This window comes from Fundulus heteroclitus, unplaced genomic scaffold, assembly GCF_011125445.2.
Source record: "Fundulus heteroclitus isolate FHET01 unplaced genomic scaffold, MU-UCD_Fhet_4.1 scaffold_90, whole genome shotgun sequence".
Classification (NCBI taxonomy): Eukaryota; Metazoa; Chordata; class Actinopteri; order Cyprinodontiformes; family Fundulidae; genus Fundulus; species Fundulus heteroclitus.
Genome location: NW_023397362.1, coordinates 868,438 through 1,012,299, shown reverse-complemented (window position 1 = coordinate 1,012,299; position 143,862 = coordinate 868,438). Strand labels below are relative to the sequence as shown.

Here is a 143,862-nt window from a genome sequence, read left to right as displayed (position 1 = left end):
ACATCCCATAATTGTAACACACCTCGCCCCAAGTCCAACAATGCACAGTTCGGAGCCAGGAAGTCCAGTCCTAGCAGGACACACTGGGTGGATTCCCTTAGTACATGGAAGGTGTGCTGCCAGTAGGTCGGACCCAGGCGGAAGGTGATTTCACAGGTACCGAGTGTATCCAACATTTGTCCATTGATTGCCCGAGAGTCAATATAGTTCCTTTTCAGGGGCCTGTTTCGCAAGGCAGGGACTGACATACGGAAGTCCGCACTGATCAGTGACACCGACGCCCCTGAGTCCACTAACATGGGAACCTCTGTGCCTTCGACCACACCCCTGACGAAGGAAGTCGGGTGGCCGTTACAGTCCAAATGAGCCATTACATCGGAGAAGTCATTGTTCAAGGGGCCCCTTATAGAACTGGCTGGCATTTGGGCCTCAATGCCAGCTATTGGTCGTTTCCCTGACGGTCGTTAACCACGTCCCGCTGTCGAGGCAGAAAGTGCACACTACGCCGTCTGGGCTCATCTTCCTGTCGAGCACGCCAGCTCGGGCTAGGACTCCTGCCTCCCAGCGGCCTAGAGGGGGAGGACACCCCAGAGCCGCGAGGCTGGAAACCCCTTGGGCGTGGGAACTGCCCAGATTCAGGAGAGCGACCACGTTGCTCCTCCCGAGAGCTCCTGGACCGGCAGCCCCACTCACCACAGGTACAGTGACAGCGTTCTCCTGAGGGCGAGCGAACGCTTTGCCCCCTCATGTCTCTATTCCAAGCCCTCAGCCTCTGATTGTCCTCACAAAGTTCTCTCATTTCCACTCTCATGGAGTACATGTCCTCTGTTAGCTTCTCAACAGCCTTCTGGAGACCCCCCGGAACCGACACGGACTGGACAGATGTGCTCTCACCACCGTAGGCCGCAGTACTCACATAGTCTCTCTGTAGGGCAGCTCTGGCATTCTCACAGCGCTCAGCCACGTGTAACGCCTCCTCCAGGTCCGTGGCACCCATCTCCAAACACTTGGCCTTCAACGCTGGATCCAAACCAGCCAGAAAGCGTCGAAACTTCTCTTCTCTCTGTGCAACATCACCATAATCCGGAAAGGCCTCCGCGACCAGCCGGCTCACGTCAGCAGCGTACACCTCCAGGCTTTCCCCAGGAGCACGCGCCCGGGCTGTCAGGCTGGCTCTGAAGCGGTCCATCAACTGTCTCTGTCCAAAAGCCGCCCCAAGTCTCTCCTTCACCATAGTATAATCCGACTTGGTCGCCCCAGGGAGGCTGTCCCACAGCAGGAACGCGGACTTGCCGAGACGAGTAGGCAGAATCCTCACTAACTCCTCCTCACAGTTGCCGCCGCTCCTGGCTGTGGCGCCGACGGCCACCTCCAGTTGTCTCGCCCAGCTGAGGAAACTCTGGCTTCCGTCCCCGGTGAAAGGAGGGGGGAGATCAATCTTAACATCACCGCCCGGTGAGTATCTGCCAAGCATGCTCGAACTGGGTTTAAAAGGGTCCTCGTCTGCAAACCACATGTCCACTTAGCGCTGTTTTTCCAGCACCGCACGAGATTAGCCAGCAAGCTATATCGGAGATGCTAAGCTATCCAACTGGCACGTAGCCGTCACGGACAAAAAAAAAAAAAAAAAAAAACAACAACAACGGGGATTCAGGAAACTCCCACCACCGCTGCCACCAATGTAACCGAGCGTTCTAGGTTCGTGGTATTTATAGATATATCTGGATCATGTAAACAACAGACGGAATAGTGTGTTCAGCGGTAACCCCGCTTCTCCTCACTTTATTCTTCTTCTTCTTCAGCAAAAACAAAACAACAACACTCACGTGCTCCCCCTGCCGTACAACCCAGCGAACTCTCGCTCTTCGGCAACTAGAAGGGACACACTTCCTTTTCCATTTAAACATATAACAGTCTGTTACACAATGAAAGAAGAAACAATGATGATGATGATGATGATGATGATGATGATGATGATGATGATGATGCAGGGATGAGCTGCAGTTCATTTTGAAATAAGCAGATAAAAAAGTAATATGTTAACTCATTTTTTCAAGGTATTGAGATAAAAATAAACTTTTTTGCTTAAAAAAGGCATGTGAAGTCAACAGCCATCACTTAATGTATATAGGGGCAACACAGTGGCTCACCAACTAGGAGTTTGTGGTGCGGCACTGGCACCGATTGTATGGCAGCCTCGCTTCTGTCAGTCTGCCCCAGTACAGCTGTAGCTACAATGTAGCTTACCACTGTCAGCGTGTCAATTTTTGAATGAATGGGTGAAAGACTGGTTGTAGTGTGAAGCATTTTGGAGTCCTCACATTTGACAAAGCACTTTACAAGTGAAGGCCCTAATATAATCTTTTTGTTGAGTAAACTATCTTCAGGTGTTAAAAAAGCAAATAAATTTGAATAATCGGAGGATGCAATTACCTTTTTCTACCAAATGTTTTCCTTCCATGAAACTTTTCATGAATAAGCTTACATACAGCCCTCAGTAAACAGCAAGCTCCTTTAGGAATGGCTATTTTAGGCTTGCCCTTTTTTTGTTGGATGTCAGTTACTGTCTGCTGAATAAACTGTCATGTCAGCAGTCTTTCAATGATTGTGTTGTTGACCATACCAAAACGTATTGATATTCATTACATATTATTGATCTTATGTAACAATATTTCTGGGAAACTGAATTTTGGGTTTCCATTAGGTCTAAGTCCTAGGCTATTCATCAAAATGAGCAAAAATAAACATTTAGAAATGAATCTACATAATATGGGTTCTATGGGCAGAATAACATCAGCTTTTTGTAGGGGTTGTTTTGTCAGGCCAAATGTCCCTCCTCAGTGAAGGGGTTGGGTACAGTAATGATATGCAGCGCTACCTAGTTGACTTCGCTCTGATTGGCTCCAACCATATTTGGAAAACAAGACAATCGCGCCCCCTCCATCCACGCCTCCCTTCTCGGAGCAATATTCCGTCACTGTGGTTTTATGGCTGGTTGAAGTGTTAGGGATGTCGGACAGGCAAGATCAAGCTGACCAAGGGCTTTAACCTGCTCTCCTCAACACAGTGGGACCAAAATACAAAGGCAAATAGACCACGGCGAGGATGAGAGCTGGCTGCCTGCACAGCTGCGACTGGAAATCATTTTGCTGGCCGCAGTTTACCTAATCAGTCAGTCAACCGGATTTTTCAGATACAAACACACCTCCATTACATTTGACAGCATTTAGAAGTTAAATAAATGAATGGGTAATGACATGGTTGTCGTCACCACCTTCTGTGTTGGTGCAGAAGTTTTTTTCAAAATCCATAAGTGCGAAAACTCTTCTTCAGTGAAGTCTCCATGAATGAACATTTGGCACTCTTCTGTGATTCGGTCGTCCTTTGGGAGTAAGCGAAAACCTCCGTTCATTTTTGAGCACCCTCGGACATAACAGCTGCCCTTTTTAGTAACTGTGGTGAAGTTAGTTTTAGGTTGAATATTGGATATTAGCACTCCGCAGCTTCAGCGGCATCTGAGAATATGCCGCTTGTGATATTGGAACGTCTTCACTTGTTCTTTCAGCAAAGTCTGACTCAAACACCTAGATACCCAATAATGCTCCAACCCAGCACAGACTTGACTGCGAAAGGCTGGTCTTCAATACCATGGATGGCGTCTCTAGGAACCAAAGCTTGAGAATAGTTACAGCCAATCAGTAACCCTACTTCACAGTCCAGTTCCTGAGGCATTTCATCTGCCGGATGTTCTAAATGATGCCAGGACTTTGCTTTTTGACTTGTTGGTATGTGGGATCTGTTAGCTGGTATGTTCTCTCTGGTGTAGCTTACTGGCAGTTTGATGTTTGTTCCAGACTTCATACCTCTCACCTTTAGACCTGTCACCCTTTCGCTTGACAGAACCTTTGCTCTTGAAGTAATTGTAGACACCTTAAGCTTCACTGGATCCTTCTTGACATTCACTGTGTCAGCTACATCCTTCAGGATAAAGTTAGTGTTGCTCTGAGTGTTGAGAAGAGCATACACATGTAACGTTTCTGGCGCTGGAGCTGATCTGATTATTACTCAACACACCTGGTCACTCTCCACACTGCTTGCAATCAACCTCTACTGGCTTCACCTGTTTCCACCTGCATAAAAGCTCTGTCCTAGTCAGTCTCCAGTGCCAGAACGTCTTTACTCATCTCGCCGGTAAGAGCCCTCCTGCACTTTTGTTTATGAGCCTTTAGACCTTGTTCTGACATATGGCATTGATTGTGAAGAATTAACAGTATTTCCTCACAACCCTGTCCTATCTGATCATTTTTTAATAACATTTGAGTTTAATCTAACTGAGTTCTCCACCCCCAAAAGAGGGTTCCATTATAGTAGATCTTTATCGGATAATGCTGTATCAAAACTTAAAGAGTCTGTCCCCTTTTTAATATCCTCCGTATTGCAGAAATGCCCTGCAGATAGCAGCAATGTTGTTTCTTCCAATTCACAAATAGATGTCTTTGTAAACGGTATGACTTCGTCATTGCGTTCTGCATTAGACAATGTAGCTCCCTTGAAAAAGAAGGTGATTATTCACAGGAAGCTGGCTCCTTGGTTTAATTCAGAGCTGCGTTCCTTGAAGCACAATGTTAGGAAATTGGAGAGAAAATGGCGCTCTACACACCAAGAGGAATCCTACCTAATCTGGAAGAACAGTCTATTGTTGTATAACAAGACCCTTCGCAGAGCTAGAGCAGCATATTTTTCATCATTAATTGAGGAGAATAAGAATAATCCTAGATTTCTCTTCAGTACAGTTGCCAAACTTACTCAGAGCCACAGCTCTGTTGATCCATCCATTCCCTTAGCTCTTAGCAGTAATGATTTTATGGGATTCTTCATAAATAAAATTGATTCCATTAAAAATAAAATAATTGGCATCCTCCCAAACATGATTACCTCATCCTCAGTAAGTGAGGCAGCATTGGAGGAATCCTTAGAACCTGCGCAGTGTCTGAACTGTTTAAAAGCAGTAGAGCTTTCTGAGCTATCTAAAATTTTAGCTTCATCTAAACCTTCTACCTGTATGTTAGACCCAATCCCAACCAAGTTGTTTAAGGAGGTATTCCCTCTGATCAGTGGTCCTATTTTAGACATGATTAATGTATCCTTGGTAAATGGATATGTACCACAGGCTTTTAAAGTAGCTGTTATTAAACCTTTACTTAAGAAACCATCTCTTGATCAAGATGAGTTAGTAAATTACAGACCTATATCTAATCTTCTTTTCTTATCTAAAATTCTTGAGAAAGTAGTTGCTAATCAACTATGTGAACATTTACAAAGTAATGACCTACTTGAGGAGTTTCAGTCAGGCTTCAGAGCTCATCATAGCACTGAAACAGCTCTGGTGAAGGTCACTAATGATATTCTCATGGCCTCAGATAATGGACTTGTGTCTATACTTGTCCTGTTAGATCTCAGTGCTGCATTTGATACAGTTGATCACAATATTCTCCTACAAAGACTTGAGCATACTGTAGGGATTAAGGGAAAAGCATTAGGCTGGTTTAAATCTTATCTGTCGGACAGATTCCAGTTTGTTCATGTTAATAATAAATCTTCCTCAAACTCTAGGGTCACTTGTGGAGTACCACAGGGTTCAGTCCTTGGACCAATTCTATTTACTATATATATGCTTCCGATTGGCAAAATTATCAGACAGCATGGGATTAATTTCCACTGTTATGCTGATGACACTCAGCTATATTTATCCATAAATCCTGATGAATCCAATCAGTTACTTCGACTGCAGTCATGTCTTGATGACATCAAAAGCTGGATGACTTTAAATTTCCTGCATTTAAATTCTGACAAGACAGAAGTTGTAATCTTTGGGCCAGAGTCTTCAAAAAATAAAGTTCTTAATCAATCCTTTAATCTGGATGGCATTAACTTGGCCTCTGGTAATAAAGTTAAAAATCTTGGTGTTGTTTTCGACCAAGACATGTCATTTAAATCCCATATTAAACAGGTTTCCAGAGTTTCCTTTTTTCACCTCCGGAATATCGCCAAAATTAGAAACATTCTGTCCAGGAGTGATGCTGAAAAACTAGTCCAAGCATTTGTTACTTCAAGGCTGGACTATTGTAATTCTTTACTATCAGGAAGTCCACAAAATGCAGTTCGAAGTCTTCAGCTGATTCAAAATGCTGCGGCAAGAGTTCTGATGAAAATCAACAAGAGGGATCATATTTCTCCAATTTTAGCTTCCCTTCATTGGCTTCCTGTTAAATCAAGAATAGAATTTAAAATTCTCCTTCTAACGTATAAAGCCCTTAATAATCAAGCTCCACCATATATCAGAGCTCTGATTACCCCGTATGTTCCTAACAGAGCACTTCGCTCTCAGACTGCAGGTCTGCTGCTGGTTCCTAGAGTCTCTAAAAGTAGAATGGGAGGCAGATCCTTTAGCTATCAGGCTCCTCTCCTGTGGAACCAACTCCCAGTTTTGGTCCGTGAGGCAGACACCCTATCTATTTTTAAGACTAATGTTAAAACTTTCCTTTTTGACAAAGCTTATAGTTAGAGTGGCTCATACCCTGAGCTATCTCTATAGTTGTGCTGTGATAGGCCTAGGCTGCTGGAGGACATCAGGGTCTAATTTTCTCACTCTACTGATTTCTACTGTTCTTCAGTCTACTGTTCTCCAGTTTTGCATTGTATTACATTGAAATGACTGTCGTCATTTCAGCTTTTAACTTTTTGCTCTCTCTCTTTTTCTTCATAGTAGGTACACCTGGTCTGGCGTTCTGTTAACTGTGACATCATCCAGAGAAGACGGCTCACCCGCTACTACCATCTAATGTAGAACAGATTACTAGATCAATGTGTGCTTCTGTGCTTTTTTGTCTCTCTTGTTGTGTCTCTGTTCTGTCTTCTGTAACCCCAGTCGGTCGAGGCAGATGACCATTCATACTGAGCCCGGTTCTGCCGGAGGTTTTTCCTTCCCGTTAATGGGTGGTTTTTCTTCCCACTGTCGCTTCATGCTTGCTCAGTATGAGGGACTGCAGCAAAGCCATGTACAATGCAGACGACTCTCCTTGTGGCTCTACGGTTCCCCAGGAGTGACTGCTGCTTGTCGGGACTTTGATGCAATCAACTGGTTTCCTTATATAGGACATTTTTGACCAATCTGTATAATCTGACCCAATCTGTATAATATGATTGAACTTGACTTTGTAAAGTGCCTTGAGATGACATGTTTCATGATTTGGCGCTATATAAATAAAATTGAATTGTTTTTTTTGTTGCCCGACCTGCTCTCTGTCATTTTTTGTCTCCGAGCCTGCCGAGCCCTCTGCGATTCAGTCTGCCTGCCTGGAGCTGCATGAATTTTGGTTTTGGACTGTTCTGTTTGCTCTCTGGACCTGCCTGGATTGCGCTGGAGCCCTGCCACCTCTTTAACATTCCCTTGGTCTGGGTCTACTTATCAGTGCCTCTTTTTCCCCCTGGACTATTTTGCACATAGCCCTGTTTTTCTGTTTTTGCCTTCCCCTGTGTTAATAAACCCATTGAATCTTTATTTACTGTCTGGTTGAATATCGGGTTCAGACATAATCATTACAACACAAGCACTTCCTTGTCTGGTTCAGTCTGTGAGGACACAAACACTGGAACAATGGTGAGGTGTGAGTGCCACCCCCTTTTTGGATAATTCTGAGAGAAGTAGCTTCGTCTGACTCTGGTGTCTTTGGTGCTGATCTTTTGTTTTTGTCTTTAACGGTTTCCCTTGACTGACCATGTTCAGTTTTTTTTTTTTTTTTTTTTTGGTTTCTTTCCTTAGTCTTTCTTCCCTTTTTCACAGTTTTGATGTAAACATGTTGGATGTTTTTTTACATGTATCACGTGTGTTTCTTAGGTTACAGGCCTTGGAATGATGGCCAGCTTTGAGGCAGCCAAAACACAGTTTCTCTTGCTGTACAAATTTGACTGTCTCTTCGATTGTTTTTTCCATAAATTTACTACACTTATGAGGAATGTGGTTTGGTTTCTTGCAGAACAAACACTTATCTGTCCTCTCAGTTGAGCTTGTAGTAAATGTCTTAGCACCAATGTCACGTCTTTGATGTCTCTTAGAGTCTTCTTGTTCACTCAACTTTGATTATTCGTCCTTTGAATTCATAGCTTGCCAGGATATAATGGGATGGCAAGCAATATTAGCCTCCTTGATACAAAGTCCTTGAAATCAGGAAAACCATTGGTTTCATCCTGGATTGTTACAACTGCTTTGTTCTACCGTGAGCTTAACCAGTCTGGTAGTTTTTGTGCTATACTTTTATTTTCCACGCAGTTATTTAAAACTTGTAACCCTTGTATTTAGGGCATGGCTGATTCAATGCTGCTTAGAAAATCAGCAAATTCATAATAATTTACCACATCTTTGGGGCCAATTTTGCACCAGGAATGTATCTTATCACGGTATGCTTTACCGATCAGGAATGGATAACCAAATCTCTCTTCTAACACACGCCAGGCAGCATGGTATGTTTCTGTTCCCACCAGGAAATTACCTTCTATAGCTCTTTTGGCAGCACCACCAACATATTTGCATGGGAAACACAGATTTTCTTGGACCATAAGGTTCATATGATCAATTAGAACTGAAAAGGAAAGCTTTGAATCAGTGTACTTGAAAGGATCTCCCATGAAGACAGCAGGTTCTGGTTTCCCAGAGGGAAATTGCTGTTTCAGTGCCATCACCATAACATAATATCACAAACATTTCACAGGGGAGACGGTTCACTGAGGCCGTGCTGCCAAGGACACTAGTGTATCTACAAGGCGCTGCCCTAATCTGTTGAAGGACGATAACAACAACATGGGGGAAAGGGGAGGAAGAAAAAAAAGAGACAGATGCTTGCCAATTTATGCTCTCACCAATAAAGAGTCAAACAACCTACAAAAAAACCCTCATAGTGAGAAAAGCACAAATAACACAAGACAACATTTGAGACATTTTGCATGATTTGTTGGGGTGGCGCGCTTAGCTTGATGTGGTGAAAGCACCTGAGGAAGCAGTCTTTGTGAGGGAAGAGGTCTGGATAATGGATTTTGTGATAGAAAGGGTAATGACAGACGATCATCTTCATCCTCATCACTATAAACACCTTCAGAGTAAACCTTTAGTTTTGCCTTAGCAGCATTGAGCTTTTTAAGTTCCCCTAACCGTTTAACGTATTTCCTTTTTTCCTCTAGCTTTATCCTTCTGGCTGCACTTTCTGCCATAAACTGAGCTCTTTTCCTGGCATTTTCAGCTTTGTGCCTTATGACTTCCGCTTCATTTCCAGCTGTTAGCATTTGATCCTTCTGCTCAAGTCTTTGTATTTCTTCTTCTTGCTCACTCTGTGCTTTCATTATTTTAAGCAGCTCTTTGGTGGCAGCCGCCTCAGCTGCTGCTTCTCTGGCATCTAGTGATGTATAGGAAGACTGTCTTGACTGTCTTGTCTTCTCCATAGATAAGGAGACATTGGAGGTTTTAGTTTTAAATACGGATTCAGCATCAGGCCAGGTTGAAGCTTCTGAACCATCATTGCTGAGGAACTTCTGAACCTTTTTGTTTGCAACCACAGTGAGTGTTTGGCATGTATCACTGATTCTATGGATTTCTGGGTCAGGATGATCAGGATTTAGAGTGCCTCTTATTTTGAGATAAATAGTATCAATCTTAGCTTGGGTTGTATTTATTTAGCTGATGATCTCCATTAACTCAGAAACATCACTGTGCTTGATGGATTTTTTTCAGTCCATTTATGTTTTGCTTCCACGTCTTGAACATTGTTTTAAGATCCTTTATTTTCTCGTCTACTTGGAGCTTGTCCCTTTTCAGTGAGGTTTCGTATGCGTTCACTTTTCGTAACGCCCTCAGGCTGTGTCTAATGTGGTTGACACACCTGTGATACTAGTATCAGCTTGCTTATGTGTCTCATCTTGACTCTTTGTAACCTTTGTGATTGCATTCTACTTGGTAATTAATAGCAGCTCTTTCTGGTAAATGTATGATTAAGTAAATGTATGATTTACATCTTCGCTTTGTGACATGTTAACCGTGTAGTATTATACTTACAAATACAATAAAAAAAAAACAGTTTTTGCCTTCCAAATAGTCTGTAAACACCTCTGTCACTGAATTGTTTTACATGAAATGGACCTTAAATCAAATCTTGAAATTTATAAATGGCACATTTTTAAATGAAAATAGATCTCTATAAACAGATTTTGCCCACTACTTACGCCTACTTATGCAGCGTAATGGATAGCGAGCTATTTAAAATAAATTGCCTAAATAATTTAAATTTGTAGACTATTTAATGTAAATTATTCAAAGTGAATTTTCTAAATTAAGAATGTGCAGATTGTTTATGGATGCTTGTCTGTTTTGATTAGCATTGTTGTTGGTTTATATTTTGTTTTGTTTAATGGTATTTGCACTTTGTAATGTTTTTTATGTACCTCAGGGCTGCCGTAGTTAATGAGGACTGGCCCTATAAAAGCTGGTAGACTCATTGTGCCAATGAATGACTTGAACTGTCAAGATGTTTGGCACAAAGAAATCAACTCTTAGTGTTCCCCAGTGAAAGCAGCGAGGTATGTTTTGTTTTGTTTGTATTGTAAGTTTATGTTTTGTATTCTGATATTTGTATATGTTTTAGTTTTCACAGTGACTGAGGTAATTGTGGTGACTGTGATGATCATGGTGGATCTTCATCAAAGAAAAAAATTTGTTCAAGTGCTGGAGAGCTGCTACATGCAGTGTCAACAAAATTCGTCTTATGTAGGCTGTATAAAATGTAAATGGGAAAATAAAATATCCCTTTAAAATTGTCCTTCTTAAACTTAAATTATAGAGCTACAGTGGTCTGCAAAAGTTTGGGCAACCTTGTTCATTTCCATGATTTTCCTTCATAAATCGTTGGTTCTTAGGATAAAAAAAATCTGTTAAATATATCATATAGGAGACAAACACAGTGATATTTGAGAAGTGAAACAAAGTTTATACCATTTACAGGAAGTGTGCAATAATTGTTTAAACAAAATTAGGCATGTGCATAAATTTGGTCACCACAATAAAAAAAAATAACTCTATTTAGTAGATCCCCCTTTTGCAGAAATAACAGCTTCTAAACGCTTCCTATAGCTTCCTATGAGAGTCTGGATTCTGGTTGGAGGTATTTTGGACCATTCCTCTTTATAAAACACCTCTAATTCATTCAGGTTTGATGGTTTGCGAGCATTGACAGCTCTCTTTAAGTCACACCACAGATTTTCAATAATATTTAGGTCTGGGGACTGAGATGGCCACTCCAGAACGTTGTACTTGTTCCTCTGCATGAATGCCTTAGTAGATTTTGAGCAGTGTTTAGGGTCATTGTCCTGTTGAAAGATCCAGCCCCGGCGCAGCTTCAGCCTTGTCACTGATTCCTGGACATTGGTCTCCAGAATCTGCTGATATTTGGTGGAATCCATGCGTCCCTCAACTTTAACAAGATTCCCAGTCCCTGCACTGGCCACACAGGCCCACAGCAGGATGGAACCACCACCAAATTTTACTGAAGGCAGCAGGTGTTTTTCTAGGAATGCTGTGTTGTTTTTCCTCCATGCATGACGCCCCTTGTTATGTCCAAAAAACTTGATTTTAGTTTCATCAGTCCACAGCACCTTATTCCAAAAGGAATCCGGCTTGTCCAAATGTGCTTTAGCATACCTCAACCGGCTTTGTTTGTGATGTGGGCGGAGAAAAGGCTTCCTCCGCATCACTCTTGCATACAGCATCTCCTTGAGTAAAGTATGTGCAATAGTCGTACGATGCACAATGACTCCATCTGCAGCAAGATCATGTTGTATGTCTTTGGTGCTGGCCTGTGGGTTGACTTTGACTGTTCTAACCATTCTTCGCTTCTGTTTATCCGTGATTTTCCTTGGTCTGCCACTTCGAGCCTTAACTTGAACTGTGCCTGTGGTCTTCCATTTCCTGACTATGTTCCTAACTGTCGAAACAGACAACTGATATCTCTTAGACAGCTTTTGGTATCCTTCCCCTAATTCATGATGGTGAACAATCTTTGTTTTCAGTTCATGTGACAGTTCTTTTGAGACTCCCATGTCGCTACTCTTCAGAGAAGATTCACAGAGGAGGGACACTTACAATTGCCCCCCCTTAAATACTCTCTCATAATTAGGTTCACTTGTGTATGTAGGTCAAGGGTCACTAAGCTTCCCAAACCAATTTTGAGTTCCAATAATTGGTTCTAAAGATTTTGAAATCAGTAAAATGACAACAGTGCCCACATTTATGCACATGCCTAATTTTGTTCAAACAATTATTGCACACTTCCTGTAAATGGTATAAACTTCGTTTCACTTCTCAAATATCACTGTGTTTGTCTCCTATACGATATATGTAACTGATGTTTTTTATCCTAAGAACAAATGATTTATGAAGGAAAATCATTAAAATGAACAAGATTGCTCAAACTTTTGCAGACCATTGTATATAAAGGGTCATTAGCTCTACAGTATATTACTTAATAAAAATAAAAAACACCATCAAATGAGCTGATATAAAGGACAAATAATCATCTCTTATAATGTAATTACCAGGCTCCTTCACACTTCACAGTCTGAATATAATGCACACGCTTGCAATGCAACTATATACTTAAGTCAGAAAACTCAATACCTTAAAACTAGATGTCAAGTCAGTTTAATGAATGGCATTTACCTATGAAGTCTCTTGGCTCTTATAATGTAGACAAGTGAAAGGAAATATTTCTGTTCTATTTAAGATGAACGCAGTGAAATCCTGGTGCAACAGGAAGCTCTGTGGCAGTTCTGCAGGAACGCTACTTCTGAGCCGTTTTCTTTACCGTGCCCGCTTGTTTAGCCTTTTCCGAACTGCTCCTTTAACCTTCCCAATGCAAGGTTCACCAAACGACACGATACACCTTCAACTGCAGACAATTCCTCTACCCGACATCCTCATAGGTTCACAGCAACTTCGACTATATCTGGAGTTTTCACCCCCGATACAGAGAAGTGTTCTACTATGTCGCCCATTCAAGCATCCGAGGACTCCGGTTCTTTAACCACAGATTGTTTCTTTATTGATGCACTTAAATAACTTGCACAGCTAGCAACAGGATGTACCGTAGACTACTGTAGAACTGCAAACAGACAATAAAACAAAACAACGAATTTACATCCACACAGTCAGTGGATAAAAACTAAAATAAAGTTGTAGAATTATAGTCTACTGACCACTTGGTCCGCTTACAGCTCGGAATGGGAGGGGGATCATTTTAGCTTCGAAACATCTTGCCTTTCAGTAACAACAGATTCAGTATACATCATGAAGAAAAAGGAAGTCAGAAAGACCGAGAACAAAAGTGTCAAAAGAAAGGAGGAGGGCCTCTGGTGGTCAAATTAATATAGTGACCATTATTCATTTCAGTTGGTTAAAAGAAGCTATCAAAAGAAATCTGTGGTGTTTTTAAAAATCTCTATAGATGTGAAGGTGATTACTTTTTTTTTCTTGAGGAACCTCGAATGGTTAAAATGACATTTAAGGTTTCCTAAAAGTTAAAAAGTGAAAAACATATTAAGTGTGTGTTTCTTTGGTCTTTGGGTGTTTTACGGCTGCTACTGAAGCTCTGAATGCACAGGGGGTTTGTGTATATCCTCACACCAGGACACACCAAGCTGAGGAGCTTCTTTTGGTCCAGTCGTTAAAGCAGAATGCTTACGATAAGAGTCGTGTATCCAGGGCAACAGCTGCTTTGTTTGGATCTTGTGTCGGCAACTCTAGTGCAATTGTTTTACTGCAGTTGTTGAGGGCCACCACCTTGCAATGTTTGGATGTGTCCCTACATGTACACCAGGATCAGATAATAAGATCATCAGCTAATTATCTATCTTAAACTTGCAGGACACTGGCCTTTGAGGGCTGGGGTTTGTTAAATACAGGGATAGCATACCAGGGAGAAGCAGAGATGAGCCCCAGGACCCCCCCCCCCCCCAACAGCTACAACGACGAAGCCCCCCGGGAGCCACGGCGACAAGCCCACTAGCTCCTTCGGCAGCCAGCTATGTCAGTACGGATCCAGCCATGAGGTGCGGTTCTTCCTCGACCCCAGCGCTCTCTCGCCTGTCCGGGAGGCTTCCTGGCTCCCTTCGCCTACCCGGTTCCGCAGCATAGCACCCACGGTCCTCCTGCTCCTTTACGCCCACCTGCTTGTGCCGTGATTGTCCTCCTGCTCCAGTCTGGTACAGCCCACTGGTTTCCATCATCCACAACCCATCATCCTACAATAAAACTCTTGAACGTGGCTCTGTGTGTGGTTGCCACCAGACCAGTTTATGACACTGGGAGCTTGATTTCCATAATGAAATGCAAACATTGTTTCATCCTAAAGGAGGACTTTGGACCACGTGCCAGCTCTTAGCCCAGGCAAAACACTGTTGACGTATCTATGTTGGTGAAGATCCAAGCTTTATAGACCTGTTGGCCTCATTGGAGCTTATGTTCGCATGCAAATTCACATGGAACTGGTCGCCCCCAACAATGGAGAGTCGTTGCATGTGAATCTGAGCTCCAACGAGGCCTCACCTGCAGGTTTATAAAGCTTAGTACTCCACACTACTCCAGACATTTTGAATTGAGAAAGCTTCCTGGATGGGAAGCAAAATGTCTTCAGCAATAGAAGTCCAGTTGTTTTTAACCTTTTTTGGACGTTGTATCTAGTTCAGGGTGCCTTAACACAAAAACTGCAACATTTGTAGCCCATGTCTGGTATCCGTCTGTGTGTTGTGGCTCTAGATTTGCTGACCCCCCCCTTTCCTACTACACTTTTTCCCTCCACTCAACTGTCTATGAGTATGCTTGAATAGGGCACTTTGTAAACTACCAGCTTCTTTAGCAATTACCTTTTGTGAATTTTCCTCCTTGTGGAGGATATAAACTACTGTCTCCTGGCCATTTGTCAAGTCAACAGTCTTCCCCATGATTGTGTGAGCCACAATATGACCATTACCTAGCATTCATACATTAACAATGCTTTCATAGTGATTGAAATATTTCCCTCTAAGTATAATGAAAGCATAAAATATATGAATCTTGCTTTCTGAAAGGAGTGACAAAAACATTCCCACAATATGAATTTTTTCATTTTGTGGGAATATGAAACCGCCGCAGACGTTTTAAGATGTTTTGAGATTTAGCTGTGTCTATTTAGCTGTGTTAACTCAGATTCTGCTCGTCAATTACTGTTTTTCTGTATCAATTAATAAAAAGCTGTCAGTCTAAATTATAGTAACAAACCGTTAATAAATGAAGTTGTAAGAAAAAAACTTGTTTATGCTCTTTCACTTGCCATGAAAACATGATATGTCATGTTTTGTACTTCGGCGGAAAAAGGTGATTTCATTACATTTCATCACAGAGAGGGGGGGGGGGGGGGGGGGAGGCTGCCCATCTATTGCAATGATGAATGATAATTTTAATCTTTAAAAATGCAGTTGCTGCATAGACTCCGCATTGGATACACAAACATGTTTAGGAATTAATTACTTAATGCAAGTGAAAGCACAGACTGAGGATTTCAGCATTCACACAAGTTTAAAAAGATCAGTCATACATGTTGTGTTAAATACTGCAACAGCGAATGCTTAACACAGATGACTTCAGAGTGCACAAAATATTTAAAACTTGCATGTTTATTACTTGAAACAGGCTATTTCCTTCTAACTACATCATAATTTATCGTGCACAACTAGAGAGATATCTGCAATAATCACACCCTCGACCAGTTCAAGTCAAAACTCAAAACCCATCTGTTCAAAAGTGCATATTCTCTCTGATTGCTGGTTCCCAACTTTTATGGTTTGTTGTTTTTACCTTTATTGTTCTGTTTGTTCTGTACAGTGTCCTAGAGTGTTCTGAAGGGCACTTATAAAAAAAGTATTATTAATATCATAATATTAATTGAAAGGTCTAGCATGTAAAGATAGACTCCACACGTATACGTATTTCTCCCTTATTTCTCTGCATTTAATGTTTGGTATAATGATCTCTTACTGGATGGTGTCTGCAGCTACAAAATATTCTGGGGACAGGAACCCCCCCACCCCGCACACCCCCACACCCTCTTTCAGGCTGCTTCATACAGATAAGGCGTGGTCGACATTCCAAGAGGACAGCATTTATCAGGTTGCATGAAAAAAAAGTGGGCTAAAGCCTCCTTCAAAATAAAAGCCCCAGGACCTCGTCACCTTTGAAAACGATTGAAAATGCTCCTAATAGCAAACACGAACAATGATTATAATCTGTAAAAATGCATTTCCTACATAGACTCCACAACTGATACACAAACAGGTTAAACTGAATTAGACCAGTTAAATGCAAGTGAAAGCATAGTCTGAGGATTTATGCATTCATGTAAGTATTACTTGCAACATCATTGGCTATTTCTTTCTAGCTAACTCGTAATTTATAGTGTACAACTATAAATATATCTGCTATAATGTCACCCTCTACCAGTTCGATTTTTTACTCAAAAACAATCTGTTCAAAAGTGCATATAGTCTCTGTGATTGCTGGTTCACCGTAACTCTTACGGTTTGTTGTTTTTGCCTTTATTGTGTTGTTTCTGTACGGTGTCTATGAGTGTTCTGAAAGACACTTTAATAATAATAATAATAATAATAATTATTATTATTATTATTATTATTATTATTATTATTATTATTATTATTATTATTATTATTATTATTATTATTGTTGTTGTTGTCAATCCCTTTGTTGAATTACGTCAGTAACAAAGAAAAGGTAATTGGCTAATATTAAATGTGTATTTTAAACGCCCGTTATGATATTTAAAGACATTCGAGCATTGTTACAGTCCGCAACGTTTACGTCAGGTAACGGAGACTCGTGCATGCGCTCTTTTATTGTGAAGTTATTCCCGGAGCTCTCTAGACTGAGCGCAGCAGAAGAGTGGGACACCGAGACTATAGACTGAAAACAGAGACAATCTGTTCAGATTGAAGAAAACAGGGAGAGAAAAGGAGGGAAAGAAAGACAACATGATGAACAGCGCAGGTAAGTTAATTAACTATTTTAAAACTCGATGCGTCCATCTGTAGCACAGATTCTGTGTTCATTATTGGTCATAAAATCTTTTAGTGATAGGATCTTTTAGTGGTGAGTTAAGGGTTAACATTGGAAACTGATCTGGGAGACTGTGGCTACTTAAATTTAATTAAGCGCTTACGTACATTTTAGACTTTTCACATTTGTTTACGTATTAATTGCTTATGAAGAGGTAAATTAGCTGAACAGACTGAAGAAAAGCTTGTTTTGTTGTTGTTGTTGTTGCCCTTATTGGAACCTTATCAGTTACGTGATTGTTTTGTCTTGGCCATGATGTGAGAGACGATGTAATCCCACCTACCGCTAAAGTACCGTTTTTGTGAGTTGCAAATTATATATATATATATATATATATATATATATATATATATATATATATATATATATATATATATATATATATATATATATATATATATATATATATATGTGTGTATATATATATTTAGTTTAGACCACAGTTTAAATGTGGTAAGTATCACAGCTCACCTAATGGAAGAAGGCATCCAAAAGAGGCGCACATTCCTTCATTGAAGGATGTAGTCAAGGAAGGATTTTAGTGAATAGAAATGTTTAGATTTTCTTGAAGGCTTGACCTTATTCTTTATAACTGAAACATCATTTTAAAAAATAGGAATTGGAAGTAATATTAAGCTCAGAAGGAGAAAAAGAGAAATGAAACCAGGCCGTCAGTTATAAAAGTCAGAATGAAAATGAAATCTGTATCTTGAGTGTCAAGTAGCCTATGTTAAAAATTTACAAATAAGTCAAAATGAAAGCTTTGAGCTTGTTGCTGGATAAAAAAAAATTCTATTAGCATATTTATTTCTTTATTGTTTTATAACTAGGTCGATCTTAGAAAAAGCCACAACCTTTAAGTGAAATTACATCTCACATCTCAGCTGTGAGTTTTTGGACTGAGTAAATATAACTGAATCATATGTTGGTGGGTGGGGGGGGTGGGGGGGGGGGGGATAAAAGGAAAATGGCAATTTTTGTTGGTAGCACTGTACAATAAGGTACACAAAATTAGATTTACTACTAGAGAACACCTTGGGACCTAATCAGGAAACAGTGGGTAGTTAACCAGGGCTTACTGGGGAACACACAGCCCAGCCTTATTAGGAGACTACTGGTTAGAGACCTGGAAAACAAAGAGGAACCGATCAGGAGCTAATGGGTAGTTAATAATTGGTTCCTCAATAAGTACTTGGTATGATGTTTCACTTCATGAAGTTAACAGAATAGCCAGGCAATGATTTGGTACTCAGTAATTATGTGACAGACATAGTTAAGATGAAAGAATATAAAATTGCTAATGTCTTTCATCATTAAGTTTACAAAAGAGAGAATCATATAAAATCGGCAATCATTAGCAAACAGGTTTTTTAACAATTATTAGCTGTGACATCTCTAGTGCAGGGTCTATTCAGAACCCACATTCTTTGGTTACAAACCAGTGTTGCTCTAATAAGGCTTGGCAGCGTGGTCACCAGTAGGTACTGGTTAACTACCAATTGGTTCCTGATTGGTTCATAAAGCGTTCTCTAGTAGTTAATCAGATTGTGTGTACCTTTCTGTAAAATGTACCTGTTTTATTTTGTTCTGACACCTTCCTCACCCGAATTATAAAGCAATGCATTTGACTTCACTCCCCATTTTTGGGCATACATTTAAAACTGCCATAATAAATGCTCATTCAGGCTTGCACAGTGCTGCAGTGGGTAGCACTGTTGCCATGCATCAAGAAGGTCCTAGGTTCGAGTCCTACCCTTGCCCTGGGCCTTTCTGCATGGAGTTTGCATGTTCTCCCTGTGCATGCGTGGGTTCTCTCCGGGTACTCCGTCTTCCTCCCACAGTCCAAAAACATGACTGTTAGGCTAATTGGTGTCTCTAAATTCTCCTTAGATGTGATTGTGTGCGAGAATGGTTATTTTTCCTGTCTGTCTCTGTGTTGCTCTGAGATAGACTGGCGACCAGTCCAGGGAGTACCCCGCCTCTAGCCCATTGACAACTGGAAATAGGCACCAGCACCCCTCTCGTGTTAGAAAATGGATGGATACTCATTTATACCCATCAGATTTTTAGACCTAGATTTGTTGTATACTGTATTTGTTTTTGTTGTGAGAAAAATGTCAATAGGTGTACAGAAGAAAGAGTGCATCCTTGGTTAGCATTTTTGTTTGATAGTTATTATTTTAAAACACTTTTTTGTCCAGTAATCCAATCAAAACAACATTCATGGGCCACCAGCACTGCGGGGTTTTCTGTTAAGCCACATCATTTCTTTGAGTATTGATTGAGGAGTAGCTATACTGCAGAACTCTGTGAATCCTCCCAAGCCAGTGGGAACAAAATGTTCCCAAAAAAAAATTGGCCTCAGTCCAGGTTTTTTACATTTAGAATCTCTTCCTGTACGATTCCTTGGAATTACGTTACAACAGCTTTTCAACGGCTGCCTGGGGGAGTGGGAGGCAAGTGATTATGGGGAAATCCTGTTGCCCCCACCTTCTTTTTAGCTGTCTCCCAATGTTTGAGTAGTTTTCAGGTAACAGTATTTTTACATGGAATCCAAACCACTCAAATCAAGATTTTGAGGAAAATTTGAACGCACTCTAGTTGACATGTCATATTTGTTAAATACTCAAATACAAACACTTCTTCTGCAGAGAAAGATGTACCTTAGTAAAGCATGGTTTAAACTTTTCTTTAAGAAAGAGTGAGATGAAAACCACACAGCAATTATACCCAACTGTACCCTGAATGTTTTGTTTTCAGGGACATTTTCTTACTATGTACTTAATTTTACGTTCAAACATTATGTAAAAGTAATTTTAATTGTGGTTTTTCATCTGTGGATGAACCTAAAACGGCAGAAACTCTCTGCACATGAAACAAGAATGTTATGAGCTGATAGCTGGTGTATAATTTCATCTTTTGGCAGAAGTGCTATGTTACCTTTCAGGGACCTTTGCAGAGTCCCAATAAAATAAGTAATTTTAATTCATCATATCATTTGAAAATTAGAAATAATTGCCAGTTTTCTTTTCTGAATTAGTTATTTTGCTATGGACGTGTTAATTTCTTGGACATTTGTTATTTTTTAATTGTAGCATCAAAACAAATAACAAGCATCTGTGACTCATCAGAAGAACTCATTGGTTGTGCTGCAAAGCAAAATTGATCAATCCCAGAAAATGTATTAAACAGCTGATCCATATTCTCCAATTAATAATTTTTTTAGTAATCATCCTTTTTTCCCCTTAGTCTTTATTAGCCTTTAGTTGCCCAGGAAACATAGTTGGTCCTTCTGCATTCTCTTCTTATTAAGAATAAGATATGCCGTACTTCCATTATCTGGGCCAACTTGTGCTGAAACAAGACACCCACTAAAAATCCCTTGTCAAGTCTAAACATGGCCCAAGATATGTAATAAGTTCTGACATAAATCACAAGCTGAAAGTGAGTGAATGCAGCATTTGTCTAAAGAGGTATATTTGAAACCTTTCTGTAACGGAACAAGTATGACGGAAGAAAGTTTTACCACAGTTTCACCTTCATTGTTTAAACCGAAAACTCCAGTTGGAGTGCTTTCGCCCAATCCTTATCTCATGATTAGCAAAAGTCTTTGTGTCAGAAGAAGAAATCACAATACGGTGGTATAAATACGTGTGCTTGAGCCTTGGCTGATAGAACAGCTGCAGACTCAGAGTTCTCATCCATTTTGGCAGGTCTTATTTTGCAGAGAATTATTTTTTTCCCATGACATGACATTGAGCTGTTTCTGTTTCAGCTATGTATCCACCGCTCCATGCCCCGGCAGCCAACCCTTTCACAAACATACCTGGCTACGAGGGAATTGGAGGAGGTAAGAAGAGCCCATCTCACTGAAGTGTGCCTTTGCAGTGTGTTAACAGCTAATTTCCCATCATTTCTGCAGGTGGTTACCTTCCGCCTCCAATGCCTTTACAGCCAGTAGCTCCCCAGCCTGGTCCCATTCCTGATAACTGGAAGTAAGACCGCACATCATTGAGCTGTAACAGTCCGCAAATCACGTGCTGGTCTGTGTCTGCATCCAGAAGATATTTTGCATGTGTTTATTGTTGTTGTTGTTTTTTTAGCATTCCCGCCCTGTCAGAGGAAGCAGCTCGTGAGGCATTCAAGGACTATGTGCAATCCCATTGCTGCTACGGTTCAGGCCCAGCCAAAGAGGGTGTTATAACCAACACGGAGTCTTTTAACACATACAGGGTGATTATATTTCACATTATTCGTAATGCTTTCACTATTACTTCCGCAAAAAGTGGAAACGTAGCCTTAGTCTTAGTGAGGACATGGGCAGCGGTCGTTCTTGACCATGTGCAGCTGTCTGATCGACTTTTTTGGCAGACTTGCAAAGGCACCATTGCAGTAATCAATTTGACTAAAGATAACTGCTTAGATTAGTTTCGAGATCCTGCTGAGACATTAGTACTTTAATCCTGGAAATGTTTTTCAGGTGATAGAAGGACAACGTTGTAATTGTGTTTAGATGCTTTTGGAGGTTCAGGTCTGAGTCCATCGCTACTCCCAGATTTCGGGCCTGATCAGTGGCTACTAGCTGAAGCCTCTGAAGCTGTGTGCTAACTTCTGATCTCCTCTTTTGGTCTGAAAATTATTACCTCAGTGTTGTTGATTTGATGATCTCAGAGAAGAAAGACTCCCTTGCAATTTTCAGTTATATCTGTAAAGTCTCTCTTTATAGATGTTATAGTGAACCTGGAGTCTAGTCAACCTTCACTTTAATTTGAGCAATGCAGTCAATGATGTCTGTGGAAGTGGAAGAGTATGTTTGGTTAAAGGTTTCAGTGGCGTTGTCGTAAAGATGTGTGTCCTTATGATGTCTCTTTGGCTAAAGTCATTGGAAATTATGCTTTCAAAGGTAACAGAAAAGGGGTCAGATAGGGCAACATTAGTTACATTGACCTTGGAGATGTTTAGACCCTTACAGATGATCAAGTCTAAGAATATGTCCCTGTTTGTGTGTTGGCTGTTTAACATGTTGACAATTGCTTGTTGTGTGCCCTAAGCCGGAGTATGTCCAAGAAACGAAAACCAACCATGGTAACACGTGGTGACAATAAACGATTCTTGATTCTGTGCTGTCTGTTTGCACAAAGAAAACTGTAGTTTGGAGGCGTTGACTCAGAATAGGTGCTTTAATGAAATTAGTATAACCATATTTCTGTCTAAAACACGACATCAGGTTTATGGTCAGTAATGAAATCATTGATTTTTTTTTTCCTTTCAGAAAAATGTTTAATAAAGCTATTTTATATGACTTATAGGTTGATATTATCCTAAGTATTCAATGAAATTCAGCTTTATTCACGGTATATAGTGCCAATTCACAACACGTCATCTCAAGGCACTTTACAAATTCTATTTAGTCAAATCATACAGACAAATTGTATGATTGTTTAATACTGTCTGTTACCCTTTTCACTTTGTTGATTTTGTTCTTTCATGAGTTAGCACAGATATTTTACAACTATATCCCATCAGGGGAACAAGCTTTTCCTGGATACTGTCACTTCTGCTAGTTAATTCAATTCAATTCAATTCAATTTTATTTATATAGCGTCAATTCATGAAACATGTCGTCTATAGGCACTTTACAAAGTCAAAATCAATCATATTATACAGATTGGTCAAAAAATTCCTATATAAGGGAACCAGTTCATTGCTTCAAAGTCCCGACAAGTTACCAGCTCAGTGTGTATCACAGGGAAGTGATTTGATGGTCCTGAGCACAGACATTTTCAATATTTCACATATCTTTGATATGTGGAGGAGATAAGATGAGATGAGAAATTCCTTTATATTCCCACAATGGGGAAATTCGGGTGTGACAGCGGCAAAGACAGAGTTACGCACAATTAACAGTAATGAAAAAACAAGCTAATCTAATCTAAAGTTATTGCTGATGCAACAGAGGACGATCTTTGTCAGAAAGGTCCAAAATAAAAGTAAAAAATAAATACCAGAGTAAATATTGCACAGTTATTGATGATAGATTAGGAGCTCTGGAGGCTCTGTGGCTTTTGGAAGACTTTTGGTTCAGCAGATTTATACAGGGGGATCGTTGTTGATGGGGGAGCACCCAGCTAATTTCAGTAACAATTAAAAACAGGTAACCAGGACCAGTTCCAGTTATCATAGCAACTATATTAACAGCTATAAATCAGTTGTTTCCCTATAAAACAGGTTTAGTTTCTTTCTCACTACAAGGCTCCAAACAAATCCAGTTTTTAGAAAATATATGAAAAATCTATCATTAAGAGTCCATTGAGAACTGCTTGTCTCCAAGAGGTTTGCAACACAGCAGCACGAGCAACATGCATGATGAACTACTGAAGAGAAGATGTCCACGAGCGGCTGAATGCATTCTGGGAAGCGAGCCTACCGGCTATGTTTTCCCTTGAATAGACTTTTACACGTAGAAACATGTTTTATTGAATACCACTGTGCCTGGTTTTGTCAGTCACCCGATTTTAATCCTACATAATCGTGTAGATGAATGGATGAAGGAATGCATTTCAAGCCTTTCAAACATACTACAAATATCAGCTATTTAATGTTTCACGTTATGACAGCTTGCAACTAGAAATGCACCTGTTTTGGTTTTTGTACTTCCCATGGTTTCTTTCCTAGGTACCTTTTTAACATGTTAGCTTTTATTTAGTGCAATTAAGGTGTTAAAGTATGTTGTTTGCCCTGTAGTTGCGTCTGGAGACATTCACAGAGAACAGATCAACTGAAATGGCCGAGAAACCTTATGAAGGTAAGAGCCCAGTACTCGGGTCTGCACAACCCAGTCTGCACCCTAAATACCGAGAACATTGCTGCATTTGTTTCTAGAAGTTGAATAAAATGTGACCCGAATAGAGCCTCCAGCACAGATATTTTTATGAATTTACTTAAAACTGTTGGCAGAAGAGGGATAAACTGTTGGATGGTTTGTTTATGGATTACATGATGAACATTTATAGATGCTTATATGACTGTTTAGTTTTTATACCAAATACAGAAAGACCCTAAAAGATAAAAGATTACTATAAAATCTGACAGAATGAGTAACATGGAGTTATAAAACCTCATTTTTGATGACCTTTAGAATAACCTCCTTTTCTCCCATAAAAATATAAAATATATTCCACAATAGTCAATTACTATATTTCCTATTTTAGAGGCTGCTTTTTGTATAAATTGAATCAGGAAACATTTTCTTGGTTCCTTTTGTTGTGTAGTAAAACTTTAAACTACAATTGTGATAAATGGTTATTACAATAAAAACTAGGTTTTATGCTTTCTATAAACAAGAATACAAAGGCTAAAGATTATTTTGTTAGAATAATTGATAAGTTAAACTGCTATGTAAAAAAACAATGAAATGCAACTTTTCAGACACTTAGTTTCCAGTGTACTGAGGGTTTGCTCCGACTGGGTGTTTTTTCCTAACAGGAGAAATAGCTGACTTCTATGTTCAGCCCGCCCCCACACCCTGGGAGGTCAAGACCAAGACCCCACAACTCTTCACTAAGGATACCGAGGAGATACGTGTGCCCTACACCTCCTCCGTCAAGGTGATTCTTCTTAAAGGACACAAGTCAGCCTGCTTCTCGTGTTTTCTCTTACCTTGATCTCAGATGTAACTTTATGGACCCTTTAATTTGCTCTCGTGCCAATTTCATGTGAAGCATTATGGTTTTTGAAGTTATGCATTGTAGTAATCTACACTGACTTTTAACCACGTTGCAGAGTGATAAAACTATGTGACATCAAGCTTTCCTGGAAGCAACTCAGCTGATGACCAGTTTGGTCGCAGGCTTCAGCTGAAAAACATGCCGTTACGGGACATTGCTTTTTAACCTCCAGTATTCTTGAGAAAGCAAAGCCACATCTAGGATTTATTTAAGTCATTTACAGAAGAAAGTCAATGTTTGAGCTTTTGGTCCTCATCTTAAGCATTTCAGTCCTTTTGAGAAGCTTCATGATTTCCTTTTTGGAGGGCTTGTAATGTTCAATTTGTCAGTGAGTAAAGGTACTGATTTTCCATTCATGGAAGTTATAAAGGCCAATAAACACTATTAGGAGACTTCAATAAGAGTCTAGATGCACTTATAGCCACTGAGGTAACCCTCAAAGGGGCTAATACTTTTATTTGATTATCCAGAAGCATAACCGTGGGGGGAAATTATTTTAGCTGACAACAGTCTTTGCATTTTATCCTATCTTCATTGGTTTCCATTGCTGACTCCTTCTGTGTAATTTTGAAATCTGTTCCATGGAGTTATTTTTTCATGATTGCTTTAACAGGTGATTTAAAATCTTGTTGGAGAGTTGTTAGTAAAAAAAAAAAATACTGTCAAGCCCAAAATGTTTCATAGCCATGGCTGGTTAGAATTCTAAGTTATTTTATTTTGACTAGGAAGTTTGTTTTCTAAAAGATAATGACAACAGTACCTCTATGGAAAATTATCTATTTTATTAGCATTTTATGAACTCTATGTTTTAATCATTTTGCCTGTGTATTTAATTTATCCATTATATTTCATCTCAGTAAGTGGGTGTGTTTAAGATCTGACAAGAAGATCAATGTAAACAAGTGGGCCACTTATTTTAAGTCAGGACTTTAAATTATGACCAGCCTTTTGAGAGCCTGTGTGCTTCAAGCATGTTGTAACGCTATTTTGAACTCCTGTGTATGTGTGTAGGAATGTAACGCCTGCCGTGGCGAAGGGTCAGTGCCCTGCGAAGACTGCAATGGAAATGGATATGTGAGAAAATATTCAGTTTCAACATATATCAATAATAACATTTTGATTTTGTGGAATTACTTGATTTAATGGTTAGTTAAACAGATTAGTCAGCCCCAGTGCACTGCATTATGAGCTAATATTTAATGTTTTGTCTTTAGAAACAATGCAGGGACTGCAATGGCTCTGGTAAGAAGGAGGAGGAAAACTGCAGTCATTGTAACGGAACTGGAAAGGACAGGTAACTGGGCTCATGAACACAATGCTTAATGAACTACTGAAGAGAAGATGTCCACGAGCGGCTGAATGCATAGCCTGCCAGCTTCAACTGAATAAGCATTTACCTAAACATGCAGACACATACAGTATTTCACTGAATAACACTTTGCCTTGTTGTGTCAGTCATCCTGTTTGAACCACCTATAACTGCATAGATGAATGAATGGAGGAATTCATTTCAAGCATTTCAAACATTAAAAGCAAAACATAAAAGAACACAAAAGAAAAAAATTAAAAACAAAAGAAAAAAATACAGTTTTAAGTTGATAAAACGTCATACCAGAAAACCTCATGCAAAATCTACGCAGGTAATCAGAGGTGGGTTTAGTAGCCACAAATTTTGCTCAAGTAAGATTAGCACTACTTCTCTATATTTTTACTCAAGTAAAAGCAAAAGTAGTCAGGCAAGAAATTATTCAAGAGTAAAAAAAATATTCTCAGAAGACTACTTAAATACTGAGTTACTAATTATAACATCTGATTTAATATTTTTTTTAAATATGTAGTCATATAGACAAATATATAAAGTTATCATAAGTTTATATAATAAAGATAATGGTGGCGCAAGAGCTAGAGAGTTTGTCCTGTAACTGGTGGGTTGTCGTTTCAATCCCATGCTCTGACAGTCACAATCGTTGTGTCTTTGGGCAAGACACTTCACCTGCATTACCTGCTAGTGGTGCTGATGTATGTCAGTCTGTCCCAGGGCGGCTGTGGCTACTAACATAGCTCTCCACTGTCTGTGGGTGAATGACTGACTGTTGTCGGACTTGATAAAGCACTGTACAAGCCATTTACCATTACAATTTAAAATAAAAAATTACAAAATAACAAATTTAGGCAGAAGAAACACTTCTAAATCTTTTTTCGATTAAGCTTGAAAGCAACACTTACAGCGGGTAATGCATATACACTATGTTAGAGCACTGCAAGGTACTTCAAATGACAATATCTACTTTTTACTATTTGTTCACCTGTCACACATCCATAAATGGCTCAATAAGCACAGCAGACAGTATAAAACAACAAAGCTTGTGTGCAAACAAGAAGTTTCACTTCAACAAAAATTGTAGGTGTGTGTCTCTGGTGCATTTTTGGTCAAAACAAGTCTGTTCTTTATTCAGTGAAGTTAGTCACGGTGGGTAGAGTAGCCAAACAGTTTACTCAAGTAGGAGTAGAAGTACTTCTTCATAATATTACTCGAGTAAAAGTAACGAGTACAGTGCAGTAAAACTATTCCTAAAAGAACATTTTGTTCAAAATGTTACCACTTTTTAATTGAAAAATATGTTTTTTTTTTCCTTTATAGTTGCTGATAACTAAAACACAGCCTGTTTGTCATATTTGATATTTGGATTTCTAATATTTTATTTAGAAAATCACATGCATTTTTTGAGGACATTTAGTCAATGCATTTCTAATTAGAAAAAATTAAGAAAAAGAACGCTTAGTGGCAGCTCCTAATGTATAATATTTAGTTATGTTTATAGGTTGTGATACTGGCCTTTCAAATAAGTTGGTATGAGTGGTGTAGTATCATAAAGGGCGAAACTTAAGAGACACTTCCAGTTAGATAGGAGTGAAGAGTTTATAGATACATTTTTATATGAAAAAAATGTGATATTTTATTTGGATTTAGCACTCGGCAAGCAAAGCTTTTTTTCTATTCAATGCATGTGCAAACAAGCCATCACAAAGAAAAACAAATATCTGCTTTTTAATAATAAGGAGGTTCAGTTTTGGCCAAAAACGAGAGAATATGTGGGGATAAATGGCTAAATTTAAAAATAAGATTCAGTTTAGTTTTTAATATTTGATAACTTTTAGTATTGAAGAAATATGAGCCTAGAAAAAGCATGAACATAATCATTCATATGCTCAGTGTGTCACACTTCTAACTGAGTTTATTTTTTATTTTAATTTTTTTTGCAAAGGTGTTCAAAGTGCAACGCAAAGGGAAAAAAGAAGTGTGAAACCTGCAATGGAAAAAAACAAGTGCTGACCTACGTAAAAGTCAAAGTAGAGTGGTAAGTGTTCATTGGGTGCCAAAGTTGCACTAGGGAAGGATTTACATGCCTATTTAGGTGTTCTGTAGGTATTCTGTAGAAGTCCTTGATAATGTTGAATTGTGTCCCTTGTGTTTCTGCATTAGTATTTTCAAAGGGTCAAGTATTTTAATCACTACCTTAATTAAATGAACACTAACCCAATAGATGGAGGGCTAGGTGTAACCCTAGGAAAAAAACTCCAATGGGTTCAATTATTTTCTATTTAAAAAAAATACTACTTAATGATTCAGAGTGTTCTTCAGGCACCTGTAAGAAAACATACACTGTCCTTTTGATACCAGTTTTTCAATTAATATAGTGGTCATTCTTCAGCACCATTTGAGTTGGATAAAAGAAGCTATGAAAAGTCATCTGTGGTGTTTTGTTTTTGTAATCTCTGAAGATGTGAATGTGTTTGCTTGTTTCTAAGAAACCATTCAAATTGTTAAAATTACATTTAAGTTTTTTTTCAGGTCTTGTTAAAAGGTTCAAAACATATTAAGAGTGTGTTCCTTTGGTCTTTGGGTGTTTATGGCTTGCTACTGAAGCTCGAAATATACAGTTGTTTCTGCAGTGATGATTCGTTATTATGTGTATCATCACGGAACACCAGGACACACAAAACTGAGGAGTTTCTTTTAGTCCATTAGTTAAACAAGAGCACTTAAGAAAACAATCATGTATCCGGCTGCTCTGTTAGGATCTTGTGTCAACAACTCTAGTGCAATTGTTTTACTTCAGTTGTTGAAGGCCACTACCTTGCAATGTTTAGACATGTCCCTACTTCTACACCCTGATCAGATAATTAAATCATCAGCTAATTATCTGATTATCTAAAACTTGCAGGACACAGGCCCTTGAGAACTGGGGATTGTAATCCTTGCTAGAGAATAATTAAACTGGCCAGCCAGCTTGATAATGTATAACAATCTCCATTCTGCACATGGTCAATCTGGGACTGCTCTCATCAAATCCGTTTGGTGAAAGGAGATATATTCAGCAGAACTCGCCAAGCTGATTGGGCGAAGCGACACCTAGTGCCCGCCTACTAAAGGTTGGTTTTAGCCAATTACGGAATCAAATTAAAACGTGAGCAGCACCACCATGAGAAACCACAAGAAGGTAAGCCGGTTAAGGCACTTCTTCCTGTTCTTCTTTCAAAGATGGAATTGTGGATTCTGACAAAACAGATGTGATAGCAGCAGTTATGCATGCGTCTTCCTGTGCTGCCATGTTTATGTTAGTCCGGCTGTGGGCTTGTCAGTCCTTGCTTTTTTTTTTTTGCACCAGTATGTCCCGCCTTAAACCACAATACTGCAATATGATTGGCCCGAACGATTTTTGGTCCGGACACAGGCAGTACACATTGGATTCTCGTGTTTTTGTGAATGCACAAATACTTCAAGAATTCCTCTTACTGGCAAGTTTAGTGAATAATAAATAAAATTGGTGAATTTTAGATATTATTCACTGCAAAATATACTGTATTATTTGTGTTTTAATGGGTCTTAAGAGGAATACTGTTGATGTTTATGTGTAGCATTTAAACTATCAGCTTCATGATATTGTCTGTTCCAATTCAGGAAAAACAATGTGGACGACCATTTAGTGGAGCAAAACTGTAGCCTGACGGATAGTGAGTTGAAGTCTGTGAGCGGCAAGGAGTTGTACAAGATCACCCAGATCATGGTACACGCACACACTTCTTGTCGCATACTTCTAATATCCATTTGCTTTAAATTGTAAGGTTTTTGTTTACATTGTAAATTGCTTGAATTAGTTTGCTTATGTTAAGCAAAGAAAATGTTGAACTGTATTGCTCCACTGCAATTTTATGTCAGTTAGTCAAGCTTATCCATACAGCGCTTTTTATCACATGTAGCAAAAAGTGTTTCACAAAGGTTAAAGTGGGACAGATATTTAATCCCTAGACACAAACACAAAGTTTTGAAGTTTTCTGTTTTCAAGTTATCAAGTCAAGTCAAGACAGATGGATAGACAGAAAGATGGAATATGCAAATAGAATCAAGAGGAATTAAAAGTGTGAGAAACAAATTAAAAATAGCGAGTGACAAATTTTTTTTTGCATATATAGCAAATTTTTAATTCTTTGAGTTTTTATAAGTCTCAAAGTCTGGGATAGTCATTTCAATAGTATTTTAAATAGAATCTGTGGAAAACTGAAGTCAAGAGTTAAAAAACATTTCAGATAAACAATATAGCATCTAAATTCATGCAATAAGGAACAGAAATAAACATTTTGAAGATTCTGTGTATGAAATGTTTTCTCATACTTGTAAGGTCTGGAAAAGCTTGAAAAGTTTAAATGATAATAATAATGATAATTATTATTATTATTAAACTACTATTTACCATTGAAATTGCAATGTATTGTAAACTCTACTAGTTCACATCTCTGCATGCCAGTGCTGTATTTTATACACGCAAATGTAAAGGAAGTAAATACATTACAAGATTATAGAAGCTAACATTGTTAAAAAAAACAAGTTAAAATCTAAATGTCTTGAGAAGATCCTCAAGGAAAGGTAGTAGGTCATTAAAAGAAGGTTGTTTTATTAAGTTTTAGGCTCTATTTGTTTTTCCTCTCAGGTCTATCCGCTGCATGGGTTCCCGAACCCAGACATCGTTGAGGCCTCTGACCGACTGATCAAAGAGCATCAATCCAAATATGCTCAGACCTCCAGGATCCTGCAGCAGGTTGGTTTTGAAAAATAAATATGACAAAACACTTAACCTATTAAAGACCAGGCTGGGAAATTCTGATTTTAGGAACTAATCTAAATAAAACAATCTAAAGTGTTGTCTTGCCTGCCTTTTAAGTTCATTGTACATTTCACAAGGCGTTTTATTCCTTTTTCATCAAAACCAACTATATTTATGTTTCTTTCAGAGACAGACCGTTGAGTTGATCCCTGTCACCAAAGTGAACTACAAGTGGAAAAATAAAATGTACGTCTACTATGTTTACGGAAATGAGAACAAAGTCAGTGCCGACGACTACCCCGAAACCTGTTGCTGCTGTGTCATCATGTAGACCAAATGTTTACTTTCTGCATTTTATTTCAACTCTAATCTCCATTGAAAGGATCTAAATCTAAAACAATGTGTCCAAAATAGGTTTTCAGAGATGAGTAACATTTGTAGTATTACACAATGTCGGGCAAGACCTCTGATGTGTTATCATTTATTTTACATTGTTATACGATGCTATACTAGAAAAAAAATCATTGATCCAACGTAAAGGTAAATAACTGTCTTTTAAATTACTGGTACCTCTGGAATCCGTTGTTGTTGTTTTTTTTACCTTTCTATGGGCACTTTGGCTCTCCGCTTTATCTTTTATTAGTTTTACTTTGATATATGGCAATGAGTTATAGGCTTATCTTCTAACTATTACACCGATACCTCATAAATGTTATATACATGTTTAAGTTTACAATAGCAATAACAATTACAACTAGATAGTGATAGAATGGGTGATAAGTGCATTTATATAGGACATTAGAGCCAGTCGGATGATGGAGAAAGCGATGTTTCTTTTCAATCACTACTGAACCTGGTCCAGGTCGGACGGGTTTGTTTCTGTGCTTCATCAGGTTATAAACCCCCATCTCACTAAACTGTGGAGAAATTATGCAACAACAGAAATCAGTTGACTCTATCATGATTGTAAACTGAGCCTTTTTTAAGGTCAGGTGAATGTAATCGGAAATATTTAGTCACCTGGAGATCTGTTGTTACGGGGATGGGTGGACTGCTTATATTGTAGACTAAAAGCACGACCACAAGTCTCTCAACTTTCCAGCTTGTTTTGTACAGTACTGCATGCTTCCTGCTGCCGCTTTCGTCTTTTAGAATATGTTAAAGTCTACTTTAGCATCTCATATCTTATTTTATGCAGGTTTCACATAATTACCATGACATACCTTAATTTGGAAGAATAGGGCTCTCGTAGGACAAGTTTAACAACTTGCATATCAATGAGAAATGGGATAAAGCCACTTCAGTTTTGTTTTTTCTTTACCAGTTATGTTTACACATCCATCGATTCATCCATTTTCTTAACATGCCTATCCTTTGTGGGGTCGCAACTGGTGCTGTTGCCTATCTATGTTTACCCAGCTATACCGTATATTTTTGTTTCCGGTAGGGCTGTCAAACGATTAAAAACTTTAATCACTATTAATCGCATAATGTCAATAGTTAACTCAAGATTAATCGCATCTTGTAACATTTTATTTCTGAAAGTGTAAAAGCCTATTTGGGCACTTTAAAATGCAATTTTGCAGTAAATGACACTAATAAATAGTTTTTCATTTTTCAAGCACTTTTCAGAATTGGAATGAAAACATCCTGGTGCCATAAAATGTTAAACTCTGGCCAATAATGGCGAAATCGCTTATCATAATGCCCTGATGTTTACACAATGTGCAAACAAATGTGTAAATAAATACCTGTTTTCATGGCGAAATATTGTTTTGCCTCCTAAACAAAGATAGACATGGTATTATGCATAATCATATAAATTAATACATTTTACATTTTAATAAAGTTATAAGTTTTATTGTTCATTTTTTTCACTTTCTCTCGCACATCTAATCCTGAGCTTTCACACCAACAACAATAATTTCTTTGTATATTTTTGCATGCTGTTTATAGACATGTTCATACACACAATTTTTGTTAAAGCCTGAAAAAAGGTTTTAAATTTCAAGGTCATTCCAGAGTCTTACACTTTGCATGCAACCGGGGCAGGAGCGTAATACCCTTTAAAGAGAACTATTTAGCACAGCTTGCATGTGCTGACACTGTAACTACAGGGTACATATTTGGTAATGTGATTCAGCCTTAATTTGTCAAATACACAGACAAGAAATTATAAGCATTAACGTATGGTTTAGGGGTTGGCTTTCTGCAGAGTTATCAGCGTGTAAAAACTCATCTTCAGAATCAATCTCTGCTCAAAATGGCAATCTGCACTGCGTAATCTACTTTTAGCAGTTATCACAACCGTAAACTGCAGAAAATACGGGCAACATTGCTCCCTCTGCCTTTACTCCCTCGGCTCCTATGTCAGTCTAGAGGAGGGATGAGGTAATGAGGCGCAGGGGTATTCCAGCTGGTTATACTCAAAGCGTCTGTAGTGCAAGCAGGTCTCCTAATAACTCGTGTTTATCATCACTTATTTTAGAGCCCAAATAAGCGCTTTCACTTTCAGAAACAAGCTAAAAAAATTTATAATTTACAAGCGACTTTAGAAAAAAGAAGGCCAAAGTCACATGAAATAAGCGGACTTGGCAACAGTACGCTCGGGTTTGTTTTGCTACAGTCTCTAGCATTCTTGGAACTACGGAAAGCGCCGAGGGTAAAAGAAAAAAAAAACAGTCCGTAGAGCTGCGGGGAGAAAACATTAGGGAACGGTGTGTGTGTGTTTTGATGCGCGACTAACTCGCGACAAAAAAATTGTCGACGTTATGGTCTAACAAAGTCAACGCGGTAAAACTGACAGCCCTAATCTCCAGATAAAACTGCCAAGTGAGACGGACTCTGTTTGCATTGTAAAAATCTGATTGACTTGGTGCCTCTTAACTATACCTCTCTTTTTCCAAATCTATGTGTTGCTATATTGTGAACACAGCAGCCTTTTGTGTACTTTGTTGTAATGTTAAAGAATTGTGAAAAATTACTAACGATTAGCTTTTTGTCAAAGCCATAAATGCCTTAAATACAACACTGTGACTAACAAATGTTTCTGCCACCAGTGTCTAACCTGTTCTTCTGTTATCCAAATGATTAAAAAAAAAATCCAAACCTTTTTTGCCACAGTTGAATCTGTTTCATGGCCGTTTAAGGTAAGCCGCCACAGGATTTAGTGATCAGTGATTATTAGATGTAGTAAGTGAAGCTGTGTCCAAACTCTTGATTGCTCCTCCGTTGGCCAAAATTATGTCTTCAGTTTTGTTTTTTTATTCAATTGTACAAAATTTTGGCACATCCATGTATTGAATTCTTCTAAGCATTTGCTCTGTGCTTGAATGATTTCATAATCACTTGGTGACATGGTGATCAGGGTTTCCCGCAGCGCTATCTTGGCGAGGCGTCTTTGGCACAGGAACGATGCAGGACGACTTCCACAGCACGGGGACTCTGTGGAGGTGCATGCTCAGCTCAGGCTGAAGACAAGGCTAAGTACTCCACACAGCTGGTCGGCGCAACAAAGCTAAAAAGATAACAAATAGTAATAAACAATTATATTTCAAAGCCATAAATTATGAAATACCACAAGCCACAGAGACAATATCAACCACTAAGTCATATAAACTGGCTTAATTAAACAATAAAGTTGCTGTCAGGAATTATTTTTTATCAGTGACTTCATTACTGACCACAATCTTGATGCTATGTCCTCAACAGAAGCATGGTTACATGAATTCAATGTGGCACCTATTCTAATAGAGTCAACATGTCCGAACTACAATTTTCTTTGTGAGAGCAGAAGGCAAAGGTGGAGGAGTGTCCACTCTGTTCAGTGATTCACTGAAGTGTAAAAAGGCGTTTTTCACTAGGTGAAGGAAAATTTAACCCCTTGAATGTTTGGCTTTCCATGTAAAGAGCCCGGTACAAACTATGTTCTTGAATGTTTACAGACCTCCTAAGTCCAAATAAAACTTTTTAAATGATTGTAATGACCTCCCATCTGTGATATGTGTTGATTACGACTGTTTAATTACTGTGGGAGACTTCAACATTCACGTTGACAACCCTGAAGACAGAGATGCAAAAGAACTATGTGACGCACTTAGACATTTTTGTTTGACTCAACATGTTAAACAGCCAACACACAAACAGGGACATATTTTAGATTTGATCACCAGCAAGAGTCTAAATATTTCCTTTTCATGCTTTTCATCCATTCATGCTGATGTTGTCCTATCTGACCACTTTTCTGTTATCTTTGAAAGCATAATGGGGGTAACTGTGGGTCAGTGGGTAGAGTCAGCGTCTTGCAATCAAAAGGTTGTGGGTTTCTGCTTCCTTCTGTCACATGTTGATATGACCCAGGGCAACACACTTAACCCCAAATTGCCTGCCGATCTGCGTAACTGTGTATGAATGTGTAGGCATTAATGAGTGTTGGGGGAATTGGGTGAATGTGACTAAAGTGCAAAGCACTTGTGCTCAGTAACTAGAAAAGTGCTATAAAAATTCAGTCCATTTATCATTTCCAATTACTCAGTTATAAAAAGAGAGATCAAAAGAAAATGCATCTTTAAGGACAACGCCACTGAAACCTGCATCCAAACTTACTCTTCTACTTCCACTTTGTCCTGCAACTCAGCAGATGAACTAGTAGATAACTTTCAGCCTAAAGTTTCAGAGATCATTCACTGCATTGCTCCAGTTAAAGTGAAAGTTGTTTCTATTTCATTTCAGTGAACCTGTAACCATGTGACATACATCCCGCCTCGGGTCAGGAGCATTATGCCAAATTAATCGCACCTGTGGGTGCACGCTCCACAGTATATGAACGACGTGCGTGCACATACTCACGCTCTTTCTTCCTCCTGGTCGTCTTATTTCTGCTCTAGCATTATGTGAGTTGAGTTTCTGCTGTGTGGTGAGTTTTTCTTTTACTCCCGTTAGAAAAAAAAGAAAAAACTATTTGAGGGAGACATTGTTTGAGCTATTAGTTTGAGCCGCTGGCCGCTGGCCGCTGGCCGCTGGCCAGACAAAAACATTTAAACTAATAGCAATACGGATTTGAAATGTGAAGCAAGACCACCGTTTAACCTTAGGAGGGCGCCACACTGATGATTTTAGATATAAATGAAGGATTTCAACAAATGTGCACCAATTTGTTAAAATAATGACCAGGATATGTAGACAGCACTATAAGACTTCCGTGTTAACAATTTATTTGCAAAAAAATAATTTATTTATAATTTATTTGGGGGTTGGGGGAGTTACCCTTTCATGAAAATAACAAAGTCAGCCTTCCATCATTTGAAGAACATTTCCAGGATTAAAGGACTGATGTCTCAGCAGGATCTCGAAAAACTAACCCATGCGTTTATCTTTAGTCGAATTGATTACTGCAACGCTGTCTTCACAGGTCTGCCTAAAAAGTCAATTAAACTGCTGCAGTTGAGTCTCACTAAGATTAAGAAAGTAAAGCACATCACCCCACTTCTAAAGTCCATACACTGGCTCCCTGTATATCAGAGAATAGACTTGAAATTTTCCGGTTAGTCTATAAATCACTGAATGGCTTAACACAAAAATACATCACAGCCGTGTTGTCAGTGTATTAACCCTCCAGACCACTCATGTCTCCTAGCTCAAATCTCTGCATACCCAGAACCAGAACCATGCATGGAGAAGCAGCACTTAGTTCTTATGCTCCACTAACCTGAATCTGTAAGAAGACTACAGTAAGTGCTGAAAGCCGGAGTTCCTTTAAATCAAAGTTAAAAACCTATTTCTTTAGAGTTGCCTTTGAATGTTAGTGTTGAAGTTTGTTTTCCACCTTATCTTATATCTTGACCTGCTGCTACTATTCCATTGTAATATGCTTTCTTCTGTAATGTTTTCCTTTCTTATGTGCTATTCATGTACAGCGCTTTGAATGATCTTGTTAATGAAAATGTTATACAAATGAATTTACCTTGTCTTGCCTTTATAGAACCAACAGCAGCAACAGTTTGCTACATAGCATAATTTCATAGCAGATATGTTGGATTATGGCTAGAGAGTTTGTTGAGGTGTAATGATAAAAATCAAGCAGGCTATTTGTAAGACAGAAAGCAGAGTCTCTTTGGAGTTGAATAAGACAAAGTTCAAAAGTGGATCTATGTTTATGATTAATTATAATGCATTTCCGTATTTTTTTGTTTGTTCCAAAAACACAAAAACTTTGACATTCACTTATTTATTTATTTATTTTTTCAGTAGCAGAGTGAATCAGTTCTTCTGATTTTTTTATTTTTATTTTGTTTGATAACTTGATCCAAAATGTGGAAGACATGAAACCGGTAAGATGACACTGTAATTGATTTGCAGGTCTACAGTACTCAAAAGCCTCTATAGCCCTGGACTCTCTTTTCATGACACTCAACCCTGGGGTGAAATTTCTATGACACAAAGAGGGATTCACATCTGATCGCAGAATGGGATCAGTGTTCTTTTCTTTTTACTTTACATCCTTCAACGCCATTGAGAACTTACTGCTTTCATGTAGCATTATGGTTGAGACCCCCCCCTACACACACACACACACACACACACACACACACACACACTCACACACAATCACACACACACAATTTTTGCTGAAATAATCAAGACTTTTTAATAAACTGTAGGAACAATCTGCTAGTGCTGCTGTAGGAACATGTAGTTTGTGAAAAATGGCTCTTTTTTTATTAGGATCCCATCAAGAGCCTGGTGGAAAATACAAACGAAAATATAAGGGAAACATATTTCCTCAGATCACTATGCATTTTAAATTTCTTAGCAATATATTCCCTTGGTATATATTCCCTTTAAACAAGGATTTGTGTTAGTTTAAGGAAATGAGCACGTACTTGTTAACTGATGTTTTGCTTTTTATTTTGTTTTTTTGAGAACAAGGCACAAATCATTATCCTGTGCATTATTGTCAAGTGGACAAAAAAAGCATTAATGGTTTTCAAACTTTTGGCATAAATTAAAATCTGCAAATTTTGTCTGTTCTTTTATACAAAACAGCTGAAGCTCAGACAGCTTTCTGTTCATTCATTATCACTCAGCGAGTCAGGGGACTTTTACAATAAATCGTTAAATGTCCTCTTGGACCTACATGCAGCTGTTAAAACTAGCTCTGTCATCTTTGTCTGTTCAGCTCCCAGGTATAATGATGAGCTGAGGTGCATGATAGCAGCTGAACGCGCACATGAGTAACAATACCTCACTTTCCCCAAACAGTCCTATCGGGAACATCAAAATCTCAATATAAAAGCATCCATGAAGCTATTTAATTCAATCCAGATTTATTTATATAGCACCAATTGATAATACATGTCATCTCAAGGCACTTTCCAAAGTCCAATTGAATCAATTCATACAGACAGATTGGTCAAAATGTTTCCTATCTAAGGAAACCCAACAGGTTGTGTCAAGTCTTGACAAGCAGCATTCACTCCTCCTGAAAGAGCGTAGAGCCACAGGGAGAGTTGTCTGCATTGTTGATGGCTTTGCAGCAATCCCTCATACCGAGCATGCATGTAGCGACATTAGAGAGGAAAAATCCCCTTTAACAGGAAGAAATCTCCAGCAGAACCAGGCTCAGTGTGAACGGCCATCTACCACGACTGACTGGGGATTGAGAAGACAGAGCAGAGACACAAAAGAGCACAGAACCACACATTTATCCAGGTAAAAGCCTGGAAGAATGCCAATCTTCTCTAACTAAACACATCAAAAAGGGAAGCTGTTCTAGTTATCGCCCCGCCTCAGATTCACTCATCTCTGACCTCACCCATAATCTTTTCTGGCCACAACATTTTGCCTTTCTTCTCCAATCACCAATCTTTATGTAAGATTTTATCCTCATCTTACAATTGAAACTCACATTAAACATCTCTGTAAGACCTCATTTCATCTCAAGAACATCTCCAAGTTCTGTCTAGTGCTTTCCTTTTTTGATGCTGAAAAACATTTTTTGTTTTCATCTCCTAAAGGCTTGTCTACTGCAAAGCACTTTTGTTAACAGAATTATTTTTACACAATTCCATCCAAACCTGACTAAAAACTTAAATCTTTACAAAACAGTGCAGTCCAGATAGTGATGAAGCAAGGGAAACACCAACACATTACCCCAATCCTTAAATCTTTCCACTGGCTTTACCATCTCTCTCTGCATTGGAAACGTCTACAGCAATTTTCCAAACTCCCTTAAAGAACTGCTCACTGCCCAGACATCAATACGGTTCTTCTCCTCTAATTCCTACCAGCTGTATCCCACCGGACAAAACTGTGCACCGTGGGCAACAGGGCACCTCATCTGTGGAACACCATCTCCAACCAGCTGAGCATACCACAGATTACAGATTTTTAAGGAATGACTGAAGACTTTCTTTTTTTAACATCTGTTACAGTGTTTAAATGCATTCTCAGTTTAGCTGCCTTTAGATCTTGCTCTATTTTCTGGATTTTTACATTGTCACGCAAGAGAGAACATAAAACACTGGTTAAATGCTGACAAAAAACATGGAAAACCATGTAACATTGTCCTTCCACTTTGCAAATGTACCATGCACTACTTCATGTTGTTTAGCCTGTAAAATCCTAATAATATACATTACATTTTGCAGTTGTAGCATGACAATATGTGCAAACTTCAAAGATTCTTATTACCTTTGCAGCACACTATTTATTCATCCACCCAGCCATCATTTAAGAGTAAGTGGACTGGATATCAGACTTATCAATCCCTAGACAGTCTAAAGTCCATCATTTTCTAAAGTTGCAAATCTGTGTTGATGTACAATAGGTTATTGTATTTATTTTATTAAAGGAAACAATGAGCAAAACAGGAATGGCACGACTCATCTTTGTTGTCTAATATTGTTAATGAAGAAAATCCATTTAGGTTAAATCCACCCTCCTCGTCTCTGTGTAGTCTGATGTTATCCAGAGGTTTCAATCACATCAGCTCCAAAACGGCCTTTGTATCATTAGCTCAGCAGTGAACACTCTGTGATAAAGAGACAAGATAAAAAAAAAAGGCAAGCCAAGAATCTGTTTGATGCATCCTCCATATGCGTGAGACAGTGATTGGAGTCTGTCTGACTTCAAGACTCTTATCAGTATGGATAAACAATGAATGTGCTCCTCCAAGCTGAAAGAGAACACGCTCATTCTTAAGTAGTCCAACAAAAGTTCCCTCATCTCATATATACATTTAATATTTTTCTGATTTTCTGATGATTCCACGTCGCAGTTTAAGAGAAGAACAGATAGCAGCTTAGCTGTATATTCCAAATGTCGTGGTAAAAAATTGACTCCTAAGTCAACACTATCAAAGTTTGCTTTCATTGGCAAACCCGTGTTAGGTTCTCTTCCTCGTGGTCTGATATGAGGTTAAAAATAAACTGCTGGGAAATCTTACAGGCCAAAAACGTGCAAGGCGTTGAGACGCATCACATAGTTTTGTTAAAACAGCTATAGCGCCTCGATAAAAAGATGGACTATCCATAGTTGTGAATACACGGGCAGTATGTCGACCCAAAAACTAGAGTCACAAGTACGGTGCCTGAATCTGGTAGGGCATACTCGCAGTGGTGGCTGAAAATGTCCTTTGTCTAGACAGCAAAGCAGTGGGCCAGTGCAAGATATCTTCTGTAGGGAATGTTTGATTTAAAGGGGACAAATTATGCATCTCGATTCCTCCTTTTCACATTTTTTAATCATTTAGTTGTGGTGTATAAAGTGGAACTAGAATGCTTTGGTCTGATTTACTCTTTAATTTACCCCCACATTTCTCCTTTTTCCCCCTGTTCTCAGGTCTGTCTGAGAGCAGCTCGTGTTGGTGCCCCCTCCGAGTCGCGGAGCGCTCCACTCCACCCCATTTGGCCATTTTTGGAGTATGCTTGGGGACAGTGTGATGAGCAACCGAACATTTTGACTTGTAGCTTCATCCACTTGTAGCTTCAGCGTCCTTGAGCTTGGGCTACAAAATCAGTTCGCGAAATAAAAATGACGGCTTCGCAAAATTAGTAAGCTGGATGTCCATGACCTTGTTTAGCAGCTCTGCAAGCAAATACTGTGACGTAATTGTTTGAAAAAAATTTAGCCAACAGAGAACAGAGAAAACTGAACAGCTTGAAAAATATGACATTATCATACTGACATTGCTATGTCGTGCAGGTTCTGTTAGCTGCAAATCCTGGACAGGATTGTCTTGTTCCACCACATCCCAAATGGTGCTCTGATAGACTTAGATGCTGTGACCACTGGGATGCAGTTTATTCATTATCTAAACTTGAAAACATGGTGCATCTTCCTGCTGTAAGTAGAAAGTATGTATACACTGGTATTAAAAGGATGCTCATGCACTGCAGCAATACTTAAGTATGCTTGTAGAGGTGAATAATGCATTAGTAGTAGTAAGGACCTCAGAGTGTACCAAGAAGATATTATCCACACCGTTACACCAGCATTAGCCAGAAGTGTCAATGGAAGCAGTAGAGATCCATGTTTTCATGCTGTTTAAGCCAAATCCTGACCCTACCTTCTGAATGTCACAGCTGAGATTGGGATTCATCCAACCATTCGATTCATCTGTTACTTTCTGATTTTGCTGAGAGTTAGCCTCTGTTACTTGTTCTTTGCTGACAGGATTTTCACCCAGTGTGGTCATACTGCTGTAACTCGCTGTCTTTGATATTCAATGTCCTGTTTATTTAGAGATGGTTTTCCAGATTCCTGGGTTGGAAGGAGCAGTTAAGGCAAGAGATAAGATAAGAAACTGCTTTATTCTCCCACAATGGGAAAATTATTTGAGCAACTGTTAAACTTTCTTTCATCTTAACCTTTCTACTCAAACTCTTCTTACCTCTGACACATAAAAGACTTTTTGCCCACTCTACTGTTTCTTTTTTTTTCTTTTGTTTTTAGAGTATTCTCTGTGAACCAAAAGGGTGGCTGTGTTTGAAAAATCTCAGGAGATCAGCAGTTTCTGAACTCCTCAGACGAGTCCATCAGGCAACAACAACCATGTCATATTGCAAATGACTTAAAATCCTATTTTCTCCATTTTAAAGCTCAGTCTGAACTTTAAGAACGCATCTTTACAATGTTCAGATGCCTTAATGAATTAAGTCACAGACCTGGCTGATTTATTGTCAGTGCTGATGAGGAACTTAACAGGTGTTCCTAATAAAATGGCCGGTGTTTCTTCTATTCTATATATTCAGAATGCCCTTATTTAAGGTTGCTTCTGCTTAGATTCATCAACATACCAGCATCTTCTTATGCAACAGCGTATGACACATACATCTGGTTTTCCCGTGACTTTATGTAGGATTATGTGATATTATGTAATGTGCTTCGTTGCTCCTTGACTCCTCCTTGTGTCCCACTAATCTTCAGAACAATTCGTTTGAGATTAGAGAGCAGATCTTCTACTTTTTCGTCACATGTAAAATGAGTTGGTACAGGCCTGACAGAAGATGACGCCATGACCACATAAGCAGCATTTGAACATTAGATGAAGCTCTCGTGTGTGAAATCAGACACTCGTGTGGACGAGATAGGAACGTCTGTTTGGGAAGAGCCAGTAGGTTTCACATGGTTTCACATGCCACATGACTTCAGTATTTATTGTCACACAATAAAACAGCGATAATCTGAGCAAACGAAAACATATGGATTTTTTTTAAATTAAGGTCAGTCTTGAGGATTCATCGATAAGAGACTGGGCAGAACTAGGATCCGTAAAAGATTTCTAAGAGGGTGAAAACCACTCCTGACCCCTCTCACACTAGCTAAAAATACTTTTGGTAAAATTCTGTGGACGGAGAAGACAAAACTAAGTTGTTTTGTAAAGTGTGTGTCCCGTTACATCCAGTGGAAAAACGGACGTGGCATTTCGGAAAAAGAACATGATGGTGGTAGTGGGATACTCCGGGCCTGGATATGGATGATTTGATTTGTTTGATATATCTAACTAATGCCATCAGTTAATGACATTAATCTCAAGTGTATTTAGGTTTTTCGGCAATACAATGAACCCTACTAAACAACTAAGTCATGTTTGGAAGTATAAAGAATAATCGATGAAAGCTTTGGAGTGGCCTAGTCAAAGTTTATAATTAAATCCAATTGAGACTCTGGGATTTAACAGGCCTTAAACAGGCCATTCTTGCTTGTGAACTCTCCAGTGCAGCAGCTGAATTAAAAAATTGCTGTAGGGGAGTGGTCCAAAATTCCTCTGTAGCGGTGTAAAACATTCCCCCGTGAGTTGTCAGAGACAACAGAATGGCGTAAGAAATGTTTCGACAGTTCTTTTGTGGTTTATAGTTGCGTACTCCACAAGCGAAAACATTTCAGAAAGCCAGTTTCCAGAGAATCTGATATGATTTCTACCTGCATGATCCTCTTCCACCCACACATCTCTTATCTCCTCTGTGATGTATACTTCACAGCATAGTTAAGAAGTAGAACACTTCATTCGTGACAATCAGGGGAAATGAACCTGCCAACATTTACAGAAGGACCTTCAGTTTTGCCAGAGAGTCGTAGCCATTACACCAGAATTTAACTGAAATATGATCTACAACCTTATAGAGAAATTGCAGATCTGTACCAAGAGCGGCCATGTTTCAATAACCAGAGACATGAATGATGGGATAGGTTGTACAATTTGGGTACATTGTTGCCAGCTCTAGTTTTGTGATCCAGAATTTCTCAGCTGATTGACACATGTTTTTCGTCCTCAAAATTATAAGGAAATAAAAAAATAGACATGGTTGAGATAGTGAACAGGGCTGTCTAAAGTGAGGCCCGGGGACCGTTTGCAGCCCCTGGACTGATTTTGTGTGCGCCCCCTTGCAAAATGATCGCAGTTAAAATCTGCTTAAAATTGAAAATGTTAGGCACAACCTAAAGTATTTGTCTTTTCATATCCTATTTGCAAATAGGACCTAAATAGACTATTTCTTAAACTTGGCTGAATACAGCAAGCGTTTTCTAAGAAAGACAGACCCAACCCCTGGCCTTATTGCTCAGCAAAATGTCTTTACTTGTTTATTTTTCAATGGAGCCCAAAATAATAAGCAGACCGGATGGTCTGACCGGATTTTAATGAATTGGGCAAAACCCCTTTTTAGGTTTTGGATCCGCAGTGATTTAAATGCACCCATTTCTACATCTGACTAATGTGATTTCTGACTAATCTGTTTGAATAAAGTATGACAAAAAAACAAAAACAAAAAAAAAAAAAAACTTTTCTTACAGCACTTTTTTTTTTTTTTTTTTTTTTTTTGGCCCTCGCCTACTTTTGACTCGACAATGTTGGCCCACGTGACAACCCCCCCCACCACCACCAAGGAAAGCGTGCTGTAAGCTTACTGTAGGGGGGAGGGGCCCCAGGGACCCGCACTGGTAGCTCCCCTCCCCGGTGGGCGGAACCTCCGCTCTGCATCACAGCGCCATCAGCGCAGCGGTTCCACAAAGAGACGACGCGAGAAAGAAAAAAAGACACAGCTCCTATCTGGCCTGCGCCGCTACTCCTGCCGCGACATGTAAGTTTCTCTCTTCTCGGTGTGTTCCCATCTGCTTCTCATCAATCTCTCCGGCTGCTTGGTCGGACCCGAAAGAAATCCGAACCCGGGCACACATGTTCGCTTTTATTTATTTGTTCGTTTTTATTTTTATTTAGGTTTTTTTTTGTACATGATGTCGCAAAGTGGTGGTGACTGGGGGCGAGTAACTTTACAACTTTTTCTTTCTTTCTTTCTTCTTTTTCTTTTTTTTTTTTACCGAAGTGTTGGTTAGTGTCTGAGGGTCTCCTCGCTCGTTTAGCCGTAGTTTGTTTATTTGTTTTTTATTGTGAGAGCAAAGAAAGAAAGGAAAAAAAGGGGCTACGCGAGTTCGACGAGAAATAGGAAGGCAAACCGGAGGAGACAGCACTTGTGAGACTTTTTGTCTCCACTTTTTTTTTCCCCCTCTCTGTCTGTCTGTCACACCCTTTTGCAGGCACCTCCACAGCCGCTGCAGCTCACAGTTGCATGGTTATGGTTGACATCTGATTTCTATTTTTTTTATGCATGTTTCACTTCTGGTTGTGTTTCCTGCGCAATCCTGCGTGTGCGTCTATTTACCATACAGGTGCACGTCTACAAATCAAAATACCCTCGAAAAGTTTATTTTTATTCTCCTGTTTCTGGTGAAAATGTGAAACTTATACATGATATTGGCCACTGGCACACAGAGTGATACATTTAATGGATTTATTGTTATTTTACTTTTTTTTTTTATGAGTATGGCTTAAAGCACACCCAAACTCAAAATCTAACCTTTTAGAAAAGCTGATTGTGGCATAAGAACAATTTAATTCAGAAATCTGCGTTGTGATCCATACTGTCAGTGGGAATACTGCTACCAGACAGGGATTGTAATCTTCCACAGAGTTTCTGTTATAGAAGATGGCTTTATCCAATTTGAGTGGAAGAGAAACACGTTGCTGAAAAGGCACATAAGCAACAGGTATTCAATTCAGTTTATTTATATTATACCGATCCACAACAATTGGTACTTTAAAAAAAAAAATGTAAATAAAACAATCCAGTTTATATCCAGAAGTGTATCATCAAAATAGTCTGATATAATCCAGTTATATGGGTGGATTCAGATTCAGTTAGTTACGGTTTAACTTTTACTTTCCAGCCCACTCAGTTCATAATTAGTATAATGTTATTCAAAGGAAGCACAGCCAACTGCATCGAATTATTGATTTTTGCAGCAATCCATCCACGAAGAAAGCAGGTGGCAATGGAGGACAGATGGCTTTATTGAGTCAACATTTCCTGCATTTAACCTGTCATAAAGTAGGGATGGTGTCAAAAGCACCAGCCGGGGCTTCAGTGGCAACCTGTGCTATTATCACACCTCAGCGGTGCCACCGGCTGATGGTCTCTGTGCAAACACCAAACTGATGCAACACAGGTGTGCTTGCAACAAAAGGAACCTCAATCCAATGGATAAGCTTATAATGTACAATAATATGATTTTCATTAGGCTGACAGTTCTGTTATTTTTAATTGATGTTTTCTTTGGGGATTTTCTAGCTTTCTGAGGAACTTCACATTTTACTTTTTGAACTGAATAGTTTTAAGTTAATTAACTCCACACTGGTATTTTGGTTTGTTGAGATGCTTGACCTTTGTTGTGATCTTTTATTTATTTATTGTTGGTGCTAATGTTTGTGTCATGTTTGAGTTTCAAGATTACTAATGTTAATGTGACATTTTAAAATATGTCTATATAAGCAAAAAGGGTTAAGTTTTTTTTATTCCCCGTCTTGACGTGTTTAGTGTTTAACAGTGAGGGAAAATTAGCTTTTTAGCAGTGAGGGTTATCCATGGACATTAAGTGGTAAAACCTCCACATTAGAAATGGTTTCATATAACTAAGAAATCTACTCATTCCAGACAGCGTTATTTATTTTTTACTTTTAGAGGAAGGGTGATGTTGATTTTTCTGTAGGCAGTGTTTAAGTATTATTTATTTTTCCTTGGTGGGGGAAATTCAGGTGTATCAGCATCAACGTACGTGACAAAGGTTTTATTGTGTGTGTATATAAGATCACAATTTTGCTAACGTTTGTTAGGCCCGATGAGGACTGACTTAGTGGCTGATCTGAGCTACTTTATCATGTTGTGCCTCTGTAGATCTGGTGGTTGAGACATTTCCGGTGACCCGCCATCAGATTTGAGTAGAGCCGTTGTATTGGGTACTTGTAACATTAAAGCTACTTTCACCCGTTGCTGGTTGAAACCCACAGCCGGTGTTGATGTTGCTGATTGAAGGTTCAGTTCAGCAGCACGAACAGGCTGAGCATCCTCTGAGGACTGTGTTTAGCTCTTTGGTTGACAGGAATCTGTAGAGTCACATGTTTCACACTTTTGCTGCTCCACATAAAATCCCAACAAGATGCTGTCTAGATCGTTTTGTTTTCTCTCGCTGTCTTGTGTGGATTAGGGTTGTCACCATACTGAAATTTTAAACGTGATATCAATACCAAGGAAAATATTCGATACTCGAAATCATTTTCAATACCATTGGGGGGGAAATAATCAAAGGCATAAAACATTTTCTTTTTTGTTTACATCAAAAAAACTAACCTTTTTTTTCAATCTCAGCATATAAGATGCTTTATCAACAAGATCGCAAATGCTAGTTAAATAATGTGCAAATAAATGCTAAATAAATAACCCAAATGTAACACGTGCCTAGTAGCATGCTAGCCACAGCTAATCACACAAAGTTAATGCGGACCACTGGTTAAGCTAACATCAGTCACTTATTAGCCTGTCGATATTCACCATGAAGGCCAGGGTATCGCTCCTTGAGACGTTTGGCCAAGTTTGTTGTTCTGCTTTACTTTTTCACTGCTTTAAAGCACTGTTTGCACACATGCTTGTCAAGATCTTTGGGTTTACCTTCTTTTTTTTCTTTTCTTTAATGCAAAATATTTAGTATTGATACCATGCCGAATCAGTATCGCATCCGGATACAGCGTTTGAGTCTCGATACTTTTAATAGTATCGACACTTTTGACAACATTAGCGCGGATCAGATTGTGCTGTAACAGACACTGCCTGGGCAAGAAAAAAGTTGTTACCAAAAACGAAAAAAAACCCTCCAATATTCTATTGGGCCGCCTTTAGATTTGATTACAGCACGCATTCGCTTTGGCATCGTTTCAATGTCACATGGTTTATTTCCATCCAGTGATGCATTAATTTTACTCCAAGATCTTATATTGATGATGGGGGGAGTCTGGCCCCTGCACAAAGCCTTCTCCTTCACGTCCCAAAGATTCTCAGTGGGGTTAAGGTCTGGACTCTGGTGGCCATTCTATGCATGTAAATAATGTCTCATGCTCCCTGAACCACTCTTTCACAACTTGAGCTCAGTGAATCCTGGCATTGTCGTCTTTGAAAAGGAATCCGTTGATGGAATAACCTGGCCATTCAGTATGTTCAGGTGGTCAGCCCTCGTTCCTTGGGCAAGTGATGTTGCTGAACCTAACCCTGACCAACTGCAGTAACCCCAGATCATAGCACTGCCCGCACAGGCATGATGGGTGCATCACTTCACCGGCCTCTCCTCTTACCCTGATGAGCCCATCATTGTGGAACAGAGTCAATCTGGACCACATGACCTTTTTTTTCAGTCCTCCAGAGTCCAATCTTTACCCTCCCTAGAAAACTGTAGCCTTTTTTTTCACTGTTAGCATTGCTGATGAGTGGTTTTCTTAAGGCTACATGGCTGTTCAGTCCCAATCCCTTTAGTTCTCTTCACATTCTGCGTGTGGAAATGCTCTTACTTTCAATATTAAACATAAAACCGAGTTCTACCATTGTTTTGTTTTTCTTCGATTTGATTTCACCAAACGTTTAAGTGGATCAGGAAAATTCAGGATTTTTCCCGACCACGTTTTAGCCGTTGGGTCCTAACTGTCTTTCCGGTTTTTAAGAATGCATTAGACAGTTCTCAACTGTTAGAACATGCTTAGAGAGCATGTTCTCACAGTTCTCTCTTTTATTTATATATATATATATATATATATATATATATATATATATATATATATATATATATATATATATATATATATATATATATATATATATATATATATATATATATATATATATATGATGCACTTTGTGATGTTAATGTCTGCCAAAGGTGCCATACAAATAAATTGTACTTACTTACTTTTCCACGACCACAGAATATATCTTTCAAAATTGTTGATTAAGAAATGAGAAGCGACTCATTGCATCAGCCAGGGTTAAATCACTTTTTGCCAGCTGGAAGATGATCGTCCAGGCTCATACCCATTTGTTTGTTTTTGCCAGGCACCATATTATCTAAGCCTATGCAATACCTTTTTATTATCTACTTGGTCTATAATTATCTCTCTGAGATATCTTTAGTTGCCACGAAATAACCATGCACTTATATTATCATTTCTTTTACTGCAAGATTTGTTAGTCAGGTTTTGTAAAGACACAAAGGTGGTGGGTTGTCACGTTTAGTATTCCTCCTCTGGTAACATCTTGCCATTGTATTGTTGCTTTTCGTAGGAGGAAAGTTGAATTCTCTTCAGATGTACATTATAATTTTGCTACTTCGTAAAACGGTTGTAATCAATAGTTATTTTTCTTTCGAGAGATGTAAAATGTTACAGACACTTCCTTTTTGCGTTTTAAGCTGTAAAGCGGAAGTACTTGAATAAAGGGGAAGAAAAAAAAGGTTTGGAAAGTTTTAGACATGGTTTTCAAGGGAGATGATGTGTCTCGTCTGAAAAGGCCTGAGTTTGTGCTCTGTAGTCTTTTCTTTTTTTTCAGCTTTTTATTGGGTTTGAGATGATGGAAACAACCCCAAATGGTGTTTCAGAAAGTTACAGAAAAATGCAGTGAAAGGCTTTTGGTAAGGTCTTCAGGAATTAATGACTTGTGTGGGATCGGAAACGACTTAAACAGCCCAGACCTAACCATCTGCAAATTTCCCAGGCATATTTTCTTGTGTGGATTTCTGCAAAAATATTTTGGTCTCGCAGCGTAAATCTTGACCTTCACTGTTTTCTAGTTGTGGAAATTTCACAACGGTGACTGAGGAAACTGATCTGAATATATCAGTGACTTCATATGAGAATTTAATCTTTGCAATATTAAGGCTCTTTTATATGAAGATAAAATGAAAACTAATGAGTAATTATTGTGTACACTGATATCCTGTGTTGTCTGTTGACAGTTCGCTGTATGGTAGAGGTGTTTGCCAAATAAGCCGACATTTCTTTCCAAGCTGAAAGGATTCCAGGAAATATTTATTTTTGCTTGTTTTACTTATACTAGAGTAACATACTGTGATTGTTTAAAGAACTGGGATAATCAGGAAAATAAAGTGTTTTTCCAAAATTTTGTATTATAGGGACATAACATTTCCCACATTTTTGGGTTAAACTATTGTAACTCGTCAAATCTTTGTTAAATGACAGTTCACGTTCTTTGAAGTGTAAAGGTTTATTTTTATCAGGACATGATGTAAAAAAAAATAAACAACTTTTTTTAATGACATTGTCATAAAATTAGGCAAACGCACATTCAAACTAATAACATATGCTATGTTTTAACGTGTTTACCGAAAGCAGTTGGTTAAAGCCCGACATCATGCTTGCAGTCAATCATTCTGCAAGTTTTAAAAATATTCAAGGCAGCTGCCAAGAGCAAAGTCAGCGTCCCAGGGAGTTCACCCCGAGCAACTGGACAATACCCAAGAGCCACAGCTCAGACTCGACAGGCATCTGTTAGCATGTTTAACGCTGAGGCACACCGCAGTGCTATTGGGGTTAAAAAAAAAAAAGTTGCACTGCAGGGTTGTTGTAAAAACAAAAACGCTTGTTTTTCAGGGGGGAAAAAATGCAGCTGCACAACTTCGCTGAGCGTTATTTTATCTCCCTTTAGAAATGTTAAGACAAAGCTCATTGTAGTCAAGTCGAGTCCCCTTTGTCTTTCTGCTTTGATGCTTTACGCTCACACCTAACAGCAAGAAAAAAATCTGCGTCAGCCGTGGCAAGGTTTTGCATGTCTCTGTTGCGCGTGGTTAATTTGTTTAACAGCAAGTCCCTCTGGGAAACCTGCTCTGAGATCTCCCTCGACATGAGCTGTGCTCTATCGTAGTCTGTACTACCGTGAGAACAATAAGCTGAAGACTGGCGATACTGACAAACACCAAGGTGCAACGTGCTACTATAATAGGAATAGTAAGTTAAGTTCTTATTCTGGTAGTCCTCAAAATATTGGCGGGGACGAAAATAACAAGGCGTCAGTCTTAAACTTTCTTTTCTGTAGAAACGTTCCATTTTCCAATTTGACTTGAATGAACTTGACTCTTAAAAATCCCTAGAATGTTTTTTCTAAACGTGTTTCTTGTCCTCTTAAAATCCTCCATATCTAATATATTTATCTTATTTATATTTTTGCCTATGTCCTATTCTTGCTATATCTTATGTTGTATAATTGTACATCGATTTGGTTATCCCTGGACATCAGTTTAGTCTGGAATATTCTTCGATGACTTATCTGGGTGTGTATTTAAGGGTCTTGTGTTTGGTGCGTAAGACTGAAACAGGACACTGACGACACTTAACCCAATTATAGCTGGAGGAGCAGGTTGTGGGATCTGAGTCTGTACGTAGGCAGATGTAATTATAGAGGTCTTACTTCCAGTCTTCACTACAGAAACGGATTGTTCAGACCTGCTGTCTACTTCCACCCAGGGTCACTGCTTTTTTTTTTTTTTTTTTGGTCCGAAATCACAGATTAGCCTCAGAAGTCTGAACTGTTTTTGCCTCGACTGAAAGGCAAGGGAGGGTCGGTTGGATGGAAATACGATGCTATTTGCAGAAAAGATGGCCAAACCTTTGTTTTGTTTTTTAAGGAGCATTTATGGTTTGATTTGGTCGACTGTATATTATACGTTTCTGATCAGACGTTTACAAATGCTCATTACACGCTTGAAAACCTTCCTGAACCCTGAATCCTGAACCACCGATTTCAGTCATACTGTAAATCTATTGGGTTTCGCTTTAAATTCAAGCCCGTGGCAGGAAACCAGTTTATTCAGTGCAACATGCCCTGTAATGGTCATCCAAGTATTGGTGTGGGTGTATGGTTCTATTATATTACCTGCTGTACAATTAAAAAAAATTTCAATAATTCCTTAAAATTGTATGCCACATACTCTAGGTGTATACAGGCGCTTGTGTCCTACAAATTATATGCAAATGCTGTTTTAATTTCTCCTTTTTTTTCGCCCCTTAAAGGTACATAGCCATGTAATATGCTTATAAAAAAAAGACCAAAAACCGTCTGATCATGATAAAATATGTCTTCATAGTGTTTTGAAGGTCCTTTTTGAGCCGAAAGTTAATAATAATAGAACTTTATTGATCTCACAATGGAGAAATTCACTTCTGCATCTTAACCCATCCCCTTGGGGAGCAGTGGGCTGCCACTGTGTGGCGCCTGGGGAGCAATTGGGGGTTAAGGGTCTTGCTCAGGGACCCAGAGTGGCAGCTTGTGGGTGTTGAACTCAGAACCTCTGGGACCGAAGCTCTGTGCTCTAACCACTAGGCCACCACTTCCCCTCTTTACATTTGTTATGCGCTCTCGTGCGCGATTAACAAATGTAAACAAACGTGGCGACATCTAGTGGCAGTATCGCAGAACTATCATAATGCCGGTTTGCTTGATTTACAAATCAGTTGTAAATAATGCCGGAGCGAACCCAACCCTCTGCAATGCCTCACAATAAAGCAACAGCTCAGCGTGATTGAAGACCAACCATTATTAATGAAATGCACGCATTTAGTTACTAACAAATTGAGCAAAAACAAGGCATAAAACACCAAAATAAGAACTAATACGCCAGTAGGACGTGGTAATATTTCATAAAACCTGTATGCAACAAGGGTGAGATACTGACGCATAAATAAAAATAAAAAAAGTCAAACAAAGTGGATGTGCACCTTTTTTAAAAGATTATGTATAGCTATTTCCATGTGCATGTAAATTGTGTTTTTTTTTTTAAACTGTGGTTTCAATACCACTTCTGTGTTTTGATAAATGTTGAAAAGGATCTGCCCAGAACTGTTTGAGGCTATGGGCATGCTTAACATGTTAGCCAACGTGTGGTCTTTGTCTATTACAAAGTCTGATTTGCACGTTGCTGGTTTCTTTTGCATCAGTCACGCTCCTCTAAGCTGAGAGCATGTTCTAACCAGTTTAGTAACTGACGTTAAACCAGGCCTTTACATTTTTTTGGTTGTTTTTTTTTTCTTGTAGAAATTCAATCCCCTAAGTGTATGCCGATTACGGAACATGTTGCGTGTTTCTTGTGGAGTGGTTTACATTCTGACTGAGAAGGTTAATTTAAACCGGATGGTGCCACACAGGGACTCAAAAACTCCATTTGTGCTGTTTTTTTTTTTTTTTTTTTTTTTTTAGGGTTTTCTTTTCCCCCTGCACCCTGTGGTCTCTCTTCCTTTTAAAGGGCAGCGCTATCAGCTAACTTTACTAATGGCCTAAAGCACAGAGTGAGCCAAAATTATGTTGGTGTAAAAAGAAGCTTAATTTTTTTTCTTATTTAAGTATTATTTCACAAAGTACGTTTGTATTTTAAGTACATGTGACATAAGAATGTCCTTTTTATTTGTAACAAAATGTAGCCACTAAAACCATGGAGGACCCAATATACCCTCTACCATAACTCTTGAATGGCAGCTGGGTAAAAATCCCCTTGCATCTCTAATGCAGTTTTGCAGCAGTGTATTGATGTCATTTTCAGCCTCGTAACTTCCTTATTATAACTGCTTGTTTTCTTCCCCTGCTTTATAATGATAAGCGTTTGATAATAGGTTTACCTCCTGGGCTATTAATCTAAATTTCAGTGAGGAATGAATGCAGTGAAACACAAGATCCAGAAAAACATCTGCAACCTTTTTAAACTTCCTCAAATGGACACATAATGTATTTTCCATGGAAAAATTAGCAAATTTAAAGGAGTTTTGATCTTCATTAGACGGGTGACGTTGCTCTCCCTATGTACTATTGCTCTTTTCCTGTTGCTCTCTTCACTCCATCAGCATAACGGCTGCTTTCTGTCACACATGAAGACAGAAGGTGAAGGCCATGGAAGAGGAAAGGAACGAGTGCAGTCACTGTTTTTCTCAGCACAGGAAACCATGTGACTTCCAACCCTGTCACCCCCCCCCCCCCCCCCCCTCATCCCTCCAGCTCTAAAATAACATACAGACTCTGACTCAGCTGATAGTCATTATGTCTCCACTGTTCTTTCAACTCTGTTTGGTGCTTTTTTACAGGCTCCTAAATAGAAATGTTGTCTACACTAATGAGAGTAACTGGCTGTCTAATCAGCTGCTGTGAAAGTTTGGGCCAGGACAGTTGAGTTGTTGTTGAAGAATACAGAGTATATTGTGTATTGTCTCTTGTCTTTGAGGGACCAGCGTTTGGCAATAGATTGGAGGTAAACTGTCGGAGTGCACGGTGCAGTGATGTGCAACCCCCGTCCTGCTAAATGCAGTACTTCAAAGACCTTTGGACTTTCAGGGCTTTCCAGAGTAAAGAATCAAGATGTGGACTTGGTTTAAATTGATCCCAAACTTGTCCAAAGCTGAATGCGTCGGCCTAATCGAGGCTTCTTCTCTAGTCACTATGCCCGTGCAAATTCTTAGTTGTCCGGGTCATGGCAACCACAAGCAGGCTTAAATCGGAGCAAAATTTCACCTGACCTTCTGGTGACTCAAGACAAATCAAACAATACTAGATGGAGCTAAGATTGAGGAGTTTAAAGGGCATAAAAAAATCCTTCGTGGTCATTATTCAACTAGAGCAAACGGGTTCAAATCGGACTTTAGCTCAGTTTTTTTTTTAAAACAATTTTAAAAAAAACAAAGCTGTTTTTTCAAAACAGCTTTAGCAAATGTGAGTGTGGTTAAAAGTATGTGTTCTCTCTTCAGATGGCAGCTCTTGTTTAAACAAATGATAGTCATTGCGGTTTAGGGTGGAGATGCTTGAAAATGTGTTTTAGCAAACGCTATAAGATAGGGAAGTTGGTTTTCTTTATTTTTGCCTAAATTACCTTGTCGCACGTTTGTGGTCTCCATTCATTATTTTTTCATTCATTTTTTATTGTTTTTGTCAAGAGTTAATTCCACACGCTGTACTTCTTGCTGAAAAACCTCAGCATTATTGTGCATTGACAAAACCGCAGAGCCCTTAGTACAGGGCAGTAAGTAGCCCTATTAGAGGTGGTTTAAAGCCAGACCTTCAACCTCATGGTGAACCCCTGGAGAGAAAAACAATTATGCTTCAAAAACTGACCTCTTATTGTCTCTTTAGAGAAATAAAATCACAACCTCCCTGTTAGGTGTTTTACAACCCTTAAATCCTTGAAATGAAGAATTTCAGTACTTTGAGCTAAATGATTTCTGTACAGGTTGCCAGACAAAGAGTGAGGATGTACTGCATCAGAGTATACCTTTTTTGCATCCATCAATAACTGTTATGAACCTTTTATTTTATGCTGTTTAAAGGTGAGCTACCCTATAGTTGTAAAACAACATGTTGCATGCCAGAGCTGCGGGGGGGGGGAGAGAAACTTCAGTGGAAATAGTTATTGTTGGCTTGCTTAAAGTTTTAAATAGGTTATATAAGCTATTGGGCAAGAAAGTTATGTTGTAAAAGTCCTATAGCTTTAAAATTCATAATGCTGTTAAGTAGGTCTTAAGTATTAAAGTGAACTGGCTGAAACTTGCAGAAACCCTGGGTAATGCATATCTCGTCTATCAACGGTAACACCCACAGCAGATTAAGCTCTGTTATTGGATAGTTTCAGCATTCAAGGGTTGAAGTCTTAGATGAAGAATGACTATTGTATGGAGAGTGTCTTACTGTTTAAAAAGAAGCTGCAGGAATTATTTATTTTACTGTGAAATTATAGCTCTCTCAAGATGGCGTTCAGTCATTATTTGCCAAATCGTATGCTATTCTAGGAGTTTAGCTTTGTGTGATAAACCTTCAGTGTAGAGCAGTGGACCCACTGTTCTCCATGTTTTAGGTGTTACCCTGCTGCAACAGCCCCTTTTTTATATGAATGCATGTGTAAAAAAGGCTTCTGCACCTCTTGATGGAAATAACGCAACGGTTTGAATCTGGTGTTGTGTAGTAGATATGCATCTGAAACATTAAACGTAGAGGGCCGGGTGTAGAGTACTGCACTTCCCAATTAGTGGAAATGGGAAGCTTTAGCAAATGTGAGTGTGGTTGTGTGGTTAAAAGTATGTGTTCTCTCTTCAGATGGCAGCTCTTGTTTAAACAAATGATAGTCATTGCGGTTTAGGGTGGAGTTGCTTGAAAATGTGTTTTAGCAAACGCTATAAGATAGGGAAGTTGGCTTTCTTTATTTTTGCCTAAATGACCTTGTTGCACATGTAACGTTCCTTTCAGTTTAACTCTGTCGGAATAAATGTCGGCCACCAGTAAAGGAGTTTTGACAAAACTGTTGAGGGGGTCCGAGTTCCCAAATACAGACTCTAGGAAATATCTAGCAAAGTTAGAGACAGGCTGAGGTACACGAGAGCAGAGAGTGTGCTGAAACAGGAGAAGCTGAAACAAATCCAGATCTGATTGGTATTCACAGACCAAGTTTGTCTGCAGGGAAATGTTTCTGCTGGAGCAGAGGGGAAGTGATTTACAGGAGGAGAATGGGGGGGCTGTGGGTAGCTCCATTATGCCCTAAAGGTCAAGAACTTAGACTTGTCTTTCTCTTTCCTAGTTTAACAATGTGGGACATGGGCTTTCTTGTATTTGTTGTGGAGTTGAGTTCAAGATCACGGATACAAGGCTTTGAGGCTCATTTGAGCAGGAAGGTTTTCTTAAATTGTTTTCTTATGGATAACGTTTTGTTTTAAAGGGATTTGTTCAAAACATCCGCAGTGTGATTTCGTCACACACATTATCATACTTTCTCTATATGTTTATTTTTGGGGCAGTATAGTAATGTGGCAACATCACATGCTTGCTGTGTGTAAATTTATTATTTATAGACATTATTGCTTTGTTACATTTTGTCATTTAGTGTGCCTTGAATATCCACCATGGTTCAGTATTTACTATTTATTATTATTATTGGATGGATTTCAATATTGCAGAGGTTTCGTTAGCAGTTTGGTGACATTTTCTTGGTTGATTTGTCATAAGTTGTTTTTGAATTTTTACCAACAGCTGCTAAAGATGATATAAAATAGAATTCAATCAAACATTTTGTTCATGTTTTTTATTTCTTCACCTCCCTAAATAGATTGACAATAAAATATGTTCAAAGTCTGGCCTTGAAATCTCTAGTTTTTGATACATGTTTCTCCTCTAATGGTTTTTGGAGCTGGGTCAATCGATCAGTCCTTTCCTTAACAGATTTTGACATATTATTTTATCCAAAGACCGTTACCCATAATAAAATAAAATGTTTTGTAGATGTACTGGTTCTTAACTAGTTTTGAATCCAACCAAAAAATTACATGAACTATTTATGCGTTTATATTAAAATCAAATAAAAGTTTGCACAAAACTACGTAACGTTAGTTTATGCTTTTATAAATCTGAAATGAATTATTAGTTAGTTTTGATGCATTTAGTAAACAGGAAACCTTTTAATTATTTTTTACCTGTTGATGGTTGCTCGCAGCTGATCGAGGGGAAATGCACCAATTCTGATGTCTAGCCCATTAATTGGTGCACATCTCATTACATTCTTGACAAATGCCAGTCTGGAGGTTTAAACTGTAAGAGTGGTAACTAATTGCAATAGACAGTTTGCAGATATCTCAACACAGTTTGTGGAAAATCTGGCCTGCACAATATAGACCAGATATATTTAAAATCCATTTATAAGTGTGCTTGAATGAATGTTGCACAGGACTGTTTGGAATGTGATATTGTTTGCATGGGATTTACATGCCAATCATATATGCGGCCTGTTGGTTAGAGTCTCACAGCAGTACTTGCAGATTATGCAGATGAGGTCAAAAAAAGGTCACAGAACACAGGAAGCGTTCTTATTACAAGTGTAGGCCTGTTAAGTATTAAACATCTAATAATACAGCTAGCCTGGTTTAGATTTATTTAGTCTAGCTGTCCAATAGCCAACCGCAGTTTGTGTCCAAATACAATTTTTTAGTGTCATTTGGTAATATTTGTTTGTTTTCCTGTGCGACTGCAGATCCTGTCCCCACGGTGCAGAAAGCGGCGCTGGACTTGAGCTTAATGGAAATAAAACAGAGAAAAGAGTCAACCGGGAAGAGCAAAATGTCCAGATGACAACAACTATGCTGACATAACTAATAAATTATCAGTTCACCGACACTTCCTTCCTCCTGCTTTAACCACTCCCCCTCCCCCCCCACTCATCCGCCGCCCAGCCATGTTCATTAGGAGGAAGCTTTGTGTCGTTGTGGCGATTGCTGCCTTTCTCCTCCTAATGCTGGCGAGCCAGGGCATCCAAAGGAGACATCTCCTGCCGCTGTCGGCGGCCCCGCTCAACAGCAGGGCCACAGCCTCCAACAGGGAGACGGGTAAGAACTACGAGTCGCCGTAGCATTCACGACCCTGTGGTGCTTCGCATATAAAAAGTAACAACCACGACTTCATCTTTATTTTATCAGTTGTGCATGAGGCATTGTAATATTTAAAGCATTGCTTTAGAAGTCTGTATTATAAAACGCTTACAAGCTGGGTCTGAGAAACCTTCATCCCACCTTGGTGGCATTCATGGAACGGGTCAAAGTTGAAACACTGCTTTTACATCTCGAAGGCGACACAAGAGGCAGAGAGCCGAGTTGGAACGTAGATGTGATATCGGGGGCCGTGATTAAATTAATCATGCCACCATCACTTCCTGGATTCATTTGTGCAAGCTCCTAATGTGGCAGGACACGACCAGCTCAAGTGGCTGATTGCAAACAACAGCGGACGCTTTAAAAGGAGGTTGTCTTTGCAGGCATTAATCTAGGGGGACCAGCAGCGTTGGGACACTTTATCTGGTCTTTTCAAACCAGGAGGCACATAGAGGAGGGCATTTGTGCTTCTGTATCTGGTGAGGCATCTTACAGATGTCAAGTTAGATTGGGTTTTGGGGTTAGGAAATGGTTCAGAAACTTTGCTTCTTTTTTAAGGGGGCTGGGGGGGGGCGGCTCTGGTAGATGTGTTGGGTCATTTGTTGTTTTTCCTAATAAATAGGTTCAGTTTTTTGGAAGAGGAAGACATGAGGAAAAGTATTAACCCAGAAACTCACTAATAGATTTATTGGGTAGGGTTTTCTTGTAGATTTGACACTCAGAATTGCCTCATTTGTTCGTTGCAAACGTACAAAAATAGGTTCCTGAAAAACTTGTCACAGATTCTGATCCATAGTGACATATTAACATCCCACATTAGTGCCAACTTGTTGGCTGCACGAAACCTGATATAAACATCCTGTTGCACAACATCCTAAAAGCGCGTTAATGAAATGAGATCTCGTGACAGTGGAGTACGGTGAACTCTGCGATGTTTTAAGAAACGATGCATTGTTAATTTTATCTTTGCAGTGGGTTAATCATTCAATGTAAATCAGAGGCTGTGTGTGAAAATCCCAGTAGATCTTCCCTGGTCGTTTTTTTTCACTGCACCCAGATGCCTAAATGCAGTGCATTACTGCCAGGTGATTGACTGATTCGCTAACTGTGTTGACAAGTAACCGAACAGATGTGCCTAACAAAGTTGCTGATGAGGGTAGGCGAGACAGATGCAGACCAAAGGATGTTTTACACAATGGGCCAATGGTGCCGCGCTGCCCAGAGTCACGCTGCCCAGACGCTGGTGGGGAGAAAAAGCTGTGAAAGGCTGTATGCTGTGGTGAATAATTGATGTTTTAGTAAATGTAAATGATCTCCAACAGTGTTAGTTGGTACAGGTCAGATTACATTAGCAGAATACACTGACATAAGGCAGTGAGTTCAGCTGTCCACAGTCACAACATTGTCTTTTTTTTGTGTGTGCTTTTTCTTAGTATGCTCATTTTCCTCATTTGCAGTGGTTGAGCCAACAGTAGCCCCTTCTGTCCTGACTCCTCCTCCCCCATCCAGTACCATCCAGCCTGAGGCCGATGAGGAAGAAGCAGATGAGGAGGAAGAGCAGCAGCAGCCTGTAAAGGACTTCCAGTACCAGATGTAATACTTACAAGGCTGTGTACCCTGTATCCTGTAATTGTTTGTCCCTGCGTGATCCTCAGTGTCGTCTTATTTTCAGGCCATGTGGTTGCTCGAAGTCCTGCGTCTCAGACCTCAAAGCGTCCGCCTGGTTCAGCGAACACTACAAGCCCGACCAGCAACCCATCCTACGTGCCAAGAACAACTTTGACCCTGATGAACTTGCATGGTGGCTGGTGAGGAGAACTTAAAACTCTATGGATTTTTTACTGGTGCTGTTCTGATTAAAAAGTTTTTTTTTTTTTTTTAAGTTCTGAATTTGTGAAGTTTGATGCTCAACTTAACCCTTTATAGCCTGATACGGGTAACTGAGGAAACTCCACATTTTAAAAACAGAAAATCTTTTTGGTTGCTTAAAAAAAAAAAAAAAAAATCAGGCTATGAAATTTTCTTTGTATCATAATCGAAGCGTTAGAACAAAAAATACATTTTCCTCATGTTTTCAGCATTTCTATAAAGCCTGTGTAAAATATATACATTTTTATGTTGTAAATTGTATGTTCATAAAATTACTGACTTTGTTGAAGAGGTAGAGGTGTCAGAAATATTTGTATCAAAAATTATAGATTTGGAGTTATTGGGTGAGTTAAATTTTAATGTTTGCTGTTGATTCTGTCTGTTGATGTTCCATTTTTAGAAATTAGTTTAAACCTTTAAAAGAAATAGATATATTTACTACCTGTACACTGCAAGAGTGAAGAAGACATAGCTGTGTACAAAAGTGTTTTATTTTATCACTTTGTTTAAATACCTGGATTAAGTAACTCTTATTTACAAGAATTCTCCAGTAATATTAATAACAATTAGCAGAATAATTTCAGCATCTAGCAGTTTTGGAAAAAACATTTTTTACATGGCTGGTCAAGGTTCAAAGTTTTGATCAATATCCATAGGCGGATTTGTTCTGCGGTGTCGACCTAGCCTTGAGGTGACCCAATGAAAATATGAGAAATAATTGTTAATACTCACTATCAGAATATAGTGCTGTTTGTTTGTGATCATTGTTAAAGCAGCCTTCTGATTAAAATGTCCAGCTGAACTGTATCGAAAGTCAAGGAAGAATCCACAAATAAAAGCCTGGCATGAGCCCCATTAAAGGTGGTCATAAAGTAGATTTAGTAGTGTGGGGGTTGCACCCTCCCCTATTCTGTGAGGCATGCATGCAAACTGCTTTAAAATCTCACATCTGATTAAACTCTCAAATATTTCCATTAAGGCTAAAAGTCTAAAATCAAGAGTTGTGGAGCGACTGGATAGAGGGACAGGGTCAAAAACATCTCTCCGGGTATAGGAACATGTTTGCAAAGATTTGTTATGGATATAATCAAACAGAGGATTCAGTTTGTTGGGACAAGAATTCACGACACAGCTACATATAATATCTGCCCCATGGCTTTGGTTTACTGTTAGAGAATTAAGTTTCTGGATTTCCTCACTAAAACCACAGATATCACAATGACTAAAGGACTAGAAGCATTACCCTGATCAGAGTCACAACTACGACATCTAGACACGTTTCCTGCACTGGATGGAGATGAGGAGCAACAACGGACTCTGATTCATTTTACAGGAAGTCCTTGCAGACTGGAAATGCTTAATCTAAAAATCACATGTGCAAAACAATGGGTTGTAAAGGTCTGAATGCAGTCCCAAAACCGTTTCTGGTTCCCTGTTATGGGAGCTGTCTGCAGCGTGTACACGGAGACAAATGTTTTCAGTCTTTTTCCTGCATTTATAGATTAAGTCTTGCTGCAGAGACCATTAGTAGATTAAAAGGAGGAGGGGTGGTACCAAAGCTGCTAACATCATCATTCAGGTTTGCAGAATGCAGTCTGTAGCTGATCCATAACTGTAAAAAGAAATCTTTTTTTATATATATATTTTTATATACATCCACCGTAGGCTTTCTTACAGCAGTTTGCAACAATTAAAATGCCAGTGAATGGCACTAAATACCGATCCCAAATGATCCTCTACAGTTTTACTTTTTCCACAGGGTCTGCAGCGGTCTGGTAGTGGTCAGACGTTAGAGGAAGTGATGGCAAAAATGTTTGAGGTCATTTCCCCACCCACTGTGGACACCAGGCCCGTCCCCACACGTTGTCGTAAATGTGCAGTTGTCGGCAACTCGGGCAACCTGCAGGGGTCCGGGCACGGCAGATTAATCGACTCGCACAGCTTCATCATTCGGTATGTTTGTATGGTTGCGCACCGACGAATGCAGATGTACGCTCTTCTCATCCTCCTCATTGACCCTCCTCCCGCTCAGAATGAACAAGGCGGTAACTCGAGGTTTCGAGCGGGATGTCGGGAACCGGACAACGCATCACTTCATGTACCCAGAGAGTGCTGTGGACGTGCGTCATGGCGTCAGCCTCGTCCTGCTGCCGTTCAAGCTGAGGGACCTGGAGTGGCTGACCAGTGCGTTGTCCACCGGCCATATCAAAATGTAAGGTGTACAAAATAAATCAGATACAGTATGTCTATGTTGAATAAATTCATGTTTATATGAACCTTAACGTATGCATACAGATAAGCCTCTGTGAATTAAAATCTAATTAAAAAGCTAATTTATTTTAATTAGGGCTGGGCAAGTTAACGCGTTAATTTCGCGTTAATTCATTAGACTATTAACGGCGATATTTATTTTATCGCGCATTAACGCATGTTGCTCACATGCTTTCAGTCAGTGTCAGTCAGCAGGCGCGCTGCAGTCAGCGCGCTGTCACGGCAGCACTCTCCCGCTCCCCCTCCCCTCTCGTACATGCCTCATCGGCGCCAGCCAATCAGCACGCAGGCTCAGCCTGGCCCGCCCACTCAGCTCTCACACAAGCTTAACAAACAAACAGCTGAGAGAGACCGCAGCAGCGGAAAAACATGAACAGAGGAAGTAGCACCGTTTGGCTTTATTTTAATACCGTAAATGAAATCAAGCTGTATGTTTTGTAAAAAGCCGGTTCATTTCAGTGGAAACACAACAAATTTATCTAAGCACGTGAAAAAACATGAAAACGTCGAGCCCCAGAAACGGAGAGAGGAGACGAAACTTCTCTCACTGCCCTGACAGACCCACAGACGTCTCTGACTGAGGCGTTTCAGTCCTGCAGGGAACATCCAGGTAGATCAGTGGATGGATGGATGGATGGATGGATGGATGGATGGATGGATGGATGTTACTGGAGCCCACACATAACATGTAATTAAGACCTTGAAAGAACCCAGTACATATATTAAAAAGTGTTATTTAAGATAAGATAACATTAGCTAATCCTTTTTTTATCCCACGACGGGGAAATTTATAGGATTAAAGCAACAGGCAGGTGCACACAACACAGACAAAATTACATAAGGATTGAAATATATAAGAGGTGGATTAGCGAAAAAACACTGAACATAACATTATTATTATTATTATTATTATTTAATTGTAATAATAAAATAAAAACCACAAAACCCAAAAGGTCAACAGTTTCATGATACATCAAGCTTAGGGACTGGCTAATATACAGCAGGTCAAAAAAGGCCATATTTTGGCTGCAGTGCTTGCTGTTCTCTTATGAAGAAAAGATCAACTAGTGCACTAAATTCAATAGATGGGTTGAAAATATCCAGTATAAAATAAGTGCTACAAATGTTACAACACTTTTGTTCATATGGCAGCAGAACATTAAAATAAAAGTGCTCTTTACACTACTTTTGAATTAATTCTTGGAGTTTGTAAATACAATGCGATTAATCGCGATTAATCGCGATTAATCAGGGCGATTAATCGCGATTAAATATTTTAATCGTTGCCCAGCCCTAATTTTAATAAATCAATTCAAAATATAAAAAGCTTTATAAATTGATTACACACACATGGTGATATTTTCACACATTTATGTTTGTTTTGATAGTTGCAGTAAGAGAAAACTCCCAAATTTTGTTTCTTATATTTATAGTTATATTTATAGTTTCTTATCTTATATTTATTTCTTATCAAATAAATACATAAATTAATTAAAAGGAATTTTAATACAGAAATATTGGCCTCCCAAAAAGTATGTGCAGATACTGTACGGTATAAGCACTTTAAGGTTTTTCAACACTCAAATTTCCATTAGTAGATATGGAAAGAATTCTCCGAACAGCCAGATTGTTTAACAAGGACGTTTTATGCCACTTTTCTACCCATGTTGGTTTTCCAAAGACCCAGTATGGCCAGGAGGTGGTGAACGCTTCCTAGGGGCGGCTTTAAGCCCCACCTCCAGCCGTCAGTATTGTGCCCTCTGCCAGTGTTAAACATTACTGTGACGTTAAAACTTTAAGGAAATCTGCAAGAAACAGTAAAGAATAAAAAAGTAAAATAATTTAGTTAAAAAAATATATTTTTTAAAATACTTATAATGCTTGTATTATTGCACGTACAAGAATGTCTGGACCACAGATCAGCCTGAACTAATAAATAAGGCGCTGCTTCTTTCTGCCTGCACAGGTATTGAGGCGTGACAGAAGCGGAGAGGAGAGACGAGACTGTCTCATCTACTCCAAAGTTTGCCTTAAGGAGTTAAAAATTCAGGGCTTTAGGAGGAGAGCTTCACCTCAGCCTTTGAACCAAACACTCTTAAAGACTAAACTTAAGAGCTTTCAGTGTATGTAAAATGAGAGCAACCCTCCCTGGATCTGGCGATCTGATTTGTGTTATTAAATACGGCGCCTTCGTATGCGTATAGAAAGCTGAAGTGTCCCTTCTCTTTTGTTTCCTTAGAGTTTGGTTTATGGTTTGTAAAAAGTAAAGTTGTATTTCACTTTGAGCCACTCCATTCATGGTGATTCTTAATTTTAGTGCCGGAGCTCTTCAGTCTAACATTCCCTGCATTTCCTCTGAGAAAACCTTTGTTTCTCCTTGTCCCTCGGCCAATCAGTGAACTGCTTACGTCACATCCCAGCCCTTCTCAGCTCTAGTCGTACTACCTGACGAGGAGGAATGGAAAAAAGCCATCCTGGAAGGGGAAAAAAACTATAATCAAAATGCTTGCAACGGGGGCGGCACCAGGTGGAGCCCGGCCAAACGGAGACCGTGGGAAACGGGCATTAGGAGACTACCCTCATGGTGGAGGGTGTCAATAGACAGCTGTCAAGTCAGCAGTCTTCCCATGGTTATCAGTCCATAACAAGGCTATTCTTTCACTTTCCATGGTTACAATAAACACATAAATAATATGAGTTGTGATTATAAAACTGGGCTAATGCAGTAAAATGCACTGTAAAGTATATTATGGCCATAATATGTCTGTAATGCATTAATTTTTATTGGTCTTGGTTAATTAGTAAATTAGCTCTGTATTCCCTCTTGCTTTACTTTCACATCTCATTCTGCCTGTGTGGAATAAACATCGGGAATGTCTCTAAAATTCACAATATTAAAGTTTCCTGTTTATCCTTGTCCATTTTTATATCTTGGTACTTTATTATTGTCAGTTATAGAAAGACGTTCCTCAAGGCCTAGTCCTTTCAATCCACCTACCCTATATAGACAGTAACTCCTTTTAAACTTTTTATAGATTTTGTTCCTATTCTGGGCTTTATTTGAGATGTCAAGGCTTTACTCATTATCCAGAAAAGAGATCATCACTTTAGATCATGGAGAAACTAACGGATGATTAGTGTTGCAGCGCACTGCAGTTTTCCATTTATTATAGTGTTTTTGTAGAAAGTCTCAAAATGGTGCAAAATAAATCACGAGCAGAACTACTGCAACAGGAAGTTGGAGATTTAGTCATCAAACACAAACATAACCACGTAACTGGACCGAAAATGAAAATTGTTCTCCACATTACACAGCTCAAGTTAGAAGTTTACATATTCTCATCATTATCTGGGATTTCATAATATTGTGCTTTAAATTATTTACCCTCATTACCCTCATCATTCACCCTCATTAATATTTGGCTAAATATTCTTTAGCAAGTTGCAAAGAAACAAAACGTTTTTTGCAGCCATCAGCAAGGTCCATGTCCATATCTGGTTCCATATTTAAGTAATCCTCTTGGCCGAATGGATAGAGATCATTTAAACTGATTGGATTCCTAACCTGACGCCGCCAGATAGATTTGCTCCGCATATCCATCTGGAAACCTTCTGTTGAAGTAATTTTGGGAAGGGGCGAAAATACTGGTTAGCTGATTGGCCTATGTTGGTGATAGACGGGCCAAATAAACCAATCAGATCAACGAAGCATATGACGTACTTGTCAACATGCTTCGTCGTCGCTCGTAACAGAGCGACGACGAAAACATAACCACAAACCAAGCTACTCTTGCTGCTGCAGGTAAAGGCTCGTTAGCTCAGCAAAGAAATACTCTGTAATTCCGAAAAAATTTGGTCGATAGCCACGCTAACGCTAGTTTCATCAGCTGAAGCCGTCATGTTCTTTAGACTAAACTGTCGATCTTCTCGTTGCGTCACACCTCAACCCGCCTCAAAGCCAACGCTGATTGGACGTTCGTTTGGTGAACGGCTCCAAATTTTCTTTAACGGAGAGTAGCCAGACTGATCTGCGAGTGAAACCTTGAAAGCTCGCGAGATCAGGATGGTCTCTGGAGGCTATTGGATTCCTGCCATGGGTCCAAATTTTAGGCATAATATAAATAATGTCCAACTGGCAAATCAAACGTCCAACCAGAATTGACCTAAGCTTGCTGATGGTCACAAAAAAAGTTTTTAGGTTCACTGGCAAGTTGCAGGAAAAAATACACCCTTCACAAGGAGGGAAAGCCACAAAAGGTCAATGCTGAACTAGTTGTTGAGAGTTCTGTCTCCCAGGAATTTGACAGAGAAGTAAGTGGAAGGAAGAAGTGTTCACCAGAAACGGGGAGAACTGCAGCCTTGAGAGGCTTGTCAAGCAAAATCCATTCAAGAATTTGGGGGAGCTTCACAAGTGGACTGACGCTGGAGTCAGTGGCTCTAGAGCTACTACGCTCCGATGAACAAGGGCTATAAGTGTCTTATGGGCTTAAGACAAAAGGGAACTGAACTGTTGCTCAATAGGCTCAATGGGACTGTTGCTTCATGCAGGAGGAGGTCCAACCAAGTGTTGAGTGCATAGAAATGGACATACTTTGCACAAGCCTGACATTTGTGCTTAAAGCATCCCTTTTTGGTTGGTCTGATGCTGGGATACCTAACTGGCAGTAATCCAGCCCGCGAATGGCTTCACTGTTAAAAACCAACAACGAAACCAAATAATCCGTCCAACCCAGGCCACATTTTGTCTTTCTTTGCACTTCAATAATTGCTCAACAAAGGGTTGCCAGAAGGCAGGTTTACTAACCTAAAGGCAAAACAAACAGAGGTTGTCACTAAAATTAACTCGTGGTGCAAAACTGTCTCTGTCTAACTGCACCCCTACACCAATGGATAGAATAAGGATTAACAAGTTAAATTGACAAATGGTGAACAAATGAACAGTCCCATGACCACCCAAGCCTAACACTACTGTGTCTCTCAGGTGCGCCCTTCGGATTACTACAAACCAAACTGTTATGATGAAACATTGTTTTGAAGAGAAATATTTAAGCTTACCATATCAGCTGGAATGTTGTTGCTTTGTTTTTTTTGTTTTTTTGCATTAGCTGCAACTTTGCTTTCTACTAGATTTTAATCTAAGGCTATTAAATGAAATGGAAACAGCCTTATACTTTTATTTTCTGTGTGAACAGAAATAAGTAGAACTGCCACATGCTTTTGGCTGAAATGACACATGGTCAATACATTTTCCTTTAATTTGTTTATTTTTAATGACATAAAAAGAAACATGAGAAAATATGTATCAATTTTTGTTCACTTTACCAGTTTTACATAAAAAATGAAACAAATTTTGACATTTGATGTTATTCTTTGAATTATACAGTCTGGTTCTGCTAATTACATTTATGATTTGATGCTGTAAAATAAAATAATTTAAAAGGTAACAGGTAATTTTTTGCATAATAACTAATAATCCCTGAGCTGCTGGCCTTTGGTAACTCTACCCCAACCCCCCACCCCACCTTAAGCAATTTCGTTGGATAGCCCTGGTCTGATGTAATCATCAAAATTACAAGAAATAAAAGCTTGACATATTTTACTCAATGTGTAATGAATCTCTATAATATAACAATTTCACTTTTTTAAATGAATGACAAGAAATATTGCACTTTTCAGCAGTACAGAGATGTACCTGTAGAAAATCCGCAGTAAAATTAACATTATTCCACCAGAATTGTTGTTTGAAAAAGAATATTGAAATGTTATGGCAAATAATCATTTAACCATGAAAAGAAAGTTCTAAAGGCAAGGCAAAGTGCTTTACATAATTAAAAATAGGAAAATAAAACAGAATAAATCAAGTAGTAATGGGAGAACATGGGAGAATAGAAACTAAAAGCAAACATTAAAAACAGTTTGACTACAAAGCGGAACTAATGATGTTTCAGTAAAACAGTTTAACTAGAACAATCGAAGCAATCCTAAACAAATGTGTTTTTAATCTTGATTTAAAGGAACTTTTTGCACTTTTACAGTTTTCTGGAAGTTTGTTCCAGATCAGTGGAGCATAGGAACTAAATGCTGCTTTTCCGTGTTTAGTTCTGGTTCTGGTTATATGGAGAAGGCTTGAGCCAGACGGCATTAGTAAAAGTCAAGATATTGATATTCATTCTCATGATGAATGTAAACTTATGAGCAGAATTATAGGTTTGAATTTAAACTTTTATACACATGTATGCAACTTGATAAAAAATAACTTTTCACCCAACTGTTGTTTTCAGGACTTACATGAGGGTTAAAAACAAAGTGGAGGCCGATAAAGACAAGGTAAATAAGCTCCTTCCTTTCTGAAGAAACAATTTCTGCTGTAAGTCTTATTCATGGTATTGATTTTAAAGGATGATTGACTTTTGACTTCTTTTATGTTGTTGTTGTTGTTTGTTTAAACCCTCTTTGGCTCAGGGCTCAGTCTGTGCCCGTATCTTGGTATCTTGTTCCTGAGTGATGGTAGGAACAAAAGATGGGCGGATGTGTTGGCGCTTCGTCTGCAGTAATGCAGGTGCTGCTCTGATCTGTTGTGGTGGGGGTGGGGGGGGGGGGAAAGCCAAAAAGCAAAGCTCTCGTTTTACTAGTCCATCCCTGTTTTGACCCTCGCCTATGGTCATGAGGTTTGGATCATGGCTGAAAGAATGAGATCCTGGATACAAGCGGCCGAATTGAGCTTCCATGGAGGCTGGCTGGGCTCAGCCTTAGAGATGGCGATAGGAGCTCCATCATCCAAGTAGAGCTGCTGCTTCTCCGCATCCAAAAGAGTCAGTTAAGATGATTTGGGCATCTGATCAGGGTGCCTCAGGGGGGGCTCTTTTTGGGGGGGTTTTCTGGGGACGTCCCACTGTGAGGAAACCCCGGGGAATACCCAGAACTGGTTGGCGGGATTACAGAACGCCTTGAGATGCCCCAGAGTTAGTTGGAGTATGTTGCCGGGGAGAAGATGTCTGGGTTTCCCCACCTGGACTTCTTGCCCCCCGGTGACCCGATCTCAGATAAGTGGAAGGCGATGGACAAGATGGGTTTTAACATGACAACTCAATGAATTTACTCAAATGATAAACGAGCTTGATTAGCTACGATTGAAGTTTCATTAAATTTCATTTAAAAGTCACAATACATCAAAAGGCAAAACAGAGTAAAAAAAGAATGATATTCTGGCTCGATGGTGTGATACCACAGTTTGGTTTGATATCTTCAGTTTGCTAGAAAGTGACTCACTTGTGGACAGGGCATCAATGAAAAGAAAATCTGCTGTAGTTGATGATTTTTTTTTTTTTTTGTGCATTTTCTGCCAGTTAAGCACTAAAATGGAAACCCTGTTTATGTTTACGTAGGTTCTGGTGGTGAATCCAGTCTTCTTTAAGTATGTTCATGATCATTGGACAGAACATCACGGTCGCTATCCGTCCACCGGCATGCTGGCCATCATCTTTGCTCTGCATACCTGTGACCAGGTAGGAAGCAAGCTTTTTTATTTTATTTATTTTTTTATCTTTCATTCATAGAGACATGTGGTTTGTGTGTTCCTAGTTTCCTATGTTTCACTATATATGTTTCACAAATCTGGAACTTTCTTAAATGTCCAAAGTTTGGGGAGAAATTTTGCCTGAGACTGACAGATTAATGCAGTAGAAAAAATGTGCTGTGTAGCCCATTTGATTACGCATTTACTGTATGAGATTCTGAAGATTTTTAGATTTATGGTATAGAAATTCTTCCATTCTTCCTTGGACTTTATTATGATACAAGCGTTAATAAAAAAAAATCAAGGAAAGATTGTTTTTTTAGCTAAATGAAACCCAGATATCAAGTTGATTCACACACAGTGACATATTCCAAGTGTTTATTTTCACAACTACTGAAAACTCAATATTGAGTTTTCCTGAAAATCCGAATTTTAAACAAGACCAATAAATGTTTTTGATGCAAAAATGTGAAGGCCATTTTATGGTAAATGGTAAATGGCTTGTACTTGTATAGCTCTTTAACTAGTCTTGACGACCTCCAAAGCGCTTTACACTACAGTCCAGTCATTCACCCATTCACACACACATTCACACCCTGACGTTGGTGAGCTATGTTAGTAGCTACAGCTGCCCTGGGGCAGACTGACAGAGGCGAGGCTGCCATGCATCGGCGCCACCGGGCCCTCTGACCACCGCCAACAGGCAATGCGGGTGAAGTGTCTTGCCCAAGGACACAACGACAGAGACAGTCAGTGCAGGGGATCAAACTGACAACCCGCCAATTGCAAGACGAACTCCCTAACCTCTGTGCCACGTCGCCCCATATAATTTATATGACAGAAATATGTACCTACACTACCATGATAAGCACTGCTCTGTCAGTTGTCTAGCAGGCAGTAATTAGTAACACCCTCCAAAAAACAGGGTGAGCCAAATAGGATCATAGATAAAGAAGCTGGCTGTTCAGCATATCATAGCCTAGCATATTAATAGAAGGGGATAAAAAAACGTGTGAGTAAAAAGTACACAAACAGGGTAACTGAAGCCCTGAGAGGATTGGGAAGTTTTAGATGTTACATATTACATGAGGCTGCTGAAAAAAGTTATTGGGAAAATAACAGATGATTCAAAGCCATGGTGGACGTCATAGATGTGGCATAAATAGATATGGACACAGGGGCTGATAAAGGCAGCATATACACTTAGGTAATCTTGGAGTCGTGCTATTCCACAGTCTGGCAGATTACACCTGAGTGTTGACCTGGTTCTACTGACGACAATGGGAGGAGCGTGGAGGAGGAACTACGCTTCCATAAGATCTCATGTGATCAGCATTCTGGCCTCGCGCCTCCTCATTTCTTCCTCTTTCTTTTTACCTGTCGAGAGAGCCTCAGTACTGATTAGTACCATTTGTTTGGCTTGCAGTAGCTTTTACAGAAGCAAAGCTCATTCAAGACTTGGTGGGAGATTCAAAATGTGTGCACTGTAATCGGAGTCGGTTTGTAAAGAGTGTGAACTCGCCGAACTTCAAACCCTTTCAGAATCTATTGGTCAGATAAAGGTGGCAAGCACCAAAATGCAAATGAGAGGCTGCTATTCAAGCACCCTGGACTGTCATAACACTACAGCAGTGGCACAGGCTGCACGCTGCACTGATACTGTAGTTTATGCAAAAGAAATGGAATTATCCTTTATTGTCCCACAGTGAGGAAGTTCATGCGTACCAGCAGCAAAGTGACAGGCAAATGGAAGCATGCAGATACACGCTGCACGGTTATTAAAGGTAGCATACTGAAAGAAATGTGCAACTTCCTGTTGGACAGATTTTTTCTGAAACGCCAACAGACCATTTACCACAAATCTGCAAAAAGAAGCCTAGATGTAAACACTTGTTGAGCTTTCTGGGAGCAACGATGGTTATAAAGTCTAACACTTGCTGGGAGGAAGGATCTGTGATAACGCTCCTTTGGGCACCTAGGAGCCCCAATCGAGTGTTGTGTGCAAATGTAATGCATAGAAAAGCTTGTCTGCAGGCCAACCTTTCTGATCAAGGAAGCCTTATTATATCGGTCTTACGTGATATTAACATTTTCTGAGAAGCTGAGTTTTGTTTCGCTGTAAGCCATAACCAGCAAAATTAACAGAAACAAACACTTGAGATATATATCAGTGTGTGGTGTGTGTGTGTGTATATATATGTTTTAATTGAATTACTCAAATTATCTTCTCGGTGGTATTTAAAATGATAGTGATATGCATCCATATCACAGACATCAGAGGAACCAACTGATGTAGTGATTTACTTTACAGCAATAGATACTTTAGCTGGCTAGCTGTCACCACGACATAATGCAGATGTTTATTAAAATCAAAATTATTTCAAGTTTATTAATATATTTTTTTACAGTATAACAATGGTTAACACTTTATTCTCTGTTTCTTATACTAAGTCTCAGAGTCACAGATTTAAAAATGGTGACCGATGGTTTTGCTTTTCGTCTGTTTTCAGGTGTCTGTGTTTGGTTACGGTGCCGACAAGCAGGGGAACTGGCATCACTACTGGGAGGAGAACCGCTACGCTGGAGCCTTCAGGAAGACCGGTGTCCACAGTGCCGACTTCGAGACCGAGGTCATCCATACGCTCGCCAAGGAAGGCAAGATCAAGCTCTACCTTTAACGCTCACCTGAAGACGGAAGGATCTGGCACTGAACAGCCTAATTTGAGCCAGAGATGAGCTGCAGATTTTTTTCTTTTCTTCAATTGAAGAAGATTTGGACAGTAATCAGATTGCTGTTTTCTCTTATCCAGTACCACATTTGCCTTCAGTAGCTTCCTTAGGGATGCCATTTTTTTATTATTGCCAGTCACCTTTGGACACATGCGTGAAAGTGAACTTAATGCAACAGATCTGCTGGATATTGATCAGATACATTTACAGACTCCTGCTGCTTCAAAGAAGTTCAACTTGAACGATCGGCCTTATTTGATCCCTTTACTGACTGTCCTGCTGTTGGTAACTGATGGGACTGACCACGATACGTTTTGCTCTGAATGGGAATCAACCACCGAATATTTGTTATATAAACTTTTGTTTCGTATTCTCCCAATACTATAAAGGGTTAACCTCTGTCTATTTCATTAAAAGCACTTTGTAATGAGGAGGAAATGTTGGGTAAAGGTAAAATAATTTGTTTACGAACCACACACAGACATGGATAGATTTGTTGGCACCCCTGCTTAAGGGGTGTCAAAACCATGAAATAAATGCATCCAACCTTTTTAATTTGAGAACATTTGTTTTCACTTTGGAAAAAGAAATTCATATTAAGAAATAAGTGTTAACCACCAGTGGCACAATCATGGTTAACCCCGCTGTGACAATTTAGCTCGTAACCATTTCAATAATTTCAAGCCCTGGTCATCTCCCTCAACATTTAACAAATTTGGAGCATACAGAGAGAAGGGTCTTTGCCACAATCTCTAGAGTCCAGAGTCCCAGGTCCTCTCTCGTGGTCTCTTATCTTCAGCTAACCAACATGTTTTCTGCTGGAGATAACCCACGAAGAAAGTCGATTTTGTGTCAAAACTGGTCAGATGTTTTGGATCAATATCCTGCTGGAAATAAAACCAATTTAATTTATTTTTAAATCTATAGCAGGTGGCAACAAATTAATTGGGCGATAGAATGCATTAAACATTACTATTGCCATCTACTATCTAGTTTCCCAGGGTAGGGTTGGACGATAATTCAGTAACAATATATATCGGTCGATAGACACATATAGATGATAGAGGGAAAAAAAGGGTCAATAAAAAGTTCAATAAAACAGTTTTCCTTTATTTTGCATTCTAGTCATGAAGGTTAATATTACAGTCGCTACACCCTCTCAACCAATCACAAACGCAGACCCAGGTACCAAGCTCCGCCCCTTTCAAAGAATTCAGAGAGCAGGCGTTCTTTTTTTTCTTTTTTTTTTTTTAAGAGTTTGAATTCAGTGTTTGTGGTCTGTATTAAAAATAGGTCACTAAGCAACAACATAAAATGGCCAGGGGTGCACTTAGAAATCATATTGATAATTATCAACAAATTCAAAACAAATTTTGTTTTATCAATGAGCTTTTTTTCTATATCGTCCAGCCCTAAATTAGGGTGTGTCCCCCAGCAACCCACATCCTTTACCATAGTTAACAGCTGGCATGAATCACTTGTCCACATCTTTATCCTTAGTTCCACAACAAATGTTGCAGAAAAGTTAATTTTTTATCTCATCTGACCAGAGCGCACTACTCCAGTTAATACAAACAGAGTTTAGCTAAGTTAATCTTTACATTTGCGAAGGTTGGACGGAAAAGGCCATTTCCTGGACATCCCTCCAAAACAACCCCCTGGTATGAGGATGACGTTGGTGAACACAAGATGTGTCTCATGCAGGTGCACTTCTCTCTAAATATTGGTCCCCACGCGGCCAAAAGAAATTAACCTTTTTGCCATGCCGTATTTTTCCACAAGGATTTATATAGTTTCAAAAAGCAAATCCTCTGTTACTGTTCATTTTTCTTTTTCTCCACTGATGATAAATTTACTCAAATTAAAGGTTGGACTTGGTACATTTATCAGTACGGGATTATGCTGCTGCATTTATTTTAAGAATTTTTACTTAGCTTCACCATGGGTGGCCATACATTTGTCTGCCTCTGTAGGAAGGCTTTGAGGTTTTTGTATCATTTATGATCCCACTATTTCCATTACCTGGATCTTAAAACCGTCCAGCTCTATACCAGCACGACAGGAAGGAAAAGTCAGCATCAAGCTTTTATGTTATAAAAGTCAGCCAGTGATACTGTCGTTTTTCGGTCACAGAGAATCAGAAGTGTCTCTGTCTGGTTAACAGTTTGAGTTTGAAAGATAATTCAACGTCCTGCAGAATTTCTGCAAATTTTTGTTTTTTTTACCTTAGGCGATGGCAGGTTCCTCCAGAAAACCAATTAACGTGGCGGTCACAACAGGCAAAACCAACAGGTCACCTAACAGATCTGAAGCTTTTGGTGGGAAGACTCACAGGATCATGTTTTGTCATCCAGTCAGAACGGTTATGAGCCAAAAAGACCACCATGATTCTTCCCCCGATCATGTGGATTGCATGGAGGACATGAAAAGGGGGGGACAGTTGGGGGTTCAACCAAAATAAAAAATAATAAAGACCACATGTTGAGAAGGGCACCGACCAGTACGAGCAGCAATGACAGCTGCTGCCACCTGCACTGTGAATGTACGACAGGAAAATCTGATGTTGATTGTCTTTATATGATCACCTGAATGTTTGGGTCCTGGTTTACACTGAGGATTGCTTTCAGAGTTGACCCAGTGCCGATGTGTCGTCTTTCAACTGTGCTTCTTTTTCTGTTTGGCTTAATTCCCGTGCTCTTTTTCCAGAAAATGACGTACAAACAAAAGCCAACTAACGTTAACGGAGCGTTTAAAGTTTAATGTTTGAGAGTTGTAATATTAGGTTGCACATGCATATTAGAATAAATGAAAATATAATTAACTTCTCGAGTGGGATTTAAACTCAAAGCTGCATCGGAGAAGTGTCTTTTATACAGTTTTTCTTGTAATAAAGGGAGACTTTTTTTTTTTTTTTTTTAGGATTAAGTGATAAATTTGCCTAATCTTTATTAATGAAACTAGTCAAAATCAGCTAAAATTAGATAATTGCACTCAGACTTTGCCATTGCAGGTTCAGCTTGATGTAATCTGAGTTTTGGGTGCTTAAATGTGTTTTTTTTTAACTGTTAAAATGTTTTTAACTGTTTAAATGTCAAGGTTTAAACCCATAAGCTAGTACGGTATGTGAAAATGCCCTGAGAGCAATGCTTCATCTGGTTCTCCTTGAGAACACGACTTTCATCGCCAACGTGTAAATGTTGAATGTCTACCCAAAGAGACAGCATGTTATGTGTATCTTCTCTACAGCTCGTTGTTTTAATTATCTTAGTTTGAAGCCGATGGGGAACTCTGAAATGATCGTAATGCTGGATATTCTTCTGTAAGCTGTTGCTCTGTCACTTTTACCGTTTAATTTTAATCGGCTCCTCATGTCCCAACTGCAGCGTTGCCCAAGTCTTTTAGTTTAACGTGAAACATCTGCTGGTTTTAAATATTTCCCACTCTCCTTTGTTGCAGCATGCTGCCGCCAGTAATCTGGGAAACTAGCCGTTCTGGCAGTTTTCAGCCCCTTAATGACAGAGCAGCAGGCCTGAGCATCATTTAACATCTGGATGCCAGCTTTACAGCTAATGTTAAGTTGTTGTGAACAGATACACTTTATGCTTAAAGTGTTGTGTGTGATTGAATCCAAATGTGTGTTTCTCAGACTGTGCAATCTGGGAGTAAGGAGTTTATTTAAATCAGGTAGCATCAAGGTGCACAATACATTTATCTGTTCTTTTTTTTTTTTTTTCCCTTTCATAAAAGTCCGTATGGCGATGAACAGATTTAATCCAAAGCACCTAACGTGTGTTCGGCTTTAATTGACCCTGAGGCTGTTCAGACTGAAATAGTCGCAGGGTTAGGTTTCCATTCACACAGCAGTTTACGATCAGCACGACGTTGATGATGAAGGAGCACTGTGCGAGTCCGGCTAAAATTGCACAAAACCTGTACCCACCACTTTGACTTTCAATTAAATAAAAACAAATTAAAGCAAGATAAAGACTGTTTTTTTTCTTTTTAATAAGATGGTAAGTTTTGTTCAAGTTTTAAGCTTGGTAAGGTCACAGCAGTGTGTTTTTCTTTGTTTTTGAAGGTTCATTGAAAGATTTTAAATGGTTCTTTTCCACCTAAAATAAACGGTAATATGCTGAGTTAATATAACCTGTAAGACCCAAATGGGTGGTTGTTTTTTCTGTAAATTATTGGCAAACTATGACATCCAACACATGCTTCATAAGACTTTAACTTAGAACTGGTTAATACATAATCATTTCTTTTTTTGGTGAATTTCTAAGGGCATTCTTGCACTAATACAGTGAAATGTAAATGTTTTTCCCACTAATATTCAAGAGAATATAAAGTTATATGTTGTATTCCGTATTTTATTATATAGGACGTTTTTATTAGCATTTTGTCTAACCAGTCCAGACCAGAGTATTGCTACTTTTTGGGACTGCTGGTTGTAATGTGTAAAAATCTGTATTTTATTGCAATAACTTAGTCTCACACTGAAGAAAAATGAGAATCAACAACCTTTAGAACATTTATTCAGTGGGGCAAAATACCATGTGTCAAGTATTTGTTCTTTACAAAATCACCAGTTGAGAAAGAAAGGTAAAACAGCTTCCAAAGCTCACTGTTGGAAAACAGCAGCAAGTTTTATCATCCTGGCATTAGATGCTATCTACATGCCAGCTGGGTGTTTTGAACGCATGGGAGGGGGGAAAAAATTCCTTTGGTGTCTCACCAAAACAAATATAAATGTGTACAGTTTGCTAAACATTACTTAAGTATAATCTTAACTGACTAAAGCACATTATTTCTTTTTTGGCAACAAACACTCTGGGTGGACCTGGCATGGAACAGAAAACTGATGCGTGGAAAAGCACTTCATAGATGGATTAAGGAAGTCCAGGTGTTCAGCCCTTGTGCGACGTCCACAGCCACTTTCAGGGCGAAAGTAGACACTTACGATTTGAATGTCAGTGCAACTTCTCTGGCTCCAATTAAAGCACAAAATCAGCAAACAAATTGTGTTTAAAGGAAGTGATGTTGAATCCTGAATCCATCGACGAGGAAGAACTGTGATTTTCCAAAGAACCAGGGGACTTTGTTAGACCACATAGGGTCATAAACCTTTAAATATTAACATGTCAAAAAAAATCTGGTGGATTGCCAGAAAATAAGAACAGGTCATTCAGTAGTCCCAAAAAGAAGAGACAAAGATCCTTTTCTCTGCATGTTCCAACCATAATAGGAGACTTGATGTCCTATTGGTATAATGAGGTTGCACAGCAGGGGTCCCCATGAGTGTAGAGGGCGCTGTATGAGTGGATCAGGGCGAGTTCATTGTTGTGAGGACAATGGCAGATTCGTTAACGCATGCAAGCCAGGCTACAAAGGATTTTTGTATACAGGTGAGCACCAATTCTTGTTTTTACACAGCTGCTCTGTGCGCTATAACACCTGCGGGTCACCCTATACGTCGGTTCGTTAGCCGCCATGTTTGCTTAGCAAAAGAATCATTCCTGGGAGAACGGAGAACAGCTGTGCAGCATTTTTTTGTTTTTTGTTGTTTTTTAAAATTAAAACCGTATCTTTTAACAAGCTGCAGGGTGAGAAAGTCGTATTAAAAATAAATACAACATTAAAACATTCATTTTGTGTGCTGTTAAACACCAATTTCTTTCTGTTGTTTGTTTTTTTTTTTAGAAAATAAAACAGCATTTTTTACATAGTTTACATTTCAAATGAGAGACTTGACTTTTATAAGCTATTTTTCTTTTTTAAATAAAAAATAACTACTTCGAAAAAGTCAATCCTCTCATCATACAGTGGTGCTTCTTTCAACATCTTTGTGCTGTATTTGATAATGTGTCTATAGGGAAAAATAGTGTGCTTGTCATTTGAAGAAAAATATTTCAACTTTTTTCTTTTTTTTTTTTTTTTAGCCTAAACACTGAGTTATTCATTCTAAAAGTGTCGACAGGTCGCCACAGTTTGTGCTCAGTGAAGTGTTGGTATCTTGAGACACAAAGGCAGCTGAAAGGCGTCGAGTGCTTCTCATCTCAGGTTTCATCTTCTCTGAAGTCTTTTGACAAACCCATAAATAAGTCCCTCCGTGTTTTTGTGCCCATTCTATGCCGACGACCGGTTGTCAACTGAATCTGGAGCTTTGGTCTTCAGTATCCAAGAATCCTTAGGAAAAGGAGCTCGAGCTGTGGCAGCTTTTGCTGGTGTCCTGCAGATGTTTCCGCAAAAAAATTCAACAAGATAAATTTAAATATCACTAAAATGAAGAAAGCAGTCTGAGCTCAGCTTCACAATAAATAATCCACTAGATGGCTGTGACTTGGTCAGACTTCCTGTGCTTGTTAAATCCATAAATAAAGGCATTGGAAATGTCCTGCAAGCCACAATTCATAGCGGACCAGTTTTCTTTGCAACACTCCCCGGATTCAGCCGCATGAAGTATTCAGTCTAAAGTATTTTGTCAAAAGTTGCCCATGATGTTGTCATGGTAAATCCAGACCTGAGGTTTGCTGGACCAAGATCTCAAGAACTTGCAGGATGGCAGAAATCGGACCCAAAAGTCCGACCCGATTCTATAACTATCGGGTTTTACCATCCGGTGTCTGCTTCCTATGAGGACCCGTTTCTGTTTCCACAAGTTCTGATGTGATCTGGATCCGTGCCGTCCTGAGGATCTGGACCAGGTTTACGTCAATCGGAGAGCAGCTGGACGAAGGAGGCTGGAAACAGACCTCTCTGGTCTGGTTCGTCTTCTATATAGCCGTGCTACACACACACACACACACACACACACACACACACACACACACACACACACACACACACAAACAATAAATTAACTCAGTGTTAATCAAAACTGTCACATGGAAGTTATTGCCTGGAGCGACGTTGGTGGCTTAATTATCTTTGTGAGTTTCCCCACATGCATTAGTTTCTACTGACCAATCAGAGTATAGAAGGCTGATACTCACCCACCAATCACAGTCCTCCTGCCCGAGAACCACCAACATCTGACCCTCAGAGAAGCTCAGTTCATCATGGTGGTCTGCTTGGCAGTCATACAGAGCTTGAGCCCGCCGACTGGCTGCTCCGCGAGGCTGATGGACATAATAGAATACCTGTTTTTAAATTGACTTTTACTAAACTAAAGCCCTTTAAAGCCCTCGTCTTGTCACTGAAAAGTGCTTTATAAATAAACTTGCCTTGCCTTAATACCTGATTTTTTTTGTCCAATTGCACCAAAAACATTTTTGTTTTTGCTGTCAACATTTTATGAAATGAAATGAAATGAAATGAAATTTATTCAAACATGATACAAATATAAAAATAAATTAGATTTTAAAGATAGATTTTTGTTTCAGTTAACATATCATGCTCAAAAAGGGGTAGGAAGAAGTGAGAACTTATAAACTCCTACCCCTAAACACTTGAGACTTTAGAGTCCTACTGTCATTAAAAAAAATCAAACATTAACATTAACATTGCACCTACTATAAATGTAAATTTGGGTATGATGCTAATAAACACTGACAGGCACTTAAGAATTAAAACCTTTTAATCTCAGTATGTTGATCATTATGTTTTTTAAACAGCCATTGTTTTTTCAAGCAGTGTTTCAGATACAGCTAAATATGAAAAAACAACCCTTCACTGTACTGACCCAGAAGCTCTTATCTCCTGTTTCACGATAAAACAAATATATATATTTAGGTTTGTATTTAATTATTTATTCATCATCATTCATAATCTAAGCCAATAATTTGATTCAATGTTGCATAATGGAAATACATCCAAATTACACATATTACTAATTAATACTAGATTTACTCATTTCCATTCCTTTATTGCCCAGTATTGCTAAAAAGCTTCAAACCCAAAATTAGAAGAAAAAAACAGACATTTTGGTCAAATCTTGCCAATTCTGATATATCAACTGCAGAAAGCAGTAAATCCATAAATATATTTTATTGTACAACCTACATGGGGGTTATAACTACTAAATTTATCAGCCAAATTCCATATAGTCCATATGCACCAGGAATAGAAAACAATCCAACCCCTAGACTGTATCAAAGCACTTTTAATAGCATTCTTAGTATGAGAGGGCGATGCGTAAACCAGCATTTGTGTTAGTCAAACACTACCCAGGCTGTATTCACAACAACACAGATATGAAGCTCATTAGCATCACTCGTCCATAAGGAGCTAATGATCAGCAACAAAATGCATCAGGCTGGTAACCAGAACTGCAAAAGCAGCAATAATGTGTAACAGTTAGATGTATTTTTTGGATAAAAAAAACAAAACAAAAAACAAGCTCATGTAATCCATGGATCTCACCAGTGATCTGCGAGGAAGTGGCTGAGGGGTGGGACCTCTGCCATCGCTGTCGAAGCTCTGGGAGCGCTGGCTTATTGGGGACCCATTCGCATGCGCTTTACTGGCCGGGTACAAGAAATGTGAGGAGCTACCTTCACTTTCTGTCCGTCGAAAACCTCAAAGAGAAATGGACGTGAGAATGTTGGGTTATTCTAAGGGAAGGAGTTTTATTTTACGATATATCATCTATTGCTCCTTTGCACATGCTGCACTTACTAAGTGCTAGTCAAGGTGCTGCTCAGCTCAACAGAGGAAAGTACCAGTAAAAGATTGGGTAAACCTTAAAGGACCTTTTATTTTTGAGCATTTTTATTTTACTATTGTCTACATTGTGATACGAGGATGAAGGAATCCTAATTAAGTACGTGATTACATGTTTAAACCAACACAAGGCACATTCTTTCAAAAGAAAAAGCTCCTAGCTACCATTTCGAGCTTAAACATCTTGGGTTACTTTTGGGAAACAGATTTCGATCTCTGCACAGCACTTTACAGCTTGGCTGCATTCGCTGCTGCACAACATCGCTTACAAATGATAAAGATATAGAAAAGCTTTGTGAAAGCAAGCAGGTGAGGAGAACAGACGTCTCCTCCCCAACCAAAGACGGCCTCTCTTTCAGACAACACTTTTTCCAGAGGATCATGAAACAATTATAATGTAGAACTTAAGAGAATGAACAATATGACGCTGACTGAAGAGGACAACACAGTTTATGCTCCAGCTGTTAGAGACTAGCTCCGGCAGTCAGACGATAGACCACTGAGGCAGCTCCAACAGCCATTTGGGAGCATAAATAAAATGCTTTTGTAAATCATTAATGCATCAGCTGCTGTCTGTGGATTGTGGTATTTTATAAATAAGTGCCTGATCCCTCCTGGGATCCTCCTGCATGTTTGCCCAAAGTAATTCTACGTCAGAGCTAAACATTAAGCAGGGAGCATCGGCTACAGATGCTGTCTGAGTATTTTAACCACAATGCATCTTTTTACGCGTGTAGCGTTATTCCTAAGCGGCATTTTAAGTGCGAGGGACTGCCGGTTGTGGGGAAATTACCTGCAGACTTATAAGAGTATAAAGGGATCGGCACCTGCATTACATCAGTGCAGTTTTTCCCTCAAAAGTAAAACACTGACTGGTTATGTTATAATTAGACAATTGCTGAAGGTATCAGAGTAACAAAGTCAGTAGGAGCTAGAGCAGATGTTGCAACATCTAAATGAAAGTGGACTGAATTGTTTCAAATTACATCTTGCTTTCTTTCCCTGCTGATTTAAATTACAGGCACACAGGGTTAAGCTTTAGATCCTAGGTTAGTGCGCTGGCTTGTTAAGTCTACAATCTTTCTGGCAACATTTCTCCTGATTTCGCCATACAAGTCTTCACTTGCACTGATGGCCCAGTCCAGCCTTCTGAGCTCCTTCTGCAAACTTCACTTCTCAATTCGGGCTCTCGGCTGACTCTTTCCCTGCTCTTTTTGGTTCGTGTTGCTATGTTTCAGACATGGAAATGAATGTGCCCATTGTTAAAAGGAAAAATTTTAATAGTGACAGCGTTTGAACATAAGACAATTGTCAGACTGAAACCCGCAGGTAGACCCGGCAGACTAAAGAGTCCAGTGGTACCTCTGTCTGGTTGTTCCGTCAGCGAGCTGAGAGGAGAAGATGGACTGGAGAGACAGGAGGAGAGAAGAATCGCACTTGTTATTATCACTGCAGACCAGCAGAGAGCAGTGTTGCCTCACACAGAACAGCTCACTGTAAACCTTATATACCTTTATATATATATATAATATATCTATATATATATATATATATATACTATATAATATATATATATATATATATATATATATAATCTATTTATATTGTAACTCACTGTAACCTGATTTCTCTCTCTCTCTCTCTCTCTCTCTCTCAGATTATATATATATATATATATATATATATATATATATATATATATATATATATATAGAGAGAGAGAGAGAGAGAGAGAGAGAGAGAGAGAGAGAGAGTAGTATAAAGTTCCTTATTTACTTCACATTCTGTAGTATATAATATAACAAAATATATATAAAAGGAAAATAACTATGTTTTTATTTTATTTATTTATTTATTTTACACCAGCTATCCCTCCAATCATACATACAATCTCCTGTTGCCGTTATAATACCCTGTAATTATATCTCAAATACTCACACACACTTCTTGAAGGAGGATTCTGGACCACTGTAAATCCTGGGACTGGTTGGTAACCCGTGATCTGTGCACAAACACACACACACACACACACACACAGGGTTAATGACAGGGTTACTCTGACAGACTAACTGTAGGGTCCCTCTGGTATTACCCTGCTTATTAGACTCAGAGCAGGTCCTCTTGTGCCGGATGGCGATTGGAGGGGGAGGTGTCGTCTTTCTGTTTCCTGACATGGGGAAGAAAACCTCCGCCTCCTCCTCCTCCTCATCCCTTACTCCATCACTCCCAGCCGGGGGAGGAGGAGGGGGAACACAAGGGGCTAAAAAGATAAAAGATATTTATGATTAAGCTAGAAAAGCACTGCTAGAGCTGTTCCCCTGCTATCTCTTTGTGCCAACGTTGCGTACGCAGCGCCTGATAAGCAGAAGACGGCTGTCTTTTGTCTTTGTATAATTGGGCAACATCCACAACAATGAATGAACTCATAGCAAAACAGGCATTGCCATCTCAAAAATAATTAACTTGTAGCCGTGACTTACAGCTGAAATTACAATTTTTCTGCAAGTAATTTCGAGACCACCCTCTTCCAAACACTCACACTGAAAGCGCAGCATGAAGAGGGGGAGTTCAGTTAATTAGGGAATAAAAACAGCATTTGTTTTTTTTGTTTTTTTTTCAGATGAGTAATTATAGGATTAAACCTAGACACAAAAATCAGAGTGTAATCGTTTCTACCGCTTCCAAGCGTTCCTACTGGAAGTGATTATATAAGTCTTGATATTCAAATATTATTTACCTTTAAATAACTAATCTGGTTATATGAATAATATAACAAGATAAGAATGAACCGAAAATAGGTCCAACAGCTTCCTTGTGGATTCAAAGTTATTATTTATACAATTGACAACAATCTGAATCTCACCTTTGACCCGTGGCGGCAGCGGAGGAGCGGGGGAAGACGGAGGGGGAGGAGGAGGGCTGGGGGCGGAGCCAGACGGACGGCTGTGGAGCTCCATGGCCATGGCTAGTCTCCTCCCGACGCTGAGGAGACCTGCTCCTGGTCCTGCGGAGGATGGGACGGCAACAGAGCAGGAGGAGGAGTTGGATGACTGGCTAAAGGTGAAAGGACGGGAGGAGAAGGAGAACGAGGGGGTGAAGACTGAGGACGAGGAAGATGAGGAGCGCTCCTTCTTCACGGGGCCATTCTGAAACAGCAGACAGGTTTTCAACCATTAGCAGACGCACACAGATGAACAGCTGTTAAAAAGGGTGGACTGTCTGTGTGATTTCAGCTCCTAGCTCATTAATCGAGTAGATCAGATTAGAAATAACACCAAGACTGCTCATATAGTTTGAATTATTGGCCTGAACAGACACTAACACCAATTTTTATATCATTGATAAGACATTGATACATTAACAAAGTTAACACTCATAAGTTAATAAACACATTTTAAAAAACACTGGATACAACCACAACAAAACTAATTTCTAAAATATGATTGATTATCACTACAAAACAGTGTTTTCGTGATGGCCATGTAACGTTAACTGGGACATCGATGGTAAGTGAACATTTAAAATATCAAACAGATTTAACAAGGACACACTACACTAAATCATATAATCTGGTAAATTATCATCAATCTAAACCACCATTAAAGTTTTTTAATAGCAGAATAAGAAAGATACCACATTAGTTGATGAGTTCATGGTTACCCTGTCATCAAAGTCATCATCACTGTCGTACAGGTCATCGTGGCGAAGCCTCCACTCGTACTCTACGTGGACGTGGTGGTCAAACTGGTCGGACTGGGCCTGCTGCAGCTGCAAACACACGGCAGTATTTATTAGGAGAAATCTGGGACGAGAGAGGAGGGCTGTAGAGACTCTCAAAATGAATGCTTTATTTGATATTTAAATTGAAAATGTATTTTTTTTAATTTGTCATCACCTTGGCTGTTTGTTTATTCTTTGATTTTATCAATTAATGTTTACAAAAACAGAACTGCTAGCAATCTCTTATCATTTGGCCTCTAATGTCTTTACTCTCAGTCTTCTTATACATATTTGTATGCTGGTAAGTGTTTGATTATAATGACAACTAGAAGGACAATAAATACCAGAATTTAAATTTTGATTAAAATAAAAAATTAAAAAATCTCACCAGCGCCTCACATTCACTGTGCTTCAACTTGCGGCTCACATCCAAAGCGGTTTCTCCTAACTCATTCTCTGCAACACAAAAAAAAAAAAAAGATGTTACATGATATTTAATCTTTGGACAAGACAAAAACTGCATTTACCTTACATGGGAATTAAACAAAAAAACTTTGTCAGGATTTTTTAAAGCCTTTCCTCCATTCCTAGTGTTCACTCACATTACATTTATAAATGTAAGAAGTAAAAGAAAACAATTTGCGTGTGCATCCCTGTCTAGTTTCATTTTATTTAATGTTTTATTTAATGTATTTTACAAAAAATATGCCAAATAAATAGTTTTACCAAAGCATCCTCTGTTCAAAATAAACTCTGCATTAATACATCCCATTTGAGGTTAGAAACCGGTGTATACGGGAGGCTGGTTTGTACTATGAATAATACTATGAGTGATGATATTACTCAGGTGGATGTTGGCCCGGGCTCTCAGCAGCAGTTTAACACAGTCACTCTTGTTATGCAGGCAGCTGTAGTGCAGCGCAGTGTTCCCTGCTGACGTTTGCACATCCACGTTGGAGCTGGAAAAAAGAGAAAACCTATGCAAGTAAACATGCAGGTGTGAACATTACCACTCCGTCAGGCGTAAAAAAAAAAAAAAAAAAAAAAAAACAATCAACGCAGCAGACTGACCAGTTCTGGGCCAGGAAGTCCAGGATGTGCAGCGATGTCCGGTCAGCAAACAGGACGGCTAAATGGAGAGCAGTCTCCCCTTTCTCCTGTTGGTGTGGAAACAAGCCACGGATTTATTTTATTGAGATGTTATGAAATGTATACCTTTATAAAGATTTTGTGTGTGCACCACTACTAACAGTGTGTTCAATTAAATACACAGAAAACACAGGCAGTAAATTAACTTATGGGCACCTGGTTAAGGTGTATAAGAAGCCCTAAAATAAATGTGTCTTTTATTCCAGTAGCATTTTTATTTTATTTATTTATTTTACAAAATCACCAGAAATTACTTGTTTTTGATTGAGGCTTTTAAGGTTCAATTCAATTTCAATTCAATTCAATTCAATTCCGTTCAATTTTATTTATATAGCGCCAATTCATGAAACATGTCATCTCGAGGCACTTTACAATGTCAAAATCAATCATATTATACAGATTGGTCAAAAATTTCCTATATAAGGGAACCAGTTGATCGCTTCAAAGTCCCGACAAGCAGCATTCACTCCTGGAGAAGCGTAGAGCTACAGGGAGAGTCGTCTGCATTGTCCATGTCTTTGCAGCAATCCCTCCAGCTCGAGGTAATCAGAGTATTTTCGGAACTTGCATTTAGCAAACCAATAACCTCCTCCGGTGAATTATAATGACATGGGACAAGATATTGATCTGTACTGATTTTCATTATTCAGAAAATGGCTACAGGAAAATACCTACTCAGCTAAATCGGCCCACATTTACATCCCAAAGTCAATAAGTTGTTTAAAACAACAGGAGCTGTGCCAAGCGAGCCTGGATGACAAACCGTGTTTAGTTTACTGTCACATACAGCGAGAAGGACAATAAGAGAAGTTTTATGAAAATATCTCCAAAGCTGACTTTTGGAAATCTTGGGTTCCCCAAACCTCTAAACCGTTTTTTAGATGCCATCTACATGCCAAAAGGTTCTTTGGGAGGAATATCAGGGAGAAAAAAAACGTTCAGTCTAATGTCGCAAGTGGAAATTCATAGTGTGCTAAACTCTACTATCAATAACTGTGAAGAAAGTTGCATTTCTGTCTCTGATTGGGTTTGGATTTGCAGATGTTTGCACCTGTTAATTTCCCTGTCTGTGTGTACGAGCCAAAAAGGAGCGACAAAGCAGCCAAAATCCAAGAAAAACTTTGAAAGGCTTAGAGAACTATTCACTTCATGGATTGCAAAAAGTCTGATTTACTCAAAACATTTAGAGACAAAGAGAGGGTCAAAGCTGTCCATTTGTAGGTACAAGTATGAGTGTATCTTGTGATTTGACAATGATAAAAGTCTGCGTGGCTACCTGTATGTGGGTGTGTAGGGGCTGGCTTAGCTCCGCCCTCTGAGCGTACAGCTGGATCAGACTGTAGATGTCACAGCTCTTAGTCGCCTCCTGCAGGCCCAGCCTCAGCGCTGCCGAAGAACTGCTGAACCTCCTCACAAAATGAACGTCCTGATACTTTGACAGGATGAAATCCTTGCGCTCCGCCCTGTCAGGCACACAACGTTTCAGACGTATATTTTCCTCCTATGATGACCTAGATCTGGTGTGTGGCTTACATGTGGCTGTGCTGGGAGGGCTTCTGTGATGGACTGAGCAGATTTGCCTCCAGTATTTCATTAAAACCGGAGTTGCCAACATTTCGGGCCAGCTGAAACGGAGAACAGCAGTTTAGCATTAAAGGATTTCATTATGAAAAAACAAGAAATCACGTAGAAAACAAAAGTAACATCAGTTGCAAACGTCAAAAGCAGAATCTAGGGTTGACCAAAGCTTCAACCACTGAATGCCTTATTGACACAACGTGCCTCATCAGCCTATATGGAGCCTAATGATTAGTTATATTTATGTCTGATTATATTTGATCAACTTTTGTTTTCCTTAACCCTATAACTTCAAAAGGAAGTGAAATTTTCTTGAAATCATTGTAATTTTCCTTGATTAGAGCAGGTAAATAAGACTATTTGCCAGTGGAATAAGACTTTTGCACTTAAAATAGGAACAATTCATATCTGTTGTCTTATTTCAAGTGCAGGATAACTAATTATGATATTTTAGAGATGAATTGTTCCTATTTTAAGTGCAAAAGTCTTATTCCACTGGCAAATAGTCTTATCTACCTGCTCAAATCAAGGAAAAATACACTAATTTCAAGAAATGTTTTACTTATTTTAAGTTCCCTTTTTTCAGTGATCATTTTTGATACAAACATTTCTGAGACCTCTTCTTTTTCAACAAGGTCAGTAGTTTTCTTAGCATACAATTTACAATACCAATGAGTATATATTACACACCCTATGTAAAAATGCAGAAAACGTGAGGAAAATGTCTGTTTTTAGGCTAACGTATCAATTAGGATACAAAGAAAATTTGAAAGCCTGACACTTTATTTATTTTTTAATCAACAAAAATATATATATATATATATATATATATATATATATATATATATATATATATATATATATATATATATTTTTTTTTTTTTTTTTTTTTTTTTTTTTTAAATGTGAAGTTTCCTCACATTTACCTGTATTGGACCTTAAAGGGTTGAAGGGACTTTCCCTCTCAGTGATTTAAAGACACGTCTGTCCTTTAATCAAACAGCAACTTGTTGACATCATGTCTAAATGAACAGTGTTGCTTCTCCTAATTTTCCTCCCATGACAGCTATCGCTTTGTGGACGGAGCGATGGATCGCTAAATGACCCAAAATGCGCCCTCATTAAACCAGTTTTGGACTTTGTAGTAAGGATACACCAATTTGAACAAAACCTAGCTTACACATCCTCAAATGCTTGATAGAGATGTTCCTCACCAGCAGGTCTGAGGTTCCCAGGCTGTCCAGGCTCAGGGACTTGATCCTGGAGACGTGGACGCCCATCTCCCTGTGGATCCCTGAGCACTCAATGCAAGTCAGGATGCCTAGGTTTGTTGAGACCCATCCAGGATCTTCAGAGAGGGAGAAAGGTCACTCGTACACTCGAAGTGTGAACGTCAGAGAAATCCAGTAAGACGCGCTGACAGACGGAGATCACCTGGAGCGCCGCAGTCACAGCAGCTGTTGTTTCCCGGCATTCTGCGGATGTCGTCGGTGATGGCCCGGGTCAGGTCCTCCACGCTGCTTTCACCCCCTCCACCCTCTCTCCTGCCCCCATCCAGGGCCATGCTAAGAGCCTCCTGCTTACTGTTACTGAGCACCGAGATCCACCTAAACGTTCACAACAAAAATCATCTCACAGTTCTCCTCTTCAGAAAACTTTATGATTGTTCTGATTGTTTCTGATGCTGAACGCTGCCATTGGGATGCTACACTGGGTGAACACACTACAGATTGGCAATCATAGGCTGAGGCATACATTACCCATAATTCCCCTGAACCCCAGACAGTAGGATTGTACTTCTTTTTTATACAAATATATACTGGGACCAACTGTATTGAAATTTGTAACTATTTTCAGTGTTTCAATTAAAAAAAAAAAGTTGAATTCAAACAAAGGGGAGGAGTGATTCATTTATTTATTTATTTTTTACCCGGATACGCCTCAAACAGTTTAATTGCTGATTAACAATCAAATTGAACTGCTTTAGACTTACGCAACACACTCAGCTTCATCCTCAGCTAGGAAATGATAGGTCCGATTATCTAGAGGACAAAGAGTCAGATATAAAGTCAAAGCATGTATTATACAGAATTCTTTTTGTTACTTTTGTTTGATAAAATGTTTTTTTAATATCTTTACAGTTTACATGTAAGTTTTATGTATAACTGGTCATTTGAATATAGTAAATATAGTAAGTGTTTGTAACAATAATGTTCCATAATGGGGTTTTTTTCATGGTCTTACGGGAAATAAGGTCGAAGCATTTCTTGTCCTCCACGCTGGGTTTCACCTGACAGGTGAGCAGGTTTAATCGGGTCGGAGGTTTATTTGGCTAAAAGTTGACAAGACGCATGTTAGAGTCCTCTATTAAAACAACAGCTACAAGCAAAAACACTAAAATACACTCAGTGAAGGAACAACATTAGCAGACGTATCATACAAACAATTATTTATAACGTTCAAATTTTTGGTTAAATCAGAGTTAAAAAGACTTATCTATCAATTACAGGGAGATAGTTTAAAGTATTCTAGGCTAACATGCCTCAGATTTGGTCACAATGTTTTCTACATTCATCTGTTTGATTCCCAAATCTGTCTGTTAAAAGGAATCAGGGTTTTTTCTTCCAGAGTGGAGAAATAATAAGCTTGAAACCAAAACATACCTGGTAACGTTTAAATGTTTTTGATTAAAAAAAAGCTTTTAAGAAGACAAATGAGTAGTTTAAATTGTGAAATTTTGCAATCTAATTGTTGAAAGTCAGAGGATGCTGTAACCTCTACACACACACACACACACACACACACACACACACACACACACACACACACACACACACACACACTCACTGTGGCGTGGGCAATAGTCAGGTAACAGTTGTGAACCGAGCACTTCCTCTTCTGCCACATTTTCCTCAACCTGCAACACAGACACAGCATTTTAGTAATCCACATAACGCTGACATGTATTTTCCCATGTTTTAATAGTTTAAGTATTTGTCTATGAGTATACATGTTTGAGTGAGTTGAGGTTTTTAGAAAATATAGAAAATCTCTCAAAAACAAGGTTATGTAAAAGCTTTATTATTTGTTTGTCTTAGGTCCTATAGACAGAAGGCAAATTCTCATTCAGCAACTCAGAAAGCATTCTGTACATTGATTAAGCAATAGAAGCTACAAAAAAATATCTTATTTAGACAGTTTTACTGTTGAAATTGTATGACCAGAAGGTTTGAAGAAGACCAACCAGTATTATGTGTCACATACACTATATTACCCGAAGTGTTACATCACCCATCTAGATCATGTAATGCAAAGGTTCCAATCACAGCCAGGGCCACAGGTGTATAAAATTCAACCACAGAGTCCTGCAAGAGCTAGACTCATCGCTATATAAGCAGAAGATCTTACAAATATCAACTAAAGTATTTGTAATGATGACTCACTACAGGTGTTGAAGAACCAATTAGCTGAACACGTGTGGGGAGGGAGAAAAAGTAAGGAGTCAAACAGAGAGACAAATAAAATGTTTCTGTATACTATAACATCAAAAGCCCACAACACTGAACATTTTGGCCAAGATGTGGCATTGCTAATTTATCTCATACTTTAGTGAAAAGAAAGGTGCTCATGTTGGTGGAGGTGCTTCCTGTATCAGCTACAGTCAGTCAAGCGTTTATTAGTGACGAGGAGCTTTACTCCCTGAATGTAACATAGTGCCACTTCCCTAGTTTTGAGCCTCGGCAGATATTAAATGTAAAATTATAACATTGTTCCTCTCTATATTAGTTGGTTGTGCCAGATGACCGTTCACACTGAGCCTGGTTCTGCTGCAGGTTTCTTCCTGTTAAAGGGGAGTTTTCCTCTCCACTGTCACCACACGCATGATCGGTACGAGGGATTGCTGCAAAGGAAAACTTTTAAACACCCTGTCTGAATGATTTGATGGAACTGACTTTGTGAAGTGCCTTAAGATGACATGTGTTTGGAATTAGCGCTATATAAATAAACTGAATTGAATTATTATTTTAGAGCTTGGAACCACAACAGCTCACACAAACACAACTATGAAGCAAAAATGTTTCTTCCATAAAACATTACGTTGAATGATATAAAACAGGTTTAGCTTTATGAAGAAAACCGGGGGAGCAAATTTTCAGACTCAAGGACTTAGAATAACTTAGAATAACTCATCGTTTGTATCAAAGACAGAATTTGGGTGCAACTAAGGACGTAATGATTAATTACACTCAACAAAAATATAAACACTTTTGGTTTTGCTCCCATTTTTTATGAGATGAACCCAAAGATCTAAAACTTTTTCCACATACACAATATCACCATTTCCCTGAAATATTGTTCACAAATCTGTGATAGTGAGCTCTTCTCCTTTGCTGAGATAATCCATCCCATCTCACAAGGGTGCCATATCAAGATGCTGATTAGACACCATGATTAGTGCACGGGTGTGCCTTAGATTGCTCACAATAAAAGGCCACACAGCTGTGCACTAATCAAGGTGTCTAATCAGCATCTTAGTATGGCACACCTGTGAGATGGGATGGATTATCTCAGCAAAGGAGAAGTGCTCACTATCACAGATTTGGACTGGTTTGTGAACAATAGTTGAGGGAAATGGTGATATTGTGTATGTCGGAAAAAGTTTTAGATCTTTGAGTTCATTTCATAAAAAATGGGAGCAAAACCAAAAGTGTTGCGTTTATATTTTTGTTGAGTGAACCTCTCTAGAGCATGAACAGCCATTTGCTATTAATGTGGTTCTGTTTCTTCATATTGTAGTTGGCGGAGTTCCGTTTTTTTTTTATATCAGCTTGTCATGTGTTATAAAAAGCACACGGTTATCTAAAATTTAAATCTGGTCCTTTGGTTGTGTTAAATGAATTATGTCTTTTTTACATAACTCCTACATTAAACATAAACGAGCCTGTAAAACGGTGTGTTTACCCGTCGCTCTTCTTGTAGAGGAACCCCGTTCGCTCAGTGCCGTATTGCTTGTCTCCCAGAAGCTGGTGCATGCTGTACACCTGCTTAGGCAAGGAGTCCTGCACACACAAGCCAACCCGTTTTCTAATCAGGCGATCCGCTTCACGGTCTGAGTTGGGGCGAGAGTCTGGGGGGGGGTTCTGACCTGCTCGGTGTGGACCACCGGCCTCAGCTGATCCCTGATGGCGCACAGCTGCCTCTTCTCCTCCTCCTGACGCTGCTTCACCTGCGCACACGACAGCACAGCGCCACATTTCGTCATTTAAACTAAAAAAAAAACAGTAAATATTGCTGCGATTGTCGGCGAAGCTAAACAAAAAGACCACACGGGGCTGTGAGCCACGGGTCGTACCGTGTTCAGCACGGCGTTCAGCTCCTCCATGTACTGCTTCAGCCTCTGAGTGGTGGAAACGCACTCCTGCAGGAAACTACACAGACACGCTTATGGTCAATCCATCCATGCCAGCGTGCCGCGCGGTGTTTCGTCATTACGGGGCAAGCGTGAGCCAGGACCTACTTGTTTTGACTGTGGTAGTGCTTAATGAGGTTCTGCAGCAGGTCGACTCCTCTCTTTGTTTTTATCTCGTTCACCTTAATGAGATACTGAGACAGGGAGCGTTTGCTCCATTAACTGAGCACCCGGTATACGTCGGCGTGTGCGCGTCACGCGCCGAGCGGCAAAGGAAGAAGCCGCAGGTCACTGACCTCGCACATGCTCAGCTGGAAGGAGCGCCTCTCTTTCTCGAGCTCCTCGGCGATTTCTCCTCCGCTCACCTCGCTCCGTACCATCCCGTACTGGCGCGCTAGCTCCCTTTTCTCCTTCTCCACCTGCTTGCTGAAGACACACGCACACTTTGAATTATTAATCTGGACCGCTGACGCTCTTACCGGCTCACTTCTGCTTACAAGAGCCTTTCCTCGTTTCTGAATTATGCAGAGGCGGAAACGTCTCGTCTTTTTTTTTTACATGTACAAACACGGAACGAGGGACACCCTATAAATAGGAGGCACCGGCGAGCAAGGCAACTCACAATCGGTTCTCGTAATCCCTCCATGCTCTCTCGAAGGGCTTCTTCAGGTCCTGCAGCGAGACCGAGGAGGAAAAGTTTGCTTCAGATCTACATGAAATTAGTCGTTTTACTCAAGCAAATGCAGATTTTATGTTAACCATTTTAGAAGACACCTGATTTAAGTTTTTGAGAAGATACACTTGATATAAAAACATCAAAAGTCCTCACCCCCTTCACCTCCCTCAGGTCTCCTTTGACCAGAGAGTCCAGGAAGAAGTTGATGTTGTGAAGCATGCTCTTCAGCTGCACACAAACACAGCAGAGTTATTTAAACGGTGCGTCCACAGAATTATTTCAGCTGGATTCCACTCGATAACCACACACAAAATCATCCTTTCTTTCTTTCAAAAAAACTAAATCCGTTCTGGAATAGAGCAAGGAATGCTTGTGCTATTTGTGTAAATAAGTTAATGAGCTGATGACCGAACTGCAAAAACGGATCTAAAAATAAGTAAAATGTTCTTAAAATTTCGGTTTTTGTCCTTGATTTGTGCAGGTAAATAAGATTATCTGCCAATGGAATAAGTACCCCTAAAATAAGATAATTATATATACTGCACTTGAAATAAGATGATGGAGATAAATTGTTCCTATTATATGTGCAAAAATCTTATTCTATTGGCAGATCATCTTATTTACCTACTCAAATCAAGGAAAAATACACAAGTTTTAAGAGCATTTTACTTATTTTTAGTTCCGTTTTTGCAGTGCGAAAACCCATTAACTTGGATAAATCCATTTTCATCAACAGCACTTCACTTAAAACAAATCATTGCTATCTTCAAAATCCGCCAGTAGTCATACGTCTTAGACTTACATTTAGACTTAGACACATTTTACTGTCATTTTGTATGCACAGAGTGCATAAAAATGCATAAAAACAGTGTGTAGAATAATGTAGTGCAAAGATAATAGTGCAAAAAAGGCATTAATTTGAAAAGTTCAATGTTGGCAGTGCAAAATAATAATGGTGCAAAAATGCAGTAAACATTCAGTTGTGTACTTTTTAAATTTAAATTGATTATAAAAGTTCAGCAACGTTGGCAGCGCAAAAATAATGATGCGAAATGGCCATAAAGTTCAGTTCTGTGTATGTGTGATGCAGAGTCCAGTTTAGAGTTCAGCCGTTCAATGAGCCCATTACCAACGAATAGTTTACTTTAAGCATTTAGCAAAAGTAAACAAGCTATCTTAAAAATTGTGTTAATTGGGTCTACATTACTGAAAATGTTGTGCATCATTGTTCTGGTCCCTCTGCCATCTGGTTTTCACAGAACATTTCCTACTCTCCGGCTTCCAAGCTTGACTTGACACAAACACAGCAGTGGGAAAATGAAACTAGCTGCAAAAATCTTGTTTTACTGATAATAAAACCAACAAAAGTGTTGAATACCAAGGCTCGTGTTTTTCAAATCGGAGTTCCTCAGTGGAAAAGCTGATTAAAACAGTTACATCAGATCCACGTGCAATAATGCTAAGCAAGATTGTTTCTTCGTTATTTTACGTCACTTCACTTTGTGTCTAGAAAATGCTTCACAGCCTTGTCCCATTCAAAGATCCTTTCTCTTCCAAAAGCTTGCTTTTCACCAGTCGGTCAGCTGATGTGGGAGGGAAAAAAAGGGATGGAAGCAGCTGCAATTCTTCAGTTTGAAGTGTGCCCCGCTTGTCACGAGCCGGACGTTATGCAAATGTGTTTCATTGTGACATCAAAAGAGGGAGAGAAAAAAAAGGGAAAACTAGCCGGGCGTTTCAGGCAGTTCAAGAGCGGTGGCTTCTCCGGGGAGGAACGACTGATATAAGACTGAAGGAGAGTCTTATATCACAGCAGATGTTTAGGATTCAGAGAAACAGAAGGTGGTCTGCTCTGTGTGAGACTTTAACTGAGGCTGTGCTGCAATGAAGTTTGATTTAGCAGTTTTACAGAGAAATAAATATTTCCTTATTCAAGTTAATCATGTTTCAGGATATTAACTGTAAGTGAAGCATTTCACTTATGCTTAAACCCACTACCCATATGGAACAGATATTTATAAATCTTATAATGTTTGTATCTGTTTTAGTTAAAACTTGTATGTAATGCATCAGACGGTGAAACCAGACACATGATTCTTAGTAAATTGGTACAACATGAAAGAATATATGACAATAATTTTACACACAATAGTCTTAGTAGTAATATCAAACATATATGACCGGCCAGTCATCACTGCAGAAAACAGAAAATGCTTGTGGTGCCACAACTGTAAGAGATACATAAACTACAACCAAATTTGATGACAAAATGACAAGGATGCGTATAAAAAAGCAGGAGACAGTTGACTGTTAAATTATTTCCAACTTTAGTATTTTTTGCCAAATATATTAGAAGCGTTTTAAGTATTTCATAAAAGACTATTCTTTCCATTCTTGCTGGAGAAATACTTTTAATTTGGTACATGATCACATGGATTGCACATTATCTTGACTATAAGACTTGACTGTCTTTTCACATAACCCGAGTCCATTATAGTGATGCTTTTGCCACTAAACAACTGCAATTTTCACCAGAATACATAAATGTTGATAACAAGCGTGGCACAATGCTTCACATAACAACAAATGTATATTTTCTTCACTGAGCTGCAATTTCATTTGATACAATAATAAGTGTTTAGAAAGTTTTCTTAGCTCAGCTCAGCTCGGAAAATCAAAATTAGCTCAGTTTCTCTGTCATTTACAGTAATGCGAGTCCAGTAGCCGACATATAGTCGACATTGTATGTGCCTACATGGTCTAACTGTACGAGTTGCATTTATAGCGTTTGTGAAAGCCTCTGGAGAAGTGGATGGCTGACGTAAAGCTCAGGTCACTTCTGACCAGAGAACCTCTGGCCAACGTCTACACTGTGCAATTAGCATGTTTCATAATATATGAAACAAATATACAAAACATGTATGGAAAACAGATATGATGTACTTCTGTACAACATGCATAGTTTATATTGCATGAAATAAATGCATTAGTGGACACTTTTAAGAGTAAATCATATAAGCCTTATACAATGTGCAATACATGAAACTTAAACTGATGATGATTGAATGTTTACATTTTTAAATAGTTTATTTCTATTTCTTTTCCATATGGGTACTGAGGTTCATGCAATCAATAAATCAGAGGTCAGCAGGCAGGTATGCACATCCATTACAAAGCTGAATTGTATGTAAATGTTACATTACATACAGTGCTTTCTTTACCCTGTCTTCAGACTTTTGTTTTGCAGATGGTTTCAGGGAGCTCAGTAAGACAGCCTTCCCTGTACCTGCCATGTCTTCTCTGGAGACGGTCGTTTGATAGAGTTGCACTGGTACAAATTACCCTCTGTAACTCCTGAAGAGAGACATCGGCATCCAGCGGAAGATTTCACAACAGCTTTCACATTTGCCGGGATCAGCAGCTTGAGGACAATTGCAAATGCGACCTTTTAGGACAACTCTTGTTCCAGTCATGAATTTAATGGGCCCATGCCTTCAAAACTTAGCACCACTGATACAAATGCTGAGTAATGCAATAATGAGCCAGGTCGCTGTTTTTCCTTTTCTCAATTCTTCCATCAAGTTAACATCTATTCTCCTTAGCTTTCACTACTGGCCAATCCAGCTGTGTTTTCTTTAGGCTTTTAGAGGTTATCATTGAAAATTATTGCTCATGTGGGCTCATATCAATAAACAAGTCGTTTTTATCTTATTGGGTTCCGAACAATGCATAGATTTAAAAGGATTTATGGACATTTTCCAAATTTGGTCAAGAATGTTGAAAGCTTTTATAGCTCAAATATCTGGGCATCATTTCAGACCTGGAGTAGACATAAAGTCACTTGTGAAAAGGCACAAGAAGGGGCTGCGCTACCAGCTTAGGAGGTTTCACCTGGCCCACAGGATCCTGATAGTAGTTCCAATCAGACGACACAGAGTCTGTGAGGTGAACCTAACTGTCTGATTTGCTTTGGCAACTATATTTGACCTCAGAATGGTGCAATTAAAAAAAAAAAAAACAGGCAGCTGAGAGAATCATCGTTGCCCCAAAGATCCCATCGAGAATCTACATTTTTCACCGGCACAGAAAGGGGCAGGGGGAAAGAAATCACCTCCACACATGACACGACATGCAATGTGTAGGCTGTTGCCTTCAGGCTAGCACCTCAGAGAGCTGCAAACCAAAGCACCACAGAAGCAAAACAGCTGGTTTTGCACATTTGCCATGAACCTTTAAACAACACGCAAGTACAAACCAACAAGTACAACATAACCCGTATGCAAAGATTGTATACTACTCTTATTGTCCAATTCAGGTACATATTGTGTTGCATTTTTGTACATTTTTGTACATCTCTGTAAATTACAGCATTGTCAAACATTTACATCCCTGGATATTTATTTGATCAGACAGTTCATATTTATTTCAATTCTAGATGATATAAACAAGTTGACATCGGTGACTATGACAGCCTTTTATAGTATTATACTGATCTGTATTTGTTTATGTTTTTTAAACTGTATTCAATTGTGTATTGTGAAATTAATGTAAGTAATGGGGCTTCAGAGACCAAGACATCTTTCTAACCTGCGCTCACATGCTTGGCAATAAAATGCTTTCTGACTTTGATCCTGGTGGACAAGCTGCAGAATGCAGTCAGGGGAATGTATCTATTTTTAGACTAAGCAAAGACCAGAAATCGTTAATGTGGCCTTTGACCTCTTGGTTGTTAGCAGCCCTTGTCACTCACCAGGTTCTTCATTGGAGACAGAAGTTCTTTAGAAAAGTCCGCCAGGTGGCAGAAGGCCGAGCCGACCTCCGCCTCTCCGTTTGAGTGGCAGTTCACTGCGAGCTTCTCCATCGAGTTGATGTACTGCTCCAGGTGAGATACATGGTCTAACAAGATAAGAAAAAAACAGTGATAGTTTGTGGAATAATCCTAAGGTTGTTTGACTGCATCTGCATTTCTGTACCTTGTCCTGAAGCGTACTTGGCTTTAGCAGCTTTCTTCATCTTCTGCAGCACCAACCGGTCGCTGTCCAGAGCCTGAACAAAATAATAAATAATAATAATACATTTTATTTCAAGCACCTTTCAAAACACTCAAGGATACTGTACAGGTATGAACAATAAGCGGTAAAAGCAACATCGTCATAATTAAAAAAAACAACACAAACTACACACAGGAAAGTAACAGAAAATCATAATGAAAAGGCAATCTTGAACATGTGGGTTGTGAGTTTTGATTTGAACAAGGGTAAAGACTCGGCATTGCAGATGTCAGAGGGGAGTGAATTCCAGAGTGTGGGCGCAGACCGAGAAAAAGCTCTGCTCCCCATGGTGCTAAGACGGGCAGAAGGAACAACAAGATGAGCAGTAGAAGAGGATCTAAGTATGCGAGAGGGAGTTGAAATTTGAAGTATATCAGAGAGATATGGAGGGGAGAGATTGTGAATAACTTTAAAAGAAAGTAGGAGGATTTTGAACTGAATTCTGAACTTGACAGGTAGCCAGCGGAGCTGCTGTAGGACTGAGGTGATGTAATGGAAAAAGGGGGTTCTAGAAATGATGCGAGCTGCTGAGTTTTGCACTGCCTGAATCTTGTAAAGGGATTTCTGAGGAAGACCAAAAAGAAGAGAGTTACAGTAATCGATGCAGGAAGTGACAAGACTATGGACAAGAATACAGGTGGAGCTAGGGGAGAGAGTGGGGCGAAGGCGATTGATATTGTGTAAGTGAAAGTAAGCAGAGCGAGTAAGGTTGTTAATGTGAGAGGAGAAGGACAACGTACTATCAAGGATGACACCCAGACTCTTGGCCGTAGGTGAGGAGGAGATTATGGCGTTTTCAAATGAAAGGGAGAAACTGTCCGCTTTGGATAATGTAGATTTGGTTCCCACTAGGAGAATTTCTGAGCACACATGTGAATGAAAAGTAGGTTTTGGCACTGACTGCATGAATGGCTTTGGCATGCGTAAGAAGGTGGCAGGCTTTTTTTGCCGGACGACAGAAGGCATCAGTCCTGGGAGGGTAAAATATCATCTGATCTGTAAAGATTCGCTCGCGTGAAGCGCTTCAGATTGGATGTTGCTGTTTTATGTGGAAACTTTTATTTATTTTTTTTGTATTGGGATGGGAAGATTTCTGCCACATATCCTGGATATCCATCTTAATATTTCAGGAGTATACTGGATCACATCCTGGACAGTTCATATTGGATCAGAGGAACTACACTATCCAAGTGATGATGGAAACTTCTTGGTGCTTCAGCTTCAGGTTCTTACAAACCATTGAAAAGACATTTTTCTTAAACATTCAAATCACCTATATTTCAAGGGATATTCAATATCAGATGTGGCAGGCCAATCAAAAATGATTGTTTACAGCAAAGTCTTATTTTATTATTACTGTCTCTTTTGTACCTTTTGTTGGTTCTGATTTGAGAGACGTTAATCTGGTCTTCAGAACAAGAGTAACTAAGAGATCAAAATCAATCCAGCATCCTTTGTGCAATGACTTTAGGCTCCTGCCATCAAGAAGGAGGTTTACTTATGCTCATAAGGCAAGATCTGACCGAAACCTGAGGTACTTTATCCCCTTTGCTGTTGGGTTTATAAATCATTCCTGATAAATTGTGCTGCCTGCAGTTCTCATATTATCCAGTAAACGTCGTTTTAATGTTTAAATGTCTTGATTTTATTTTGGCGAGCGCTCACTGTGTGTTAATTTTGTGGACTCTGTTGTAAATGAATAAGTTATTTCAATTCAGTTTAGCATTAGACCGATTCAAGACCTACAGGCCAGTTTACGGTTCAGTGCAGGTTTTTCAAAAGGTTACTCATTTCAATCTCTTTAAACACCAAGCGTCAAAGGCTTCTCAAGGCTTTGTAAAAGGCTTTGGCTTATTTTTCTCCCATTTCTTGCCCAGCTGTTGCTTTCATATAGGGCAGCGTACATTTAAAAAAATAAAGGGTCACAATCAATAGGCGGACCAAATAAATGGAGACAGAACAACAGTCTGTGGTTAAAAATTACACATTTGCACGGTCTGGAGATGTAAAAAGGAATGGGACGTTTGCAAGCCGTGGGAGTCCACCTCAGCTGGATGCCTGGGCAAGGAGAGCATTAATCAGAGGCATTCAAGAGGCCCATAATAACTCTAGCTGAGGTGCAGAGATGAACAGCTCAAGTGAGAAAAATGCTGACAAGACAACCATTAGCAGAGTACTCCACAAAGTCAGCCTTAATGGAAGAGTGTGACAGGAAAGTCACAGTTCAAAGAAGGCCAGTTGGAGTCAGACGTAACCAAGCATGAACTTTTTTGGGCCTACATTAAAAAAAAAGCCATCCCCACTCTGAAACACGGTGGTGGCAGCATCATGCTATGAGAATAATTTCCTTCTGCAGGGACAGAAACAACTGGTCCAGATTCATTGGAAAATATATGGAGCTAAATACAGGGCCGTCCTACGTGACACGAAGCTGTAAAAAGCTGCAAAAGACGTGGAGGAAGAGGAGAGGTTCACCGTCTGGCAGAACAACAGTTCTGCAAAAGATGAAAACGTAATAATTTATTAAATCAGCTTAGTGCAAATCCAGACTGAACTTGAGTTATTTTGTAAAAAAAAAAAAAAAAAAAAAAAATCTCCAGATGTCCAAAGCCTTTAGACATATTACAAAAAAAAAAAGAAACCTGCAGGGGAAGTTGCAGGAAAAGGAGTTCTGAGTATTGACTGAGGGGGGCTGAATACAACTGAATTCTGCGCTTTTCAGATTTTTAGATGTATGATAAATTGAAAACCATCATATTCTTTCCACTTCACAAGTGAGCATAGACTACCATGTGTTGGTCCATTACACGATATGTCCTCAAGATTTACTGAAGTTTGTACGTGCAACATGAAATCAACGGTGTCTACTTGGTCACAACATCCCTCAAGACCCAATGGTGCTGGCTATTTGGACACAATTGTAATAATTTATAGGTATAAAAAATAACAATAAAAAAACAATATGAAAATTGTCATGTACTGGACTCAAAATGTAGGCTGAAAATAAACAGTGGAAGTCGAAATAAAACCTTTGAAAGACTTTTGGAAGTCCTGGAGAGCTAGCAACACCACTTTTAATAATTAAACGACAATCCTTCTCAATGGAAGCTAAATATGCAAAAATTATACATTTGTCAAGATATTTTGGACAGAATACATAATTCTGTGAATGCAGCAATAACAATGCGGCAACCACAGCAGTAATAGCCTGGCTGTTTGAATCTAAGTCTCTCCCTATGTAAATTAATGTTTCTAGAGAAAATTATATAGTTCTTGTATCCATAAAACCTCCATTTGATTTGGTCTCCACAGTTTAAAGTTAAAATGAAAAAGGAAGTCTGATCTGGTCATATTGATTTAAGGACATCCTGCTAAGACTCACCCATATGTTTAAGTGATTCCTCTATCAAAACATTATGAGACCAAGCTTTGATTTTCATACATAATCAGACAGGAATAAATATTTCAGCAGATGTGACATCCTGCAACAAAATAAAAAACAAGATTTTATGCACAACAAAACAACCCATTAAAGGCTTTAGTTTACACCTCTCCGGTCTGCCTTTAATGCCACCCCAGTTTGCAGATTAACTAACATCTTTATTAACATTAATCTCTCTGGCTTCTTCTCAGAGAACGATGATGGCCAGTAATCTGTTGCCTTGGTAACATATGCCGGCCCTGCTGGGGGTACATGATGGGGGCCGCGGGGAGGGCTCAGTTCGGGCATGTTTTTCAAGCCATTCTCCAGGTCAATAACTCCATTGTGGGGTGAAAGAGGAGGAGGGTGGGGGGGCTGCTACATGCTGCTTTATAGCATATCTTCATCCAAATGCACAGACCCCACACAGCACTGGACCAGCTACACAAATGTTTCACAGCAGTTAATTTGTTAACTGGCACATAATGAACTGAAAAATTAAGAAATGCTGTTCATTGCCAAAAAGTATCCACAAGCCAAATATATATGGTACTACTTTCATTTGCAAGTGTTATCAGATCTCTGCCTAACCTACTCTGCTTTGTTTGGAGATGCAAAAGAAGTCCTCTGGGATATGGAAACCTTAGACAGGTGAGACTGTCTCATGCCACAGAAAATGGTCTTTATTAAACAGACAGATGTTATGTTTAGTATTTGTCAATTAAAACTTTAGGACTTTAAAAAGAATAGTAAGTAATTTCCCACATCGCTTTTTTGTTTTTTGCTTGTTTTTTTTTTTTTTACTTCAAAATCATTTTGTAACATTAATTAAATTATATTAAATTTTATTTATATAGCACCAATTGATGACATGGCGCACTTTCCAAAGTCAAATTTAATCAAATCATACAGATTGGTCAATAGATTTAATATCTAAGGAAACCCAGTAGATTGCATCAAGTCTTGACAAGCAGCATTCACTCCTCCTGAAAGAGCGTAGAGCCACAGTGGACAGTCGTCTGCATTGTCCATGGCTTTGCACCAATCCCTCATACCGAGCAAGCATGAAGCGACAGTGGAAAGGAAAACTCCCCTTTAACAGGGAGGAGAACCTCCAGCAGAACCAGGCTCAGTGTGAACGGTCATTTGCCTCGACCAACTGGGGGTTAGAGAAGACAGAGCAGAGACACAACAGCACAGAAGCACACATTGATCCTTTCTACGTTTGAGAGAGTAATGGCAGATGACCTGCCTCCCCTGGATTGTGTCACAGCTAACGGAACGCCAGACCAGATTAACCTATTATGAAGAGAAATAACTGACATAGAGAACATTAAGTTAAGAGTTGAAATAACAACAAATAATGCAAAATTGGAGAACAGTAGGAGAACTCAGCAGAGTGAGGGAAATAGATCTTGATGTCCTCCAGCAGCCTAAGCCTGTAGTAGCATAACATACAATTTCTATATATCAAAAGTTCCTGTTTGTTTTCACTAAAATATATGTTTAATATGAATTTTCAATGTTGAGGAGATGATTAGTAATTTAAATCCCAAGTGAGCAGGACTCAAGAAACTGGATTAAAATGTGCCGCTTCTGTTTTTGCTTCCATTCATTTATATGACATTTGTGAGTCCATTCAGCTCCTCCTTCATTCAGCGGTCCCCAAAGCAAGTCATTACAACTTTCATTCAAGCTTGGCAGCATTTTTACGTTGGATGCCCTTCTTGACACAAATAGGATTTGAACCCGTGTCCCCCATATCAAAAATGCGGACTTAGCCCCTTGTTATATGACATTATTGTCCGTTTTGATGACTGTGAAATCCAGCCCTGAAGACAAGGAACAATCTGCATCATGCACTCGGATCCTTGGCAATTGCTCACAAACAGAATTCATGATTTCTACCAGACGTCGCATTTTGAAAATGTAATTTGTGACACATAAAGACGGTGTTCATATGCAGGCTACACATGGTATTGAAGAACGGAAACTGCAACATAGTGAAGGTTTGAATTGTCTTTAGACTTTAAAGGTATATAGGCACGTTATATGCTTATAAAAACAGACCAAAAAGCATTTAAACATTATAGGATAAAGCTATATACACCAAACCTCCATCTGGATTGTGTTTTGACGGTCCTTTTTGAGGCTAGATAGAATCCAGCGCCAGGTGCGATGAACAGATATAAACAGACGTGACGCAATCTACCGGCAGTATCGCACAACTATCATAATGCCGGTTTGCTTAGATAATAAATCACTTGTACATAATGCCAGATCCAACCTGCCCCTCTGCAATGCCTCACAGTAAAGTGGCCGCTCAGCATGATCCAAGACCAACCGTTTTTAATTAAATACACCAATGTACGGCAACTTTAAGAGCCTCATATCAGAACATTTACTCCCGTCAATTAACTCTGCGGTCACATCTGAGCGATCGGCTGCTTTAGCGTCCGTTACAGTGAATATCAACGGTATCAGCGGTATTCCAGCCTTTTCCCTCTTGGAATCATATATTTTGTTACGTTTTTGTTTTTTTCCACTGGATCTTGGACCTTTCTTCATTGTTTCGCTGGGAGATGCTAATAGCCGTTAGCCACTTCCATGTTTTATCCCCTGCTGCACATGTGCAGCGTTGTACTACCATTGTCATTAAAAATGAACACAAAAGGCTTTGTTTACTAACAAATTGAGCAAAAACAAAGCGTAAAATGGCAAAAATAATAACTAATGTGCCAGCAGGACATGATAATCTTTCATAAAAACTTTGTATGCAACCAGAGTGAGCTACCAACATATAAATGAAGAAAAAAAAGTCGAATAATGTGGCTATGCACCTTTAAAGAACAGAACCAATTGGATGGTTTAGGATTGATTTATATTTGAAATGAGAGTTTGGTTGACTGTCTTTGTAAAAGTAAAGATAAACCTGCTACTTTAGCACACCTTCTGTGCTGGATTTACCGGTGAGCTTTGGTGAATTCATGGCCTCTCTCAAAGCAGTAAGTGACAGATACTTTAGCTCACCTGCGATGAAGGACTTTGGTATTCCAGTGTTGTGCAGCTCAATGTGAGCAGTCCCTTACACTGGTGACGCGTTGCTTCCGGAAAAGCTCATTGTCTCCTCATTGATCAGCTCCACCAGGCCAAGCAGCCACACATCACCATTCTATGTTAACTCTGATTACATTCTGATTAAAATAAAGCTTTTCTTACAAGTTGCTTTTTTTTGTGTGTAGGATGAATCATGATTTCATGCAAAATCTGGGGGAAAAAAGAAAAAACACACCAAAAACTACAGTTTTATGAAGTTGGGACCGTATCCTTAACCTGACAACAGCCAGCTGTATGTATCGCTCCGCCTAGCTCCACTCACATACATCTGGGACACCGCCATAGGCATTGCCTTTACTGAAGGCTGGGCCTTATCAAAACTCCTTGCATATGATTGGATAAGCCACTTGTCTGTCATCTTTATCAACGTGCTATTTCAACCAGTCACACCGAAGCTAACCCGTGACGCTGATGAGACCGACGCCGGAAAAAAAAACTTTTTTTTTTTATGTGTTTGCGGCTCTAGTGCAGGGTTTCCCGCAGCGCTATCTTGGCGAGGCGGCCGCGGAAAACGTGTCGTCCACCCCCCCCCCCCCCCCCCCGCTCCGCGAGTCGGTCCGCCTCGCATAAGCAAATCCATGCGGGAAACACTGTAGTGGCACACCTTTTATTGACAGTGAGCTGACAGGAAGAGGGGGAAGACAGGCGGCAAAGCGCCGCGGGTCGGAGTCGATCCCGGGCTGACCGCGTTGAGGACTAATAGGCCTCCCAATATGGTTAGCGCTAACCGCTAACCGCTCCGGGGCGCGTCCGCGTACGCGCCCCGGAAAACAAAACTTGCCAAATCCGGTCGGGAGAAGGGCGAAAACATGGTTTCCACCAACAAAAGCCTTCAGAGGCGTTCTCTGATGTTCTTTTAATGAAACAATATCAGATAGATTGGACAACACGGAGGAAATAGCAGCATCAATGCTAACGCTTGCTTCCTCGATGCGAGCCGCCATTGTTGTTGGAATCTCACGGTGGCGTCTCCACTATGTCACATCCATGAAACACCCGCCCTGCGTCCTGATTGGCCAGACCAAAAATTTGGTTGGGGAAATCATTTTCAATGAGCCGTGTCCCAGATGTATGTGAGTGGAGCTAGGCGGAGCGATACATACAGCTGGCTGTTGTCAGGTTACCGTATCCTGGCCAACTGATAAAATATATAAAATAATACATTTAAAGTTAAAGCTGAAAAGCGTTAACAGATTTTTCCGGTCAGTAATTCTGTAACAACGCAGTTATTTTTCATGTAAAGCACAAGCTTAGGCGCTTATTGTAACGTTAATTTCTTACTATGGAGTTCTACGCTGATTTATAATCCGAATCAGCTGTGAGAAAATGAGAGAAAACGTCCCTGAATTATTCTCTTTGAAGATCTGCTATAGGCTTATGATGCTGGAGGGATATACTGACCCTTTTTCTTCACTTTGATACTTTGTCTTTGTACTCTCCTTTTATACACCATGCGTTATTATTGCCTACATTAACGTTGCGTTGTACACCTTGCCCAGTGCATCTGTGTTTAACTGTGTCTCATTCTAGAATGCACTCATTGACAGAGCTATTGCTAAAATGACCTTGGCGTACTGTCTTTGCTTTTAATTCCTATAAACCGTGCTCTTCTCCAGGGTTCTTCTGTGTTAAGCTTTGCCTCATTCCTGGTTTGCATCATTGATGGAGCTATTGCTACTATTAACTCTATGTACTCCCTGATTTTCACTCTCGTAGAAATAAATCATGGCCCAGGCTTTTTGTGTTTGGCCTCGTCTCTTTCCTCAATGGAACCATTCATTGCTTCCATCAGCGTAATGTATTCTCTCTGCTTTCTTTCCTGAAAACGTAACCCTGGAGTCATTGACAGGACTACTGCTTCCATTGCTGAACATCCATCCATAGAAAGTACCCTGGTCCAGTGCTTCTGTCTTTAGGTTTTTCTCTTTCCCAGACAGATCTAATGAAAGAGATTTTTGCTGAAATCACAGCCATTCGCCATTTTTCTCTTTTTGTTCAATTAAATGTTCACTTGGGTGCTTCTGTGTTTAGCTGTGTGCAGTTCACTGATAGAGCCCCTGACAGAGCAGTTGCTTACAGTAAGTACTCACTTACTAGAAAGTATCCTTGGCTCAATGCTTCTGTGTTTAGCTGTGTCTCTTTCCCAGCCAGAGCCACTGACAGAGCTATTGCTGCCATTGACTTCATATACTTTGTTTTTCTTTTGGTATTCTGTAGAAAGTACTTCTGGCCCAGTGCTTCTGCAATAGTCTGTATTTTCCGCTCTTGTCCTCCCAACTCTGTCACACCCCATGGCTGCTTACACAACTGTCAGGATCTACGGTCTAAGGTGCTGCATTCATGTCGCAGTCTCTTCTGGAGGTGTGTGTTTGAATCTCACTTCGGACAGCGTCCCTTTGTGCAGTAGTTAGCACCCACAGCAAGATTTGAGTCCTGGGCTCAGCAGGGGCCTTTCTGTGTGGAGTTTGTATGTTCTCCACCCTAACATGCCGCCCGGTCAGGCCATTAGTGGCAGCACGCTCAGCCTAACCCTCCATCTCATCTACCAAATTTTGTTGTATATATAATGACAAATAAAACGTATTCTGAATAGTTACTGCAATGTATTACAATGTATTATAATGTATTATAGACGTAACAGAATGTTGTTCTCACTTTATGACAGGATAGGGCGGTCGTAATTAAATATGTATATCATTGAATCTTTGTCTTGAAAAGTGCCACGAGGGTGAAATTTTTTCGCGTATCACTGGATAAACTGAAACAAACTGAATTTTGACAGTTATTTAGCTTTGCAAATGTCCATCAGAATCTCAGCACCTGCACACAGATGTAACACCGGCGAGTCTTCTGCTCTGGTTGACTGTGCAGAGAGTCTTACTGAGCTATTACATGATGTCACCACAATCCTGGCACCAATAAGAACAACACAGGCACGGATCTTTTTGTCTTTGTTTCACGCCGGCAGTTGCAGACACAACTTGAGCACAGAGAATATGAGAGAAATAAAATTAATGCACAGGGCCTGGTGGTTTCAAATCATCTAGAAGAAAAGGTGGAAGAAGACAAGAGCTGAACCTCACACAAAGACTAAAGGGCGACCAGTGGTTGGGGCGTTGAATGGGGTCCAAACCATGTTTTCTTTGTCTTGACCATTAGGAGTGTTGGTTAAGCAACATGGTGACTGTCAATTTTTGGTTCGAGTAGAAGCACGAATCGTGCAGAACATCTGTCCGCCGCTGTTGCCACTACGGCCACCTCCCACCCTCCTCCCCTCCCTCTGCCAGCACTCACCTCTTCCAGGAGGTAGATGGTGTTCCTGCAGTTGATCATCTTGGAGGTGAAGGAGGAGGTGGTGGGAGAGCTCCAGTCCTCCTGGACCTCCTGCACGAACTCCGACACCGACACGCACTCCGGCATGGCGATCCTCGTCAACCCAGGGCACACAAAGGGCAGCACCGGGACGGCCAGGCGCAGTCCGGGACTGACAGGAGAAGGTGGACGGCGGCGCAGGGCGCAGAGTCAGTGAATGAAAAAAAGGATAAATATCTATAATAATTCAAATGTCAAGGTTGGGAAATGTTCAAATGCCCTCTGCGTTCGGGTACGCCAAACCACACTGAGCATGACTGGAAGATGCGCTGTTATCAAGGAGCCGCTCAGTTATCCTGCCTCAGTGTGACGGAACCGCTGCATCAAACGCCTCTTTCCGCCGAACAAAAGGTGACTCGGTCCGTGGATGAATCCCAGCACCGCAAACTTCACAAGGTGCCTCAGATGTTAACACCGCCGCATCTCCGGTGCGTTAAAACTGAAACAGCCCTCCTCTGGCCAACGTCTTCATTCAGAAAAATAAAGAAATCCACAAAAGCGCTCTGCTCTGCTCTGCTCTCCGTGGAGTGAACCGGCTGACAAAGACCTGGAGGCGATGCGCGGAGAACGGGACCAAGCGGACCCAGGCGCCGGGTTCGGACGGGAGACAGTCTCAGCTTTCCCGTCCAGTCTCGCCGTCATGTCCCTTCAGCAGCGTCTCGTTTTTTTTTCTTCTTCTTTTCTTTTCGCTGCTTTTGCTCCTTTATTGAACCCGCATGGAGAGGCGCGCTCACGGTTAACAGCGGTGGAGCCCTGAGTCGCGGTGGCGCGCACTGCTGACCGAGCCCATCACTGGGACTTTCAGGGACCCGCGCGCATCACACCCGCGTCGCTTTATTATCTGTGCATCCCTGCTTTTGTGCAGGGTTAACGCTGACTGCACAGCCCGCCTGGGAATAAGGCAAAGCCTTACCCAAAGCTGGCTGGTGACCAAAACAGCTTATGTACAACATAGTTTCATTTTTGACAGAAATAAAAAATAAATCCCCAAAACTGCGGAGCACCATGAGAAACTATTGTATTATTAAGTATCTTTTAGCTGTTTCCCTTAAATAACACTTGTTACAGGTGTTTGGTTGTACAATATCCCAAACATTCAACACTCTTGTCTGCATCAAAAACCTTAAAAATCTTAAAACAGAAAGCATGAATCTACAGATGTTGCTAGGAAAATAAATATTAGCAATTGGTGGTGTCAGGGTCAGGCATATGGACACAATAAAACATCACCAAACCAATAGAAAATAACCAAATCAAGCCCCAGAGGACCGCCACAATTCCTGTAAAAGCTCAAACACTCATCAATGCAAAAAGAGAACTAAAAGTAAGTCAAATCTTCTTGAAATGAATGCATTTGCACTTGATTTGAGCAGGTAAATAAGGTGATCTGCCAATGGAATAAGGTTTTTGTACTTAAAATAGGAACAACTCATCTCCATCATCTTATTTCAAGTGAATATATCTAATTATCTTATTTTAGGAGTAAAAATACTTATTCCATTGGCAGATAATCTTGTTTAATTGCCAAAATCAAGGACAAAAACACTCATTTGAAGAAGATTTGACTTACTTTTAGTCGCCTTTTTGCAGTCCAGCAGGGCCGCGATTATGTAGTTCTGAGGAACGTATGTGAAAAATGTTCTAAATAATAACGCAGAGGATTAATACATTTGATTTTGGACCGGCAAGTAAATTACCTGCCCTAGCTGAATAAAAGCATTCCCACAGCATTATGATACCACCTTCAAGTTTCACCGTGGCGAGTGTGTTTAGAGCAATTAGATATAGTTTTCCTCCTCAAATAGTGACTTGCTTGTCAGACAGAACCTTACATTTTGTTCTCATCTGACCAGAGCATCTCCTTCCAGCATCCAGGTGACTCACAGACCTTAAGAGTTATTCTCAACAACAGTCAGTGGTTTTCACAGGGAAATGTAAGTTACTGGCAAGCACTTCATACTCGTCGTCAGGACATCATTTGCCTTGTAGCATCAGAGCCAGAGAGCCATGTTTCTGTCTCAGCATGAATCAGCACTGCCAGTCTCAGAGGACATAATCAGAGCAAACATCTGGGCAGTAAACAAACTATTTGTAACTTCCTGTTGCACCAGTGAAGGACAAGGACCAAGTCTGACTCTAGAGTTTTGCTTTACGCTTAAGTTTCACTTTAAGAAAGAAGCAGATGAGCTAAGGGGAAACAAAGAAACTCTTCCCAGTAGTTTAAACGATAAAAGTCGGTCACACCTTTCAAAAGTATTATTACGCCTTGAACCTTTTCACGTGTTGTCACATTATAACCAAAAACTTTACAGCTTTTCTTTAGGATGTTATTTGGCAGTACAGCACAAAGAAGTGCATTATTTTTTAATTGGAAGAAAGTGGTTTCATCGTTTTGATTTTTCTTTCTTTTTTTTTACAAAAATTATTTCCTATTCAGATCCTTCACACTGATAACCCCAAACAAAATACAGCATCCAACTACCTTCAGGAACCACCCAATTAGTAGGTAAAATCGACCTGTTTCTAATTAAATCTTACTAGAAAATAGAATTTTGTTTATGAATATTACTATATTCGTTAACAAAATTCTGTATTATAACATAGAATGCCATGAAGACCAAGGAATACAAAAGACAGGTTAGGGTTAAAGTTATGGAGAAACATAAAGCCGGATGAATCCAGCATCTGACAATGGAGCGTGGCAAAAGTGCAAACTTACCAAGAAATGACCATCCACCTGAATTGACAGGCCAGGTAAGGCCTAAACACAGAACCACAACTACAACAGAAGGCTTTAGATCAAAGCGTATTAGTGTGGTATGGCCTAGTCAAAGTCCAGAGCTGAATTCATTTGAGAATCTGCAGCAAGACTTTACAATTGATGTTTGCGAACACCATACTTCCATTCCAACTGACTCTGAGCTACGAATTTTGTTCAGTATGCTGAGCTGTTACAGACTTTTTGTTTAAATATGTGCAGCTGTAATTGTAGAAAAGGGCGGTTCCTCAAAGAATCGACTAAAAGGGTCTGAATAAAAAATACCCATCGCACTTTTCAGATTTTACTGAAAACAGGTGTAGTTTCCATTGCACATCACAATTATGCCTTGCTTTGTGTTGGTTTATCACAATAAATCTCTGTAAAATACGACGATCTTTCTGACGTGACAAAATATGAAAAAGTTCAAGGAGAAACCAATTCACCGAGATGAGGAAACCGTAACCTTTCAAATATTCCTGTAAAAGATAAAACACGATGAAAAGATGATGATGAAACCGGATACAGTTAATTCCCTTCCAGCTGTCCTTGTAATGGAGTGGGCTAGAGGTTGCCCCTGTGGTCTAACACACTGATATGGTGAATTGGTTACTCTCTGGATGAAATAAAAGCACAGTAAAGGGACCCACACATGAGGGGGACACTATTGTACTGAGGGCCCTTTCAGTGAAAAAAAAAAAAAAAAAACATGGTGAAGTGCTCACTCAATGCGATGTGAGATGTGTTCTGTCATCACTCCAGTTTGTTAGTCTTGATGGACATGAATATTTACTCTAAATGCCACAAAACTTTAGCATTTTTCCTAATAGTTTTATAATCATGTGTGAAGCTGCTGGTTTTTGGTCAGAATCAATTAATTTTCCAACAATCTTTAGGAATTCCCAATGCAGCTGAACAGAATAAGCTTCCTTGATCACTGCTCTCCAGTGCTAAATAGTCCATGCCTTCCCCTTCGCTTTATTTCAATAAATCAGCTCACTAGCAACTGTCTAATTTCCTTCTGCAAAGTCACTGACAGAAACATTGAACTTGACTGATAAATATGTATGTATTTATGCAGATAAAGTAACACACGTTCAAATTCATCAATTTAAACTGAAACAAAAAGTAAACCATTTTAATTGTAAATCAGTGCATTAAATGACATACAGCATGACGGTCATTTTCACAGCATGTAGCATAGCCATGCGCAAAAGCACAAGTACCAGCATCACACTAAATGAGAAAAAAAGTGTAGAAAACTAATAATTAGATTTCCTAAAATCAGGGATAACCACAGTTTAATGATTCCTTCTAGTGACAGATTATTCCAACACTAAACACTTCCCTGATTAGTTCCTTCGGTGTTAGTATTGCAGCCACGTTTAATGTTTCAGTCTGAGGACCAAACTTGAAACCGTTTGAGTCATTTAGTACAAGGTGATCCCCGCAGGTTTCTTCATCCGTTGATGATGAGGGAGCTGATTTCTCCAGGCAACGTGTAGACAATCAGGACAAGGAAGAGTGTCAGGATGATGAGGATGACCAGGGCTATGATGTATTTCTTGTAGTTCTTCCAGATGAGGAAGACGAAGGTCTTCATGGGATTGATGAACCAGTTGAAGCTGGTGGTGGGACGGCTGTAGAGACAAGAGGCATTGGTTTGCAAATCCTCGGGTTCAGTCGGCCAAATCGAAAACAGTAAAATCTAACAGTGAAATTGACATTAATGCATACGTTAGCTTCTATTGTAGCATTTGTATATATATATATATATATATATATATATATATATATATATATATATATATATATATATATATATATATATGTTTATTATTCTATGCACTAACTACTCATATAAAAACAGAAAGCAGTTACTTTCAAAGCAACAAAGACACACATCCAAGCTTGTATGTTACTGAGAACATTTGATTTTTGGAGACATATGCTGTAAATAGTTTACTGAGTCACAGAGCATAAGTTGCCTTGAATGGAAACTGCAAAGTTTAAATTCACACAATCTGCATCAAAACTGCTGAATGAAGCCCTACCAGCCAACCATTTGAATCTGGGCTTGATACAACTTTACTATGAATCAGATCAAGTACATAGAAAAAATATAATGACCTCACATGTCCTGCAATCAATTGACCAACAAAGTTGCCTGATTCTCATGTTATTTTTTTTTAAACTGTCCTCCATTTTTCTTAAGTTGGCTATTGCTTTTTTTTTTTTTTTTTTTTGTCTGACACAAATATGGGAAGGACTGAAATAATTCTCTATTGGTTTGTGTTTAATTATATCTAATAGGATTTACAATGTAATTAAAAATGTATTTGCCTCAAGACTCCAAAATAGCAATTAAATGTCAACAGTAATTGGTTTGATTATTTTAATGCAACATAAACAATGATTTGTTGAGTTTTTGTTAATGGCTAGCATATTGACAAAACTTTTAATAGAGTGCTATCTTAACTTTGAATGCATTTTTAATCTCCAGACAAAATGTATTTGGTAAAAATTGTGTGTGTGTGTGTGTGGGGGGGGGGGGGTTCAGCCCCCTCAAGAAGGGAAAGATAACTACTCATACTTAAATATGACTAACTGGCAGAATTGTAATTTTTGCTAGTTTTTACAGCTTTCACAATTCTGATCTCCCGATTTAGAGTGGACATTTACTGGAGCATTAATGTTATGAATATGTTTGTGTGTGATTGTGTGTTACTTTGGCTTTTCCAGAGGTTCAGGCTCTTTGCGTCCACGCCCCACGGGATTCGCCTCCGCCTGCTCCAAAGTCACCAGCTGCAGCTCTGCCTCCACCTTTCCCTTCACAGAAACAATTGGAGCATTGCAGATGTTCAGTCTGTCCTATATCAGCAGTTACACGTATATTGCATCAGTAATTGCAATCATAAGGTCAATCTGTGTTCATAATATTACAGAAGTAAAAACATTTCTGGCTGCTACAGACCAAGACAAATAAATGAGCAATCATTTTTGTACCATCAATAAGTAGGTATTGCCCAAACTGTCAGTGTACTGGATGTCTTCCTGTCTCATCTGGCTTCTTTTGTCCTTGGTCTTCTTTTTCTTTTTGCGTCCCTTCTTCATGGCATCTTGTTTCTCCTTCTCCTCCCTCTCAAAGTCCTCCGCCGTCTTCAAGCGGACCAGCGGCCACCAGCCCTTCATCTTCTTAGCCCGAAAGATGGAGAAGCGAGGACTCGCCAGGTCCTTCGCCATTGCGATCGTACACTTGCTGGACGTCTTTGCCGGACGCACCATGCTGCCGAGAGAAAGCTCTATGGACCCTGAGTGAAAATTCAGAAAAAAGGAGGATAATATTTTTTTTTGCTGCAAATATGGGCACATAGGAGCATACAGAAACAGACATACAAACCTGAATTTGAGAAGAAAAATCCAAAATACTTAAAAATATTATTGGCAAATACAATCGACGGTGATGTTTTACATTGAAGTCTAATTTCTCTTATAAAACAGAAGAAGAATGCATTTTATTTGATTATCTTATGTTATGTTTAAAAGTAACAGAGAGCAAGTCGTCAGTGAGCACAGACTATTAAAGACTGTGTTTCATTGGAGATAAACGTTTTAATAATTGGCTCATATGTGGGAGTCTGAAAGGGGTAATTATTGGTTAAGGCTCTTATAATGTTACTAATTAGCAAACTGTAGTAGTAATGGACGTATGTGTATTAGTAGTGTAACTCTCAGACGCATGGTAGCTGAAATACACAAAAATAAAATTCCTAATGTATAAAATTACACAACTTGTCTGCAACATAACGTAAAGTTGAGCCAAATTTAAACCTGGCAGAGGTTGAATGTACCGTTACATCGTGCTGAAATCTGTATCTGCTCATTTGACAACCCTCCCTGTGATGGGGAGGTCTCTACTTGACCCATGTCTATAGTAAAACCAGAAATATCACACAGCAGGTAAGCGATTCAAGAAATATGAAAGAAAGGTTGTTTTAACCGAGCTATTGGGAGGAGAACTGCTGCACATAAAAGTCTGCAAACTCATTGGTTTTGCTTGTCACTTGGAGCAAAATAAATGGCTCCCCTTGTTTTATTTATTTTCCTCAATGTTAATCTCGTGTTTCGCAGTGACTTTTGAGGTTTTTTTGAACAGTTCTGAACTTTCATCAAGCTAAAGATTATTTCCTCCGACAGCACATAGCCTGCACCACTTCAGTCTCACCTAGAAAGTCATTGGCTGAGATGCGGTCGTAGTCCCACACCTGCAGCGCCAGAAAAGCCGGCTGGCGAAACTCAGACTCCTCCAGGGAAAAGATGGACTCCTTCTTTTTATACACCACCTCTTTCTACAAGGACAGAAAGGCTTTTTTTTTATTTACCTCATTATCGTTTTATTATCATGTCATACATCACATTTTCAAGGGCTAATTCATGTCGTTTCTGCAAACACTAGAGTTATTTTGAAAGAATCAAGCAATTTGACATCGTTTAGTTCAGTTCATTCATGTCCAACAAAAGGTGTTGCTCTCCAGACCCGATCAACCGATATTTGCACTCAATGCTGAGTCTGTTCTTGATTGTTAAACTGAAATTACCTGCTTTATAACACAGACCTCGGGATTGACACGCATGTACCTCAGTGGGAAGGTAGTCGAATCTGAAAACAAATCTCCAGTTGAAGTTTCCTTCGCCCGTCAGGGAGTTGAAGTGAACGTCAGTTTCCTGCTTGTCTCCCTCCAGCCCTTTTATCCAGCTGCGACAAGAACAAATGAAATGCGGTAACGGTCGGTCTGACTGCGTTAAACCGGACGGACAAATCAACAGCTTGACGGGTACAAGTCTGACCCTTTGACGTAGATGTCAGAGGAGGGGTCGCCAGTGAAAGGGTTGACATCGTCCAGAAACACGTCATCGGTGTTCCAGATGATCACTCGCAGCTCAAACCTGTCATCAATCGAGACAAAAAAAACAACCATTATCAACTGCTGTGGTCCAGTTTCTGTTCTGCTGACCTGCTCTCAGTTGGATGTCCACCTACTGTTCAGGTAGGCGGGGTTTTATGTCAACAGCAGGCGGAGCTGGGATGTCGGTGGGAAACATGTCCACCCACATATGAAGATAACCCTGCAACAGACACAGAAATTGGTGATAGCGACCATTTAGAGCACATGCAGCAACATCTTCTGATTTTTATTTATTTATTTTTTCTTGGCTCTGTAGACGTTTCTGGACCTGGGGGAGTCCAGGATTGTCTTGGTTCTGCAGAGAGCGGATCTCCACATGTTCCGGTACCAGAGGAACAGCTCCAGGGAGTGACTCCCTCATCTCCCCCCAGCGCCGCAGCACATTCAGGGCCGCGTGCTCCTCCATCTCCGCCTCCTCCTCTGGAGAGCGCTCGTTCTTCTTCAGCAGACCTTGGAAAAAAAGACACAATCTATCAGAGCTGCTGCTCCTGCTGCTGCTCTCAGCTGGATTAGAAATCCAACATAGCATATTCCCATCTGCCAGCCGTTTGGGGAGTTTGGATGAAAAGAAACTTTCCTAAATCCCTAAAAATAGAAGACATGGTTGGATCAGTTTAAACAGGTTTGGATCATCAGAGAGACACGCTGGAGGAAGAAACTTTCTCAGTGGTTTGTTTGTAGTGGTTTTACTTTATTCTTACTTCTTGTGTTTTAAACAACTGGTCAACTTTGCTTAGAATAATAACATGAAGTTATTAGTAAAACATGATATTAACCTGTTTACTATTTATATATATTACAGCACTTCCGGGCCTAAAAACTCTCTCACTGACTGACTGACTGCATCCATTGAGGTCTATCTGCCTCTTTACCTTAATATCTGTCTACCTATATACTCCGGCCCACCTTCTGGTACTGCATCTGGCGGTATTTTGAAGATCATGTTGAGGACCTTCACTTCAGATGTTCTGTACTCTGGGGAGGGGATGCCGTTCTTCCTGCAGAGCTCGGCCAAAATTGTCGACGGTTTCTTTGCATCTCGCCACTTATTGTAACCGTCGCTTTAAAGACAGAGAGATACAGGCTTTAAATGGTTTGCAGACATTGCACACTGTATTGCAGATGTTTCATTAAGGTATTAACGTTAAACCTTAACTCTTTGTTTTTGCATTTCCATGCACTTTTGGCTGAAATTCAAAGTAGTATTGTTACTAAAGGAGAATAAAGTTAGAAGTCATTAGATATATCCATATCTAGCTGCATCCACTAAAGAGCTATGGTGGCACAGAATGAATAAAACTGTTTGTGTTCACATGGTATTAATACTTTTCCTGAAATCAAAGGATTTTGCACCTCTCTAACTATATTCCAGGTTAAGTACAATAAAAATAAAGGTAGTTGTTTGGGCTTAGTTGCCATAAATTCACCAATAGTTTTGAATAATTAAAGTGGTTTTGTTCAAGAAATTCAACTCTTTTACCTGTTGTGCATAATGCACTAATTATATGACATTGTTGGCTATTAAAGAATACGTTGCTGGTTTGAATTTCAGCCCAGATTTAGTGTTCATATGTACAGCAGGTGCTACAGTTCTGATGAACTTACATTATTGTTTCATACATTTTAAAACAGTTATTCTTTCCAAGGTCGGTGTGCTCAAACAATCAAAATTCAGTGAAATATATTTATTTATTTATTTTCCTTTTCTGTGAAGTAGTAAAAAAATCAAAAATTCTCTGTGTTGGTCCCTGTATAATAGTTAAAATAAAGACTGCAAAGCCCAAAATGTATGAAGTATTATAAACATAAGGAATCTTCTCATGCTAGCAGCAAATTGGTAAAATAATATGTTTCATGGACTAACATGTAATTTGTGCACAGGGTTTTCAAAGTTTTAGTTTTACATCTGCATTTCAGAGGAACATGACATCCTTCACAAAGTCATGTGTAGTAATTACGACCTCATGTAGTAGCACTGATATTTATATTGTGGCACTTTTCCACTTTTTTCTTTCTGTAATACTGAGTTAATATTCTATCCCCAGTGTTACGTTTTGACTTACTTTATGCACTTTGCTGCTTTAGTACATCAATGTTTCAGTTCTATCACTAACATTTGTCATTATCATCATTTTTGGTGCTTACTCTGAGGTGCTTTTTAACGTTTTGATTCATTTTATGTTCTTTGCATTTCAAACATACTGAGAACGGGCTGAAAAACAACTGAAGTGCTGATTCTGGTTCTAATCGCATTACAGCATAAATAGAGAACCCGTCCCTTCTTTTGCACTAATATGTTATTGATGATGAGCTGCTGGAGTCCTAACACTCGCTCACAAAGCGGTACCAACGTGTCATAGTGAAGAGCAAGACCGCAGGAGGCCCGATGGCGGCTGTAGAACCGGTTCTCCAAGTCGATCCGAGTCTCTCCAATGACGTCGTCGGCTCCAACCAGATCGTGATCCATGACCGTGACGACCAGCTCGGTCTCCAGGGGGAAAGATACCGTGAGTTCAAACACCCTGAAATACAGAGTTAGATCTTCAGACCGGCTCTAAGGCAGGCAGGGATCAAATATGGGCGAACAAACCGGCAGAGAGAAAAATGAAACCGACTCTCCAAACGTCGGGTTGAGCTGTTTGGGGATGTATCGCTCTTTGGAGTCCAGACTTTGATCTCCCACCTTAACAACAATGTAAGGGTCAGCTTTACCGTTCGGGTCAGTGGGAGCCAGGCTGGTGGCCTGCAAGACAAAACTGAATTAAAAGTTACTCATAAAAAAAACACTCTACCAGCTGATGGATAACTAATCCAAATATGGCATCAGTGCCACTAAAAGCCAAACTGTGTGTATGAGTGACAGCCGTGGACCGGTACCTTCACAATGTAAACTCTGACTAAGACTTTGACAGGTGAATTTTTAGGGATTCCCTTTGTGATCTGACATGTGGTGTCATCTCTGTCCTCTGGATCGATGGGATAAATCAGGAAGGAACCCTGTTAAAGAAAGGCAGGAAGCGATAAAAAAAAAAAAAAGATTTCTCAACAGAAACACAGTAATACGAGTAAACGGGGAGCTGCATCAGCATTACCTTGTATTTTCCCATCAGCCTCTCCTCATCATCCTCCTCATCGTCCTCAGTGATGGCCTGGCCTTTAAACAGAGGAAAGACCCGCAGCCAGTCCTGAAAGTCGCTGAACTCTGATTCCAGATCGCTTTCATAAAGCTGAAGAAAAACACGCAAGTTAGCAGGAGCATCCAGGAAAATCCCTGGGAATTCAGGAAGTATCCAGAGTCCAGCTTCACCGTCATGAATCTCAGTAAATCAGAACATTAGTAAAGAATTCCCAATAAAATCTGCAATGGGCTTAGCTTAACAATCCTCACAAGACTTCCATTCTTCCTGCACCTTTTTTACCTTTTCCTTTTTTCCATTAATGGAAAATAGGACACAGTAACTGGCAACCTCTTTAGCAATGCCCTTTGGTGATCTACCTGCCTTCTGAGAGGCGTCGGTGGCTTTCTCACTGACAACTTTCACGGCAGCAGTTTTAACAGAGTTTAAAAATACATTTCTAAGTTTATGCAGCTTTCATGTGAGGCTGTTCATCTACTTAACCTACTTTTTGTCTTGTAACTCATAAATAATAAAAACAGTGACATCTATATAAAAAACTAATGTAAAATGTAAATAACATGGTTTTCTCTGCAAGAATTCTTGTAGACAGCAATAGAAACATAATCCGTTTTGAATTGGACTTAAGACAGCATTATCTGTGCAAACATTAATTAATGAATACTCGTTATAAAGCTATGGTTATTTGATAAAAATCCAGTCAAATGCCTGAATAAAAATTTTATCTTTGAAGTGGGGAAAATCATTCATATCTCACTTTCTACCAGATTTTTATTGTGCCTCTTTTAACCGTTGACCCTGCTCATTACTGGTCATCTAAAGGCAACAATGATCTTCTGTGTTTGAGTAAAAAATGATTAAAACTGGACAAAAGAAGGTCCGTTTAGTTTCTGTGCGCTCCCACCTTTAGTGTGGCGATCATCTTGCGTTTAGGAGGCTCGATCTCAACCACGTCCACTTCTTCCTCCTCTTCTTCAATGTTGGCCATGGTCAAATTTACTCCCTCTGTTCAAAGCAGGACATTTGTCTTGTAAAATACTTTATCAGATGTTATTTTCTAAAAATGCACGTTTTGTCTTCTTTTGTCATCTCATTGTGTTTTTGTTCACATAAATATCGGCTTTACTCCTGCTCACTGGCAGCAACCAAAGCTCAACCAGAGAGATGAAATTAAACTGGGACGTCTTCCTGGAGAACAATACTGGTAATGTTGAAGCCTGTGTTTATGCACAACATACATAAAGCAACCTCTTTTTAATAATGGCTATATAAGGCTCAATTGTGTGAAAGTTTTCCATTTAGAAGTTAGATCAGAGAAAATAACAACCCGACAGGCTGATTATGATGTCTGAGGTAACCTGTACCTGTCTCTGCTTCGTCCTCCTTCTCCTCTCGCTCTGCAGCCTGCACACAGGGACGCATAATCAGAGGATAAAACTTTTACAGCAAAAAGAACAAAACAGAGAGATTCCTCACAGGCTTTTCAGTGATTAAACCATTTATTAGGTAGTTCTGTTGTTCTCATCTGATTCATGAAAACTTTACACGTTATGTTTTGAGTTTGTTGTTTTAAGACCAAAATGAACTCAAAACAACAAATGATTCATAAATCAGTGTTTAGTGAATTAATGAGTCATTTAAGGGGAACGATAGTCCCCCTTAAGGGTCAAGGGCCACAAAACTGTTTAAGGAGAATGTCTAAAGAAAGTTTGCTTTAAAAAGGTATATCAAAGTCTGGCTTTGGAAGTAATATAAGAATACCCAGACGTTTAAAATAATATTGCATTTCTGCTTGTTTTAGGAACTTATGCTTTTATGTTTATCTTTGATAGTGAGAAATGCCAGAAAGGTTTGGAGTTTTGCAAACCACTATATGTACTTGGAGCAAGAGGGCGGCGCAGGACTCTGCAGCAGGCAAGGCGCTCCGGCTTATTTTGTTTGTTAGTGTGTTCTTATTCGTGTTATCACCACTCCAAGCTATCTTTAAATAAAGAAAACACATAAATAAAACACTGTTACCCGTGTTCATTGCCTGTTTTATTTGTTTGTTTGTCTTTCTTATGTGTATTCTTAGCCGGAGTGGCCAAAAATGAAGTATCCCCACAGTAACACGTGGTGACAATAAAGAATCTTTGCTGGACCTTTGCTGCATGTCTTCTCCCTCTCGCTCATCAACACCATATGGTGTCAGCCTTCTGTCCAATAAAGGCCAGTAGAACCACCAAATTAAAAATTTTAAACTATAAAATGCCACAATCAGGATCTACGGTGGGAGTATGAGGAACTGCCAGCAATGTGATGTGCAGTGTTAGGAGTCCACCAATCTCTGTGTTTCGTTTGCAGGCCACAAAGTTCAATTTTCTCTTCTCATTTGAGCACATTCTTCGATGTTTACTGTGCCTACTGAATTGTTTGTGGCAAAATACAACTGAGACTTCTTATTACTTTCTCTCAGCAATAACCTTTGTTCTGTTACTCCTCCACAGACGGCCAATTTTAAGAGTATATAATAAATCGTTGTCCCGTCAACAGATTTTCCCCCGCCTGGGCCGCCCTTTTATTTTCAGATGATGGATGGAAAAGTGCTCTGTGAGATGTTCAAAGGTTGTTTTACAACCTAATCCTTAAAGTTCAGAACAAGCTTCTTTGGCATTAGTGTGTTTTTTATTTCTTTGGGCTGTTTGTTCGCTGATATTCCTTCTGAGTACCTTCAGAGCACGCCGACGTTTTCAGCCTTTTTGAAATACGTGCACTATTTCACTGCTTTGCACTGCTTTGTGTTGGCACTTTCTAAAACAAAACTCAAGTCAAACACATTGAAGTCTGAGGTTGTAATGTTAGAACATGGAAAAGTACTGAAGTAATAATATTACTTTGTATTGAGAATATATTGAGAAGGAACAGCTGAGTGAATCTGGGTCTCACCTGCTCCTCCTGTGAGGCGTAGTACTTGGACCACCAGTCCAACTCCTCCTTCTCAGGAGCCTCTTCCTCCAGCTCCTCCACCTTTCTTTTCAGCTTCTTCAGGGGAGCCTAAAGGTATTTATTCATACCCACCATTACTTTATGGTGGGCTGTCGAAGTATAAATCAGTTTTGAGGGTTTTGTTTCTGTGATTATTGTACTCACGTTAACTATCTTCATGGGGTTCATGGGAATTTTCGACTGTTTGACTGTCAAATTGCTGAGTCCCATGTTCGTCACTGACTTCAAAGGGTTGATCCTCATTGAATTCTGCCTGGCTAGAAATAAGCACATAAAAACGTGTTTGTGAAAACTTTAAAGGTAAAAACAAGGGAGGCCCGGAGCACTGTGCTGCAGGGAAACATACTTCCACATTAGAAAAGATTCAAACTCAGCTTTTAAGCAAAATATTGGACTTTGTTTTGGAGCTTTAACTCATCTAGACCAACCCAAAATAATCCCTGGCAACTGTCTACATCAAGTACAATCATATTCTCATTCATCGGCATCTTCTTTAATTTAAAGCAGCAGTGTCCAAAATTGTTGGCTATTGGGCCAAAATGATTAATTCAAAAGCGCTCGAGGGACAAAAAATTAATAAAAATAATTGACACAACCAAAAATACTGACCCTGCCCAACAAAATATGATCATTTTAACAAAATATATTAAACTGTATTTAGTTTAATTAATTCCAATCAGACTTTAATGTACCAAAGTCTGCATTTGAGTAAAAGTCGCCCTATATATTATGAAATTAAAGCGAATGCAAAAATGTGCTTTTTAAAAGTCAAATGTTTTGTGTTTACCGAAATTCTTTCGGTACAACCGAAGATTTCAATTTGTCTATAATAGATTTACTCTAATTAAAAACCGAAGCTCCCATCTGCAAAAAGCCACCAGCGCTGGTCGGCCAAACTTTTCTTGAAATTCAGTTGGAGGGCCACACAAAAATAGAAAAATGGTTTTCAAAAAATCCTCTACATATAGTAAATTCCAAATAGTTTTGCAGCTATTAAAGATTTTAACGGCATTACCTTTAGGTTTTGGCTCCTCTTCTTCTTCCTCTTCCTCCCCTCCATGTTCACGTAGAGCATAGTTCATGAGGTTCTGGACAACATGGGACCCAACCAGAGCAATGTGACCAAATGCCCGATGCTCCACCACAAACACCGTCAGTGGAGGGTGGAGGTAGGACTGCTCTGGGAGCTCCTGATCAAACCAAATAAAGAAAGCAGCTTTAGCCCATTCCAATCTTACCCTTCACAAAAAAAAACTGAATAAAGGCTGAAAATTTTGCAAAACATTTGACCTTTAATTTCAGTACTTCTGCCCCACTAAGAAGTCCCACATTTAGCAATTATTGCTCCTAGCAGAACCTCTAAATTCACAGCTACTGACCCCCCTCCTCCCCCAAACATCACAATTCATTTCAAAGATTTGACGACATGAAAAAAAAAAAAAAAAGAGACGGACCACATCAATGTAGCGGACCACTTCTTTAAAGTTGGGGTTGGTCTTGTAGCTCTGGATCTCCTCAGATTCCAGCTGCTGTCCTGCGCACTCCACCCTCACATGTGGATGCTCCACCTCAAACAGCTGCACCCGCTTCAGCTCCCGCAGGCCCCAGAAAAGCACCTGAAAAAAAACACCAAACGGAGAGATGCTGAAAGCCATCAGTGGTAGACATTTAAACTGCATGCACGCGCCTTCGTGAGCCCCACCTCGATCCTGAAGGTCTTCAGAACGGGTCGGACTCCCTCTGGGATCATGTAAGATTTCTGCTCATCGATGTAAGTCAGCTCCTGAGGATCCACACTGGTGGGGAGGCAGGGCTTCAAGGGAGGGGGTTGGAAAACAGCTATGATTTATGGTAGCAATAAAATCTTGTTTGCTGCCATTGTTTCTGATTTTATAGAATCAGGTTTATTAGAATTTAACATTCACAGGCTAATGACAACAAACATAAATGTATCCAGATGACTTAAACCTCTGTGAATGCAATCAATTGTCAAAATGGTTTTAAACCAATTGCATTAGGCGTAGAAGATCAGTCTACAGCATCAAGTTATGTTGTTATGTTACCCTCTTTCACAGTATTTAAGTTTTTTGAAATGTGAACAGTTTCTGTAACCTTTACACTTAGTTTGTTTTAAAGTAATTGTTGAAGGAAAGAACTATGCTTCTTATTCTATGTTTAAGCATAAACAGCTAAATGCCAGGAGATACCACCAACTCAGAGTAATTGCAATTTACACATTAACTTTAGAGCACAGGTGTCAAACTCAAGGCCCGCGGGCCGAATCCGGCCTGTCAAGGTAAATTATCCGGCCCTCAAGAGCCAAAAAAAAAAGGCACTTCATGTCATAAAGTAGAGGCATATATCCTTTTAAAGTGTATAAAGTGGCTAAAACTGTGCCTCCTGTAAGTGTAACTCACCCCAATATCAACTTTTTTTGCAGATAAACTGTATAAACTGGGCCTAAGGTTGCTACTTTTATGTTACTGTGCGTTTTTTTATACTTCTATGTGAACTGGAATGAAATTATGAAATGAAAGGTATCGTCTATACACGTGCAACCGGCCCTTTTAATGACTTCATGATGCCAAAGTGGCCCTATATAGAAATAAGTTTGACACCCCTGCTCTAGAGCAATGGGTGTGTCTTGTGAAACGCCATGAAAGTGGAAGAGTTCATGAACTACTTGTCGCTGGTGTATCACATGAAAGTCTAATAGATTACGACGTTTTCGGATTTAATGAGACAAACTACGAAGGACCGATAAAGGTTGGACTTAGACTGACTTGTTGCCCAGCCTCACCTCTCCAAAAGCAGAGTAGTCGAGCTCAATGAGCTCAAAGGCAGCCAGGAGCTCTCCTGCAGGGACCCTTCCCCTGCTGATATCATAGAACCGAAGTCTGGGCTTCTCATAGAACTGCTCCACGGTTTTAAACTCCGGTTCTGCATAAGCTCGACCCAGAGGCTTCGGACTGCCCTGCATAAACACAGAGATTCACAAACTGCTTGAAATTAAGTCTTTACTCTGCTAGAAGGGAGCCGTTAATTGTTCATAACAGTTAACGTCCTTCACTTATTTACGTAATTCAACTTTCCTTCCAGCAGATTCATCACTGACCCTGGCTTTAAAATGAATCAATGTTTTATTAATTTTTATTTTTAGCCCCAACCCATCAACTATAACCAACATAATTGATTTAAAATGTTTTCATTTGGAGTTTAGCAGCAAGCAAAAAAACAAAACAAAAAGTCAAACTGGAAGCAACAGTCTAACCTATATAACAGATCTAAATATGAGTGATGAAACATTAGAGGAGGCATAGATGTACCACTGTGTCGTAGTCATAGATGTTGATGATGATGAGAGGTGGGTCTTGTTGAAATTGTTCCTTCGTTCCTTCCAGCAGAACTCTGTCAAACAACAAACACTCACACCAGGAGGGGGAGAGGGTGTCCGGCAACACCTGCGCACAGTCGTACAGACACAGCTCAGGTCACGCTGCGCCCGAGCCACCGGGTCTTTCAGACATGTAGAGTAGCTGGACATACCCTGGTGACCTGGCACTGTGTGGAGAACACCACCTTTGCAAAAGGATCCGAGAGCCCGTCATCATCTGCGGCCATAAGGCCACGCCCCTGGTACAGGTGACACCGTAGCTGGAAGTACCTGCAGTCTGCAGAGGCAGAGATAGTCAAGGTTCAGAATAACGAAACTTCTGATCATTCGAAACTTTTAAGATACTGAGCTTTGGATATTTTGGGGATCAGGAGACTCACCCTTAGCCTCGTGAGACCATCCTGATCTCGCGAGCTTTCAAGGTTTCACTCGCAGATCAGTCTGGCTACTTTCCGTTAAAGAAAATTTGGAGCAGTTCACCAAATGAACGTCCAATCAACGTTGACTTTGAGGCGGGTTGAGGTGTGACGCAACGAGAAGCGCGACAGTTCAGTCTAAAGAACATGGCAGCTTTAGCTGATGAAACTAGCGTTAGCGTGGCTATTGAGCAAGTTTTATCGGAATTACAGAGTATTTCTTCACTGAAAGAAGAGCAAAACACTGCTCTGGAGGCTTTTCTCAGAGGAAAAGATGTTTTTGCTCTTCTCCCGACTGGTTTCAGCAAGAGTTTGATCTATCAATTGGCTCCTCTTGTCGTGTTAGTACGTCATATGCTTCGTTGATCTGATTGGTTTATTTGGCCCGTCTATCACCAACATAGGCCAATCAGCTAACCAGTATATTTCGCCCCTTCCCAAAATGACTTCAACGGAAGGTTTCCAGATGGATATGCGGAGCAAATCCATCTGGCGGAGTCAGGTTAACTCACCCTGGCAGGACAGACTGACGGGTAACTTTCTCCTCCCCTCCACAGGAAGCAGCTGTCTCTGTGTCTCCTGCTCGTCCTCATCCTCATACAAAGGCATGAACTCCTCTGGCAGGCTGTTGATCACTTCTTTGCTGTACTTGACAAGACCAAGCCACAGGTACACCTCCAGCTTGGCAAAGGTTTCGCTTGGTGAGCATCCTGGAGACTTTAAGTCAGAGAAATAGTTAACCTGAAACTTCACAACAGCGAGCGCATCAAACAGGAGATTCAGGATGCTAACCCTGTTCTAAACCTGAAAGTTTTATGTAATGGGAGGTTTTTTAAAAGCTAACTGTAAAAAGGCAGGTTTTATGTATGACTTAAGAGACAGGCATAATGATGAATAATAATGAAATAATGAGAGAAACTGTTGAGTAAAAAGGGACAGCCATGGATGGTTTTCTGGGCAGATATCATTAATAAAAGTTTTGACACATGTTTCTTTGTATCAACTAAAATGTTAAAAGTTATTTACATCCAAACATTCATCATATCACTAAAGAGGAAAGAACATACTGGGAACTCCCATACCTGAGCCCAAATCACCCAAAAAGACCTTGCAAAGACCTTATAAAGACCATTTTCATAAAGAAGAAGTGCAGTCTTGAGGCAGAATGAAGGGGCCTTAAATTTATACCTGGACCTCCTTACTGCTCTGTGTGTATGACCATGACACCTAGCAAGAGGACAACTTTAACCACTATCTGTAAAAAGCAGACAGATGTGCCATAAAAACCTTCATGTAGAGAGTGGTGATGCGGCCACAGTCCCTCCCTTTCTGCTCCTCCACCAACGAGAAGAGGATGGAGTGGGAAGGAATCCTGACATAAGCCAGCCGCTTGCTTCCATTAAGCAACCAGAGGAAAGCGTCTGGGATGGTGCTCTGGGGCTGGAGGTAAAATATGTTAGTGCTTCGTCAATGGATGTGCAGCCTTTTTGCTGGTTTGCAGTTTAGATGCCCCTTTCTGAGGGTTCTGACCTCTACAGCCAGTTGGCGAAGCTTCTTTAAGATTTTCCAGCCTTCCATCAAGTACTCCTTGGTTTTGTTTCTGGTGATCCTTCGCCTGGCCCTGACTGCCTGTCTGGCTAGTAGAACCTACAAACAGTCCGTTAGAGACTGGCAATCGCATCGTTAGGAGCAGAAACGCGTCTGGGAACAGACTCACCAAATTCTTTTTGATGAAGTCCCTCCTGCATTTATCCAGGCCGTTCGGACGGGACTGAGATCTCCGGTCAGAGAAGGCGCTAAACTGTCTGCGGAGCAAGAGGGGACAGTGGCGGAAACCAAACAGGTAACAAAGCCGATATTGTTATATTTCTGATTTAAAAACTCACTTGCAACAAGTCACCAGCTCCAGTAACACCTCGATCAAACGTTCCTTTGCTTTACTCTTTGGCCTCCGCAGGAGGATTTCCACCTGGTTGAGACCAAGCTCCTAAAAGACAGAAGAAGAACTTTGGAGACGCTAAATAATTCACTGAGAAATAATTGAAAGCGATTGACCCCCACCAGCCTGTCGGCCATCTTGCTCAGCCAGTTGGCCTGATTGAGACGGAAGCTGTGATCTTCAAACTGGCTCCAGACATACAGACAAGGCTTTAGATTCATCGACGGGGGCTGCAGTTGAATACATTTAAATGACCTGAAAACAAGGAAAGACACACGCAGAAGTCCATAAAGTAGTGAGATATAACCTGTTATAACTTATGAGTTGGAGGTCATTGCAGATTTCTGCAACAGTTATGACAAAAAGGGTTTTAATGTTGGCCCAGGGTCTTTCTGTTTGTACGTTCTCCCAATGCGACCGTGGGTTTTCTCTGGGTTCTCCGGCTTCCTCCCAGAGTCCAAAATCAAGACCATGACTTGGTCTCTCTAAGTTGTGTTAAGGTCTAATTGTCTGTGAGCACATGACACTGAGGGAACCTGACCAAGCTTCAATATATGACGAGTATAGCGTGAGAACGTGTTGGTGTGCATGGTTGTTGTTTCTGCGTTTTTCTAGGTTGCCCTGTGACCGGCAGCATGCCCAGAGTTGACCCCGCCTCTCAGCCGATGGCCGCTGAAGAGAGGTACCAGAACACAGAGTATGCTACAGTTTTCTGATTTTTATTTGTGAAAAAAAAGATGTTTAGAAACAGTTTGCTGGCCACAATTTTGTACTGTCTTGTGTTGGTCTGTCCCATAAAATCCAAATATGATGCATTGAAGCTTGTGGTTGCAAGGGTACAAAACGTGAAAAGGTTTAAGAATCCCTTTGCAAGGCTCTGCATCTGTATACAGTTATTTCAAGCTTACAACTGTTTGTAATTTTTATAAAAACTTGTCTCAGTACATTCGTCTGAATAAAATGTACCTGTCATATTCAGTTGCCTGAGGTCTCATGGCAGAAGACACAGATCGGTTCTCAGGTTCAGGATTCGTCATCTCTCTGTCCAGCTCATCCTCCGACTCCAGCAGACCATGTGCCTCCTCAGTCAGATCTTCTCTGCTCCTCCTCAGCTCCTCCCTGCTCTGGCTTTTCTTAGACTTCCCAACTCCCACTGCCTTCCCATAATTCCCTGCCAAATACAAAAAAACAAAAAAAAACAATGAGAGGACTCTGCGGTTCGATGTCAGAAAATAAAAGCTGATTTCAGGAGCCCAAAATGATCTGGTAAATAAGCGATGTGAATCAGATGCTGGACCTCTTCTCGGCCAAAATCTTACAGTTTAGGATGCAATTTCAGTGAAAACTAGAGTCTGTGCCACTAAAACTGAGGGGGGGAAACAAAACAAAATGGCAACCGTAATTTCTTCTGAAGTACCTAAAAAGTAGGTAGTTTAGAAATATTCCTGACATTTATTGTCATATGAGCAGTGGATTTGCATTGCAATCGACTGATAGAAATCAGTTTCATCTGTATCAATCTTTAGGTTCTTAATGTATTAGTAATAAAAACATTATCAAATGCTTACCAATGGAGAGTTCAAAGGTGAGTGGTTTTGTTCCTACTGACGGGTCAATCATTGTGATTTCAAACAGAGATGCAAAGAGCAGAAACTCCTCCTTCTGTCCCAGATAGCCCTGAAGGAAACATAAATATACAGTTTAATGCTGAAACAATACGTTATTTATTAACAAGTCACTGACACAAATGTTAGAAATTAAAATTTTAAGGAGAAAGAAAACTACTATAAATTATAAATGCGTATTTTTAAATAGATTTTCAGTTTTTGTTACCCTTATTTATAGTGTAAATAAATAGAAATTAAATTAAATTAACTTTTTTCCTCTCTTTCACTGTAAAGATATAGAATAGAAATGAAAACAAAACAAATAGAAGTAAAACACATAATTTTGAATAAACATGGAATTTAGAAATAAAACCCACTCAACACTCATGAAGTTGTTGTTTAGAATAGAATATCATATATTTAGCCACTCTTTATTTGGCTAATTCACTCCAGAATGTAACGAGGGTGCGTCTACCTATGTATCATTAAAGTTCCCTGAGTTGATCTATGGTCTAGTGGCACAACATTAATAAACTAAACTAAACTAAGTGTTTAGTTTAAACTAAACTAAACTATACTGACCTCAGGCAGAGGGTGGATCTCCTCAACTTCCACCGTGACAGACTCTGGTACCTCAACTCCCGCCTCTCCAGACTCATCAGATAATCCACTCAAAGCTGAAGTTGCTTCTGCAGCTAAAGTTTTTTTTTAAAAAAAGATTTATTTGCTCCTTTGTGGTCAATAAAACATTAACTTTTGCAGCTGAAATGTGTTTGCTCCCAGGTACATTTCTGTACTAAAAAAAAAGCAAATGTTTTGATGGGTAACACCAATTTTTTTTTTTTTTTTTTTTTTTTAAACAATATGTTTACTAAGAGTTTTCCAAGTAGTTTAGTACAATGGAACATAAATTCGGAGTCACATATGTCTATATAATAAGAAAAGAAAAAAGGAGAAAAACAAATGGATAAACAAACACAAAACAAAAAATAAGTACAGGGCGTGTTACTCAAGATAACGACATGTGGGTAACACCAAATTTGAAGCTAAATCTAACCTTCCTTCTTATCCTTCTTGCTCTTCTTTTTCTTCTTCAATCCAAACTTGCTTATTGCTCCTTTCACCTTCGAGAGGCCAAACATTGAACGGTGACATATAAAAGTCAAACGGGTACAGACGGCTGATAAAGTGGCTATTTACTGTCAATTTGTCCAAAGAGAGGTACCTTCACGGCCGCACCAGAGCCGGTATCTGCGGGGATGGCAGAGGGAGAGGAATAAACATCCATGGAGAGAGCCAGGAGGATTCGACCTCGATAGAAGATTCCTTCTCCCAAACCTTCGTTCAAGGCCTGAAAAAAATTCAATTTACATTTACATTTTTTTGCTACCACGGTTACAGGTTACATATTTTTGCTGTTTCCTTTAGATGGCTGAAAAAAATATGCCTCTCTTAACACATTTTGCACTTGGGTGATTTGACCTTGTCAAAAACGAACTATATTTAACCAGCAGTGACTTTCCAGCTCACTGACGTGGCCTCTTTTTTTTTCAGTTAAGCAATAAAATAAATTTAATTAAATTCTTTAGCATTTCAGTGGCAATTTCATGAGAAATCAGCTAATGCTTGAAGCAAGCTGGACAAATACTTTCCCCTCATTCTGCTTCTGTCTGTAGGGTTCATGTAGAGAGAGCATTTTGACAATGTGAATAGGTGGTTTCAGTGTAAATACGTAATATAAAGCCTTCATTCTTACTGTCAATGCTTAGTTCATCTGAATGTGTTTTACCTGGTGGACGTCTCCCAGGGTGGAGTTTTGGGGAGAACCATAGAGATTAACCCAACTCGGACCAAAGGTTGGGTTAAACCCTGCAAAGGGAAAATGGGAAAAGTCCAGGAGTATTCAAATGCCATTTACAGTTTAAACATCTTTGTTAATGAAGCCTTTAAGGATCTGTTTGAGATCATATTCAATAAATGCAAAGAATTATACACACACACATATTTTTAAAGCGTAACGTCACCTTTCTAACATACCAGAGATCCACCATGATTGTAAAAATCAGCTAAAACGGGGATGTTGCTATTCCACTGTTGGGCATGGAGGAGTTTGAGAGTTCCTCAAATGTTTTAAGCATGCACAAAACCTCTGGGTTAAGACTGTGTTTGTCTATGATCACAGTGGCATCTTATCTCGGTCAGGGTTGCTTCGTGGAGGAGTTTGGAAGAGGAAGAGGTAGCTTATCCATAATGTGTGAATCAGTGTCACAGAGTCTGAAACAGGACCTCATCCTGAAGGAGCAGCGCAAGCATCTGCCCTGGTGGCGCAGCTGTTCTGCACCACCCAGCACCTGAGAGCAATGATCCACATTCTCCACACCAGTAAGTGCATCGTTGTGACCAGACTCTTCACACATTAAAATCAGGGAAAGCTCCCCAGGGAATAAGGTTGTAAGAGGGTAACACCTGCAATTTTCCCATATAGGCCGGTTGCAGAGAAACAAGAGGGTTGAAACATTGTGAGTTTTTCAAACTGCAGCTAAGATTTAAAAAATTATTTGTCACTGTCAAACAGAAGTCAAGGAGGAAGGAGAAACGGTGAGCAATGTCCTGGGGTTTGTAATGATGTCACAACAGTTACGCTATAACGCACAAAAACTATTTATCAGGGCCCCAGTGCGATCCGCTCCCAGTGATCGATTAAAAAAATTTACAGATTCAGGATTTTGTGTGCTTGATATCTTCAGAGTCTATCAGACAAAGTCATATCACCGAGAGATGCATCAACCTAAAACTAAAACTAACTCTACCAACAAAAGAACAGCAGTAAAATTTTTCATTGTTCCAGTTCCTCTTTATTAATATATAGAGTTCTGTTGGTAGTTTTTTTTTTTCTGGAAAAAGAGCTTTTTGCACTTTTTCCAGATTCATACCATTCCTGGTGGGGTCAGATATCTGCTGGAGGTCCAGGAAGTGGGTTGCCAAAGCGATGTCTCCCATCTTGGCATCATCAAGAAGCTGGATTTTGATTCGCTGTGCCAGTGGAGGAAACAGCTCAATAAAGGAGATCTCTTCATTCCACACTGGGCAGCTGGTGGCGCTGGCAACTGATGTTTCCCCCTAAAAACAAAAAAACAAAACAGAAAGACAAGTCTTCTAAGTTTAATAAATAAAATCAACCCTGTTCCACAAAACGTCTAAAATATTACATAAAGTCAAGGGTGCTTCTGTGTTTTAAAGTGAAACAGCACACAAGAGAAATCAGTGTCAATTAGATACTCGACGACAAACAAATGATTTGTATTCGTTTATGTGCGTACCTGCTGTCCAGCGAAGGTCACCTGTACGTAGGGGTCAATAAACACCGCCCGATCAGTGACAGACATCTTTGCCATCAGCCCTGCTTCCATGGTTGGCAGACCCTCGGCTTTGTAGATCCTGACACGAAACCGAGCCCATGGACGCTCAGACGGCAAGCCGCGAGGAAGTAACAGATGTCTTTAAAAGCAAAAGTCGGCATAAAGAGTTAAATTCACCTCAATCAAATGCTGTTTTGTCCCAAAATAAGCTTTTATATCTCCTTTTTCTCCTCTTTGATCATTAGTAAACAAGACGAAGACATTCAGAAATTGAACCATCTCAGTCTTTCCAGTTTCCATTTTAGGCTTAATCAAACCAGTTTTAAGGTTTTTATGGTTTTACCATTATTTGTTTTCATTTTTAGAGCTATGAATACATATGTGGTGTGCAAACCACTGAAAAGAAATAAGCTGACCTAACTGACCGCAACGGCAGCATAAAGAGAACAGAAGAGAGCCTAGAACACAACCCTGAGGGATGACATTTTGTAATGGAAGTGCTGGGAGTACTGACCAAGGTGGACAGAAAAAGTAGTCCTTGTCGAATGCTTGTAAAACCTTTAAAAACTACCAAATCAGAACTTTTCCAACATATGTATGATTTCAAACAACACATCTCTTTTGTATTTTTAAATGACATCACTGACTTTTCGATGTCCTCACTGCTTCCAGACGAGGCGCCTGGTGGTAGACTGGGCATGCGAAGAGCATCTCCCTTCATCAGCACACTAAGGCTGGCCTGGACGTAGCCCTTCACCCCTGACCTGGTGTCTGTCGGGTCGGTGAGGGGAGCCCACTTCTGGTAGAAGCGGTGGTCTGGAGCAGCCACAACAGACATGATGAGTCAGCAACTACTGCAGGGTTTTGACATGTTCAGAGATCACAGTACTTCGTTGTGAGCTGCAAGCAGTACCGGTACCTGGCTGACTGTACACCGTGGAGATGTCAATCTTAAAGGTGCCAATGTGGGTCATCAGGAAGGCCAACGTCCGCCTGTGGAACACCTGAGAGGAGATGAAGTTAGGGGTGGTCATTATGGCCCCTTGGTCTCTTAAAGGCAGCATTAATACATTAATTAATTAATAAAAGTCGGAGGAACCTTTATCTCTATGACTTTGTCAAAGAAGACTTGTGGAGCCTCCTGAAATTCAAACTGGAAATTCTAGAAAATGTGAAAAGAAGAAACAACTTCAGTTTACTCTACTCGGTAGTCCATGACATGTGGAAAATTGCCTAACTCCCATAGTTAGGTGTGGTGAGGATCTACGATGCATCGGGCCTTCTTCTCTCCCAAAGATCTTTGAAACTCATTAGAGAGTGATTACATCAAGAACTAGAAAGTTTATGATGGAATATTTTCAATAAAACTCCGTTGGACTCTACCAGTGAACTGAAATTGGGTCTTAATTGGATCTTTCAGTAGGATAATGATCTGAAAGTTATGGTCAAACCAACATGGAAGTCATTAATAAGATACAAACTCAGCTGTGTCCTTCTTCCATAACATACAGCCATCTTGGTCCCCTGACCCAAATTTTCTAGAAAACCTTTAAATTGGCTTAGGGAAATGGAGCATAAGAAAAATGTTGTATGCTGCACCATTTTTTTACTTATTTCACCTCACTGTTCCTCACCACATCCATAGCTTAGCTAAATTTAATTTACACTGAGATTTTCAAACGCAAGTGCAGGCCAAACATCTGAAAGCACAAAAGCTACACAGAAAAATATTGAATCCTTGTCGCTGAAACAAAACAAAAAAAAAAATAATTAAATTAAATAAAAATACAAAAAAATTTAAAAGTAAATATATATATGTAATAAAGAAAGAAAAATAAAAATAAAAAAATAATAAATATAAATTATAAATAAATAAAAGATAAATACAAATAACAAAATTTAAATAAAATTTAGTTTTAAAAAAATGTACAAAAAATTGTCGAAGTATCCATACATGTAATGTGCGAATGGAAAAAAAGTCATTCACACTTAATATAAATAATAACCCTTTATAAATATGTTACAATACAAAACTCTTTATGCGACATCCCGGTATTCTCTTTTCCCCACTTTATCCTGCAAAGACATTTCTAAGCTAGAGTAAAATTTGGTTGACAGTTTTCTGCTGAGTTCTCAGCTCTGACGAACCTCGTTGAAGAACGGGCAGTTAGTGGACTTCTGCGTTGCTGTGTGTTTTTTATGACCTCCCACTCTGATGAAAACCGCCGGGTTGATGTTCACGCCGACAAGCTTCTGGGCCTCCAGGATGTTCACATTCACCTGCATCCACACACAGTCAGACACACGGTTGGGGATCTTAACTCCGTAAACTTCAGAAGAACCTTAGGGAGATTAATCAGGAGTGCGTACTGGACTTACGGCTGGCTGGATAATCAAATCTGAATTAAAAACTGACTGAAATCACCTGGAAGCTCTGGACTCTGGGCATCGCTGCAACAGCAGATCTAGACAGAGGTCTGCAACGACTGCACAAACACACACACACACACACACACACAGCAGATCAGTGCCCGTGCACCCTGATGGCTTACAGACAGGAAGCCGCGCTGACTGACCTCCGCAGAGGGGTTAAGACGATGTCAGAGGTCTCCATCTCCACAAGATCATCATCATAATCGTAATCCTCATCATCCTCGTCTTCATCCCCCGTCCGGACCAGACTCTTTCCCAGACGACGAGCGTCTCTCTCCAGCTGATCGTTGCGAGCCACCATGGACCCTCTAATGATAAGAAAACGCAAGAAACTCTGTGCTCTGTCGTGTTTTATTTATGCTCTGTTCAGCTGTGATACTTTGACCAGTGGATTTACCACAACGTTAAGTAGAAGAAGCTGTTAGGAGCAGGGCTTTAAAATAAAAATCACTGTTAGGCAAAAATAGGTTTATCGGTTTTAATCCGGATTAGAAAAGGAATTGCTAAAATAATACAGGCTAAAACAGAATGGAGGTTCTTTAATAAAACGGAAGAAAACTGATAAATAAATTACAAAAAGGAATCTTTTCGACTCATCAACACACAGTTACATACTGGGTCTCATAGAAGTGTTTAAACGACTTGTATATTTCCACATTTTGTCATGTCACAATTAAACCTCAAGTCTCTTTTTAACAGCATTTTATGTGAAAGTTCATCCCAAAGCAGCACACATTTCACATTTTTGAAGAGGAATGGAAAATTAAACATGGTTTTCACATTTCTCCACCAAACAAAGAACAAAAACCAGGCAGTACGTATTTGTATTTTCCTATTTATCTCACATGAACATGCTGCGATCTGAACCAGGTGGGGTAAACTAGAGCCAGCTTCCTCCATGTTTTAAATGCTTCCTTGGTCCAAAACACCTGAATCTAATAAACGGTTCATTAGGAGGCGTCTGCAGAACCTGATGATGAGCAGCGGAGGGAATTCTGCCATTTGAAGCAGCAGCGATGAGGTCGGTTCACATCTAAAACCTGCAGGACACCGAGTCTTGGAGACGTTTGTTCGTGAATTTTCTCTGATGCCTCCACAGAACAGCTGTGTTTATACTGAGATCAAATTACACAAGAGGACTCTAGGGGTTTCTGGTTGTATTGGAATTTATTCTAAGGCAAAAGAGTGAAAGGTGGCTGAAAATAAATCCATGCCACACTTTTATTATTTTTATTAATCATGACTTCTGAAAATCATGTATATTTCTCCTTCAACTCCATGATTAGGTGCTTTTTGGGGTTGGTCTGTTACACAAAATCCCCCCTAAAACACTGAAGTATTCAGTCGTAATGTCAAAAACAATATTAAAATGCTTAATGAATAATTTTGTATGTCAAGCTGTAATAAAACACCAAAGGTTCTGACTGCTTCTAGTCGCTGATCTTCAGCAGACCAAACTTGTGGGTACAATATCTAGCTTGGTCTATTAACGTCTACAAGGAACGAAGGAATAAACGGATGTGTGCTACAGAAAAGTCTCACCTCTCAATGTCATCGAATCCATCATTCCTGATGACCAGAGATGATCTGTGAATTAATTAAGAAAGAAATCCATAAAAGAAAGTAAAAACAATCCTCTCTCTGCTCTTCAGTGAGGCTGTGTATAAAATCTCTTAAAATCTCTTTCCAGACAACCAGGCAAGCAATCTTCTTCTTCTGGTATCGGTGCCAAGCTTCACAAAACACTGTTCAGGAGGCGGGGTTGCAGCTAACTCTCATTTAGGTAATATAAAAGTGTGCAGCAACAATTTCCACACTGTCCTAACTCCATATGAGGAAACCAAGGTGAGAATATTCCTGGATTACAGTGAAAATGGATGCTATGTTCCACACTGTCAAAATACATCTCAGTTGCTTTTCAAGCATTGAAATGTGTCACAAACTGTTGCTAACACAGTGCTTTTACTTTCTGTGTTGAATATTTTCCCCTGTATTAAATTAATTACTTTTCACCCGACATCTGTTTGGCTTCCCTTAATTCAGACTTTTCAACACCTTTCACTGTGAAAGAATAACTAATAGATAAAAAAAGACAAATACAGTATTTAGTGCTGCTTCTCACCTTCTAGAAAACTAACACATTTCTTCTTAACGTTAAATCTCCGACGTATATATTTTAAAATTCAGCGTAGACGTATTCCCAAACATGTTTTCATTTAGAAACATCAACAAATGTCTCAAAGATCCTTATGACTCTGGATCTCACAGGTTTGACTTCTCTTTCTAAAACTTAGCTGAATATGGGAGAAACGATGCAAATATTTTCCAAAACTTCTGTGTTCATAAAGGCTGTGGACTATGAACATTGGTAAAGTTAATACTTTAATGGTAACAAAATTGTCTATATTGCATAGGTGAAGGGACCCCATATTAACTCTGACAAGATGTTATCATTTCTAAACAAAAATTAGGCCAGAGTGCATAAGCATCATAATAAGCAGACCTAATGATGGTCTAAAAGTATTTAATGTGTGTTATTTTAATTCTAAGGACTGAAAAAAAGAATCAATTGAAAACACCATTCAAAGACTGCAGGGTTGATCCGGTTCTTCATTTCCAAAGATGACCTTTCAGTGAATCAGACAACAAAATGTATATGCAAATTAGGTTATTTTCTTTAATTGTTTTAAGGGGGAAATTAGGCATTTGATAAAGTGAAAAACAAGATGCTTCTTTTTAATCAATTCCCCTTCCAGCGTGATTTAATTTTATTTATTTATTACTTGAACTCTGCTTAACCTGCTTTTATTAACACTGCTGTGAAAAGGTATGTGACACATTTGAGACTTAAGTTTGTACTTTTTTTATTCAGATACTCAAAAAACCTTTATTATCAGACAAAAAGTAGTCTGGCTTGATGTGAAAAAAATCTTGCCTTTAACATAATAACTGGATGTGCGACCCTCAATAATTGCTATTAGGAGTTTGGGATACCTGGCAATGCGTCTCTTCCCTCGCTGTGGGGAAACTTCAGTCCACCTTTCTTTGCAGATTTTTTGTTTTTATTTCAGCCACATTGCCGAGTGTTAAATCATGGAAAGTCAGGTCTGAGCATCTTAATCTGAGTTAAATCCAGACTTTCACTAGGCCACTCTAAAACTTTCTTTTGGATTTTTTTTACCCATTTAAAGGTGGAAGCTTTCAGATCACCCTCCTGCTGCAAAACCCAAGTGCTCAAGGTCATAAATCTTTTTTTGACTGTAGGTATGAGATGTTTATGATCAAATTCTGTGATAGTTTTACACCAGATGTAACAGGACATCACAAGTTCCACTTTTGTCGAGTCAATCCACAGAATATTTTTCCAAAAGTCTTTGGGGACATCAAAATGTTTTAAAGGTGCACTTGAGATGGGCCTGGGGAAGGTTTCTATGGGTCATCCCATTGCTTTCACCTTAGAACCCTCTCATGGATCCTATTTTTGCCCAATGTCTTTCTTATTTTTGAGTCGTGAACCATGACATTAACTGAACGTTCTGGATTCTTTTATAACCACGAAAAGAGTCGGTGATGCGCTCCTGGGGTTGTTTTGTAGGCCAACCACTTTTAGGAAGATTCACCACTCTTCCATGTTTTCCCTATTTCTGGGCAGTGACTCTCGCTGTGGTTCACAGGAGCCCCAAAGCTTTGGAAATGGCTTTATAACCATTTCCAGACTGACAGAGGTCAATCAGATTGTTCTTAAATTGCCTTAGATCAGGGCATGATGGGTTTCTGTTTCAGATCTTTTAGCCTACTTCATGTTGTCAGACAGGTTCTATTTGAGCACTTCCTTGATTCTACAGGTACAGCTCCTGAAATCTAAAACCGCTTTTTAAAATTATTCAGGTTATTTATGTGTGATAAAAAAAAATTCAAGAAAGAAACGGAGGAAATCTCTAAGCTGGCAAGCGCATTTTCACAGAACTGTACGTCTTATTTTGTATGTTGGGGAAAGCCTGGGTGTGATCTTACTCATCGCTGTCTTCAACTTCCAAGAAGTCCGTTCCCGCCCAGTGTCCTGCTACTCCCTCCAACGGATGGAACCGGATGTCCAGCTCTATAATAATCTACAGAGACAGAGGGGGAAATTAAGTGGCAGCTACCGAACTCAACACTCTTAAAGGCTTTATTATTAATGTGTCCTCACATCAGTCAGGCTGTAGTTGGCATCGGTCAGGGGTTCCCGAAGCAACAACCTGCCGGAGGTAACTACATGCTGGAGACTGATAACAAGCTGACCGAGCAGTCTACAAAAAGCACAAACAGACAATTAGCATTATTAGAGACAAAACCGTGTGTCATTACACATAATATAATAACATTGTGTGCTATTGTTTGCAGCTTATTTGTCTGTTAAAGGCTGTTTTGCATTGCAGGTTGTAACTGTGCTTCGGTGTGAGTTTCATGTTTATGTGAAAAATCAGTTTGTGATGTAAAATCAAAGCCCTTGATCAATGGTTAGGATGCTGAGGGTTTGGATTCATGTGCATGTGTGTTTGTGTGTGTGTGTCTGTGTGTGTTTGAGCGCGCTACCTGTTGGAAAAGAATTTGCTGCAGTTGTAAACACTGATGGACAGAAGCTCCTCGGTGATCTCTTTTCCATAATGGGGCCAACGGAAATGCTGCACACGGAGGATCACACAAACAAGAGGATCACAACTGAAAACCCTTCTTTGATTTTAACTTTTTGAAACCATTGCATGTGTTGAGATGCTACTGATGGAGGTCCTTCCTAATCCTTGCCTCAGCTTGAATCTCCAAAGAGGATGAGTGCATATTGAGAAAATTAAATCTTAGTCAACAAAGCTGATTTAAGCTATTTTTCTCCAAATTTGGGTTTTTACTTCTGCAAAATTAAGAAAAGGTTCAATGAATTAACTAACACCTTTCCGCTAACACCTCTTCTCATTTTCATCTTTATGCCACATGCAGCAAATATAAAACTGTTCACACCCTGATTGAAATTTCAGGTTTTTAAAATGCTAGAAGCTTAACTGTGATTTCAGAACTTTTTTCCACCTCAATGAGACATTTATCCTGTATAGATCAACTGAAAAAGATTGTAAGAAGTAAAAGGCAAAGCAATTAAAAAGGTGCAATAGTCCATTAGCATAGCTTTTCACAGTTCAGGATGCCTAAAAGTAGATTTTGTTAGTTATCCAAGTAAATGTAACTGAGTAAATGTAAAAACTACTTGCTACCCAATGTCTGATTATAAAACATCTACTTCTGAAAAAAACATCCAACCCGAACAAGAAGGGAAAGACTGCTTCTCTCTTTACCTTGGACAATTTCCAGAGCAATCATTAACTACCGTGTGTGTGAGAGGAAGGCGCGCACACAAACACTCACCTGGTAACACCTAAAGAACAAACACCTGGCTGAGTCAGTAGCAAAGAAACAGAACTCGGGTTCTGTTCCCCGCACCGGCTGACGTCACTTTACTGTTACTGTAATCGACAACCAGGAGGCGACGCGCTGAAATGTGCAGCGGCACCAATTCGACAAATATTGCCTCTGGACATAAAGTTAAAATATTTGCATTCAAACAAACCAGGCAATCAGGCTCACTTCCTTCGTCGAACAGCACGAGGAAATTGTCACAAATTAGTTCAGTATCTAGAAACATTGTCGTACCCAGGATGCTTTTCTTTGTCTCTGGCTGTAAACTTTATCTGCTAAACATGCCATTTATGTCCGGAAAAGGACTGGATTAATGGGTCTCTTTGGTATCAAAGGGAGCAGGTGCAAAGGTGAGAGGCTGTCAAGGATCAAACCAATCTTAAACTAAACCTCTAAATTAAAGAACTATAATTGCAGGTGATTTCTAATCAAATATTGACATACTAACTTATGACCCTTACTCACCTACCAATGGGCTAAATACACATCCCAGCACTTACTGTTAGGGTTCCTTTAGTTACGTTTATCCTAAAAAACATTTTCTGAACCCTTTGCTACACAAATGATATTATAAAACAAAGTGTAAAGTTAAGTTTCTGAAAATAACAATTTTCTCTATTTAATAAAGTGTTCATACATCGTGTACGACATCCTGCTTGTTGAACTTCAAAGCGAGAGATGAGAGAGAGAGAAAGAATTATCAGCTAAAACTATCATTAGATAGCTAAAACATCAGCTATCTAATTTCTTTTCTTCGGGAGCTGAGCTGCCCCGTCAGAGCAAAGAGAAACAAGATGCAATTGATCAGATGTAGGTGTGGGTTTGTTTGAGGAGTGTTTATGTGTGTGTAGGAGGGTACTTTTTCATATTTGCTCGTTTGAAATAGTTTAAATCTTTAGCAAAAAACAAAGCTGCCTAAGTTACGACTTTTCTTCTTTCCCTTTGTAAACCCACGCTACCTTAATGCCTTTCTTCGTCCAAACAACAGCTACTGTGTTAGATGGCGGCTTTAAAACGTCCTAATTTTATGCACATTTCTAAATCCGAACTTGGTCGCAGTTTGACAAATACACACATTTACAGGACAAACTAATTTTAACCCTAAATGCACCAGTTCTCTGCAGGCCCTCAGATGATTGTTGGAGAAATTTAGTTCGCAGCATCACAAAGACCAAGGAACACAGCAGATAAAGTATTAGAGTTTAGAGCAAAGTAAGGTACTAAAACAATATCCAAAGCTTTGGGCCTCTCATGGAGGACCGGTCAGTCGGTTAGCCTGAAATAGAAGAAGTATAGTGCAGCTCCAAATCTACAAAGACCGATGTGCACACTAAAACTGACAGGCTGGACAGAAGAGCATTCATTCATCAGAGACGCAGCCAACTGGCCCATGGTAACTCTGGAGGAGCTGCAGAGATCCAACGCTCAGCTGGGAGAATCTGTTGGTACTTCTTGATAGTGTTTGCACGCCACAAATCTGGCCTTTATGGAAGAGTGGCAGTAAGAAAGCCATCGCTGAAAGAAAGCCACAATAAGTCCTATTTGCAGATTGCTACAAAGCATAGAGACACAGCAGAAATGCAGAGGTGCTGCAGTCAGATGACATTTAAATAGAAAATTTTGGCCCCCAAAATTGATTCTGCTCATCCGGCTAACCCCACCACATCCCTGCAGTGAAACACAGCGGTGTGGCATTTGTGGTGGATTTTCTTCAGCAGCAGCAGGGAAGCTGGTCAGACTTGATGGGGAAGATGGATGAGGCTAAATACAATCCTTAGAAGAAAGGCGTGTAATTGGGATGGAAGCTCAATTCCCACCAGGAAAATGACTCTAAACATACAGCCAGAGCTGAGTTCATCCACAAAATAAAGTTCCTGCTTCTGCAGCATTAATAGGCTTACTGACCTCGTTGAAGATGGCGAGATTCTCACACTGCAAGGCTCTGGTTTTATGAGTGAAACCTGGAGGATTAAACAGAATAAACTGGTTAGAAAAGCAGGACCAGTCTGTACCCTGCTGGTCATTATGGAAGCAACATAAAGTTATTTGATAAAATGAAAGGAGGCAACGCTGGAAACCAGTGGACTTATTCTTTTGGATGGATTAAAACTGTTAACATCACAGTGAATAAACAATTTAAAATCCCCTTTTAAAATTCAATATAGACTATCTGTTTTCACTAACTGGATTGGGTAATTTTCTAAATGTCTGCCTCTTTCCAACGGTGAAACTTTCAATTAACAATTGTTTTTTTCTGTTATTGAATATCTTTCCCCTACAAAAAGAATCAACATTTTTATAACAAAATATTTCCTACAAAATAAAAACTATTTTAAGAGTTTGCAAACAATATATATATATATATATATATATATATATATATATATATATATATATATATATATATATATATATATACACACATATATACATAAAATCTATTATACTTGATATAAAACCAGAAAACTGTTACATAGAGATCATTTTTTAATTAGCTCCCTCCAGCTATTAGGATTATACTTAATTGTGTATTATTTTGAAATTCAGTGACACTGTGGTGAACCATCCTGGTGATCCTCCAAAAGCAGACT

At 39.5% G+C, this 143,862-nt stretch overlaps 4 protein-coding genes across 5 annotated transcripts in view; 2 read left to right on the top strand and 2 right to left on the bottom strand.

The window, feature by feature from the left end:
• The first annotated feature begins 16,997 nt into the window (after window positions 1-16,997).
• Window positions 16,998-31,804, top strand: LOC105939258 (protein SSUH2 homolog). Its single transcript, XM_036134743.1, has 12 exons — window positions 16,998-17,131; window positions 20,976-21,050; window positions 21,123-21,195; window positions 21,304-21,433; window positions 23,945-24,005; window positions 24,686-24,807; window positions 25,939-26,001; window positions 26,142-26,221; window positions 28,194-28,286; window positions 29,891-29,996; window positions 30,918-31,025; window positions 31,219-31,804. Exons 1-12 carry the CDS (start codon window positions 17,116-17,118, stop codon window positions 31,360-31,362), a joined length of 1,071 nt encoding a protein of 356 aa, XP_035990636.1. The 5' UTR covers window positions 16,998-17,115; the 3' UTR covers window positions 31,363-31,804.
• Window positions 31,805-44,477: 12,673 nt separating this feature from the next.
• Window positions 44,478-73,237, top strand: st3gal8 (ST3 beta-galactoside alpha-2,3-sialyltransferase 8). Its single transcript, XM_036134741.1, has 9 exons — window positions 44,478-44,611; window positions 57,903-58,254; window positions 59,754-59,889; window positions 59,969-60,104; window positions 61,925-62,118; window positions 62,198-62,377; window positions 68,718-68,763; window positions 69,822-69,941; window positions 72,463-73,237. Exons 2-9 carry the CDS (start codon window positions 58,104-58,106, stop codon window positions 72,628-72,630), a joined length of 1,131 nt encoding a protein of 376 aa, XP_035990634.1. The 5' UTR covers window positions 44,478-44,611; window positions 57,903-58,103; the 3' UTR covers window positions 72,631-73,237.
• A 3,949-nt stretch (window positions 73,238-77,186) lies between these two features.
• On the bottom strand, window positions 77,187-109,666 carry unm_sa1614 (un-named sa1614). 2 transcript variants are annotated; one of them, XM_036134719.1, is made up of 28 exons: window positions 108,754-109,666; window positions 98,844-98,916; window positions 98,621-98,766; window positions 94,027-94,101; window positions 93,820-93,869; window positions 93,494-93,623; window positions 93,306-93,391; window positions 93,141-93,216; window positions 92,934-93,014; window positions 92,750-92,847; window positions 90,635-90,704; window positions 90,032-90,119; window positions 89,781-89,829; window positions 89,222-89,394; window positions 89,002-89,135; window positions 87,743-87,834; window positions 87,486-87,672; window positions 86,132-86,217; window positions 85,904-86,037; window positions 85,449-85,516; window positions 85,001-85,108; window positions 84,204-84,486; window positions 83,433-83,600; window positions 83,279-83,342; window positions 82,703-82,746; window positions 81,041-81,195; window positions 79,672-79,797; window positions 77,187-79,465 (listed from the first exon to the last, which is right to left on the bottom strand). In XM_036134719.1, the coding sequence occupies exons 1-28, from the start codon at window positions 108,877-108,879 to the stop codon at window positions 79,391-79,393; spliced, it is 3,045 nt and encodes a 1,014-aa protein (XP_035990612.1). In that variant the 5' UTR covers window positions 108,880-109,666; the 3' UTR covers window positions 77,187-79,390. The 2 variants fall into 2 exon arrangements, with proteins under 2 accessions (XP_035990612.1, XP_035990613.1); XM_036134720.1 differs by having other exon boundaries at window positions 85,904-86,019; window positions 108,754-109,665.
• Window positions 109,667-113,047: 3,381 nt separating this feature from the next.
• The window catches only part of fer1l4 (fer-1 like family member 4), a 31,331-nt gene continuing 516 nt past the window's right edge, over window positions 113,048-143,862 (bottom strand). The window contains exons 2-49 of the mRNA XM_021307947.2: window positions 143,177-143,232; window positions 140,402-140,490; window positions 140,016-140,115; window positions 139,841-139,935; window positions 137,369-137,413; window positions 135,970-136,134; window positions 135,819-135,879; window positions 135,542-135,673; window positions 134,493-134,555; window positions 134,313-134,397; window positions 134,041-134,209; window positions 133,355-133,532; window positions 132,968-133,154; window positions 131,824-131,903; window positions 131,260-131,385; window positions 131,092-131,158; window positions 130,617-130,729; window positions 129,996-130,104; window positions 129,394-129,598; window positions 128,550-128,682; window positions 128,375-128,475; window positions 128,206-128,293; window positions 128,019-128,135; window positions 127,776-127,928; window positions 127,001-127,205; window positions 126,225-126,349; window positions 126,005-126,139; window positions 125,479-125,652; window positions 124,381-124,491; window positions 124,133-124,294; window positions 123,694-123,868; window positions 122,823-122,935; window positions 122,619-122,726; window positions 121,058-121,097; window positions 120,598-120,698; window positions 119,649-119,783; window positions 119,434-119,553; window positions 119,172-119,299; window positions 118,908-119,078; window positions 117,463-117,617; window positions 116,825-117,006; window positions 116,631-116,716; window positions 116,438-116,536; window positions 116,228-116,345; window positions 115,815-115,938; window positions 114,596-114,900; window positions 114,318-114,418; window positions 113,048-113,229 (exon numbers count right to left, since the gene is read on the bottom strand). Of these exons, the coding sequence (XP_021163622.2) occupies window positions 113,049-113,229; window positions 114,318-114,418; window positions 114,596-114,900; window positions 115,815-115,938; window positions 116,228-116,345; window positions 116,438-116,536; window positions 116,631-116,716; window positions 116,825-117,006; window positions 117,463-117,617; window positions 118,908-119,078; window positions 119,172-119,299; window positions 119,434-119,553; window positions 119,649-119,783; window positions 120,598-120,698; window positions 121,058-121,097; window positions 122,619-122,726; window positions 122,823-122,935; window positions 123,694-123,868; window positions 124,133-124,294; window positions 124,381-124,491; window positions 125,479-125,652; window positions 126,005-126,139; window positions 126,225-126,349; window positions 127,001-127,205; window positions 127,776-127,928; window positions 128,019-128,135; window positions 128,206-128,293; window positions 128,375-128,475; window positions 128,550-128,682; window positions 129,394-129,598; window positions 129,996-130,104; window positions 130,617-130,729; window positions 131,092-131,158; window positions 131,260-131,385; window positions 131,824-131,903; window positions 132,968-133,154; window positions 133,355-133,532; window positions 134,041-134,209; window positions 134,313-134,397; window positions 134,493-134,555; window positions 135,542-135,673; window positions 135,819-135,879; window positions 135,970-136,134; window positions 137,369-137,413; window positions 139,841-139,935; window positions 140,016-140,115; window positions 140,402-140,490; window positions 143,177-143,232 (6,071 nt within the window). The 3' untranslated portion in view covers window position 113,048. The remainder of the gene's footprint in view (window positions 113,230-114,317; window positions 114,419-114,595; window positions 114,901-115,814; window positions 115,939-116,227; window positions 116,346-116,437; window positions 116,537-116,630; window positions 116,717-116,824; window positions 117,007-117,462; window positions 117,618-118,907; window positions 119,079-119,171; window positions 119,300-119,433; window positions 119,554-119,648; window positions 119,784-120,597; window positions 120,699-121,057; window positions 121,098-122,618; window positions 122,727-122,822; window positions 122,936-123,693; window positions 123,869-124,132; window positions 124,295-124,380; window positions 124,492-125,478; window positions 125,653-126,004; window positions 126,140-126,224; window positions 126,350-127,000; window positions 127,206-127,775; window positions 127,929-128,018; window positions 128,136-128,205; window positions 128,294-128,374; window positions 128,476-128,549; window positions 128,683-129,393; window positions 129,599-129,995; window positions 130,105-130,616; window positions 130,730-131,091; window positions 131,159-131,259; window positions 131,386-131,823; window positions 131,904-132,967; window positions 133,155-133,354; window positions 133,533-134,040; window positions 134,210-134,312; window positions 134,398-134,492; window positions 134,556-135,541; window positions 135,674-135,818; window positions 135,880-135,969; window positions 136,135-137,368; window positions 137,414-139,840; window positions 139,936-140,015; window positions 140,116-140,401; window positions 140,491-143,176; window positions 143,233-143,862) is intronic.

Excerpts from the sequence above, each read along its gene's own strand:
- LOC105939258 (XM_036134743.1), top strand. Across the intron at positions 24,808-25,938 it reads CCTACACCTCCTCCGTCAAG|GAATGTAACGCCTGCCGTGG; the intron begins GTGATTCTTCTT and ends GTATGTGTGTAG. Across the intron at positions 28,287-29,890 it reads GTAAAAGTCAAAGTAGAGTG|GAAAAACAATGTGGACGACC; the intron begins GTAAGTGTTCAT and ends GTTCCAATTCAG.
- st3gal8 (XM_036134741.1), top strand. The coding sequence starts at position 58,104 with ATGTTCATTAGGAGGAAGCTTTGTGTCGTTGTGGCGATTGCTGCCTTT. Across the intron at positions 59,890-59,968 it reads AAGGACTTCCAGTACCAGAT|GCCATGTGGTTGCTCGAAGT; the intron begins GTAATACTTACA and ends TCTTATTTTCAG. Across the intron at positions 62,119-62,197 it reads TCGCACAGCTTCATCATTCG|AATGAACAAGGCGGTAACTC; the intron begins GTATGTTTGTAT and ends CCTCCCGCTCAG.
- unm_sa1614 (XM_036134719.1), bottom strand. The coding sequence starts at position 108,879 with ATGCCGGAGTGCGTGTCGGTGTCGGAGTTCGTGCAGGAGGTCCAGGAG. Across the intron at positions 93,870-94,026 it reads ACCTGAGGGAGGTGAAGGGG|GACCTGAAGAAGCCCTTCGA; the intron begins GTGAGGACTTTT and ends GTCTCGCTGCAG. Across the intron at positions 93,624-93,819 it reads AGGGATTACGAGAACCGATT|CAAGCAGGTGGAGAAGGAGA; the intron begins GTGAGTTGCCTT and ends GTGTGTCTTCAG.